Source organism: Phoca vitulina, unplaced genomic scaffold, assembly GCF_004348235.1.
Source record: "Phoca vitulina isolate PV1807 unplaced genomic scaffold, GSC_HSeal_1.0 scaffold12, whole genome shotgun sequence".
Lineage (NCBI taxonomy): Eukaryota > Metazoa > Chordata > Mammalia > Carnivora > Phocidae > Phoca > Phoca vitulina.
In genome coordinates, this window is record NW_022589715.1 from 32766655 (window position 1) to 32910833 (window position 144179).

Below are 144179 nucleotides of genomic sequence, written 5' to 3' on the forward strand. Positions count from 1 at the left end.
CATATTAAATAATGTCTTGTACAGGCTGGGGAGAAAGTCAGGGACTTGCTTAAGTTCACATGGAGCTGCAACTCAGGTCTTAGAATGCCAATTTCAGGGCCTTCCCTGTGCCAACATGTTCTTCATTTATCTTTGTTCACTTTTTAAAAGATTTTATCATTTATTTATTTATTTATTTATTTGAGGCTGGAAAGGGGCCGTGGGGGAGGTAGAGGGACAAGCAGACTCCTCGCTGAGCACAGAGGCCGATGCAGGGCTCGATCTCACGACCCTGAGATCATGATCTGAGCTGAAATCAAAAGTTGGATGCCTAACCGACTGAGCCACCCAGTTGCCCCATCTTTGCTCACTTTTTGATGCAGGGGGCAGAAGGGGGACCGCAGCACGGTGCGGGTGATTATGAAGATGTGCATGCACGTAGGGCTGGGGCCAGGACTGAGGGCAGGGAGCTGGACATGTGGGAGGACTGGGGCTGAATGGCAGAGGGGATGGTTCATAAGGAAACCACAGGCTGAAAACACAGAAATAGCCTTCGGGAGCCAGTTTCAGACTTCCAGTTTCCAGCTCCTGGGTTCTTTGCTCTTACAGCAACTGTCAGCCCACTGACCTGGCTACCCAGGCCAAATGCCCAGGACCTGGACCCCAGGTCTTCACAGTGAGAGGACAGTGGAGGTGAAAACCAACGGTGCTGAGTGTGGTGACAAGCACTGGACTAGGAGTGGTCTTGGGGTCTCTTCCTAGCTCACCCAGAGCATCTATTCCAATCCCTTCACCTGTCAGACTCCAGTCCACTCACTGGATGCCAAAGGAGGGCGGGCTCAGAGATTTTCCATCTGAATCACCCAGAGAAATTGTGAAAATAGATCTCAGGCCCATCCCAGAGATGGGGTACAGGGGGCCTGGAAGTAGACTCAGGGACATGCCTTGTAACAAGCACCTCCAAGGAACTCTGGGCCATTCTCAGCCCTGGGCCCCACTTCAACTACGAGTGCACTTGGTCACCTCTGGGTTCTGTGACAGCATTTCCCTGAGCAAGCCAGTTTCCTTGGGCCAACTAGAGAGGAGGCCACATTTTCCAGGTGCTCCCTACCTGTTAGTGTAGGATAGGCCAGCAGAAGAGGCTGGGCTTCTCCCACTGACCAGGCAGGGTGGCCAAGCAGGCCACCTGCCTCCAGGGAACCAGCACCTGCGGTCAAGCTTGGGGGAGCTGAAGTGGCAGAACCTCCAGATGAGGGCACACTCTGCTGTTTCTTCAGGTGTCAGAGGTCATGCTCACCTCCATCTCCCCCCTTCTCTGGCCACGTCAAATCCCAGCCAGACCAAAGCTCATTTGAACATATTTGTATACCAGAGAGCAGAGTTCAGGGCCTGAATCCTGAATGCACTTTGTGTTTTCCCAGACTCCAGGAAATCAACAAATTGAGGAGACCTATAGGTCTACAGGAGTCCGAGGGGCTAGCCAGAGACCCCAGGACCCAGTTCCTTTGTGGGAAATCACATACTCACCAATGGATAGCTTTGAATCTCAGTCTGCCCTCAAAGCTCCATCTTTCAAGGGCTTCTTCCTCGATAAAGCTGTCTGCACACCCCCAGCCATAATTACCTGCTTCCTCTTCTACAACTTGGCTAGTCATTTTAGTGCCCATCTCCAACACCAGCTGGAAGTCGGGACTGTCCCATTTTTTCCCCCAGAGAGCTTTAGCAGGTGTTTAGCAAATTGAAAATAGAATTGAATGAGGCAGGGATGCCTGGGTGGCTCAGTCGATTAAGTGTCTGACTCTTGGTTTCAGCTCAGGTCATGATCTCATGGGTGGTGAGATAGGGCCCTGCACTCAGCAGGGAGATTTTCTCCCTCTGTCCCTTCCCCCACTTGTTTGAGCTCTCTATCTCTAAGCTAAATCTTTTAAAAAAATAATAAAATAGAGAAAGACACACAAAGTCACACAATTGCACACACAGCTTATAATTATGTTAGAAGAATGACCTAAGAATAAGGGAGTGTCCTTTGACTCTAAGGACTCATTTCTCCCACAAAAGACAGAGACAATTAAGAACCTTGATGTAGCAGTGCTGGTGGAAGGCAAAACCTAGTCACATCTGGGTGTGACGTGGCCCCCAGCAGCGAGGGAGGCTTCAGGACACAGAGTTCTGCAAGCTAGTGGTAGTGCCTAGAGTCAGTGAGACTGGAGAGGGGCAGCTGCAGCCCATATGGAAAAGGCTGATCAAAAAAAATAATAAATAAAAATAAAAAAATCTAGTACTCAAAAATGTTTATGGCAAGACGACATTTTTAAAATAATGTTACAGTGACATTGGAGCTGACTGTGAACATTCTCTTTTCCCCTCTGGTTAGGAGTTTATGCAGACCACATGAAAATTCAATTAAGCAGTACAGTTTGTTTTGTAGGTTTGTTAGGGTGTAAAGCAGTTCTGGCATTGTTTGTGGAAATGAAGTGTTAGCCCTGGTTGACTGCTTACAGAAGTCCCTCATTGTGACAGGGCTGGAAAATGAACTCAATGAGAATGTTTTTATTCCACATAGTGACTTGGTCAAGAGAACTAGTCAGGAAGCAGAAACATGGGCACCTCCTGAATGCCACGTGTCTATGACCCAAGGGCAATCGGCAGGAGAAGGCTTCTAAATTCTGAGTAACTTACCTTCAACCAATGGGAACAACAAGGAAGTTCCCAAAGCCCCTGAAGCCCAAAGTGATACAGATTTCAGTGATATACAATAAGGGGCTGCTGCGGGGTCATGCCGAGGCCCTGCCTCTCCACAGCTGTAGATGTCCTAAAGAGCCAGTGTGCCCTAGCTCCCATCCCCCAACACACAGATAGGTCATTATTCACAAAAACCACCCACTGACTCCCAACCATACCTGGGGCATCCTCCCTACTGTCACATCTGATTGAGACCTCTCTCATGAGGGAAACAAAGCTTCAACTAGCTCACAATTTTCAATCAGAAATTCTACAGGGCTTCAAAGTTACATCCCTAGATATTCATCTGAGAGAAGTGAAGTTGTATAAAGTTGTACCTGAATGTTCATAGCAGCTTTATTCATAACAGGTTGTGCATTTTCCTTAAAAACTAAGGTTGTTTACTTCAAAACCAGAACTTAGTTTCTCCTCAAACTCTCTGCAGGATTCCATGTTGGCAGTGTCTGAAGATGCCTCTTGAAAGGGACTCTTTGGGTCAGCGATCATGCTCACAAATATTCCAGGAGCCCTAACAGCACCATCCTGGACCCAAGTTTGCTGCAGACATGAGCATGTTGACCAGCAGTTGGAAAAACCTCTCCAAAAGGCCCAACTTATCCTGGGTTCTCTACTCTAAACATCTTCTGGCCTTAGTCTCACTATCCAAGTGTTCATCATCTGTGCCAGGCTGCTGAGGGCCACATGGCTGGCTTAGCAGCAGCACACACATTACCTCTTGATCTTTATGACGTGTCAAGACAGGAGGTTAGGTTATACCCATTTTGCAGATGAGGAAACCAATCCCCACAGAGGTGAAGTCACTTGCCCAAGGCCACACAGCTGGTCCATCTTGGGCTGGGACTGAACCCAGGTGCTCTGGTTCCTGTAATAACTGAGGTTGCCCCCTCATGAGCAGGGTGAACTACTGGAGATGGAGGATCTCTGAGCTGCACCAAAGCATGATGGTCTTATCCCATGCGGGCCTACCCTGCTGCATATTGCTCCACCAGCTTGGCCAGGCTATATTTCCTATCCTACAATGTGTGCTCACCAGGCCTCCATACACATAATTAACTTCACCTATCAGCCGGCCTGGATGCCCTCCTGGGATGCCCAGACCAAGAGATGGGGCTTTAAAAGCCTTGGGTTCTAACCTTAGCATCTTACAAGTACTAACTGATTCCTCACAATAGCCCTATGCAGTAAGTTCTGTTAGCATCCCCATTTAACAGAGGAGAACAGAGACAGAAAGGTGTGAGGAAACTTCCCCAGCCTCTCACACTAGCAAGCGCCGAAGTCAGATCTAACATCCAGGTCTTTTTCTGACACAAGATCTGGGCTCTAATCTGTCTTCGAAGAGGTTAGAGAAATAAGCCAGAGGGAAAATGCTGGTGCAAGAAATGAAGGTCTTAGCTCCTTAGCAGTGGCAAAGCCCTGATCAGCCGGAGGCTGCTGGGGAGCAAGCCCTCAGGTAAGGCCACAAATAAGTGGGAGAGAAGCCAATAAGATTAAGGCCTTAATCACAAGCTTGGCTCAGAGCCTAGCAGCAAAAGCTTACAGCAGCCTCCTACTGCGCCCCGGGGCTAAGAAGTTCCCACGGGGCTAGCTCAGCCCTGGGTATCCCGGCAGCCCATCCACACCCCCACCTATCTCATTAAAACCACAATGAGCTACCACTTCGCAGCCCAGAGGACAGCTACAGCAGAAGAGACAGGCAATAAGAGATGGCAGCTCTGCCACCTGGAACCCTCGGGACTTCGGAACCACACTTGCCCGGAATCTGACGTGCTCGGTGAGAAATCTAACAGCCCGGAGCTAGCTATCAGGACGTCCTTCTCGGAGCTTTCGGGGCACACTGACGCCTCGGACCCTCCTGCCTTTGTTCCCCGCGGCACCACCACACCCAGGCGCACACCCTCCCTTCCCCCAGCCTCCAGGCAGGGGCGCCCTTCCTCCGGGCCCAGGTGGGGAGGAAGCCCCTTCCTTCGCAGCCCTCCCGCCGGCCACTCACTGGCTGCCACGCCCCAAAACGGTTCTCTGCCTTCTCTAGGCTTAGAAGCCAGGCGGGCCAGCGACACAGAGGGCCGTGCGGTTCAGACGGGGACGCAGCGACGCGAACAGAACCGAAGGTGGTTGGAAGAAACGCCGAGGGGCGCGGAGTCCCATCTCTCGGCGTCGGCAGCCTGGCGACCGTTTGCGCGGGGGATGCTGCCCCCTGCTGGCCGCACGCGAGGACGCAGCGCGGCTGCCGCCCTGACTGTGCCGGCGACCTGGGAGGGGGCTGAGCTGTCCGGCTGGCCACAGCCCCACCCCCACCCCCGGAGGGCTAGGGGACGGGGCGGTGGGGTGGGGGGAGACCTGGGCATCAGAAGCCCCGAGTTCGAATTCTGTCCCCCACACCCTCTAGTAGCAGTGCTGGCTGCCTCAGCCCTTCTCAGCTCTAAAATGCTGTCAACTCTTCAAAAGTTCTAGAAGGAGATGAGTAAGAAGAAAAAAGCAAGAGGTCTGTCATAGCAGTAGCTCTGATATCCCTCCAGGGCCTACCTGCGCTTCCAAAGGCTTCCCTGGTCAGGTTTTCCTCGGGAGCCGCCAACTCCAGGGCATGCGCCTGTGAAGCAGTGGTGGTTACTGACTGGGGCGCTGAATACCGGCCCCTAAAGATATCCAGGCCCTAATCCTTGGAACCTGTGAATGTTACTTTAAATGGCAAAAGGGATTTTGCAAGTGTGATTAAATTAAGGGGGTTGAGATGGGGAGATAATCCTGGATTATTCAGGTGAGTCTTAAATGTAATCACAAGCGTCCTTACAAGAGGGAGAGAGAGATTTTTACTACAGAAGAGAAAGAAAACGGTATTACAAAGGAACAGGGGGGAGGGAGGGGATTTAAAAGGCTACTGCTTACTTTGAAGATGGGTAAGGGGCCAGAGGCCAAAGAATGCAGCTCTAAAAATTGGAAAAGGCAAGTAAATGGATGCTCCCCTGGAGGCTCTATTGATACCTTGATTTTGACCCGGTGAAATTGATTTCAGACTTCTGATTTCCAGAACTGTAAGAGAATAAATGTGTGTTGTTTTAAACCATGAGGTTTGTAATAATTGGTTACAGCGGCTGTCAGAAACTAGCACATGGCCTTCTACTCTCAACTCTTGTGTTAGGCAGTTGAGATCAGGCAGTTAAAAAAACAAAGACCCCTACTCTACCCCTGGGGAAATTTATAATCTCCCTTTCTTGGGATTTTAAGAAGCAACGGCCAAAGAGACATTTCACCACAGAAAAGAAATGAATGACTAAAAAGCACATGAAAAGATGCTCTATCCGTAGCATTAGGAAGGGCAGGAATCGTTAAAACCACAAGGAGATACCACTTCACACCCACTAGGGTGGCGATAATAGAAGACACTAACAAGCTTTGGCAAGGATGTGGGAAAACTGGAATCCTCATACAGTGATGGTGGGATGGCAAAATGGTGTGACCACTTCGGAAAATAATTGGGCAGATTTTTTAAAAGTTAAACAAAAATTACCATATGACCCAGTAATTTCACTCCCAGGAATCTATCCAAGATAAGTGAACATTTATGGGGTGCCTAGGTGGCTCAGTCGCTTCCACTCAACATCCAACTCTTGGTTTCTGCTCAGGTCATGATCTCCTGGTCATGAGATCGAGCCCCGTATTGGGCTCATGTTGGGCATGGAACCTGCCTAAGATTCTCTCTCTCTCCCTCTCTCTGCAACCCCACCCTGCTCCTGTGTGCTCTCCCTCTCTTAGAGGAAAAAAAAAAAAAAAAAAAGGTGGGGCACCTGGGTGGCTCAGCTAGGTAAGGGGCTGCCTTCGGCTCGGGTCATGATCCCAGGGTCCTGGGATCGAGCCCCGCATTGGGCTCCCTGCTCAGCAGGGAGCCTGCTTCTCCCTCTGCCTCTGCCTGATCCGCCTACTTGTGCTCTCTGTCAAATAAATAAATAAATAAAATCTTTAAAAAAAAGGTAAGTGAACATTCATGTCCAAAGACATGTATGCAAATGTTCACAGCTGCATTATACATAATAGCCAAAACCTGTAAATGACTCACATGTTCACCAGCAGTGAATGAAAATGTGGTAAATACAATGAAATATTATTCAGCAATAAAAAGGTAGATTACTGACCTGCTACAATATGGATGAACCTCAAAAACATACTAAGTGAAAGCAGACACAAAAGACCACAAATTATACAATTCCATTTATATGAAATCTCAAGAGGTAAACCCACAGAACTGGAAAGGTTAGTGGTTGCTTGGGACTGAAGGTGGAAAGGGAGAATGACTACAATATATGCAGAAGGGATCTTTTTGGGGCGACGAGAGTGTTGTAAAATTGGATTGTGATGATGGTTGCATAGCTCAGTTATAACAGGTGAATTTTAGAGTTTGTAAATTATACCTCAGTAAAACTTACTAAAAAAGAAGGTGCAGCCCCAAGTACATAGGTTGATGTGGGTTCACACCTCTTAGGAGTATTTGCATTTTAAAAGGGGCTCATAAAAAAAAAGATTTCAAACCGTAGAGTGTGACAGAAGGCCAAGCAACAGCGGCCAGCACTCCTTCGGGTCATCCTAGTCGGCAGGGTCCTGCTCCACCAGCCCGCGCCCCGGCTGTACTGGTGCCCTCCTTTACACTCTGGGGCAGAATGAGAACAAAGCCGCATACTTTCATCTCCCACCTTGGTTGGGGCCCCGCGTGGAAGCCGGTATCTGCCTTACGTAGCCCCATTCATGCAACAGTACCCCGGCTCTCATGCCTCAACTTTCTACAAGGCAGGCCTAGGACCTGCTGCAGCCCACCCCCATAGCCAGGTAAGTCCAGCTGGAGCAGTGGAGACCTTCCTCCTCTCAGAAGGGCCCCGCACCTCATCCTGCCCAGCTCCTCCTGAGCTCCATGCAGCTGACAAGCCAAAGCAAGTGTAGTGAGGGCAGGAACCATATTTAAGACTTCTTGCATCCTCTCCAATGTCTCCCCCACAAAATGCCAAGTATAGACAAAAGAGCTGAGGAATGTACAATATAATGACTTATAAGTAATATATTTTTGTCATTCAGATGACCAAAATACATCTCTCAGGTGTATTTGGTCTTCATCCACAGTTCCTGAAAATGCTTCAGGGACATAAAGGTAAAATGGGAGTCTTGTTATTAATGAGGTAACTTTCAGACCCCACCCCAGGGCAGGGGTCAGTTGGTTGCCAGGAGGATGAACGATGTGATTAGGGAGTTAGAACTATCCATCCTACCTCCCATCCCCACTCTCCCCACCACCCCCCGGGAGGGAAAAGGGGCTAGAGGTCGAATCAGCCAAAGCCCAATGACCTCGTCAATTATGATGGTGTGATGGAGCCTCTATAAAAATCTAAGGGGACAGCTTTTGGTCCTTTTTGGAGAGCTTCCACACTTGGGAAACCAGAATGCTCCCACATGCCACCAAGCCAGACCCCAAGCCCCATGAGGACAGAAGCTCCTTTGTTCAGGGCCTGGCCCTATGTAACTCTTCATCTGGCTGTTGATTTGTATTCTTTATCACATCTTTAATAAACTGGCAAATGTAAATAAGACATTTCCCTGAGTTCTGTGAGCAGGTCTAGCAAATCAATCAAACCAAGAAGGAGGTCACTGGAACCTCCAATCTGTAGCCAGTTGGTCAGAAGAACAGGTCACATCCTGGGGTGTGGGGGACAGTCTGTAGGACTGAACCTATGGAATCTGATGGCATCTCCAGATAGGTAGTGTCAGAATTCACCCAATTCTCTGATACCCTAGGGTGCCTAAGAATTGCTTTGTGTTGTGTATGGGGAACTCCAGCATCGGAATTAGGTCTGGAAACCTTTTTTTTTTTTTTTTAGATTTTATTTATTTATTTGACAGAAAGAGAGAGAGAGAGCACAGGCAGGGGGAGGAGAAAAGGGAGAGGGACAAGCAGACTCCTCGCTGAGCAGGGAGCCCGATGCAGGGCCCGATCCCAGGACCCCGGGATCATGACCTGAGCCGAAGGCAGATGCTTAACCGACTGAGCCACCTAGGTGCTCCGTGGTCTGGGAGCCTTTAAAACAAATGGTGACCACCTCATTTTTTAAAAGATTAAGAGCCAAACACTAGTGGTAGATTTAAAAAAGATAATCCACAAAGTTGTATTTCTTTTAATATACAAAAGAGTTTCTTTTTATTTGAGGTCAAGCTATAGGGCTCCAATAACCACCTGGCACATGTGGTGGTCGAAACAGAACAGAAGGCAGAATGTCTCCATAACAATAAATTCCTAATCCAATAAAATACAACCAAGTATGAAGGAAAAAGAATCAAGAATTCTTACCCTCTACTTTTAGGGGAGTTTCTCCCTAAAAAGGGAGAAAAGTGCTGAGGTTGAGTTTTCTAGACCATGTTAACAGTTCCCTAGTCTGTCCATTGATAAACTCATTCAACTTTGTAAGTTGGTACCATGAGCTTCCTGCTCCGCTGGACGCCTCCTGTGGACCACACTCATCAGCTGAAGCGTCTGCGTCATCAGAAGTCTACCTCAGCCCTTGGCTGGGATTATAGGCTGAGTCCTGAGGCAAGACCCTCCCCCACCACCACCACACACATGCCTTCTCCCCAGGGAGAGTCAGGAACCCCAACACAGCGGGATCATAGAGAACAGAAGTGACAGGCAGGATCAGATTCAAGGCAATTCTTCCTAAATTCACAAGTGTGTGATTTGATGGCACAGTGAGGTTTTAACTCCAAAGGACAATTCTCCTCCCACCCTCCTTTCTAGAGGTAGCAGCTACCCCAGAGCTTCTCTGATTGCTCCACCCACACCTGCACTTCCCTGTTTTGAGGAACATTCTTGCCTTGAGCACCATCTGGAACCTTGGCATGGGACTTAGGCTGGGAGGGGTTGAAGGGAAGGTGTCTGCAGAGGTCCATCAGGTCAAAAGCAGGTGCTATAGGCAGGCACTCCTGTGGTGCCACATTATGACCCAGAGAATTTTCCTTCTTAATGTAGGTTCTAGTCAAGAGCCACATGAGGCCAATAGCCAACATGAGCAAGACTGCAGTGAACACAGCAACTCCAGCCAGCAGGTCCAGGTAATTTAAGGATAACTCAACTTCTGAAATACAAAGAAACATTTTTTTAAAAAAAGAGAACCAAATGACAGGCTTATATTCCATTACCAAAGGGACTCTCAAAAGCACCTTCAGAGATTTATATACTCTTATCCCCTATCCCTAGCATATTGCCTGGCACATTAGTAGGTACTTATTTTTTGAGAGAATAAACAAATGAACCGACTGCTAATATTTTATCAAAGCCAAAGCCAGACTTGGAACAAAATGAACAACCCTGATAATGTAAAGACTTGTTACCAACTCTGGCTGTATAGCTCCCTCAAGAACCCCCATTCGTACACACGGAGTTAACTTCGAAAAATGTCCCACATCCTTTTGCAATGTGGATTCTAAATTGCCTATGAGCTAATGACTAAAAGTCTTCCATCTTGGGTATATCAGAAATTAATTTTGTCTATTTTTAAAAAGACAGAAACCGTTAGGGGCGCCTGGGTGGCTCAGTCGTTAAGCGTCTGCCTTCAGCTCAGGTCATGATCCCAGGGTCCTGGGATCGAGCCCCGCATCAGGCTCCCTGCTCGGCGGGAAGCCTGCTTCTCCCTCTCCCACTCCCCCTGCTTGTGTTCCCTCTCTCGCTGTGTCTCTCTCTGTCAAATAAATAAATAAAATCTTAAAAAAATTTAAAAAAAGAAACCGTTAAATTTGAGACCATTCACCAAGCACAAGAGCCAGTTGTATTCCAAAATGTATTCTATCATCATGTAACTTACTATAGATCCAAAGAACTATAACTAGTTTGCATACCATCTAGAAACGATCTTTAGAGCAAAATCCACAGACGCAAGATTTCTGAAACTTCAAGATGGCTGCCTCACAGAACTTATTTCAACTTAACTCTTGTCACTGCAGGTAACGGACTGAATGTTTATGTCCTCTCCAAATTCATATATTGACATCCTAACCCTCTAGGTGATGGTATTAGGAGGTGGAAATTTTGGGAGGTGATTAGGTCATGAGGGTTGAGCTCTCATGAATGGGATTAGTATCCTCATAAAAGAGGCCCAAGGGACACCCTTGCCCCCTTCTACTGTGTGAAAACAGAGCAAGAAGGCCATTTAAGAACCAGGAAGCAGATTCTCACCAGACACCGAATTTGTTGGAGCCTTGATCTTGGACTTCCAGCCTCCAGAACAATTTCTGTTGTCTATAAGCCACCCAGTCTATAGTATTCTGTAAGAGCAGACCAAATGGACTAAGACATTGTCTTATCTGGACACTTGGAGGGTGCAGGAAGTGAAAAAACATGGAAAAATTACATATTGTCGGTCACAAGTAGATTCCTAGTCATAAGATATTCAGTTAATACATACTGAGCCTGTATTTTGTGCCCAACTCAATCTTCCTTTGAAATATAAAAACTAAGAAACACACACCCATAAAAACCCAAAGAACTATGCAAACAGCATTGCAAGGTCTCCCACCTGCTCTCAGAGTCCAATAGCATCTTTGCTGGAATTTCAACATCTAATATTCAAAGAGCTAGACAAAACCTTTGGTGTCTAGTTGAACCCTTTGTTTCATAGGGGTGTTCAAGACATGAGCACCAAGGTCACACAGCAAGATGAGAAAGAGAAATCTTGTCTATTGATCTGACTGTGGTGGCACCAGGTAGTTTATATTATTTCACAGGTAACTGTACCAATGAATTACCATCACCAGCAATAATTCCTTTAAAAAGCTAAGGGCATCAGCTAGTTCATTATCAACTGCTCTATGCCGAACCTGCTCAGAAGAAGCTCACTCAAACCCATGCAAGTCCCTGCCCAGTTTCATCTTTGGTAATAAAACGTCTAAAAACAAGGGCATGACAGACAGAGCCTTGGGGAAACAACCAGATGTTCAAGGTAAATTCTACACACCTACTTTGATCAGAGTCAGGAATGGCATCCTTATGGAAGTGCTCCGAAGCTAAAGTTTGCAAAAGAAAAATCAGCGCAATGAAGATTCTTATAGGAAATGGTTTTATACCGTGTTCGAAGTTCTAGAACAGTTTCTGGACTTTGTCTCCTTCCGGGAATGTTTGCTTTGGTGTTGGTGACTGGAGGCATCAGATTGAGAGCTCGACCCTGACCTGAGGATGGTACAGATCTCAGGAGATCCCCGCAGCTCATAGGCACACAGACGAGAGGGCATCTGGGCATCCAATGCCTTTGTGAGGAGTGTGCACACACAGCATGTCAGGCTGCGTGGGGTATGGTCTTCATACTCCTTTTGGCAGCGACATTAGTAAGAGCCAAATCTGTTCACACATTCTGCTCCATTATCACAGAACTCCAGGCCAATTTCACACTCGTTCACATCTAAAAATAGAAGAATAGACTACTCTGGTTAGTCTCACTCTCTGGTCCCTTCTGCTGTACTATCCTCCAGACTATTCCAAAGACTCATCTTCTGCCTTTTCCCACTCTTGCCGGTCTCATGCTGTTCCTTGAACACATCAGGCACAGCCCTGCCTCGGGGCCTCAACACCATCTGGAGGCCTCCTCATCCTGCTGGCTAGCAGCATGGCTCTCTCTCAGGTGTCTTCTCAACAAGGCTTTCCTTTACCACCTTTTAACTACTATAATGACCGCATTTCCCAATAGAACATACCAACTTATCAACTAATCTACTCTATAGTTTTCTTGCTTGTCTCCTGGCTAGGGTGTAAAGCCCACTGGGAAGGAATTAGTCTTTTAGGTTCACTATTGAACCCCGAGTACCTAGGACAATGCCTGATCCATAGTGGGAGTGTAATAAAATAGGACATAAATAGATGAACTAATAGCCAACACTTCCTTGGACTGGGAGGCAAGCATAAATTTTCCATGATGAAGACTGAGAAGGGGCCTGATCTCCATGGGAAATGACATGGACTAGCACCAGGGGACTTTTCCTATTTACTCAATCCTGGCTGAATCATGCCTAATCTTCCAAGCATAGTAAATACCGACTGCCACCAGCAGCCAAGAGATCCACACATACCTTCAAGAAAGGGGCCTCTTTCCTCCACCTTATGGGTTCCTAGAGCATCCTTGATGAGGGTCCTTAGCTGGTAAGACAGAGAATCAGGCACACTCACTGCTTGAGATCTTAAGTGTAACCAGAAAATGTATATGATGTTCACAGCATCTTTTCTAGGAATGTTTTGGAAGGGAAGAAAAGAAAACACAATCCAGATATTGTGGTAGAGAAATATTAGTTTTTGAAGAGAGTACGATTAGACAATTTAGTTACAAAACTGTATCATAGATGGTCGAATTCATTAATTTAGTTTCTTATCCAAATTGTGGTCTTTTCTATGAAGTAACAAGTCTTAGTTCTTGTCTGTATAAAATTTTCTCTCTTGGGATGCCTGGGTGGCTCAGTCGGTTAAGCATCTGCCTTCAGCTTGGGTCATGATCTCAGGGTCCTGGGATAGAGCCCCACGTTGGGCTCTCTGCTCGGCAGGGAGTCTGCCTATCCCTCTGCATCTGCTTCTTCCTCTCCCTCTGCCTCTCCCCCAGCTCACGCTCTCTTGTGCTCTAACAAATAAATAAAATCTTAAAAAAAAAAAAAAGTTTCTCTCTCACATGAAAATTTAGCCTGAGGAGGTGGTTTTTAATCACATTCTCCTTAGGATGTTAGCTGCTCTAGTTTGTTGTAATTTGCCAAATTGTTCTCCATTTACAAGGCAAGGGAAAGTTGTGTCAACTTTATTTCAGGTATGTGGACTATATATAAATGAATTAGGCTTCCCCACCCAAAAAATGGAACAACCACATATTAACACATCTTGAATAAACAACTAAACCTCCAGAACATGTACTTTTCCATTCCAGTCAGCCCACCCTCATCATTTTGGGATTAATAGTAGTCCTTTTCTCCTAAGATCTGTAAGCAAAAGCAGAGATCGTACGAGACCACCTTTGCTCTTATTACAGCTGGTCAACATTCAACACATTCCTACCAACTGATTATGGAGGCTGCCTTCAGCCCCAAAACACAGGGAGTGTTACCCCCACCCCAAAAAAAGGAAAAAAGGTCTGGCGCACCACAGCCCTAGGTAGATAGCTGTTGCTTATCTTTTTTTTTTTTTTTTTTAAGATTTTATTTATTTGTTTGACAGAGACACAGCAAGAGAGGGAACACAAGCAGGGGGAGTGGGAGAGGGAGAAGCAGGCTTCCCGCTGAGCAGGGAGCCTGATGCGGGGCTCAATCCCAGGACCCTGGGATCATGACATGAGCCGAAGGCAGACAATTAATGACTAAGCCACCCAGGCGCCCCTGTTGCTTATCTCTAATGGAGTGTCTTTTTCTGAATAAATTTTAAGAACAGAAGTTAAATGAAGGATGAGCACTGGGTGTTATACGCAACTAATGAATCATTGAACGCTACATCAAAAACTAATGATGTGGGGCGCCTGGGTGGCTCAGTCGTTAAGCGTCTGCCTTCGGCTCAGGTCATGATCCCGGGGTCCTGGGATGGAGCCCCGCATCGGGCTCCCTGCTCAGCGGGAAGCCTGCTTCTCCCTCTCCCACTCCCCCTGCTTGCGTTCCCTCTCTCGCTGTGTCTCTCTGTGTCAAATAAATAAATAAAATCTTAAAAAAAAAAAAAGTAATGATGTACCATATGGTGGCTAACTGAACATTATAAATAAATAAATAAACAAACAGAAGTTAAAGGCCACTAATTCCAGAAAAGAACTGCTAACTGACAATTATCATTAAAGTCAAGTCTTCTTGAAAAAGGAGAGAAACTTATTATCTTATTTTCCTACTCTTTGTCTATCTGTAGCATTTGCCACAGATCTCCTTCTTTTCGAAAGAAAAAGGAAAACCCACAATGCTACGTAGCCCACACACATAGCCTATTTCCACATGGAGTTATGCTATATGCATACAGGTTCGTATATTTTCAGAAATTTGTATTGTCATAGTCTTTTAATGGCTAGAAAGGAGTCAAGTAGAGGGTACCATAATTTATTTGATCTTGTTCATTACTCATATTTCTAACTTTTATTATAATAATCCTGTGATAAATATAATGGTATATGAGTTGTCCAAGTTCTCTTTCTGGGATTTCTAGAAGTGGGATATGTGGGCCTGAGACCCATTTGTTTTGAGCTCTTGATATGTCTGTTACCCTGTTTTCCGGAAGGTGCATGATAATTTATAGCCCTCTAAGCAATGTCTCATAACCATTAATACTTGCTAGACTATACTACATGCCATGAACTGTTCTAAGCTCTTTGTATTAACTCATTTAATATTCATATCAATCTTACGAAGTTAAGTACTGTTATTCCTATTTTATAGAAGAGGAAACTGAGGCACAGAAATTATGCCAAATCTTTTTACAGGAAGAAAATTAGTTTGAGGAAGAATCCTATTGTCAACTTAGGGTGAACATTGAGGGGAAGCAGAGTTACCGCAATTACTGATGCTTGTTAACAGCCTAAGATTGTATCCATCTGAACTCTGAGGACACCAGGAGTGTGGGATGGGTGCTCCTTTGTACCATTTAAGTAGCTATGGTCCTTCCCTTGAACAGCGCAACAACCAGTTCAGAGATCCTGCAATAATGCAAATAGTAGTAGTATCCCAGTCAATTAGGTCTCAGCAAGTTAGAAACTTTTAGAATTAGCACCTTCGTGGACTTTATAAAGCTAAGAAAACAGATTTGGAATGGGGACTTTGTCCAAAACTTTCTTAGGGACTCAGCTGGGACTAGAGCCTAATCACCTACACCCCAGTCTGCCATCCCTCTTGCATGCCCATTGCCCTCAGCTGTGTTTCCTGATCCCCGCCAGAAGGCAGACCAGCAAGTCAGGGTATAGAGGACAGTTTCCACCTGGGTAAGGGCCAAAAGCCAGGAGAGGGAGACAAGGGAGGAGGGAGAGGGAGACAAGGGAGGAGGGAGAGGGAGGGAGGTAGAGAGGGGAAAGGAGGGTGGAGTAGGGAGAGGAAGAAAGAGAAAATGCAAATGTACAGGGGTGGGAACCCCCACCAGGGACTGCTGACCTCATCACTAGAACAAGAAGGGTCTGTGGGTACATAGGTACTTAGTCCAGTCCTCAACTTACCTCCTGCTTAGTTTCTCTCACCACAGATTTTAACACTTTGAAAGAGCCCCCACTCAAATTCTCTTTGAGGTGCTCTGACTTAACCGTCACTTTAACTAAGACATCTGCCAGAGAGAGGAGAGAAGAAACCCCTATCAACAAAGTACACCAATAAGGCTTTAGTCTCACAAGCCTCTTTGGGACTTCCCCCCCCCCCGCCCCCCCCCACCTGAACCACACTCTTGTCTCTTGCATTTATGTTTGTGTTTACGCTAGACTGGGGAATGGGTTCTCAGACAATGGCCCAGGGCCATGCTGCTATTCAGGTTAAGCCTGGAAATTCCAAAACTTCCACAACCCAACTTGAGGTTTCAGTACTTGAGTAACCCTTCCACGATCCTGCACAACAGGATGGCAGCCCCCTGTTGCCAATCCTTTCCACGTGCTGCTGTCCATAACCAGGGTTGAGATGAAAAGGCCATCAGTGGTAGAATTCTTCACCACTCAGCAGGGGAAGGAAACACTGGGGGTTTGTGCCTTGTGTCCTCGCCTTTCTTGGGATCAGGACTGCTGAGGGATTACCTGCGGCCCCACAGAGCAGGCCATGGGGTTGGGGGACAACCTGGTATTTGGTACTCTCCCCTTTCCAACCTGAAGGTGTGGCCTGGCGGTGGCCAGCTGGTGGAGGGTCCCGGACGGGTCAGAGGCTCAATCCTGACTTCCTCAGCACTTCCCCAATCCAGGGGATCCTCTTGGAGAGATCTGCTCTGCCAGGGGTCAGGTGAGGAGTCCAGGCTGTCTCCCATGGTCACCCTGTACAACATCTGAGCCATTTCTCTAGCTTTCTTTCCAAGGGCAGCTGCAGACCCCGACGCTGTCTTCTCCTTGCTTGGAAAGAACTGCGAGGACTTGGAGGGCCGTTCGGAAGGGGCTGGCAGTGGACAGTTCACCAAACCATCCAATACAGGTTTACTCTGCAATTTGGGCTTCCAGAAAGCAGTAGTGAGTAGGGCGTTTGTTAGACCCCTTCCTCCATTCCATGCCTTGCTTAGCTGTAGCCTTGGGGCTATGAAGGTTTCATCTATGAACAAAAACTCTTCTTCCCCATCAGGTATAAGGGAAAGGGGGGACAGATGCCCTTTAGGCCCTATGGCTTCCTCATCCCTCATCCCAGCAGTCCCCTGAACCTCTGCCCTTCTGCTTCCCAGACCCATGTGGGTGACACTCGGGTCTGAGATGGTTTCTAGCCGCCACTTTGGGGCCAGGCCAGAAGGAGGCTGCTCTCTACCAGGGGATTCTCTCCTTGCAGGGGATTCTCTCCTGGGCTCAGCAAAGACAGAGTACCGGCCTCAGATGCACTGCTGGGGGGCCTGGAGGCCAGTCTCCTGGAGAGTAGCATCACACGGACAGCCGGTCCCGTGTGCCAAACATCAGACTCCCCAAGTGTCTGCACACATGAGAGGCCTTCATTTCCTCAGTCGAGGAGACTCCCTGGACCATGACCTTGTCCTGGCTCTCGGCAGTCCTCACAGCCACAATCCAGGGATGTAAACGACAGTATATCTGTCGGGCCCGGGCCAGGTGGTCCAGCTGCACCGGATGTTTGGCAAGTGGCTGGACAGCTTCTGTGGCAACCAAACCTCCCCAAATGGGTCCCTCAGAACCACACAGCACCTTCGGCTCGGACTGAAACATACACTACTCTGATGTGTTGTGCCGCCTCTGGGGAGGAAGGAATGAGGGGAAAGGGAGTAGGAAGGAACCAGGTGGTAGAAGACCCAGCTAACAAGTCAGAGAGAAGAGCACTATAAATGCAACCCTATTCACTCCAAGACAGAAGACCCACCTTAGGCTGTGCTTAAGGGACAAAGCTACTGACTTCTCAGAAGGCTCACAGCTCCCGTGTCACCACCTCTGGAAACTTCCCACCTACTTCCCCATGACTCTTCCCATCTCTGGTTGACCACAGTGCCCTGTGAGTCCTTGCACCCCGACAGTAGTCAGACACGGCATTTGTCATGTTGCATCTGGCCGTCGGCGGTTTGTCTCTAACACCCTCCCGTGAGCACCTGGTTCTAGAAGCTGGCCGCCTCCCAGGGGCTACTGCCCCACAGCACACTCAGCTGCCTGCTGGATGCCCTGTGGTCCTGCAGTGCCCCCAGCCTCTGCTCCCGGGGAGGGAGGTGGAGATCGCAGGGAATGCACGCTCGCTTCCCACCCGGCCCCAGACGCAGGAAGGTGATCAGGGAAGCAGACTATCCAATCGGTGCTTTATCAGCGAGTAAGGCAATGCTGACACCTGGAATACCCGGCAAGGTCTCTAAGAGGCCCTTAAGGGGTCTTCTACCAGCCTGATGCAGCTTCTCACCTGCTGGGTTGCATGTGAGTCAACAAAGACTCCCCTTGGGTGCCTGGGTGGCTCAGTCGGTTAAGCGTCTGCCCTCAGCTCAGGTCATGATCCCAGGGTCCTGGGCTCAAGTCCCGAGTCTGGCTCCCTCCTCAGCAGAGAGCCTGCTTCTCCCCCACCCTCTGCCCCCCACTCCTGCTTGCTCTTACTCTCTAGTGCTCTCTCAAATAAATAAATAAATAAAATCTTCTAAAAAACAAAGACTCCCCTTATTCATCTACCATTGGCCTCTTCCTTTCCGCTGCCCCTGTCACGTTCCCCTGCCCTGGAGCCTCTCACCGTGGCCTCAGTTCTCGGAGACCAGTGCCACGAACCCTGGCACCGAGCAGCTGTGAGCAAATAGTCAAGGGCCCAACATCTAGGTTCTGTGATAGCCCCTCCCTACCCTGCAGCAAACCAGGTGTAAGCATTCCAGGATGAACCCCCAGACAGCCAGGCAGCGCTGAGGCGGAGCACCTGAAGAAAGCTGGCTACAGCCGGAGCTCCCTCAAGAGACTGGGAGTTTTATTCAATTCTGCAAAAGTTAGAACTGTCAAGTTTAAGCAGACATGGCAAGAAAATACTGTGACAGAGTACCTGCTTCTGGCACTCTGGGTGACTGGGACCTCTAAAGGACTCTCCCTCTACAGAACCGGATCATGAGTAGTGCCTACACCAAATTCCTCATTTGCGAGGAGGAGGGCCCTATGTACCCCTTCCCTGCCTGACTCTCCAAAGAAAACCAGGAGGGAATTCAAACAGAACTCTGCAGAGCTCTGCAGAAAGTTTGGATTGCAGCTCCAGGGCGTTCAGCAGAGAGGCCAGACATGCTGACCTGAGGATGGTTATGGACACGAAGGCCTGGGACAGCAGCAAGATGGAGACATGAGTCTGGGACTCCTGCCATGAAGAGAGCCCTGGGGGAGCTGGTGTGCTTCCAGCTTGGAGCCTATCAGCCTACAAACAAAAGCGCATCCTTGTTGAAAGCAAGCATTCCAGTTTAGGCCTAGAGCAGGGGTCCACAAACTATAGCCCGTAGGACAGGTCCAGCTGCTACCTGCTTTTGTAAATAAAGCTGTACTTGAATAGAGCCAGGCCCATTCATTTACATGAGTGTTGGAAGTATTCCATAACCTGTCTCACCTATGCAGTAGCTACTAGATACATGTGGCCATTGAGAACATGAAATATGGCTTATGTGATGGAGGAACTGAATTTTTTTAATTTAACTTTAATTTTAATATAAATAGCCACATGTGGCTAATAGCTATCATTAGTGAAGCATAGTTTAAGATCAAGCACTTCTAGCAAGAGACAAAAAAAAAAAACAATTTATACTCAAAGACTTCTTGGAATTATCAGATAAAGATAGGTATATGGGACAATGTTTAAAGAAATAAAGAACATAATCATGGGGTGCCCGAGTGGCTCAGTTGGTTAAACATCTGACTCTTGATTTTGGCTTGGGTCATGATCTCAGGCTTGTGAGATGGAGCCCTGTATCAGGCTCTGCGCTGGGCATGGAGCCTGCTTAACACTCTCTCCCTCTCCCCCTGCCCCTCACACCCCCAAAAGAAAGAAAGACAGAAAGAGAGAGAGAGAAAGAAAGAAAGAAAAAAGCAGAAAGATATATTGGGAGGGGCGCCTGGGTGGCTCAGTTGGGTAAGTGGCTGACTCTTAATTTTGGCTCAGGTCATGATCTCAGGGTTGTGAGATGGAGTCCTGGGTCAGGCTCTGTGCTCAGCAGGGAGTCTGCTTGAGGTTCTCTGTCTCTGCCCCTCCCCCTACTCTTGCTCTCTCTCTAAAATAAAAAAATAAATCTTAAAAAAAGACATATTGGTAATAAATGGGCAGATCAAAAATAAGTGAACTTATAGAAATGAATAATTGAAATAAAATTCCATGACTACTGATGTCTGCAATGTACTTGAAATTCATCCAAACAATAAGATGAATCGATGGATAGATGGATGGATGGACGGATATGATAAAGTATGGTAAAATGTCAATAGTAGAAGGCAGGTAGTGGGTATATAGCTATTTACAGCAAAGGTCTTTTAATTTGGTTGTATGTTTGAAAAATAATAAAATGTCAGAAAAAAAAACTACTCCTGAACCAAATAAAGCACCTGTGATACAGCACAGAGACAAAGACATGAAAATATGAGAGAAGTTAAGAGTCTTAGATATTTAGGGGCATCTGGCCAGCTCAGTCAGAAGAGCATGCAACTCTTGCTCTCAGGGTCATGAGTTTGAGCCCCACGTAGGTTGTAGAGATTAGTTTAAAAACAAGAGAGAGAGAGAGAGAGTCTTAGATATCTAATTGGAGCTCCAGAAGAAACAGGTAGACAATGGAGGAAAAGAAATATCTGAGCAAATGGTTACAAGTTTTCTTAAGCAGATGAAAAACATGCATCCACAGATCTAGGATACACAGTGTGGTAACTAAAGATGGCCATAAAAATTTTGCCACTCCACCATTGAAAGGTGGAGTCTAACCCTTCTCCCCTTGAACCTGGGCTGGCTGTGGTGACTTGCTTAATCACCTGCCTCAGGAGATGTGTGGATTGCCAGGGCTCAGCTTCCGGTAAAGTGAGCCCTTTGGAGGGCTGGATGGCCATTTCGGCATGTTCTTCAAGCATCTCCCCAGGGGAGGCCACTGTCCAGCTGGTCTGCTGCTCGGAGACTAACTAAGCAGCTATAGTAGCAAATGCCTTTGGCCCTGAGGGAGCTTCACTTCCAGGGGAAGAACCAGAGAGTATGAAAGCCAGCACCTGGAAATAACTCAGAAGCAAAAGCATGCAAGGTGCCATCCAATCTTCTTCCCTCAAGCAGGTTTGTTACCTCTGTGCTCTCTGTGCCATAGGAGAAGTTTGAAAATAAGTTCCCACTTCACCTTATGTATGAGGACCAGGCATTGCCACACTAGAAATGGTCCCTGGGCTCAGGTCAGGAAGTACTCACTAAACTTCTAGAAGCTAGCTCTGCTCCAATCAGATGTGGAAAGAGAGCCTGACAAGCCAGCGAGCTCTACAGAAAGTTTGGATTGCAGCCCAGGGCGTTCAGCAGAGAGGCCAGCAGCAACTCTGCTCTTTCCATGACTGGCTAAACTCTGGGGCATGGCTGGACTCAGGGAGCCAGGGGAGGGATCCACCTCCTAACTCATCTCCCTGCTGCCACTCTTATGGAATGGTCCATTCTGTGGAGTAATTTCTGTTCAGAGATACCACATCGTTTCCAACTTCAAAACTCTCCAGAAGCCTGTCCTCATTCAAAATCCTGACACCTGAACAGGATCTATAAGCCCTTTCATGATCTGGCAATTGTCTCTGGTCTCTTGGACCTGCGTCTCTCCAACTTGCTCATTCCTCTGCAGCTGCATGACTTCCTTTCTGTTTTTTTTTTTTTTTTTTTTTAAAGATATTTTTTATTTGACAGAGAGAGACACAGCGAGAGAGGGAACACAAGCAGGGGGAGTGGGAGAGGGAGAAGCAGGCTTCCCGTGGAGAAGGGAGCCTGATGCAGGGCTCGATCCCAGGACCCTGGGATCATGACCTGAGCCGAAGGCAGACGCTTAACGACTGAGCCACCCAGGTCCCCCTACCTGGTTAAGTTTCTAATGATAATATAAATATGTACAGAGAACATACGGGTGGTTGCCGGAGGGGAGGCTGTGTGTTGATTTGACAGAGAGAGACACAGCGAGAGAGGGAACACAAGCAGGGGGAGTGGGAGAGGGAGAAGCAGGCTTCCCGTGGAGAAGGGAGCCTGATGCAGGGCTCGATCCCAGGACCCTGGGATCATGACCTGAGCTGAAGGCAGACGCTTAACGACTGAGCCAGCCAGGCGCCCCCTTCCTTTCTGTTCTTAGAACATGTGAAGCTCATTCCCACCTCAGGGACGCAGCATTTCTGCTCCAACTTCCTGGGGCACTCTTCTTCAAGTTCTTCATGCGGCTTCTCCCTCATTTCAGCCAGGTGTCTGCTCAAATATCACCTGAGGAATCTTCTCTAACCACAGTCAAAAATAATCCCCTCCCCATCACTTTCTTCGGTTCTTCCTCACGGAACTTAGAGCTACCAGATATTCTTATGTTTAATGAAGGGATCATCACCCCCACTAGAACATAAGCTGCATGGAAGAACAGACTCTGATTTTGTTCATTGCTGCATCCCCGGGGCTTAGAATAAAATAGTGCCCAGCAAATGGTAGCTGCTCACTAAATGCAGGCTGAGTACGTGAATAAGGGTCTGTCGACAATCTGACACTGTGTCCCTTGGATAGGACATAAGGACAGTAATCATAAGCCCGGTGGAGGGACCTACAGGGAGAGGTTACAACATAGGTCATACAAATCTCAGACCAAACATGTCCCTTATTTCTGAGGATAATAACCAGAGTCCCCTGGGCAGACACGGATGCAAAATAGGACAGTGGCTTTCAAACTCAAGTGAGCATCAGAAGCACCACATGGAGGCCTTGGAAAAGATTACTGGGCCCTACCTCTAAGCGTTGATTTAGTAGGTCTGGGGTGGGGCCTGAGTGTTTGCATGTCTAACAAGTTTCCAGGTGATAATGATTCTGGTCTGGGTACCTCACTTTGAGAACCATCAGTGTAGGTCAAACTATATAATCACCTTGGTTCATTTCCACCCAGAGAAGCCCAGGGGGAGACTCACTTGAAGAAAGCCAACATTCCTGCAGCTCCTTATACCACGTGGATGGTGATAGCTGATCTTTGCTCATCACGTGCCATCCCTCCTCTCAACATCTTTGCTAACCTTTGCAGAAGGGACCCCTTACCCTCCTAGCTAAACTCTGCCAAACTCAAGCCTCACCTCCTCTGTGGAGCTCTCCATGACTACACTGGCTCATGATACCCGCCCCCCAACCTGTGCAGCTGCTCTTGGGGTTTAGACACTACATCATCTTTCTAATCACTAACTTTCCTAATCACGACATGCTAGCCTCACTTCATCTCAGACCAGAAGCAGAAGGGCAAGCCCAGGTTTCGAGTGTCCCCTAGGTGGGCTCAGAACCATGGCCACAGAGCCTGCTGCTGTGTGCCCCTACTACCTGGGGGTGATGCCCAGCCTCAGGAACTCACAGCTCACTGAGTAGCTCTCAGGGGTGTCTAGGGAATCCCAGCACAGGATTTCATTCTGGTTCAGCTGGAGACAGAAGAAGGAAAGCAGTGGAAAGTTCACTCTTCACCTCCAAAATGTCTAAATCCAGCCTTGCCAGAAATACAGCATGAGCAGCCTTCTCTTTAGTCCCTTCTCCTAGGGCCAACACAACAGATGTCAAAGGCAGAGTGTGTACCAGAAGCCGTGCAGTCGAAGGTCAGCCCCCCATAGAGCCACCAGGTGGCCAAGGAGGTGTTACTTGGTGGCTCTCAGCACCTTAGAATCTCCTGGGAAGCGTGTAAACATCCAAATGCCAAGCCCCCAAATTAAGTCAGGATCTCTGGGCAGGGCACCCAGGCCTCAGTATTTTTAAAACTCCTCAGGTAATTCCCATGTTTAGCCAAAGTTGAGAAAAGCTTCCATATTCTCTCCTAACTTCAGGCCCTTAGAAACGTCAGTGTAGACATGACAGAGTTCTCCATCTTACCTGGATCATTCATTTGGATGATGGTCCTAGTGCTTGGCTGTCCCAGGTTGCTCATCTCTGAGACACAACTCCCTTCAGGGATAAGAACACTTAAATAGAGATCCATTACCAGAACAATGGGCTTCCCCTGAGGACCCAACCTCAAGATTTTATCTCTGCAGTTGAATAGTGTTGTCAGGTTTGAGCTTCTAAGAAGGCCAAGAACCATGCCCCCAGCTCTGACCCTTATGACAGAGTTTGGTTGGAGGCAACACTGTGTAGGAAGCAGGTGGAAGCTCCTTAGGGGACGTAACAAGCTTAGCAGGGCTCTGATTTTAGTTCGTCGTGATTTCCTGCAGTTTGGGGGTAAAGATAGAAGTAGAAGACACCAGAATCAAAGAACGAATCCTGGTCTTAGCAGGGTCATGATTGGATGACCATCTCCTTGCTCATTTCCTCAAAGGCCAAAGTCCCAAAGTATGGATGACACCATAGACCTCATACCCATTCTGTGAACACAGCTGACTTGTCTGTATGCTTACAGTGTCATCCGCCTGTTCTTCCAGAGCTCTTCTGCCTGGGTCACTGTTTCTTTGCCTGACGTGTTGGCCTAGCCTCTCCCACAGATGACAGGTGTCCTGAGGTCAGTGACTAAGCCTTCCTGGGCCATAACCCAGCTTCTTGCAGCCATAACCCTGCAGGGTCTCCAGGAACATTGATGGGTTGGTAAAAAATACGGGCAGAAATGTTTGGAGAAGAGGAAGGCTGTTCTTCCCCCTCTCGGGTCTCTTTTGAGAAGTAACATGATTCAGGGCGATGTGCAGCAAGAGCTCCACTTGGGGTAGCTATTACAAGTGTCACTCTCCGCTAGCCAGGGGCCCGAAGTCTGCAGGACACATGCCTCATGGTAGGAACAGGAAGCACCTGTTTTCCAGAAGCCTTTTCTCACGGCCCCCTACTGCCTCACCTCCCCGCTTGTTTACCTAGCACACAGCCCTGGGAATCTTCCCCTCTGCTTCACCCCGTTGCCTGGGGGAACCCAAGGGGGCTCTGAACAAGTTGCTGATATGCTGTTTGGGGGTCTGAGGCCAGCCCTACCCCACCCCCCATGGGCACAGCTGTGAGCCACCCACTCCTGGATGGCCCCTTCCACCCAGGCTCCCTATGAGCAGCTGGGTGGCAGGCAGGCTCTCCCCGCACCGGGAACTGGATGTCCCTGCATATTCACCACCTTCTCGCAGGGCCTGAGAGCGAGGCCTGACGTGGGGCTGGACCTGAAACCTGACTGTGGATGTGGCCCCTGCGGAACTTCAATTCCAGCCGTCAGGCCAGAGAGGGAAACCGAGGGGAATAAGGCAGGGGCCCTCTTCTGACCAGGGCTGCCCTCCCTCTCCAAGCAGCAGGGGTCTGAGGGTAGACACAGCCTCCACAACCTCTTCCTTTCGGGCGTCCTTGGCCTGAGGGGGTACTAATGAGGCACCTGTTCTGCACTGTGCAGTAAAGGGCAGGGTGCTCCACGACAGCTGGATGTAATCAGTACTGGGAGGGGGGGGGGGATCATGCCAAAGCTAATGCAGTCACTTCATCCCCCACCCCAACCCCGCCAGCCCTCACCAGAGGCTGAAAGCAGAGAAGACAAGCCTACAGACTCGTCCTCACTAACTTCTCAGCAATCTCGTCACCCAGACTGGGCAGGGCTAAGGCTGGGGAATCCTCTGGAGTGAAAACAAGATGGATCTGCAAATTGACCAGAGAGGGCCTTGTGCCCCTTCCTCCCTGCCCAGTGCCCCTTGTCCATGAGCTCTCCTCGGAGACCCCTGGATACTCTCCTCTCCCACAGGAACATGCTAGCAGGAAACCAGGGGCATCAGCTGTTGGCACCTTTGTGTGATCTCAGCCCTTAGGTCACCTCTCCGACCATAACTGCCTGGGCCTCTGACTGGGACAGCACAACCTGAGCCAAAGGCAGATGCTTAACTGACTGAGCCACCCAGGTGCCCCTCATGGTCACACTTTTCCTGAGTTGAAGAGCTCCAGGCATGGGGAAACTCTGGAGGAGTTACAGGGATGGGAATAGGGTGAGGGATGCAAAGGCATCCTAGGACCCTGAAACTGTATCATCTAAGTGGATCTTGTCAGCTCAGGCTCTGCCCCCCTGAAAGGGTTGGCACTCCTCAGAGTTATGTCCTTTGTCATGGTCCCTCCTCCCTCCACACTTCGCTCAGGCTCATCTCTACAGCATACAGCACTTCTACCACCATCCACGCCCCATATTCTCAAATCCTTAGCTCCACCCTGAGGTCCCTGAATACCATGCCTGAGTAGTGTGCTGGTTTCCACCTAACACGTAGATCCCCTTCCCCACACCTCTGCTCCTCCTTCCAGAGCTTGATTAACAGTACCCCCATCTACCCTGGTCTCACCAAGCCTCATGCCATGAGCCATCCAGCCAGCCGGGATTCTCCCTTGCTTTCCACAGCTGTTCTACCTACCTGACACCTGCTGTCTATACCCACATCCCCTCCATCCATTCTGCCATTGCCTTGCTTGGAGCCCTGGAACCCTCACTTGCTTATGGTAATGTTGTATGTCCAAAGTGACTTTGGGGAGCCCTTGTGTGTAGTTTTCCTGCTTAGAAAAGATTATTCAAAAATAATTTTGGTTTTTTAGGGCACCTGGGTGGCTCAGTCAGTTAAGTGTCTGCCTTTGGCTCAGATCATGATCCTGGGGTCCTGGGATCAAGCCCTGCATCGGGCTCCTTGCTCAGCGGGGAGCCTGCTTCTCTCTCTCCCACTCCCCCGGCTCATGTGCTCTCTCTCTCTCTCTCTCTCTGTCAAATAAATAAATAAATAAATCTTTAAAATAAAAACTTTGGTTTTTAGAAATCAGTATAACTTTTATCATTATAAAAAACTTTCTCTTAGCTTTTTTAATATGAAGAATTTAATATAAAGAATCAGTAGCTAGGACTCAATTTGTTGACTATCACCAATAATTATCACTCTGAGAAATTCTATTGGGCAACATTTTCAGCAAGGAGAGCTTTTAAAGTCCCAGTGCTCTCAGGTGCCATTTTTATATATATTCTATCTTAACCGTGTTTAAGTGGCACATTGTTCATTCAGGGGCATTAAGTACACTCATGTTGTTGTGCAACCACCACCACACCCACCCACAGAATTCTTTTCATCTTGCAAAGTTGATGAAAAAGCTGTACCCTTGAAACCCTAACTCCCCATTTCCTCCTTGTCTCTGCCCCTGGCGCCCTCCCTTCTACTCTCCGTCTCTAGGAGGTGGACTGCTTTAGGCACTTCCCATAAGTGCAATCATCTGAAGCCTGCTTGAACATCTCGAGCCTTTGACCTTGACCTCTCCTTTGCCTGAAATGCCCTCTCCTAACTTTCAGACTCCCACTCATCCCTTAAGATCCAGCATGTCTCCTCCTCTGAAGCATTCCTTGACTATCAAAGTCAAGTTCATAACCTCCCTCCCACCCCTTGGCATTCCCCACTGACCTAGCAAATATTTCAGTTTGCACATACCTGCAATGATTTACTTACATAGACAGAGCAACGTGAGGCCAGGGACCCCACCCCCACCCCGTGCCTTTTGTTCATCACCAAGGCCTCAATACCCTGCAGAGCCGGGCTCATTAACTGAACAATGCCCCCATCTCTCCCTCAGTTCCATCAGTCAAAGACCAACAGATGTCCTGCGATCCCCCGGTACCACCTAGGACCTCTCTACTGCCCTGGGCTCAAAACCTTTGCTTTCCATTTCATTAGGTTGGGAAAGAACAGTCCAGCTGCTTCCCAGGAATCCCTGCAATGTGCCCTAGTGGCCTACAAGCCTTCTTCCCCAACAAGCGGGACTGGTGACCGAAGTGTGGCCACTGGCCAAGATCTGTGTTCTATAGGGGAAGTCAGACAGGGTGCCCACAATCAACAGATGCTGCCAAAGTTGTGTAGTAGTTGTCTCTCCCAGGCTGGCCGAGATGGAGAGCAGGCAAATGCCTGAGTGAGGCCTAGAGCGGCTCGGGTCGGCCCGCACCTGCTGGCTCCAGGGCGGCCTGTGGGCTCGGCTCGTGCCACTGCCGTTGCCACCACTACCCCGCTCGTGGCCCAGCCCTGTGGACCCTGGTGTCGGGCCGGTGGCTGAGCCACCCTGTGTCAGCAGCAAGCCTTGACCGCTTCTTCCAGCTGTCTGGATGGAAATGCAGCCGTGTCCGTAAGACTGAAACTGGACAGAGGCAGCAGGGTTCAGATGACCCGTTCTGGAACCTGACCTTCACCCTTGCCAGAACTTCAAGCCTCAGTGAAGATTTCTACTCAGGCCCAGCGTTGAAAGCGCAGACGACAGGCCTTCATTGACTGGCTAAGAGAAATGCTTGGAGGTTGATGGTATTTCAGGTCAAGCGCTCCTGCTTCTGGCTGGGGCAGAGGCTACTCTTTGCTGAAAGAGTAGCCAAAGAGAGTCTGCATCAGACTTGCTGGGCAGAGAGGGGCTTGTTTGCTAACACACGGATTCCTGGGCCCCCCCCAGATAATCCCATCATCTGGTTCTGAACCTCTGGGGACTGGGGGTCCATCAGTCTCCCTAATTAACAAGCTCCCACCGGACCCCCAGGTAATTTTTGTGCTCACTAAAGTTTGCAAAACATTGCCTGCCCAGTCCAATAGCAATAAATTCAACATGCTTCACTTTCCTAGAGCAGGAAGAGAAAACTCATTTCTGTCCCAGGGTCCAGATTTCAGCAAAGTAAAAGAGTCACAATCATTAAACCACCTCCCCACGAGTGCAATGGTCATGTATTTGTCTCCAGAAACCCTATGCAGAGGTGCATGGGTGGGTGTGGTGGAGGGTGGGCTTTGCCCTTGAAGGAGGTTATAGAGGAAGATGCAAAGGAGGAGACAAGAGGAAGGTAATGAGAAAAGAAGGGGGTTTGTCTTTCAGACAAACCAAGAGCCCAAGAACTGTTAGCCTGTGGGATCACAGGAAAGATGAAGACTGATGAGGGGCCTGACTGAAATATAAAATCTCATGCCACAGCAGAGCTGGATCTCAAAAACATAATATTGAGTGAAAGGAAGCATCGCAGAAGAATCATACAGTAAGTTCCATTTATGTGAATTTTTAAAAACTAACAGAAGCAAAGAGCATATTGCATAGGAATGCATACATAGGCTGTAACATTGTAAAAAGCAATAAAGAAATGATGGCCCTGGAATCCAGACAGGTCCCCTGCACCACCTCAGTGAGACCGGGGATGACAGGGGACCTCAAAGGTACTGATCCCTCTCTAATTCTTAAACAGGTGGTGGGCTGGTACTCAGATGTGGCGACATGTACCTGATGCATATCATTTTGCATGGATGACATACGAAGGTTTTTAAACATACATATGAAATAATGAGCAGCACGAATATAAACATGACTTGCTCATCAAATTCTGAGATACTAGGAAAAGGTGTTCCCTTCTAGGATTTGTGGCAGGTATGGCTTGAGCGAATAAAAGGAAGACCCATTCACCAAGGGACTTGTGCAGCACTTGTTACTGACTGATCTTGCCTCTGGGACAGGACTGGGTATGTAAATGAGGTCTTGGGCACTTGATCGAGAGAGGAAATACAGTGTCCAGAGCCACAGGGCATGGGCTGAGAGCCAGGCAGCAGAGCCAGGTCCTGGAGGGAGGGGGGACATGCCAGGGTCAGCAAATCCAAAAGGGCCAAAATGGGAAGGAGGAATTCAGACCGGAATCCAAGCAAGTGGGACCAGAGGAGGGGGAACGGGAGGGGGGTAATCCAAAGGGGCCAGCCTGTAGGAATTCTCTGAGCTGGATTTGGGCCCCCTCTGGGACTAAGGGCGACCTGGTCTGTGGCAAACTTCTGGAAGCAGACATGACAGGAAGGTGGATGTCAGCCCCAGAGGTGACACCAGTAGACAGAGCCACAGATGGCCAAGAGCAGCCCCCCTGAGGCAGAACCTGAGGTGGCCCCATTAACCACACATACCCCACCCCACCCACCCCCCAGGGACATAAGCAGCCTTAGAGGCAACCTGTCCACTTTCTGGCTCAGTACAGAAATCCCTCTCCATCCTGTCACAAATTCCCAAGCTCTGACTCTTCTAGAGGCTCAGGACCTCTGAAGGGTTCTGTCCCATTGTAAATAGTCATGCTCTCTTATCAAATTCTTTGTTCAGAGCTGAATTTCAGCCTCCTTGTCATATTTCCCCAGTTGTGTCATCTCTGCTTTCAGGAGCCTGCAAATTAGCCAAGTCCCTCTCGTACCCACCAGGTTAGCAGGACTATGGGTTCTGGCCAACAAGCAGAACAAGGTCCACCAGGGGCATGGTGTGGTTGACAGCGATGGGCCATCCTGACTGCCTCTCAGAAAAGGACTTGCTGCCGTCCAGCACACAGCCTTCAGCTGGCTGGGGCTGGCCGAGAGCTGCCTCACCAAAACTGCTGGTCACGGGCAGGGTGTCTAAAAGCAGGCCACTGGGACGCCTGCATGGCTAGTTGGTTAAGCATCTGCCTTCGGCTCAGGTCATGATTCCGGGGTCCTGGGATCAAGTCCTGCATGGGGCTCCTTGCTCGGCAGGGAGCCTGCTTCTCCCTCTGCTTGTGCTCTCTCTTTCTCTGACAAATAAATAAATAAAATCTTTAAAAGAAAAAAAAAGCTGGCCACGGCATTCCCCCACCAGCCACTCTAATGGGCCACATATGCCCGTGGGCTCAGCTTTGTCAGGACTTCCTCTCAGCATCACCACCCTCTGTGCCCAATCCTGCTGGGCCAGGATGGAAGGGGGCCAGGAGCCCAGAAATGCTGGCAACTCCTAGAAGCTGGAAGAGGTAAGAAAATGGGTTCTCTCCTTGAGCCTCCAAAAAAGGAATGGGGCCTTCCTGACACCTTGATTTTAGCCCAATGAGAGCCACTTTGGCTCTTCACCTTCACAGGTGTTTATCCCTAATGAATGTCCTGCTCGCCAAACCCCAGCTCAGCACCTCCTTCCAGAGAGCCCTATCTGCTACAGAAGGGAGTCTTTACAACGGACTAACTCAAAGAGGTGGTGGTTTTGGACCCTCTAGCAAAGAAAAAAAAATGGTGTTTTCATTTTCAGATACCTTATTCTCTGCAGCCTTTGCCAAGAGTCTGGGGTTTCCCTAAGAGCTCCTTCAAAGCAAACAGGCAAGGATTTTATTTAGGAGAGAATCCTCTGCAACTCTCCAACCTGAGCAGGTTGTTCCAGTGAAGAGTTCAGAATGGGCCAGACTGCAAACATGCTCAGCTCCCTGCCCCTGGGTGGGGCTGGAAAAGCCATCACCCTCTTCTACTTCCTGGTGCCAGTATGGGATTTACTAGCGCAAACCAGCAGAACAACCTGGCAGTTTCCACTTACTTGGAAAGGGTTTCCTTTCAAGTTCTTTTCCTTTCTCAGTCCCAGAATTCTCAAAAGCCATAGCTCCCTGGTTCTCCCTCCTCTGGACCCATAGTACTGATTGTTCTTGCCCCATTTTATGCAATTAATTATGCACCGTTGTAGGACAATTCTCAGGCTGCTGGCTGGTCAGCTCATTTACTTATCCCTTGGATTATTATTTTCTACTAATAACAAAACAGCAACCAGCTAGGAGCTCCTCCTCCAGATATTTTTGTAGGAAGAAGACTATGCCAGGCTTCCTCCTAGCATGGCTGTTGGGTTAAATTATAAGGAATGATTTCTAATCCTTCCTTTAATTTTAAGATTTTAGTTAGATGCCCAACTGACTAAGCCACCTATGTGCCCCTCTAATCCTTTCTTTTAAGTGACTTTTATTATCACCATCTCTTTTTTTATTATTATTTAAAAAGAAATTCATTATATTAGTTTCCTATTGCTGCTGTAGCAAACTACTACAACCTCAGTGGATTAAAACAATCCAAATTTATCATCTTCTAGTTTTGTAGGTCAGAAGTCCAAAGTGGCTCTCATTGGGCTAAAATCAAGGTGTCAGGAAGGCCCCATTCCTTTTTTGGAGGCTCAAGGAGAGAACCCATTTTCTTACCTTTTCCAGCTTCTAGGAGTTGCCAGCATTTCTGGGCTCCTGGCCCCCTTCCATCTGCAATGCCTGGTGGAGTCTTTCTCATAGGGCACCATTCTCCTGTGCCTGCCCTGCCCCCTCCACATTTAAAGACTGCTGTGATTACATTGGGTCCACCTGGATCATCTAGGATAATCTCCCTTTCTCTGGGTCAGTTGTTTAACATCAGCTTCAACTTAATTCCCTTTTGTCATGTAACCTTACATATTCACAGACTCTGGGGATTAGGAGGCATATATTTCCTTAATAATACACATATATTTCCATGCTATTTAATATTTTGCTATATTCCATTTTGTAATGGCTATCTAGGATTCTACAATGTGGATGTACTATAATTTATTTAACTTAGTTAATTCTCTGTTGTAAGACACATAATTTATCGCTAACTTTTTTTTACAGCTAATAGCCCTGTGGCAAATATTCCTAAAGCTACATCTTTATACACATTCTTAGGATTCATTTCCTAAAGGTACCCCAAAGGCTGGGTACCAGTCATATCATTTGTCCTGCAAAGTGGGATGTTTTTGAGAATGGAAAGGGGTCAATCTTAAAAATTAACAGTAACTGGTAACTAACAATAAGCCAGGCCTGACATGGGCATGATATATATTGCCCACCTGGCCTCCTGAGATGTTTCACGGAGTGACCATCCCCGCAGCAGCCCCCAAGTACCCTTGCTCTGAGACCTTGCCGACAGTGCCAGTCCTCGTCCGGCCCCCAGTCGCATCTTCCTAAAACTGAGAACCACACAGCGGCAAATGCCCTTGTGACTCTCTCCAGACGGGCGGCCGTGGCAGGCCTGTTTCTTGCGGCAGGGGGAGGACAGCTAAGTCATTCTTGGCCCTCATTGCCAATGATTTTACTTCAGGTGAGTCTATCGTGGCTTCTGATGGAGGCACACTGCGTCAGCTTCAAGGCAGTGGTGACCGACCTCCGCTCCCTGTACAAAGGTGCGGGGACAGGCTCAGCTAGAAGAGGCACCTTCCCACAGAGCTCTCCCCAAGCCCAGGCAGGTGTCCCCGGGGAGCCCTACAACAAGACGTAATACGTCTTGAATTTGCTGAGCAAATTCACCAGACAAACTTGCCTGAGCAAGAGACACTGACCCTGAAGAGCCAAGGGCAAGAGCTCGAAGCTGCAGTCAGTTTCCTACACCGAGAGTGTTTCAAGGACCAAGTCACACTTTCTGATCAGAGCACTTCCTTTTGCATAGAACCCTCTGAAACCATCAACTGTCAAGAACACACCCAAATAAGGCAGCTGCTGAAACCATAAAAACTAAAAGACTAAATTCATTGTGAAGATGTTTCCTAACACTCAAGTGGGCACTTTTTTTTTTCTTTTTTGTATTTGCTTGTTTTGTTTTTAATTTTAGTAGAGGTTATTTGAATCAGGCCACCAAGACAACCAAATGCTCTCTGGGCAAAGACCCAGGCCCATGCACCAGGCTGCCTCACTGGGCTTCAGGAGACGGAAAACGGGCATCCTGAATGCGAACATGGAGACAAGATAGCAGGTCCTCAGACTTCTTGCCTCAGACATTTCTGACCTTTTGAGTCCAATAACCCAGAGGCCACTCAGGAGACGTTTGGATTCTCAATCCACGTCCACGTCCAAATGAGACGTTTGACTCATTCTTGTTGACTCGGGCTGGAAAAGCAAACCTAAATGGGCCCCAGTAGCAATCTAGTTTTGGAGCAGTTTCACTTGTAAGCAACTGGCTGGCTGCCTAGAGAGAACGTAAGCCTTCGGAAACAAGAACAAAAAAATGTTCCAGGTGACATTTAGTAAGCATACCTGCACACGGTGCTCTGTTGTCAAGCTGGAAAATGAGCAGAACACCCCAGCAAACGGTGCTCTGTTCATGAAATGAGCAAGAGGCCGAGCCGGCTAGCCTGGAATGGGGACTGGCCGGTCACCGGATGTCTAAAGCTGGGGCATTCTCTCCGAAAGAACTGCTCTTCTTAAATGTCAACTCTGATGTCTTAGTGCAGATGTTCAGTTGGAGATCTAGACTGTTTGATACAAGCAAAAGCAGAGTTGCGGGATCACCCATCAGCCACAAAAGGGAGCCCCAATAATTTGGAGGAAGAAAACACTGGGCCAGAAGGTGAAGTGTGTTGGATTCCTCACGTCAAAAATCAGCTTCTGTATTCAGAAGAATGGGAGCCAGAAGGCCCTGAATCCAAACCTAGAGCATGGCCTCCCACATGCTCTGTGGGCCTTGGGCAGGTGGATTTCTTGTCTTCTCTTTTTTTTAAGATTGATTTATTATTTTAGAGAGACAGCACACACGCATGCGCATGAGCACAAGCTCCGGGAGGGAGGGGCAGAGGGAGAGGGAGAGAGAGAATCACAAGCTGACTCCGCACTGAGCGCGGAGCCCGACTCGGGGCTCCATTCTAAGACCCTGGGATCATGACCTGAGCCAAAATCAAGAGTTGGTCACCTAACAGCCTGAGCCACCCAGGTGCCCCCGCCAGTGGAGTTCTATAAAGAGATCTTTGGATGCTAAAGACAGGGCTACCTAGCAAAGGGATAAATGTTCCATCTATTCTTAGATCCCAGGCCCGGGACCCCTCAGTTACCATGTGTGTCATCTGCTGTAGCTGCTTACCCTGGGGAGAAGACCCACACAGCTGGCTTTGGGCCTTTGTATCCTTTGCATTTATAATTCCCTTTCCCCTCAGATATCTGCTGTCCTACTCCCTCACATCACTCAGGCCTCTGCACCCGTGTCACCTGCTTATACAAGCTTTGCCTGATCAATTACCTGATCAGAAATACCCTTACAATCCCCCTGCCTGATTTCCCTTTGTCACACTTAATTACTATTCCCCATTACATGATATATTTAAGTGCCTAATATCTTGTCTCCCCAGTTAAAATGTAAGGCACAGAATGGAGACATTTGTATTTATAGCCAGGTCCCCAAGTCTCAGGACAGTGCCTGGCACATAATAAGAGTGCAATAAATATTTGTTGAATGAGTGAATGAGTCTTAAAGTTAGGGTTGATGCAAACACCAAACAGCCTGTCTTTCACCAGGCAGATGGGGACTCACCTGCGAGGTATGCGGGAGAGGAGCAGGGTTTGGAGTGGCTTGGGGGATCCGTTGGGGTGGGGAGAGTGCCAAGATCCACGGCTTGTGGCCCCACAGTTGCAGAAAGCACAGGCGGGCACAGCTCAGGGGCTTGCTCGTTGCTCACGTCCCTCCTGGTTTGACAGCAGCCCTCGCCAAACCCTGGCAGAGAACAGCCTGATTAGAACTGGAAAAGTCTAGAGGAATTATTTGACTGATGAGCAAACTGAGGTCCAGAGAGGCTTATGTGGCAGAGCTGGGGTTCACGCTCAGGTCTATCTGACACCCAGTCAACTCTTCTTTCTAAAATGCAACACTGCCGTCCCAACAGTGGGAGGAAAGAGTCTCGGGAAATCTGCTCTCTAAACCTTTAACCAGTGGATACTCTGAAGGTAGAAAGCAGACTCTAAACAATATTTCCTCTGAATTTTTACAACTCTCTATCAAATGACAACTCTGGACTTTCTATAACAGCATTGTTCAACAGAACTTTCTACAACGATGGAAATACTCTATTTCTGTGCTGTCCGATACAGGAACCCCTCGTCACATGGGGCTAGTGAGCATTTGTGGCTAGCGTGAGTGAGAAAGTGAATTTCTATTTTAAATTTGATGTCACTTAATTTACATTTAGGTATAAATTGCTGTATGTGGCTAGTGGCTACTGCTTTCAGACAGTACCATTCTAGAAGCTTGCATATAGAAGTCTTACTCTGGACTATGAAGAGGAGGGGCAGCTGGGAAGGAGAGATGGGGTGGGGAGAGCTGGGGGGAGAAAGAGAGAGAGACACACACACACACAGAGGGAGAGGGAGAGAAGGAAAAGCAGAGGGGGACGAGCGGGGGTGGAGAGGGAGAGAGGGAGGGAGAGGGAGGGAGAGAGACAGTGTGTGCGCCTGTCCTGGTTGTAATTTCTGCTCACAGCCACAAGATGACACCATTGCTCAGACTCTCTGCTCTGAAAAGCAAATCCCGCTGGTTTGGGATTCCCAGCTCTCCTCCCTCTCTTCCCCCGTCTCGGTCCATCTGTCTGTCTTGGGTCTTTCTTCTTCCCTCCCACCTCTTCTTCCCTCCTCCTCTCCCCTCCCCCAACCTTCTTCTTCAATCCTCACTTCATGACTCTCTGGTGGCCTTGAGCAAGACGATAGCAGACGACTTGTGCGAAGCTGGGAGCAACAAGGATCCCCTGAGACTGATACTTGGCTACAGGAAGGGCAGTGCTTGGCTCATTGGCCATGATGGGAAAGGCACTCTGGATCCTGCTGTAACTGCCCTGGACCCTGCCTGCGCCTTAGGAGGCCTTCAGAGACAAATCTTGTTCACTCACTCTGACCCATACCACTTTCTCCCCACCAACTGCCCCCCCAACACACACACACACACACACACACACACACACACACACATCTTGGAAGCTCCTGCCCTCGGATCCAGTCCCAGAGGTCATCACCGGAATGTCTCCAGAGAAACTATAAATGCAGAGAGAATGTCCCCTAGTGAGGGTTCTGAGGTCTCCTTTGTTATTTTAGCCTAAGGACAAAGCAGCCAGTGCCTGGGGATGGTGGGTGGAGCTTGCAGTATTTTTCTAAGATTTTTGCAGTTGGGGAATCAGTCCCCAGGGACGGGGCAGGGCTGTGGGCTAATTCCAGTACAGTAGGATCAGGGCTCTGAAAACACAGAGGAAACTTCAAAGCTCTTCCGGGAATCTGAATGGGAAGGGGCCCTGCGGAAGGTGGATGTCAGCTTTGCACGAACCGCCCTCTTGCTCTGAGCTGGGCCTGCCGATCTTCAAACACCTCCAGACTGTCACCGCTCAGCCTCAGCAGACTCAGGATTCACCAGGGCCCTGAAGGCAAACACAAGGAGGGCAGGGCCCCCCAAGTTGGGGTCTGGCTCTAACTGTTCTCTGGCCTTAAGAGCTGAGGCCGATTTCATCTCTGCAAACTGAGACTGTCACCGCAGAAACACCCACACCAGTCCTGCCTCCTCCCCAAACCTGGTTGAACTCTGACACAGCTCCTTTGCAGGGAGTGATCAGAATTACGAATGCCAGAAGGTCATTTGAGGTAATAATTAGGACAATCATTAATTTCTGAGGTCTAAGTGACTCATTTATCCCTGATATGCACAGGGATCAAAGGAGGCTATTTATAGCTTAGAAACAAACCTCCCATTCTTTCCCTTGCTATAATAAATAATAAAAAGCTCCCAGGCCTCCTTCCTTACCCATCTCTTTCTTGCTGGTCCTTTCTTAACTGTCCCCATACAAAAACCAACCCGCCTCTCCCTTCTCTCTACTCTTGCTCTTTCCTCTTTAAGAGCCACCACAGGTCCAGCTACTCCACCCGGCTCTGAGAGTCTTGGCTGCAGCCCTGCTGCGGAGTCAGTGGGGCTGATCCCTCTGTCCCCAGGGAGGCATCGGGTGGGCTCTCCTTGGAAACTTACCTCATCTTTGCCTCCGTATGTAGATCAGTGCTAGATTCAGACTGCCTGGGCAGGCTACCAACCTGGCCCTGTCAACTTATTAGCTGTGTGACCTTGGGCAAGTTACTTAACCTTGTCAAGCCTCAGTTTCCCAATCTGTGAAATAGGGATGATAATCGCCTCTAAGGCTGGCTTAGGAGAATTACAGAAGATAAAATATATAAAATGCCTAGCACAGAGCCTGGTACAAAATAATGTCAACTACATTTGTCAATACCTCAAAATCCGTATTTTATTTTCAAGAACTTGTAGCAGCTATGCAAACTGTATCTTTCATGTTCTGTTGTGGCCTCTAAGAGATGAAGTGAGGATGCACGGAGCCCCAGGGGGGGCCCAGAGAGCCCCACCGTAACAGGAATCTGATCGTTGTATGTGTGTATGCAGGGGCGGGGTTCTTCAGCCTTAAGGATATTGTGAGATGGGCCCAGGTCAGTTTCTCAACCTCTGCACTATTGACATTTTGGTCGAGGTAATCTTCTGTTGTGAGGTGTCATCCTATGCATTTTAGAATGTTTAGCAGCATCTCAGGCCTCTTCTCTCTCGGTGCCAGTAGTAGCCTTCTAGTCGAGACAATCAGAAATGTCTTAGACATCACCACATGTCCCCTGGGAGGCAAAATTGCCCTTGGTTGAGAACCACTGGTCTAGGCAGATGGGCAAGTGTGGAGACCTCCCCGCAGGTACCCGGTGGAGCTAAGGTGAGGAGACAGGAAGGAGCACAAGCAGAGAAGAGACTCACCTGCCCAAGACAGTGCTCAGGCCGACCTTCAGGGTTGAGGACAGAGGTTAGCCTTGGAAGATGAACACCCCCATGGTTTTCCCTAGTAAGAATGGGCCTGGCTTATTCAGGACACAGTGCCCTGCTTGGATGTGTACCTCTGGATTGCCCACAGTCAGAACTCAGATACATAACCCTGTCCAGTCCCAGGAGCTCTGGCCAAGCAACAGTGCCCCAGAGGCCCAGAATGCTCACTGAATAGACATTGGGTCAATTCTCATCTTCGAGCTGAGCACCACCTGAGTGTGACTCCCTACTCTGCTACTCACTCACCGTGTGACCTTGGGCAAATTGCTCAACATCTCTGGGCCTTAGGATCTGTATCTGTAAAATGACAACAACAAGAGCATTTACCTCATAGGGTCATTAGGAGGATTAAATGACTTAATATTTGTGAAGTACTTAGAACAGAATCTGGCACATGGCAAGTACTCAGCATTTGTTAAATAAGTCCAAACCCAAAAGGAAGCCACTACAGACCAGGAGACAGGGGCCTCTCTAAGTCAGAAGTTGCCCCTGCTGTGACGTCAGGCCCAGCAGTTGCGTTTCTGTGGGCGCCTGGCCATCTGCACCAGGGCTGAAGGGGTTGTGAATCCCTGGGGCATCCCCCCCCCCACAGAGGTGGTTGCTCTTAAAGTTAAGTTCCTTTGACCAGACCAAAAACTCAGTGCGGAGGGCTTCAAAACTTCCCATTTGACAGCCCCTGGGGATTTCTTTGATTTGAGAGTGTTGGGAGGAAAACCTTTTCCTCTACCAGCTTAGGTTTGAGGGGTGGGAGTAGGGAGCAGATTAATAGGAGAACAGATGATGTGTGTGCACACACTGAGTGCAGGAGCACCGAGTAATGGGTAACTCACTGAAAAACCAGAGGTAAGGGTGTATATACCAATTTAACAAAAGGGGGGTGGGGGTTAGAGCTTCAAAGTATGGAAGGTTCTGATGAGGCTGGCTTACACGAATTTCTTTGGGGATGTCCCTGTGCCCCACATCAGTGCCTCCCTGACTGAGGCCTCCCTGGAGGGGTGGGGACGGTAGCTGGTTCTCCGAAAGCTCTATGCTAGTCAGATAAGGGAAAGTCCAGATGAGGTTTCTGTGCATCAGCTGTTGAGTTATTGGTCCCTTCAAGGGAAGTACCTGGGGAGGGAGAAGGAGTGAGGGAAGGAATCAGGGTGAGTGGATGTGGCCTTTTGGGAGCCCTAAAGCTTCTGCCTATCAGAGGAGGCAAAACCCTAGTCAGGAAGCCTCCCCAAACACAAGCAGGAAAAGCCACTCAAAATTGCCAACTGCACTGTGTTATCTATCACTAGGCAACAAATTACCCTAAAACATCATGGCTTAAACAATAAACGTTTATCAACTCTAACAGTATCCAAGAGTCAGGAACTTGGAAGCAGCTTAGCTGGGTGCTTCTGGCACAAGGTCTCTCAGGAGGTTGTGATCAATATGTCAAGTGGGGCTGCTGTCATCCGAAGGCTTGGCTGGGGCTGTAGGATCTGCATCTAAGATGCCTCCTCTCATGGTGTTGGCAGGAGACCTCAGTTACTCACTGCATGAACCTGTGATAGGGCTGCTTGTGTGTCTTTATGACATGGCACTAGCTTCCTCCAGAGTGAGCAGCCCAAGACAGAAAGGAATGCAGAAGTATAATGTCTTTATTGAGCTGGGCTTAAAGGAATGTACTGTCACTTCCATTGTATTCTGTTGATCATACAGATCAACCCTGATGCAATGTGGGACACTACACCCACCCACAAGGCCATGACAACCAGGAGATGGGGATCATTGGGCGCCATCTTAGAGGCCATCTACCCCACCGCCCCAGAAGAAGATTCACCTGGGCACTGGCCCAGATGTCAGCCCAGCTTAGATACACCCTTCCAGAAGCCTCTCAGATGAAAATCCAGTACACCAGGGTGGGATTTGGTGCTGCTACCCCCTGCCTTACTCTGCCTCCTCACTGAAAAGCATCCCCACTCAGAATTGGGTCACGAGTCATCCCCATGGTGGAGCAAAGACTACATGTAAGACACTGGGTGGGAGATACACAGGGCTCATGGGCCCCTCTCTGAGTCAAGACTGGGAAATAAAGCCTTCACATGAAAATAATAATGATGATGATGATGATGATAATAATAAGGAAACATGCAATTTTTTAATTATAAGATGTTGGCCCAAGAATATAGAGGAGGAGACATGATGGGGCTGAGGCAGTTCTACAGACTTCAGGGAGGAGATAGGACATGAGTTAAGTCCTGTCACCCGAGACCCTTCCTGAGTCCCAAGCCAAGATATGGGTAACTACTGATAGTTTCCCACTGCTTCCTGCTGTTTCATGCCTCCCAGCTACTGCATATGCTCTTCCCTCCAGCAGGAATACCTTTCCCCCAATCTTCCCCTTCTTATTAACTCCATTTCTCCTTTCAGACTCAGCTTAAGGAGCACTGTCTGCAATAAGCCATTCCTGATACCCTCTCATCTGATGTAGCTGTCCTCCTCTGTGGTCTCAAAGCATCCTTACCTCCCACAGATCTCTATCATGCTTGACCCCACTCACCACTTGCTCCCCACTAGACTTGAATCATCTTGAGGGCAGGAAACAATGTCAGATTCATATCATATGGTGCCTAGCACAGTGCCTCACGCATATTCATACTGAATATAGGTTTGTAAAAGGAGGAGGGTGGGCAAGAGGAAGAGAGAGAAGGAGGATGGGCTCAGGAGATAGCAATAACGCATCATCTTTCCTCCTCCCCTTCACTCCCAAGAGTGGGGCTTCAAGCAATATCAGAGCTGTTGGCCAGCACCACTCTCCTCTGTCCCTCCACAGCCCAACCAAGGTAAGCTGGACAGTTCTAGTCTCTATCATACAACACGTTGTTTGAGAAATAGCTTTCAGTATTGAAGGCTTGCAAAAAGGGAGGAGCTGCAGGAGTATTTGTTCCCAGGATTATCTTGACCTTACTGGAGGAGTTTGAGACTATCCACAGGTGGAAAGCACCTCATGGTGACAATCCCTGGTGACCCACCAGGTTCCCTGAGAGCAGCCAGCAGTGCTTCCAGGAGGTGAATGTCTGTGATTAAGTGACTCGAGGCCATAACAGCGTGACCCCAGAATGAGATCAGCTGTTGGAGAGAATCACAGGGGACTGAAGGTTTGGGGACACCTGACGTCCCCTGGAGTAGTCCAAGGCCATTCTCTGGCCCCACTCTACCTAGACCCCTAAGTGATAGCTCTCTCTGCTTCCCCTGGGCACATTCCAGTTATTCATAGCCACTCCCTCACATGCTCTTTCCACATGCATCAGGTTAATATTTTAAATATTAACTGATGTTTTGTTTTGGTTTGGTTTGGTTTTCTGTTTGCTGAAACACCATGTGCTGAGAATGAATTAGCCATACTCCTTGGTTCAAGGCACACCATCTTTATTAGCATATGCAGGGCTCACTTTTATTTTACTTTTTTTTCCTCCCCTTTGTCCCATCCCCAGCCTCATTTTTCTCCTCTTACCATTGCTGTCATTCTGTGTCCTGCCAATCCATATTACTATTTGTATCCAGACCCAGTATTGGTATTATTTTGTGTGTATTTTTTAAAAATACACTGAAGCAGTCTTTATATATATATATCATTCTCTTCTCACTCTTGTTCAGTCAAGATGATGAGATTTTGAGATGGCTCCAAGTTGATATGAGTAAACATAGACCAGAGCATTTATCTGTTGAATAGTACTCATCATTTCATATAACATTTTATTTATCTGCTTTCCCATTAATAAATTTCTAGGTGTTTCCAAATCCTCACTATTACAAATGATTCTATAAGAACATATTCACATGTGTTTCTGTGGGGCCTTGGGCAAGAGTTTCTCTGGCTCAGCCTCCAGGAGAGCCGGGTTCTAGGATCTACCTGTATTGGTTCACTTAACAGTTCCAAACCACTTCCCAGAGAGTTTTACCAGTTAACATTCCCATGAGACTTTGTTTTCCTTTACCTTTGGCAGCACTTGATATTATCCAACCTTTTAATATTTGCCAGTGTGATGTATATAAGACCTATATCTACACTGTAACCAAATTTTCCCCATTTTTTCCTTTCCATCCCCATCTGTTGTTTCCCCATTCAGTGTCAGGTTCTCACTCCCTCAAGGAAGGGAGGTAATGACCAAAAGCAGAAGATGGGGAGGAGGGACGAGTGTTTCCTTCTGGCTTTTGAGTTTCAAAATCCTAGACTCAGTGGAGGACCAAGAAGGATTCATAGCACAGAAAAGGGATTTCGGGGAAAAACATCATGAAAAGGAGAGAAAAAACAGGCATCCCCTTTGGCCCAGCCCCACTTGAACAACAGGCAGTGTGCTGGGTGAGGAAGAGTGTTGGAAGGAAAGTTCCTACGGGTTGGGTTGCGGATCAGAACACTGATGGCTGAGTCAGGTATCATAAACACAGCAAGTGAGCCAGGTTTAAGATCAATGGGGAGTGGCGGGGACTGTGTTTCCCTGGATGCCACCTTCCTCTAACACTTCTCAACTCTGGCTGCAATATGGAGGTCTACCCTCGTGTTACCAGATCTTTCCATTTTTTCAAGAGAATCCAAAACCAGATTTTTTTATGGGGAAGCTCCCCTTAAAAAAATGTTACTATGGAAAACTTCAAACATATTTAAAAATAAACAAATTAGTTTAATGAACTTCCTTGTACTTATCATCAAGTTTCCATAATGGCTAATTTTGTTTCATCTATAACCCTACCCACTTCCCCCATCTTCAATTATTTTGCAGTAAATCCTAGACACACCATTTTCTTTGTATAGATAAGGACTCACGTTTCTAACTATAACACAATATCATAACTAAACAAAACCCCAATAATTTCACATCAAATAATAGCCTGTCAGTGTGAAAATTCACAATTTTCTCATGAAGGTCATAAATGTTTATTTTCTATTACTTTATTTTTTACAGTTTGTCTGAAACAGGATCCAAAGTACATGCATTGCAAGTGATTGGTGTTTTTAAGTTTCTTTTCATCTACAGGTTTGATCCTCATCTTTTTGTCCCTTGCAATGTATTTGTTAAAGAAGCCAAGTCTTTTGTCATACAATTTCCTACAGTCTGGGTTTTGCTGGGGTCATTTAACGTGCTTCTGTTTTCTGCATTTCCTGCTAACTGGTAGTTGGATCTAAAAGCTAAAGCTCTACTTCAAAAAAAAAAAAATGTTCATAATCTTTTCAAAAGAATCTTTAAATACTGTCTGAGCCAGAGAAAATACCTGCTGGACTGGATTTGACCTGTGTGCTACTAATTTGCCTCCTCTGGCTTAGATGTTAGTGATCACGGATAAAAGGATTCAGGGGTCTCTGTGCTGAGCCGAGCCCCAAGGAAAGAGCAACATCCCAAATGAACGTGTAGGATCTGCGAACACCAGGCCCTGTGGCTCACTTTCCAGAGAGAATCCCAGTCAGAGAGGTAGCAAAACTCCAGAGAAGGGAGGAGGGTGTGCAGCTTGTTGAGGCCTGGCGGAGGGATTTTGCCAGCACTCAGACGCAGCACAGAGGTAGAGAGATGCCCGGTCCTGAGGGACCCTGCATCTCCACAGCAACGAAGGAGCATCTGCCCTGCTCCACCCCCATGCCACGGGAAGTCCTCCAGAACTAGACAACCCAGGGAAAAGGGGGCGAATTCCAAATGGCTAGGTTGAAGATCGGGATGCCTTGATTGGAATGGGAGGCTGTATTAGAAGTCCAGTTGTATTAAGGAAAACAGAGAAGTTTAGGTTTCTTCGACCCTTGAGTTTGCAGACTGAGATTTGTACCCACCACACATGGGAGCCTCTGGGGACCCATTAAAAACCCCCTAGCAACACACCTCAGAGTCGAGCATTTGGGGGCAGTGGTCTCTTTTCTGTGAGAGAACTGGACAGAGGAGAACGCTCAGAGACCACTATTGATTCTGGAAATTCTCCTTTCCTTCTGTTTGATTTTGATGGAAATATTCATCTAACTTTCTGGATTTTGTCTTTTTAAGAAACATTTGAGTGCGCTTCATAATTAATTTACTAATGGATTGTATTTTTGAATCTGAACTGAGGCTTTTGTTTTTAGTAGAAGAATTATGACTACATTCATTTACCATTATGTTTAGTCATTTCCTGGGTTCATATTTTGTTTCAATTTTTATATTTCCTTGCCTCTTTTCCATTATGTCTCTTGTTTATTTGTACCTTGCAAGTAAGTATGTATGGTAAGTCATATTTTTTTTCAGCAGTAATGGGCAATTAACTTAATGAAAAAAAAATCAAACTTATAGAAAGTGAGATCAGACCTGTAGTTACCAGAGGTGGGATGTGGGGGTGGGGGAGTTGGAGGAAGGTGGTCAAAAGGTACAAACTTCCAGTCATAAGAGAAATAAGCACTAGGATGTAATGTACAACACGATGACTAGAGCTAACACTGCTGTAAGACATATAAGAAAGTTGTTAAGAGGGTAAATCCTAAGAGTTCTCATCACCAGGAGAAAATTGTTTTCTTTTTTTTTTCTTTTCTTTTTACTGTATTTACAGAGGAGGATGGATATTAGCTGAACCCATTGTGGCAATCATTTCACAATATATGTAAATCAAACCATCATGCTGTACACTTTAAGCTTATAGTGATGTGTGTCAATTATTTCTCAATAAAACTGGGAAAAAAAGAAATAAGGAGAAAATTCCATTCCTTTATGGCTGATTTTTAAAAAGATTTTATTTATTTATTTGACAGAGAGGGAGAGAGAGAATCTGAAGCAGACTCCATGCTGAGCACAGAGCCCGAGGTGGGGCTCAGTCCCACGATCATGAGATCATGACCTGAGCCCAAACCAAGAGTCAGACACTTAACCAACTGAGCCACCCAGGCGCCCCCTTTATGGCTAATTTCTTAAGCTAGTTGACTGATGCTTGTTTTGACCATTCTTTAAAGATTATTTATTTATTTATTTATTTGAGAGAGAGAATGAGGGACAGAGAGCATGAGAGGGAGGAGGGTCAGAGGGAGAAGCAGACTCCCTGCTGAGCAGGGAGCCCGATGCGGGACTCGATCCCGGGACTCCAGGATCATGACCTGAGCCGAAGGCAGTCGCTTAACCAACTGAGCCACCCAGGCGCCCCTTGACCATTCTTTAGAGTGCTTTATGGTGTACTTTAAGTGTATGTATAACATGTCCTTTCCTCATAGTAACTGATTTCTCTCAAAGGCCAGTTATTAAATGTCTTAATATTTGTGGGAGATTAAGTTTGGATCCAGGATCATAGGAAGTTCACGCATCACGGGTAGATAAAGACGTGAAGTTAAGTTTTGTTTCCCAGAAATCCACATTCTCCAGATCTATCTAGGAAATCAGCTGAATATGTATGAAACTACATGATCATATGATTTACATTCCTCCATCTAGTCCAGAGAATAGTGTCTGTCCGATCTCTTGCTAAAACACGATACATTGTAATTTGCTATTCTCTGTATCTACTAATTTAGTTATTCTGTTAAAATGGAAATCTGGCTAGTTGGCTATCCATTCATTTATTTCTTCATTCAATTATACTTTCTAAAGATAGATAATAAGAAAAACAAACAAAAAACACTTTCTTTTCTATATTTAGTCCTAACAACACTCAGAACTTTTAACTCTGAGAAATTTTTTTTTTTTTGCTTTTCACTGCCTACCAAATAAAAGCAAAAAGTATTCAAAAGAATGAGAAAGATCATCATAGAATGGAAAGGATATGTTTAATAATAAAGTGTTGGGGCCCCTGGGTGGCTCAGTTGTTAAGCGTCTGCCTTCAGCTCAGGTCATTATCCCAGGGTCCTGGGATCAAGCCCCGCATCGGGCTCCCTGCTCGCTCAGCGGGAAGTCTGCTTCTCCCTCTCCCACTCCCCCTGCTTATGTTCCCTCTCTTGCTGCCTCTCTCTCGCTGTCAATAAATAAAATCTTTTTAAAAAATAAAATAATAATAATAAAGTATTAGGGGCTTTGAGCACATATGACCCCAATATATCGTTGCAAAATAAGTAAAGCAAAAATGGGCATAAAAACAAGGAAATTTCATTCCGGAAAACACAATTGTAGTAAGAGATCTTGCTGTTCTACCCTCAGCTAGGCTTGAATTCAGTTGCTCAACAGAAATGTAAAAATGGCAGCTGAATCGAATGGAATATTTTCCCCAAATAACAAGAAGTCTGGCACGAGGCCTCCAGGGCCAATGCAGAGGCGGTGGAAGTGATCAAATATCCAGGCTCCTCCTAACTTCATGCTTTGCTACAGCATGCTGTTCTTGACCTTGAAGTGTAGCAGAATACGCCACTCTGGCGCAAAGATTATTTTCAGCTAAAGGCAATTGAGAAGTAAATATAAGAAAAGTCCTCTGCCCTCCCCCTACTTGCCTAAAACCAGGACATAAATTTGCAAAGGTGTCCCCTCTACCACAAGGACAGAAGTTAATCACTGGAGACAACTTAAACCCTAACCCGCCTAGAGACAGCACCAGAGGAATCTATGTAACAACCTTAGTGACTAGCCCTTATCTTCCATTACTTTCCCTCATATGTTTACCTTCACACAGTTTGCCGCCCTAGAAACTCAGTCCTCTTCCTTCCTCTTGTCACTTCTCTAAAAATTTATTGTTCTTTTCTTGAGATGTTATAAAGACCAAGTTGTAACTACCTCTTTGAATTACTCATCTCTGAGTACTCCCATGTGTATGCACGATGCACGTGCTAATAAACTTCTGATAGTTTTCTCTTGTGCCTCTGTCTTTTGTCAAATTTACTGTGCCCCAGCTGCAGAACCTAGGAAGTAGAAGGAAGAAGAAAGTTTTTTTCTCCTCTACAACCTCAGTATGTAAGATGGCCCCTGTGCCTCCAGCCATTGATTCTGCCTTCCAGGCAGGAAGAAGGGGAAGGACTGAGGGTCGAAGTCATGTGCCAGCCGAACTAGTCTCTCTTAATTAGGAAAGCAACAGCTTTTCTGGAAATTCCACCCAATAGCTTCTCTTTTACAGCTCACTGGGCCTCAGCTAGGTCACATGGCCAGTACCGGCTGCGGGTGAGGTAGTATTTTTACCTGCGTGCATTGCCATCCTGAACAAAATTAGTTATCTTAGTAAGGAAAATATAGAAAATGTATATCAGATTACATACCAAGTAGCATCTGTCCCACACATATCAATGAACAGTTTGAATGTTTGTGTCCCCCCCACCCCAAAATTCATATGCTGAAGCTCTAGCCCCCAGTCGGATGGTATTTGGAGGTGGGACCTTTGGGAGGTTATTGGATTTAGGTGAGATCATGAGAGTGGAATCCTCAGGTTGGGATTAGTGCCCTTATAAAAAGAGGAAGAGAGTGAGCTCTCTTTCCATGAGCACTTGCCAAGGAAAGGCCATGTGAACACACAGTGAGCTGTGTCTGCAAGGCAGAAAGCGGTCCTCACCAGACACTGAATCTGCTGCCATCTTGATCTTGGACTTCCCAGCCTCCAGATCTGTGAGAATTAAATGTCTGTTGTTCAAACCACCCAGTCTATGGTATTTTATTATAGCAACCTGAGCTAAGACAACCAGCAAAAAGCAAATAAGGAAAGACAGTACAGTGGAGACATTCCGAATATAAAAGCAGAAACACCTAGTCTAGCCCTAGCTCTACCACTTGCTCACTGTAGGACTCTGGGAAAGTTTACTCAACATTCCAAGCCTTGCATTTCCAGAGTACACAAGGGCAACATTAATGATGCCTACTTCACAGGACTGTTGCAAAGGTTCTATTGGTTGCCCCAGTCCACTGTCTGGTACAGAGTTTGAGCTCAGTTAATAGTAGTCGGTATGCATGTCTACTCAGGCTTGTACAGCTCTCAGGAGCTGTGCCCGCTCTATTTAAAATGAATTCAGACTTAACTTTCTAAAGCACTCCAGTTAAGTCAATACATATTTACAAAAGGCCCGCCGTGTGCCTGGAATCGGGGAAGTCCAGGTAGACCAGGCATGGTTTCCATCTTGGGGAATGTGGCAGACACTGCTAGCTGCCCACCCGCTATCTAGTCTCCCCTTCTCCCTTAGGAACAGATGACTTTGATTTTGTTCAGGGTACTAATGCACCCAGCTAAAGGATGACATTTCCCAGCTTTCCTTGCAGTTAGGACTGGTCATGTGACCTACAGCCAAAGAATGGAAATGGAAATGTGAAGCTTGCAGAAAGACTTCCGCAGGGAGTTGATTCAGCTGGAAGGTGAGCTTTTTGTCCTTTTCCTCTTTGTATTCCTGTTCCAGGAATGCAGATATGGTGGCTGAGCTCCAACAGTCAATTCTGAGACTGGTAGAGAAGAAAGAGAGAAGGAATGTGGGTGCCCAATGACTCTGTGAAGCCACTATTCCGGCCCTGGGCTGCCAGATATCTTAGAAAGAGAATCCTTAGCTCTGTAAGTTACTGTTATTAGAATTTTCTGCTGTACGCAGCCAACCCAAATCCTACATAGTATCAGGATTTTCAGTGAGATCCATACCTCTCTCTCTATTCCCTCTTTGACTTCTCTGCTTGCTTACAGTTGGATGCCTGCCTCGTTGTGCAGGTGACACACTGTTTCTCTGGATCTCTGGCCTTTCATACCAGCTATTATCTTAACTATTTCAGAAACTTATAAGTTGTTTGAGTGGTGCCCTTCTTAGCTCTGCCTGGAACCGGTGTCCCCCTAGTAACTGCACTCATGGATGTTCCTCAACCCTTAGTTTGGACCTTAAGGCTGTCCCAGCTGAGAAAAAGTATTTTGAGGTAGAGTTAATGGATAACTTGTACTATATATGATTTCCAACTGTCCACAGCAATTGTCCATATGGTCTCCTGTATCACATCTACCAGGCCACAAACATCATCTCAACTAGTTCAAAAAGATCAGAAATGATACATGCTAAGTTCTCTGGCCACAATAAAATGAAATATAAAGCAACAACCAAATAAAAAGAAACCAACTACTTGGATATTTAAAAATTCTTACTGAGTCAACAATTGAATCGGAAAGGAACTCAAGAACACCAAAGGAGTTCATTCAGAAGACAATAATGATTAAAATATACCACAGTAACCTCTGTGGAATGTGTTCAAAGCAGTACTTTCAGGAAATTTTATGATTTAAAGTGCTCTCTTTTTTGGTGGTTGATAAAAAGAGAACATTTTATAAATAATTCAACTGAAGATATTAGAAAGGAATAGGAAGACAGGCCAAACTAAAGAGGGGAAAAAAATAGGGGCATCTCAGTGGTTCAGTCAGTTAAGTGTCCGACTCTTAGTTTCAGCTCAGGTCATGATCTCAGGGTTGTGGGATCAAACCCTGCACTGGGCCTCCACTCGGGCCCCGACATAGCACCCCACCTCAGGCTCCAGCTCTGTGCTTAGTGCAGAATCTACTTGGGATTTTGTCCCTTTCCGTCTCCTTCCCTCTCTGCCCCTGTCCCTGCTCCCACGTGTGTGTGCATGCTGTCTAAAATAAATAAAAATCTTAAAAAAAAAAAAGGGGGAAAAAGTATGATAAAAACAGCAGGAAATAATTTTGAAAATGAAAAATAATTTCAATGGGCTCAATAAATAAAACCAAAAGCCAAGTATTTAAGAGTAAAGCTATAATTCAATAACATTTGAAATGCCCTTTGCCTCTCCCTCTGCTGCTTCCCCTACTTGTGCTCTCTCATTCTCACTTTCTTAATAAAATCTTTAAAAAAATTTTTAAAATATAAATTAGAACATAAAAATATATGCTAATAACATTTGAACATACAAATGAAAAGAAGAACTTTTTTATAATATAAAACTCCAAACTTAATCTAATATATATTAAAATAATAACTTGAGAAGGGGGAAGACATATGGAAAGTTATTCAACTAGAAGTGTCCAGGTACATATATACATGTGTTAGTTTTTTATTGCTGTGTAATTACCACAAACTCACTGGCCTAAATCAACACAGATTTATTATCTTACAGTTTCCCTGGCTCGGGAGTCTGGGTGCATTAGCTGCGCCCATGGCTGAGAGTTTCCTGGGTGACACTCAAGGTGTTGGCTGTACCATGTTCTCATATGGAGGCTTGACTGAGGAAAAATCGACTTCCAAGCTCATTGGTTGTTGGCAGAATTCATTTCCTAGTGGCTGTATGACTGAGGGCCCTGCTTCTCACTGACTGTTGGCTATCCTCAGGTCCTACGGCCACCTGCAGTTCCCTCCCATGTGGCCCTCTCCATAGGTAGTTCACAACATGGCAATTTGCTTCTTCAAGGCAAGAAAATCTTCCCAGTCTGCTTAGACAGTCTCTATGATGAATGTGATCAAATACTGGTATCTCATCACCTTAGCCATGGCATATTGGTTAGAAGCAAATCAGAGGTTCCACTGGCATTTAATGGGAGAGGATTGATTGATTATCCAGGAGGATTACTCATTGGAAATCACCTTCGGTGCATCCACCACAATATGGGTGAATGCTAAACCCTCTAAAACTTTCAGAGGATCATTACTTACCTTGAAAAGTGGCAAGCAGAAGTTCTGTCTCTTTAAGACAAGGCTGAAGATCCAAAAGAGGCATGTGTGGGGGCAAAATAAACCTTCAAGAACAAAGCCTCAGACTCTCATCCTTATGCACACATTGCTATATCCCAATCTACAGCTCAGCTTGTCACTCCAACCTCTGCTCTACACTTCTTTTCCTTCAATTTAAACCCAGCTACTGTACTGTCAGTCCTTGGCTTTACTTTCTTGGTTTGACAAGGAGCTGCCTCAATGGAGTCTTGCTCTCTCCCTGGCGGTCATGCTCTCCTGCTAAGGCTGTATGTGCAATACATTCCGCTTTAGGGATCTAGTGACTTTTTAGGCCCTTGCCCTTTGGTCTCCTCTCCTGTCTTATAAGCTGCCCTGGTAAAACTGTTACAGATATTCTGAGTCACATGCTGAAGGGCCTGTCTATGATTGATGTTGTGAAGAAAGGGATCATGGGCTACACTTGATGATGTCTTGCTTGGCGAAAGCTCTCTTAGGGATGGACTGAGCTGGAACTGGAAAGATCTGAGGCTGATTTTGGTTAGTGCTGACAAAGATAAATGTAATTCTTGGTCTGTTTTAATAGGATGGTCAGAGAGGAGCTGATGAACACACTTGGTCTTTACTAAAATGTATTGATTGGCCTTAAAGCATCTCTGCTATGCCTTGTTTCTGAACCTTGAAAAATATGGCCTTTTGCATAGTTCATTCCAAGATGTAAACCTCCATATGGCTTGGTCCTGAAATCTAATAAGTATAACGCACAAATAAAGAATAGACTTGTGTGGCCATGTGTTTTCAGTGCAGTGATAGCGCCATGCATCCCAATGGAGCCATTTGGCTCTTAAGGGAGCTAAAAAAAAACCTCCTCTTTTTTATGTAGAAAGTGCAGATATACATAGAGTATATATAGTAGATATACTGATATATAGCATATCTGTGGCACTGAAATTACATGGAGGCACAGTTAAGAAAAAAAATGCTTGAAAGTTCTCCTTCGATGGGAAATAATAATAAAAAGTGTAAGCAGCACTGCTCTAGGAAATATTCACCTATAGATATAAGCCATCCACAAATCTTACATTAAAATATACAAGACATTTTATCAAGAGCATTATGCTAAGTGAAATAAATCAGAGAAAGACAAATACCATCTGCTCTCTCTTACATGTGAATCAGTCAATCAATAATCAAGCTCACAGATACAGAGAAGGGATTGGTGGTTGCCAGAGGCAGGGAGTGGAGGCTGGGAAAAGGGGTAAACTGTTTTTGTTTAAATAAATTCAATTTTTAGAAAGAAAAAATTATATACATAAAATGGTTTTCATTAATATGTTATGGGAAACATTATACCATGACCAAAGACCCTTTATCCTAAGAATGATTGAAATGTTTGACACAAAGGCAAGTATTAATAATACCACCTACATCACCGATTAAATAATGAAAAATACAATGATTTCAACAGATGCTGAAACAGCCTTTGATAAAATTCACTAGGTACTTCTCATTTTAAAAAGGGGGGTGGGGGGAATAGAAATATATTACAATAACAAAATACAGAGCTATTTAAAACAGAGCTGGCTTTACCTTTCATACAATGCAGAAGCATTGTTATTAAAAAGAGGAACAAAACAAAAACCTTGACGCCAGCCACCTAAAAGATCATCTGGCACTGCAGCCATGAGGAGGCTTCATCCCACCTACAGATCAGTCTGCAGCTAGTCGGCTACTGTCCTTTGTTCAGACTGGCTGAAGGTCAACATTAACTTCCATACTAGGGATATTTTCTGATGGCAGCTTCCTGAATGTCTGGCACCTGGGCATATCTATCTTTCTGGATCCTTGAATCCTTGGGAAGTCTGACTTCTCTTGCTATAGTCCTACTAATCTCATTGGCTTAGACCCTGTTTCCATCCTTATGTACCATCGAGCATCATCTAGTTTCCTTGGAATTATAGATCTCCCCACCAGGCCTCAGACAGATGGCAACCCTGATCAGGACATGGGTTCCCCCCCCACTACCACCCCTTTGTTCCCATCTGTTGTAGATTTTTCACTCCCTCTTGGACATCAGTAAGATAGTACTACTCTTGAAGATTGTTCATTCTGACTCCTTTCCTTACACCCCCTCTGTTTATTTGTACATACTTCCATAGCTGGTCATTTGCCAACACCTTGTACTTGAGAGCTTATACTAGTCATGGATCTTAGTTGCAAACAACAAAAACTAACTTAAGCAGAAACAAAATTTACATAGGGTATTGTATTAGTTTGCTAGGGCTGTCATAACAAAGTACCACAAACTAGCTTAAGCAACCTCAATTCTGGAGGCTAGTAGTCTGAAATGAGGGTGTTGGCAGGGTTGGTTCCTATGGAAGGCCATGAAAGAATTAGTTCCATGCCTCTCCCCTAGCTTCCAGTGGTCTGCTAGCAATCTTTGGATTCCTTGGCTTGTAGATCTTTGCCTTCATCTTCACATGTGTATGTATCTGTGTCCAAATTTCCTCTTCTTACAAGGACAATGGTCATTTTGGATTAGAGGCCTATTCTACTCCAGTATGACCTCATCTTAACTAATTACTTCCACAACAACCCCATCTCCAAGTAAGATCACATTCTTAGGTACTGGGGCTAGGACTTCAACATATGAATTTCTGGGGGACACAACTCAACTCTTAACAGATACACTATCAGTAGCTCATAGGATCAGCACCAGGGCTAGAGCACCAGGTTTGAACAGGAGCCTAAGGAAGATGACTATCAAGATGATACATCAGGAGCAGACAGCCTAGAACTCTGGGGCTCACCAACAGGGCACATCTGCCATGACCACTGCTGACTCTATTGCAGCTGGTCATTACAGCTGCTCTGCCAGGTCTGGTCCTTAGGACTCCTCCTGCTGGGGCCTCAGGCTCTGGATTCCTACACAGCCCCTCACAATGCAAGTCTAAGTGGGGCATCTGACTGGCCAAGTCTGGGCCACAAGCTCACACTCTAGCTGCTAGGTGGCAAGAAAAAGCAGACTGCACTCTTTCTGTGGTGGGAAGCAGTCTTGGCTCCATAGTATATAGAGATTCTCTCACAGTAACAGGGGTGTTAGGATGCTGGACAGATGTATTAGTCTTCGTTCTCCAGAGAAATAGAACCAAGAGATGATGGATGATGATAGACTGATTAGATATAGATAAAGAGAAGAGGAGATTTATTGTAGGAACTGGCTCACACAATTATGGAGACCAAGAAGTCCCACAATCTGCCATCTGCAAGCTAGAAAACCAGAAAAGCCCATGATGTAATTCAGTCTAAGTCCAAAGGCCCAAAAACCAGGAGGGCCAATGTCTGAGGGCAAGAGAAGATGGATGTCCCAGCTGAAGCAAAAAGAACAAATTCGAGGGGCAGAGCAAGATGGCGGAGGAGTAGGAGACCTGGATTTCATCTGGTCTCAGGAATTCAGCTGGATAGGGATCAAACCATTCTGAACACCTACGAACTCAACAGGAGATCGAAGAAAAGAATAGCAACAACTCTCTGAACAGAAAAGCAACCACTTTCTGGAAGGTAGGACGTGCAGAGAAGTGAATCCGAGGCTATATTCGGGAGGATAGATGGCGGGGGAGGGGGCCTCCGTCAGCCGCTTCTGGCAAGTGATAGAGCAGCGGAGCACAAAATCGGAACTTTTAGAAGTCTGCTCCGCTGAGGGACGTTGCTCCAGTGGCTAAGCGGGGGGCGGAACCCTTGCGGGACAGTGTGGTCTCAGGACCCTCGGGGTCACAGAAAGACCAGGGTGCCTGAGTGTGGCAGAGCTCCCAGGTATCGGAGCAGGGAAGCCGGCTGCAGAGACGGAGCCGAGGCACGGGCTCTCAGCTCGGGGTTGCCATAAACCGTGATCCGCGGCACAGTTGGGCCACTGCTCCTCCAGCAGGGACCCAACCGGCGGGAGATCCGGGGAGACTCCCCTTCCTCCCCTGGGAGGTGCGGCGCGCCGGAGCGCACCGCAGGGATCTGCTGGGTTTGGAGACTCCACACGGGGTCATGCACCAGAGGTAGAAATGCTCGGTCACAGGCCAGGTGAGCACAGAGTGTGGCTGGAAACCGGGGAGACGGGAGTGACTGACTGCTTTTCTCTGGGGGCGCACTGAGGAGCGGGGCCCCGAGTTCTCGGCTCCTCCGGGGTGGAGACTGGGAGGCTGCCATTTTCACTCTCGGCCTCCAAAGCTGTACGGAAAGCTTGCAGGGAACAAAAGCTCCCGAGAACAAACCCGAGCAGATAACTAAGCCCGGACAGGCAAGGGCGGGGCAATTCCGCCTCCAGCAAAGACATTTGGGAACCACGGCAACAGGCCCTTCCCCCAGAAGATCAGCAAGAACCGCCAGCCAAGACCAAGTTTACCGATCAATGAGAACGGCAGAACTCCAGCGCTAGGGGACTACTGCACATAGAATCCATGGCTTTTTTCCCATGATTCTGTAGTCTTTCAAAGTTTTTTTTTTAACTGTCTTTTTTTTTTTTTTTTTGAATTTTTCCCTTTTTCAACCAACATCTTATCAATCCCTTTTTTAAAAAAACATTTTTATTTTTCATTTTTAGAGTCATATTCTATCCCTTCATAGTAGTTACCTGTATTTTTGGCATATATATATAAGTTGTTCTCTCTTTAAAATTTTGAGATAGTTTCTTCTAACAGATCAAAATATACCCTAAATCTCTAGTGTATGGTTTTTTTCTACTCTCCTGCCTGATCACATTCTCTCCCTTTTTTTTTCTTTTTTTTTAAATCCTCTTCTTTCTTTTTTCAAACAACTTATCAATTCCTTTTATAAAACTTTTTATAATTTTCATCTTTACAGTCATATTCCATCCCTTCATCATATCAACCCTTATTTTTGTACATATATAAGTTTTTCTTTCTTTAAAATTTTGGGAGGCACTTTCTTCTAACAGACCAAAATACACCCAAAATCTAGTGTGTGGCACTGATCTATGTACCAGCCTGATCATATTTGATCATATTGTTTTTTTTGTTTTGTTCTGTTTTTGTTTGTTTTTATCTTTATCTTTATCTTTTTCTTTTTTTTTTCTTTTTCTTTTTTCTCTCTTTCCCTTTCTTTCCCCCCTGCTTCAGGTCTTTTCTGCTTTGTTTAGAGTATATTTTCTGGGGACGTTGTTACCCTCTTAGCATTTTGTTCTCTCATTAATCTATTCTCCTCTGGACAAAATGACAAGACGGAAAAAAAAATCACCTCAACAAAAAGAACAAGAGGTAGTACAGACTGCCAGGGACCTACTCAATATGGACATTAGTACGATGTCGGATCTAGAGTTCAGAATCATCACTTTAAAGATACTAGCTGGGCTTGAAAAAAGCATGGAAGTTATTAGAGAAACCCTTTCTGGAGAAATAAAAAAAATAAAATCTAACCAAGTCGAAATCAAAAAGGCTATTAATGAGGTGCAATCAAATATGGGGGTGCTAACTACTAGGATAAATGAGGCAGAAGAGAGAATCAGTGATACAGAAGACCAAATGGTGGAAAATAAAGAAGCTGAGAAAAAGAGAGATAAACAACTGCTGGATCACGAGGGCAGAATTCAAGAGATAAGCGATACCATAAGATGAAACAACATTAGAATAATTGGGATCCCAGAAGAAGAAGAGAGAGAGGGGCAGAAGGTATATTGGAGCAAATTATAGCAGAGAACTTCCCTAATTTGGGGAAGGAAATAGGCATCAAAATCCAGGAAGCACAGAGAACCCCTCTCAAAATCAATAAAAATAAGTCAACACCCAACATCTAATAGTAAAACTTACGAGTCTCAGAGACAAAGAGAAAATCCTGAAAGCAGCTTGGGAGAAGAGATATGTAACCTACAATGGTAGAAACATTAGAGTGGCAGCAGAGCTATCCACAGAGACCTGGCAGGCCAGAAAGGACTGCCAGGATATATTCAGAGTGCTAAATGAGAAAAATATGCAGCCAAGAATACTATATCCAGCTAGGCTGTCATTGAAAATAGAAGGAGAGATAAAAAGCTTCCAGGACAAACAGAAACTAAAGGAATTTGCAAACACAAAACCAGCCCTACCAGAAATATTTAAAGGGGTCCTCTAAGCAAAGAGAGAGCCTAAAAGCAACATAGACCAGAAAGGAACACAGACAATATACAGTAACAGTCACCTTACAGGCAATACAATGGCACTAAACTCATATCTTTCAATAGTTACCCTGAATGTAAATGGGCTAAATGCCCCAATCAAAAGACACAGGCTATCAGATTGGATTAAAAAACAAGACCCATCCATATGGTCTTTTCCCAAAACCAGAAAAGACCCCATCAAAAAGGAGAATTACAGACCAATATCCTTGATGAACATGGATGCAAAAATTCTCTCCAAAATACTAGCCAATAGGATCCAACAGTACATTAAAAGGATTATTCACCACGACCAAGTGGGATTTATCCCTGGGCTGCAAGGTTGGTTCAACATCCACAAATCAATCAACGTGATACAATACATTAACAAAAGAAAGAACAAGAATCATATGATCCTCTCAATAGATGCAGAAAAAGCATTCGACAAAGTACAGCATCCTTTCTTGATCAAAACTCTTCAGAGTATAGGGATAGAGGGTACATACCTCAATATCATAAAAGCCATCTATGAAAAACCTACAGCGAATACCATTCTCAATGGGGAAAAACTGAGAGCTTTCCCCCTAAGGTCAGGAACATGGCAGGGATGTCCACTATCACCACTGCTATTCAACATAGTATTAGAAGTCCTAGCCACAGCAATCAGACAACAGAAAGAAAGAAAAGGCATCCAAATCGGCAAAGAAGAAGTCAAACTCTCACTCTTTGCAGATGATATGATACTTTATGTGGAAAACCCAAAAGACTCCACCCCAAAACTGCTAGAACTCATACAGGAATTCAGTAAAGTGGCAGGATAGAAAATCCATGCACAGAAATCAGTGGCATTCCTATACACCAACAACAAGACAGAGGAAAGAGAAATTAAGGAGTCGATCCCATTTACAATTACACCCAAAACCATAAGATACCTAGGAATAAATCTAACCAAAGAGGCAAAGGATCTGTACTCAGAAAACTATAAAATACGCATGAAAGAAATTGAGGGAGACACAAAGAAATGGAAAAACGTTCCATGCTCATGGATTGGAAGAACAAATATTGTGAAGATGTCAATGCTACCTAGAGCAATCTACACATTCAATGCAATCCCCATCAAAATACCATCCACTTTTTTCAAAGAAATGGAACAATTAATCCTAAAATTTGTATGGAACCAGAAAAGACCCCGAATAGCCAGAGGAATGTTGAAAAAGAAAAGCAAAGCTGGCGGCATCACAATTCCAGACTTCCAGCTCTATTACAAAGCTGTCATCATCAAGACAGTATGGTACTGGCACAAAAACAGACACATATATCAATGGAACAGAATAGAGAGCCCAGAAATGGACCCTCAACTCTATGGTCAACTAATCTTCGACAAAGCAGGAAAGAATGTCCAATGGAAATAAGATGGTCTCTTCAACAAATGGTGTTGGGAAAATTGGACAGCCACATGCAGAAGAATGAAACTGAACCATTTCCTTACACCACACATAAAAACAGACTCAAAATGGTTGAAAGACCTAAATGTGAGACAGGAGTCCATCAAAATCCTAAAGGAGAACACAGGCAGCAACCTCTTCGACCTCAGCCGCAGCAACTTCTTCCTAGAAACATCGCCAAAGGCAAGGGAAGCAAGGGCAAAAATGAACTATTGGGACTTCATCAAGATAAAAAGCTTTTGCACAGCAAAGGAAACAGTCAACAAAACCAAAAGACAACTGACAGAATGGGAGAAGATATTTGCAAATGACATATCAGATAAAGGGCTAGTATCCAAAATCTATAAAGAACTTATCAAACTCAACACCCAAAGAACAAAGAATCCAATCAAGAAATGGGCAGAAGACATGAACAGACATTTTTCCAAAGAAGACATCCAAATGGCCAACAGACACATGAAAAAGTGCTCAACATCGCTCGGCATCAGGGAAATCCAAATCAAAACCTCAATGAGATACCACCTCACACCAGTCAGAATGGCTAAAATTAACAAGTCAGAAAATGACAGATGTTGGCGGGGATGCAGAGAAAGGGGAACCCTCCTACACTGTTGGTGGGAATGCAAGCTGGTGTAGCCACTCTGGAAAACAGTATGGAGGTTCCTCAAAAAGTTGAAAATAGAGCTACCATACGACCCAGCAATTGCACTCCTGGGTATTTACCCCAAAGATACAAATGTAGGGATCTGAAGGGGTACGTGCACCCCAATGTTTATAGCAGCAATGTCCACAGTAGCCAAACTGTGGAAAGAGCCAAGATGTCCATCGACAGATGAATGGATAAAGAAGATGTGGTATATATATACAATGGAATATTATGCAGCCATCAAAAGGAATGAGATCTTGCCATTTGCAACGATGTGGATGGAACTGGAGGGTATTATGCTGAGCGAAATAAGTCAAACAGAGAAAGACATGTATCATATGACCTTACTGATATGAGGAATTCTTAATCTCAGGAAACAAACTGAGGGTTGCTGGAGTGGGGGGTGGGGTGGGAGGGATGGGGTGACTGGGTGATGGACACTGGGGAGGGTATGTGCTCTGGTAAGCGCTGTGAATTGTGCAAGACTGTTGAATCTCAGATCTGTACCTCTGAAACAAATAATGCAATATATGTTAAGAAAAAAAAAAAAGATAGCAGGAGGGGAAGAAAGAAGGGGGGGGGATGTCGGAGGGGGAGACGAACCATGAGGGACGATGGACTTTGAAAAACAGAGGGTTCTAGAGGGGAGGGGGGTGGGAGGATGGGTTACCCTGGTGATGGGTATTAAAGAGGGCACGTTCTGCATGGAGCACTGGGTATTGTGCACAAACAATGAATCATGGAACACTACATCTAAAACTAATGATGTAATGTATGGTGATTAACATAATAAAAAATTAAAAAAAAAAAAAGAACAAATTCACCCTTCCTCTATCTTTTGGTCCTATTTTGTCCCTCAATGGATTGGATGATGCCCACCTCATTGGTCTTTACTCAGTCTACTGATTCAAATGTTAATCTCTTCCAGAAACACCCTCACAGGCACACCCAGAAATAATGTGCTAACAACTATCTGGGCATCCCTTGCCCAATCTAGCTAATACATAAAACTATCATGGCAAACAAAGACAAATGTCACTACAAAGCTGTTTGCCAAATCTTGTACACAGTGGTCTTCAAAGTGTGGAACACCAGCCATGAGTATTTCCTGGGAGCAACTTAGAAATGTAAAATCTTGGTCCTACCCCAGATATACTGAATCAGAAATGCTAGGGTAGGGCCTAGCAAACTTTTCAACAAGCCTTCCAGGAGTTTCCTTCCTTTCTTCCTTTTTATTTTTTTATAGCTCAATTGAGGTGTAATTGACATACAATAAATTACACATAAAGTTCACATTTAGATGAGTTTAACATATGTATATAGCCATAAAACCATCACCACAATCAAGATAATGCATGTATTCATCGCCCCTGATGTTTCTTCAACCCCCATTGTCATCTCCCCCTCCTTCCCCTTTCCACACACATACCCAACATCCTGAGGCAACCACTGATCTTGTGTTGCTCTAGATTAGTTAGCAATGTTTAGAATTTTACATGTATAGAATCACACTATTATTCTTGTCTTTTAAGATTTTATTTTTTTAGGGGTGCCTGGGTGGCTCGGTCGGTTAAGCGTCTGCCTTCGGCTCAGGTCATGATCCCAGGACCCTGGGATCCAGCCCCATATCAGCCTCTCTGCTCAGCAGGGAGCCTGCTTCTCCCTTTCCCCCTGCCTGCCACTCCCCCTGCTTGTGCTCTCTCTGTCAAATAAAATCTTAAAAAAGATTTTATTTTTTTAATTAATAACTACATACAACATGGGACTCAAACTCACAACCCCAAGATCAAGAGTCATACACTCTACTGACTGAGCCAGCCAGGTGCCCCTTTGTCTTTTTATTCAGAATAAATTTTAATTCATCCATGTTGTATTATGTGTCAAGATTCCATTCTTTTTTGTAGCTGAGTAGTGTTCCATTATGTGGACACACTTAATTTGTTTATCCATTAATCTGTTTATAAACACTTGGATTGTTTTCAGTTTGGGGCCATTATAGATAAAGCCACTATGAGCATTCATGTGCAAGTCTTTGTATGGACATATGCTTTCATTTCTTTTGGGTAAATACCTAGAAGTGGAATCACTGGATTATATGGTAGGTGTATGTTTATCTTTTAAAGAAACTGTCAAACTTTTTTCCGAAGTGGTTGTTCTATTTTGCATTCCCACCAGCAGTGTATGAGCTTCTAGTTCCTCCATACTTGGTAAGGTTATCAGTCTTTTTATATCTTAGCCATTCTGAAAAGTGTGTAGTGGTATCTCATTGTGGTTTTTATTTGCATTTCCCTAATGCCTAATGATGTTAAGCATCTTCACGTGCTTATTTGCCATCTGTTTATCTTTGGTGAAGTATCTGTTCAAATCTTTCAGTTCAAAGGAATTATGTTGTGTTTTGTATAGTGTATCTTATATTCATCTACTTTATTCAACTGTTTTATCAATTCATATGAATTATAACCCATGACTTTCCTAAGTTCCCATTTATGTTTGCATATTCTATCAATTTTTTTTTGCATATTCTGTTCTAATACTTATTTTTTCCAATACTATGTTTCAGTAACACTGCTGATGTAGGAATATTTTGTAGTTTTCAGATTCTATAGTGTACAATATAGTGTTCAATCTTTTTTTTTTTTTTAAAGATTTATTTATTTGACAGAGAGAGACACAGCGAGAGAGGGAACACAAGCAGGGGGAGCGGGAGAGGGAGAAGCAGGCTCCTGGCTGAGCAGGGAGCCCAATGCGGGGCTCGATCCCAGGTGGGATCATGACCTGAGCCGGAGGCAGACGCTTAATGACTGAGCCACCCAGGCGCCGCTCACCCATTTTTTAATTGGGTTGTTTATCTCATTGAGTTACAAGAGTTGTTCATATACTCTAGATTAATGTTTTTTGTCCAATAATATTTTACAAATGTTTTCTCCCAGTCTGTGGCTTGCCTTTTGTTTTTTCCCTTGGTGTTTTTTGAAGAGCAAAAGTCTTAAATTTTGATGATATCTAATGTATCAATATTTTTCTTTTATAGTTTGTACCTTCTGTGTCATATTTAAGAAATCTTGCTAAACCCAAGCCTACTAAGATTTTCCACTAAATTTCCTCTAGAGATTTTAGCTCTTAAAGTTAGGTCTATGATCCATTTAAAGCTAATTTTTAAGAAACTTTATTTTGATATGTCAGAAAAGCTGCAAAAATAGTACAGAGAGTTCATATATACGTTTTACCCAGCTTCTCCCAATGTTAACAACTTACATAAGCCATAGTACAATTACCAAATGAGAGAAATTAACATTAACTAAGCTATTGACTTTATTTAAATTTCACCCATTTTTCTCCTGCTGTTCCTTTTTTGTTCTAGCTTCCAATCCAGAATTCCATATTGTATTTAGTTGTTGCAACTCCTTCGTCTCTTCCAATCTATGATGATTCCTCAATCTTTCCTTGTCCTTCAATTTTTACATAAGATATGAGGTAAAAGTCAAGATTCATCTTTTTGCATATGGCTTTTCAATTATTCCACACCATCCCTTGAAAAAGATTATCCTTTCCCTCATTGAATTGCCTTGAAAGTTTTGTTAAAGATCAAGTGACCACATATGTGTGAGTCTATTTCTGGACTCTCTGTTCTGTAACACTGAGATTTCTATTTGTCTATCTTTACACCAATACAATATTGTCTTGAATTTTGTAGCTCTAGAATAAGTCTGAAATCAAGTGGAGTTAGTCCTCCAACTTTGTTCTTCTTTTTCAAAGTTGTTTTGGCTATTCTAGGTCCTTTAAATTTCCTGATGAATTTTAGAACCAGTTTTTAAACTTCCACAAAGAGCCTTCTGGGATTTTGATCTGGATTACATTGAATCTACAGATCAATTTGGGGAGAAGTGACACATAACAATATTGAGTCTTCTAATCCATGAATTTAGAATTTCTCTCCACTTATTTAGGTCTTCTTTAATTTCTGTCAGGAATATTTTGTAGTTTTCAGATTCTATAGTATACAGATCTTGCACATCTTTTGTCAAATTTATCCCTAATAAGCATTCCAGGTGAGTCTGATGCACAATAAAGTCTTAGAAACACTTCTCTACATCAGCACTGTTACTGAAACATAATATTGGAAAAAATAAGTATTAGAACAGAATATGCAAAAAAAAAATTGATAGAATATGCAAACATAAATGGGAACTTAGGAAAGTCATGGGTTATAATTCATATGAATTGATAAAACAGTTGAATAAAGTAGATGAATATAAGATACACTATATATTCAAAACACAACATAATTCCTTTGAACTGATTAGAAATTTTGATTAAAAATGAGATCCCGGGGCGCCTGGGTGGCTCAGTCGTTAAGTGTCTGCCTTCGGCTCAGGTCATGGTTCCAGGGTCCTGGGATCGAGCCCCACATCAGGCTCCCTGCTAGGCGGGAAGCCTGCTTCTCCCTCTCCCACTCCCCCTGCTTGTGTTCCCTCTCTCGCTGTGTCTCTTTGTCAAATAAATAAATAAAATCTTTAAAAAAAAAAATGAGATCCCATTCACAACAGTAACAAAAAATAAAATACCGAATGAGAATTTTAATTGTATTCAGTATAATTTATATTTTCAAAAATCATGTAGTTCACATTTATGTACGTGTATATAAATGAATTTTAAAAGTCCTGGAAACCTGAGACAAGTACTTTTCCAAAGAGAGAGGAAGAAGATAGAGAGAAAGTAAGAAAGGGCTTGTCGGCTTCCTTTGAATTTCTTCCAACGATAAGGTATCAACACAGTACTTATATAATTTTTAAAAACTTCCCTAAGCAGTATATATGATCCCATTTTGTCAATTACAGATACATTTGTGTACACATTTGTGTCTCAAAAGATGATTAAACAAACCTAATAGCAGTTACATATAGATAGAATTTCAGATGATTTTCACTGTGATTTTTCTTTTTAGTGTTGTTTAATGTTTTACAATAAGCATGTGCTATTTTTATAATAAAAAGTAATAAAGGTATCTTCATTTTGAAAAGAAAAAAACAGAACCTAAAGAGTGCTGCTCATGACATACACAAGGACACTTAAAACCAAGAGTATAAACAAATGGAAAAATAGGTCATGTTTCTTTTTTTCTTAAGTAGGCTCCACGCCAGCATGGAGCCCAACATGAGGCCTGAATCCACGACCCTGAGACCAAGATCTGAGCTGAGATCAAAACTCAAACACTCAACCAACTGAGCCACCTAGGCACCCCAAATCATGTTCCTATTTCTAATTTATAGTATATTCACATATAAATATAATAAAGACAAATCTTCCCAAGCTATAAACGGATTATAATACCAATTAGCATTTTAAAACAAGAAATTTCCTGATAAAATATTTATTCCACTCTCCTTTTATGAAACCCACTGAACACAGCAAAAGAAACGGAAGCAGAAATCATGAAGCAAACCAGCTGGTTACTGTGAGATCGGAACTAGAACAGAAAAGCAAGATGCCAGGTGCCTCCCTGGACCCACAGTAGACTGAACCAGATCTCACTAAAAGGTCCATGGTGGAAGTTTAGGTGATGACACCATTACTCCATGTACAAGGTGTGGTAGCATGGGCTACCTCTAAAAACTGAGGAATGTCCCATAGAGAGCAGGACTCACAGTGCAGAGTGGCCTGGGTGGTGGGGCTGCAGGAAGCCCCTTACCGAACTCGCCTCCGGAGAGGGAGATATGTGGGGATGATGCAAGGGGAAGGAGGAAGTGGAGGCAGGAACCATAGAGAGCCTTTGAGTCTGATCCACATGGATTTCCAGAACACCAAAAGTTGAGGGGAGATGGTCCCCAAGAGAATGAAACAATGGAAAGGGTGTTTGAGACAACAAAACTTATTAAAATTTAAGGCTCCTAGATGCTCTCCAATCTCACCAACTTCTTCACTTGTCATACCATTATTCAGCCAGTAGTGGCCCCCATTCAAACCATGATGGAATTCACACATAGAAATTATAGGGGAAGGGAATATTACACAAAAGGCTGATGAAGAAGAAGAAGAAGAAAAAACAAGAGGAATTACCCGAGGCATGGTATTACCCAAAGATGTTCAAATAAAGTCTCCATATTCTGAGAGAAATTTCAGACAACACTATCTAGAAAAAGACTCCAAAGAAAAGACATAAGAATTCAAATAAGAGATTTAAAAAATGAAAAAAGCCAACTAAAAAGCCAACTAGTAGGTTCTGGATAAAAATGGAAGCACAAACCATGATAGAGATGGAATCTACATCAGAAGCAACAAAAAATGGGATACAAATAACTATGTAGTTCAGAACACAGTGGAAAGATTCTGGGAAATCACATGAAATGAACAACAACAAAACACAAGATTTTTACATAATTCTAGAGCAAATTGCTATTTTAATAGAAGACCAATAATAGGGATCCTTGGCATTTCTGAAGAATAGTAATTTCTGAAGAAAGAGAATAAAAGGAATTAAATATACATTATTTTCAAAAATAGAAGAGGACTTTATTGAAATAAGGATGACTTGAATCTACAGATCAAAAGGACATATACATCCCAAGAAAAATTGATATAGACTGTTCAACATCAACATATAGCTTAATGAACTTATGCAACACCAAAGATAAAGAAAATCTCACATGGATGGCCATGTAGTTAATAAACCACGTGCAGAGAGAAAGATCAAGTTTCTTTGAGCTTCATCTCAATGCCAAAAGACAGCAGACCAACATCTAAAAAGGTGTGAAGTAAAGAAAACATGATTCAAGGATTGTGTACATGCCAGGTTACCTTCAAGCACAAAGGCAACAGACAAGCATTCTCAGACATGTGAAACCATAGGGACCAAAGCACCCAGGAAATCATCTTGGAAAAACAACTTATGAATGAAACCTATCCAACCAAGGGATGAGTCAAAATAAATTCTAGAATAGAAAACCTAAGTGTATCGGTTTCCTAGGGCCAGCACAACAAAGTACCACAAGCTGGATGGCTTAGAACAATAGAAATTCATTGTGTCACAGTTCTAGAGTCTAGAAGTCTGAAATCAAGGTGTCAGTAGGGCCATGTTCCCTCCAAAAGAGCTAGAGACAGATCCTTCCAAGCCTTTTCTAGCATTTAAAGCCCCACATGTTCATTGGCCAGTGGCAGCATAATTCTAATTTTCATAGTGTTTTCCCTATGTCTCTTCATACAATCTTTTCTCTGTGCATGTCCAATTTCCCCTTTGTAAGGACACCAGTAGTCTTGGATTAAGGCCCACTCTAATGACCTCATTTTAACTTGATTACCTTTATAAACACTCTATTCCCAAATAAGGTCACATTCTGAGGAACTAAGAATTATGACTCCAACATACATTTTTGGGGGGAGGATACAATTGAACCTGTAACACTGGGGTAACACAAAGGGGAGAGCACTGAGTCCATTAAATATAGAGCTAAAACTAAATAGCAGTAAGAAGTATGGTTAGAGAACAAAGTGAAGGGAGGTAAACATGGATGATAGAACATAATAAAAATCAAGAGACAGAGTGGGGGAGTGGGATAAAGTATAAGTGTGAGTAATTCCTTATCGTTAGCAGGAAGTCAAGAGATGCCACTTAAAACTGAAACTTGTCTTGTTTCTTAAGCTTAAATTTTATTTAAAAATTTTTTTGTGTGTATCGTTGACACACAAACTTGGTTTTTTAAAAAAGAGCATAGCAAATTCAATCTCTTAATGTTTTTCTTTTTCTCTTAATTCTAAAAGAACTCATCTTCTGAAAATTTATGAAGCAACAACCAATTTAGTCATTTCTAAGTTTGTCTTGTTTTTCTGACTAAATTCAACTAAATATTAATTTTTTTCATTTAGAATAGTCTGCAGAGTGAGGTCCTATCTCACAAAATTTTATCCTTGTTCTATCTCTCCACATATCTATAGAATCTTTAAGGATGTTTTATAGATGTTGGGAATGGTTGTCTCTGAGCAGAATTTATAGTGATTTTTTTTTTAAGATTTTATTTATTTGACAGAGTGAGAAAGCACAAGCAGGGGGAGCGGCAGGCAGAGGGAGCAGCAGACTCCCCACTGAGCAGGGAGCCCGATGCGGGGCTCAATCCCAGGACCCTGGGATCACGACCAGAGTCGAAGGCAGTTGCCTAACCAACTGAGCCACCCAGGCGCCCCTATAGTGAGTTTTTTTAAACTTTCTTTGTTGTACTTTTCTGTATTACTTGAATTTTTATAATAAATAGATGTTATTTTGAACAAAAACAGTAAAATTGTTTCACATTTCTCTCTTAAAAGCTGTCTTTGCAGGCATTGGGGGTGGGACTCAGCTTCAGCTTCTAGGAGGCAGTGGGTCTGGGAGGCAAAAGGTGGGGTCCGAGGTTGCTGTCACAGCCAACACAAGGTGCCTGGGCTGTTAAGGGGCCCTCCCACAGCTGGGGGTCCTGTTTTGCAGTTGCTATGGCAGAAAACTCGCCAACTCCAATGCCACCACATATTTCTATTACAAAGCCCCAGCTGCCTGCGTGCTGTAGCCACAGAAACCTCCAGCGTTTCCATTAAAATACAGGAAGAGAAGTAATGAAAGATAAATTTCCTGCCAAGCATTTGGGGGCAACCAGATATAAGAAGAGGAACAATAAAATATGAATATGATGACGACCGTTATGTGCCCAGATGCCTTTCCTGTTGAAAAAGTCCAGCTTGCAGGATGGAGTGGGGAACTTGAGCACACAGCTGTGAGCTCAAGACAGTACACAGGCAGCTCTGATGCTTGGGGGTCGACAAGCACGGAGCCAACCTCCAGGGTGGTTTCTGGGAGCATTGGCTTCTTCGATGTCACGGTAAAGCAAATGTTGGACTTTCTCAAAACTTAGAAGGCAGCTGGGGCTTTGTAATGCTGAGCACATCACAAAAGAGTCATGGGCTTTTGGCTTGACTTCCTGAAAATTGGTGTTGGCCCTCACATTTGAGCTTTCTAGCCTCTAAAATGTGACAGGTGTCCCACCGGGAGATACCAGCTCAGCAGCAGGGGGTGCAGGGACAAGCAGGAGGGCAGTGGTAGGACGTCTACAGCATGAAGGGGGTCCCAGCCCGGGCAAGCACTCCTTGTGGGGCCTGAGACCCCGAGATGGTCATCTAAACCCAAATGCTGGCCTAAGGCAGTGTGGCAGGTAGGACTTGCATCCCGGACTCTGCCAAAAGGCTAAAAATCACATGCAGCCCGTGTCTCCAAGGGCCAGAATCCCCAGACAGGCTGTCCCAGTAACACAGCTGGAGAGGCAGGTAGAGGTCTTCAGTGAATGTTGAGCACTGAGAAACACACGGGCAGGTGTGTTTCTTGGAAAATGTTGTCTATACTCGCTTTTTTTTTAAATTAGAAAGATTATTGACAGAAAACTACTTGTTAAAGCATCCAGGAAATCAATATATTGCAAATAACAATACTACAAGTCTTAGGTTCTTTGTTGTTCTGCATCTAGGTCCTAGAATTGTCGGTTGCGATCTGTCCACCTCCTCTTTGCTCCCTACGTACATCTAAGGCTGGTGTTAATTATTCAGAGAGGCTGAGTGTCTCCAAGCTTATATCCATTTAGACAAGGCAGCAGAGACCAGCTTATCTTCTGCCACCACGACCTGCGTCTCCTCCCACACCCTTCACCCTGTAGTTCCTGGAGTCAGGATCAGCTTCTCCTGTGCGTCCCAGTGCCGGGCAGGGCTCTTTCTTCTCTGATCGTTGTCATTTGGGCAGATGGCTTCTGCTCTACTTACTTCTGCTCACTGAGGTGCATTTTCTCCACATCAAAGTTTACATCTCTAGAGAGTTACCTCGGTTTATTAAAAATATAATTTTAGTCATTCACTGAAAGTCGATTATGAACAAGCAGCAAAATGAATCTGCTTTCACCACAGCCTTCCCGTGGCCTTTTAGAACCACTGCCCACAGTGGGGGCTGACGTCTCTGCCTTATCTGATGGCAGATCTTGGGTGACTATGTTTAGCCATCTTCTTGTGAACCACTCTTTCAGTTCATTCCCTCCTCAGCCTGCTTGGTCAGGCTTCTGCCCCCTCCCCTCCACAGACAAGGCTCTTTCCTAGACCACCAGGGAGTCCCTACTCACGCCAAATAGGGAGTGACGTGCTTCACCTCCCATTTGCCGAATCCCTCTGCTCATATGTGAAACTACTCCACATTTTCTCCATCTTTAAACCCCCATTCCCGATTCCTCGCACATCTTCCTCTCCCAGTTCTTTCTGCCAGCCACCCAATAGCTCCTCTCACTTGTTAATGGGCATCTCTTCCTCCTCCCCCCGTAAAGGGGTCAGGGTTCTGTATTCAGTGAGCAAGCTCTTCTATCCTCAGGTTTTAACTACCAGAGGTCTCCAAACCCAGCTCTCTCCAGGTTTCCATTCCCATGTATCCAACTCTTATAGGAGGTCTTAATTTGCCCTAAATTAATGCACAATCATGCCCCAAACTCTCTCTTCCTAGGTTACACTCCCTGCATTACATTTCTGCAGCCCAGAGGAACATGCTCATAAATGGAAGTGAGAACGCTTCTTGGGTCCCCAAAGCAGAAGTCACTCTGAGAGCTTCAATTACTGCCCTTGGTTTGATCAGAAAGCATGACTTCAAGGGCTTCAGCAGATACTGACCTCAGAGAGGAAGTTTGATTGTTCTTCCTCTTGTGTCTGTGTCCCCTTTGAGTTCTTTATCTCCCCAGGTAGAAAATGTGGAGGAATAACTATGCATCTCCCTCACACTGGTAATGTCAACCTGGAGATGGGTGTATGTGAACACAAGGATGGAGGAGCTCAAGTGGATGAAGAATGAATGTAGTAGGATTTCCCCCAAATGCTCCAATGTGTGCTGAGAATACAACTCAAGCCAACTCAACTAGCTCTGAACGCTGGAGCTTTAATCTTTCAAAAACACACTTCCTTCCTGTATTTCTAGTAATTACTGTTTCTGGCTTTTCTGGAAATCCCTCCAGTCATCATGACTCTCTCCTCCAAAAGAATTGAGTCATAAAAATAGAATCATGAGAAAAGTTAATTTGACCCCTTTGCTCCCTGAAGTGTGCTGGGTGAAAAGAGCCTGGGGGAATGGGCTGAGAGTTGGGGGAAGTTCTTCAACTGGTTCTTCCATCTCAAAGAAAAATAAACTAAAGGAAAGAATAAATATTTTAAGTTAGTCATCCACAGGAAAGAGATTTTGTGGGGGAAAAATTCACATTTGGACTAGTCTAGTATTTATAGACAGCGTCTTGAACCTGAGATCCATAAACGGGTTTTATCAAAATATATGATCCTCCAGAAACTGTTTTTGTGTCTGTAAGTTTTTCTAAGGAGAGGATCCATAGCTTTTATCAGAGTCTCAAAAGGGTCCATGATACTCCAAAAGATAAAAACTACTCACTTAGAGGTTAACTTAGTTTATCTACTGCTATACAAACAAATTACCCAAAAACTTAACAGTGTGATACAGCTACCATTAGCTCACAGGTTGTATGGGGCAGGAATTGAGGAGTGGCTTAGCTGAGTGACTCTCAGCATCTCTTGTGATGTTGTAGTCAAGAAGTCAGCTGCGGTTGCTATCATGTGACAGCTTGACAGGAACCAGAGAATCTGCTTCCAAGATGGTTTGCTTACATGGCTGTTGGCAAAAGGCCTCAGTTCCTTACTGGCTATTAGCAGGAGGGCTTACTCCTGGCCACATGGACCTCTCTATTGGGCTGTTTGAATGTCCTCACAACATAGCAGCTGTTCCCCTAGAGGGTGTGACTGAGAGAACAAGGAGAAAGCCGTAACTCCTTTTATGATTTAGTCTCAGGAGTCATACGTTGTCATTCCTGTCACATGTTTTTTTTTTTGTTTTTTTTTTTTTTAAACAGAGAGAACAGGAGAGTACAAGCAGTGGGAACAGTAGAGGGCGAGGGAGAAGCTGACTCCCCACCGAGCAGGGAGCCCGATGCGGGGCTTGATCCCAGGACCCTGGGATCATGACCTGAGCCGAAGGCAGATGCTTACCCGACTGAGCCACCCAGGTGCCCCTGTCACATGCTATTTTATAAGCAAGACAGCTCACTCTCAAGGTCAGGTAATTAGGCTCCATTTTTTGAAGGAGGGAGTATTAAAGAATTTGTAAATATATGTTTAAACTACCCAACTAGTAAAGAGGCCTTTACTCTCCCCCTGTGTAACCCTCCCCATTCTTCCATCAAATCATTTTTGTAGAATTTGGGACTCCTCCAGGGTAGGGCTCCCCTATGACCTTGGACAAATTACTAAGCTTCTTTGTGTCTCCATCTTTTCATTGGTAACTGAGGATGACAACAGCACCTACTTCAGAGGATTATTGTAGGAGGATTAAATGAAATTCAGGATTAATAAATGCTAAAAACATGTTAGCTATAATAATGGTGACCCTACTCCCAACCTAGAGTTCCATTTGCTTTAAATAGAATTGTACATTTTTGGATTACAAATCTACTAGGTAAGGATGGTGCCAGAAATTTGATTCTCAAAACATTTTAGAAATGAATAGCACGTTGCATAAGAAAACATACATTAAGAGGTCATGTATATAAAACAGTATGCAAAGCAATACTACATATTGTTGACAGGTATAAAAAATGTATGAGAATAATAAATGCCAAATTTAGGATATTTATTACCTCTGGCAGGAAGAGAGGGAAATTAAATCCAGGATGGGTCTGCAAGAGGCTTCAGTTGTACTAGAACTACTTCATTTCTTGAGTTAGGTGGATAACACCTGGTTGTGTGGTGTGTTAGTCCTTGTATCTTTTTGTATATATTAAATATTATAAAACAAATATTAAAATAAATGATATTTATTAGTTTCTATTTTGCAGTTTTCCTTTGTTATTTCAGATTTAAAATTTTTCCAGGCCCAGGGCACCTGGCTGGCTCAGTAGGTAGAGCACATGACTTGATCTTGGGGTTGTGAGTTTGAGCCCCACATTGGGGGTAGAGTTTATCTAAAAACAAAAATGAAAACACAAAAAACTTTCCAGGCTGGATTAGTTTCCTGTTGCTATTTCGGCAAATTGCCAAAAATGTAGTGGCACATAAATTTATTATTTTGTACTATTGGTCCCATCCCCTATCTTCAAATCCAGCAGCATGGCATCTTCAAATCTCTCTTTCTTGCTCTCTCTCTCTCTCTGGCCTCTGTTTGTGTCACCAAATCTCCTCTGAATCTGACCTCCTGGCTCCCTTTTATAAGGGCCCTGTGATGACACTGACCCATTCAGACAATCCAGGAGAATTTTCCCATTTCAAGTTCCTTAGCTTAATCACATCTACAAAACCCTGTTGCCAATATTCACAGGTTTTGAGGATTAGGACATGGACATCTTTGGAGGGCCATTTCTGCCTGCCACACTGGCCTTAAACACTTTGTAGGCCCTTGCGTGCTACCCTTTGTACCCAGTAGAACCACCCCCACCCCCACTGCAGCCTGCTTAAGCTCTTACTGCACATCTGAATTGCTTTCCCTGCCCTGGTAGATACCTAGACGGCCACAAAGTTGTCAAAGGTAAGCCCCGGGGGAGGGGGGGGAATCACAGAGGCTGGAAATTCCCAAGCTGGAGAATGGTCCAGAACTACTAAGAGAGCTGCCCCAAACTGGAACAGCTAGACCTTAAAATGTCCTCAAAGCAGCTAGACTTATCACTGTAGAACAGAAATCTGATCATGTTCCTCTCCTGTGTAAAACCCCGTCGTAGCTTCCCCTTGGTTTAGAATAAGGAAAAAAGTCTTTGAAATGGTCCTAGTGGACCTAGATGAGGGTTTCTCAACCTCAGCACTATTAACATTTTGGCAGGATAATTCTTTGTTTCTGGGGGCTGTCTTGTGCCTTGCAGGGTGTTTGGCAGCCTCTAGGACTCTTTCCCACTAGATTCCAGTAACACCCCTACCCTCCACCCCCCTATCCTCCAACACACACTCCATGACAACCAAGTCGTGACACCTTGCCAGATGTCCCTGAGGGAGGAAATCATCCTTTCTTGAGGACTCCTTGTCCAAGGCAGTCCTGCAGGATCTGGGCCCTGACCATCTTCCCACCCCGTTCTCTCTTCTTTAACCACCTCAAGGACACCACTCAGCTGGAGTCAGCAGGGTTCCTCTGGCCTCTGGATTTCTGCATACACCTTTCCATCTTCCAGCATCACTCTTCCCCACATCTCCTCACCCGGCAAAGTCTTTGTGTCTCAATCTAAATATCTATGGCTCAGACACCTCTCCTTGCCCCCCTTTCAGAAATCACGCTGTGTGCTGTGATCACCACCCCCTCCTGCACTACAAACCCTCTTCACACCTGCTGTCATTCTTTGGCCTGCTTCGTCAGACTGCTGCCTCCAGGAAGGCAGGGCCTGTGACTGTCTTATCCTACTGATTACAGTGCCTACTGATTGGCGGCTACATGGTCTGTATTATCTCATGATTGATGGACACCATCGGCCCAATAATCAGATACCCAGAACAGTAATCAGACCATAAAGCCAGGTAAATTCCCAAGGAAGGTCTGGGATTAATTGGCTGCTCCTTGTTGTGTCTGGACAACGTTGGCTCCACTAAAGATTAAACAGTAACTTGGGGCGTGACCTGACAAAGAGCCTTTTCCTGAGGGCAGTAAATTCCCAGGGCTACACATCAGGAATGTTTGCCTGCAGGACTCCTATTCAATCGTGTCCTCCTCCCTGGGGAAGGGCCAGCACCATGAACTGGCACGAGCTGCCAGGACTCTTTGGGAAGCGAGCCAGACGGTGGGCACTCTGCAGGCAGGGAACAGTCCAGCTGGGAGAAGGCCATCGTCTGTCAGCTCTGGTACAACAGACCATTCACAGGACAGCACTCACAAATCAGAGACACCTAGACTCTAGCCAGGATCCCTTCGTCCACCCCAACCTGGGACATGTAAATGCAGGCTAGGCAAAGATCTAACACACCACAGAAACTTGGTTCCATACCACCAAAAAGGGTCAATGCTTTACCGGATTCAAAAGTTGTAACTGAGACTCTGAAATGGAGCCTTCTGAACAATACTGAAAGGACAAAGAGCCACCACCCTGAGAGCCAGGCACCTAATTTTCCATGACAGGAAAGCTGTCCTTGCTCTTAGCCTGGGTTCAGCCAGCTCCTCATTCCTCAGTCTCCCAGAATGAGCCCTGCATCAGGCTAAGTCAACCATGTAACTAAATCCACATATTCCTTGTATTATTATGTACATAATCATATATATATATATCTTGATCCATAACAAAAATAGTTATTTTCTGATTATGTAAATAATACATGCTGATTATAAAAAATGCAAACACACACAAAAATAAGGAAAACAAAAATCACTGTAAGATAACCACCATCAACATTTTGGTGACTCTTTCTTATATCTCTTTATCCAAATGCACACATCCATATGACTTTACATACATAAGGTGAACTTCTTTGCTCAAATGCATGTATTAAAACAGAACTTTCTGGGGCATCTGGGTGGCTCAGTCAGTTAAGCGTCTGCCTTTAGCTCAGGTCATGATCCCAGGGTCCTGGGATTGAGCCCCACATGAGGCTCCCTGCTCAGCAGGAAGCCTGCTTCTCCTTCTCCCTCTGCAGCTCCCCTTGCTTGTGTACTCTCTCTCTCTTTAATCACTCTGTGTCAAATAAATAAACAAATAAATAAAATCTTAAAAAATAAATAAAATGGAACTTTCTGGGGCACCTGGGTGGCTCAGTTGGTTAAGCATCTGATTCTTGATCTCAGCTCAGATCTTGATCTCAGGGTCATGAGTTCAAGCCCCACACTGGGCTCCACGCTGGGCTTGGAGCCTATTTAAAAAATAATAATTAATTAATAGGAACTTGCTATTAGCATCACTAATAGCAAACTGCCATCACTTGACAGAATAGAAGGCAACCCTCCAAAAATGAATACAAAGAAAACAAAACAATGTGATTAAATATTTAGTCAGATACCATAGCCCCCAAGGCTCCAAAGCCTGAAGCCCAATCCCTAGGGGTTAAAAAGGCAGTTAGCAAATGTTAGAGAAGCTTGACCAGTTATACCAAAGGGAGGCTTTCTCTGAGATACAATTAGAAAGATGGAAAGAGAATTAAAAGAAAATCTTTCTCTACTTCTACTGTTCCCTGTCCCATACCTATGCAGTAGCTTAAACTTTCTGGGGTGCCCTCAAGAACTTCCCACATTCTCTGGAGAAGGCAGGGGGCAGAATCCACAAGTGCCAGACCCTTCAGGGTCCACTCAAGACAGTGTGGAGGGGATAGGCCCTGTTGCACCAGCCCCTTGCCCCAAGAAGGGTCAGAAAACTATAAAAGCCTCTAACAGCACATCAGGGGCAATAGACCTATTCTCCCCTCCCCCTCCAGATCCAGGCAGCCCTCCTTCCTCAGCCTGGAGCAGATAGATGATTCAAGCCTCCTTTTTCTTCTTCTTCATAAAGACTCTTCTGCCTCAAAGGAGGACACTATATAAACATAAAGGGAAAAATCCAACAAGAAGATATAATAATTATAAATATGAACCCAACATAGGAGCACCCAAATACATAAAGCAGCTAATAACAAACATAAAGAATCAATAGTAATACAATAATAGTAGGGGACTTTACCATCCCATTTACATCAATGGATAGATCATTCAAACAGAAAATCAACAAGGAAACAGTGGCTTTGAATTACACATTGGACCAGATATATTCAGAACATTCCATCCTAAAACAGAATACACATTCTTCTCAAGTGCATATGGAACATTCTCCAGAATAGATCACATATTAGGCCACAAAACAAGTCTCAACAAATTCAAGAAACCTGAAGTCATACCATGCATCTTTTCTGACCACAACTCTATGAAACTAGAAATCAACAAGAAAATCAACAAGAAATCATCTGATTTCTCAAGAATCAACAAGAAAAAAAATCTGGAAAGAGCACAAATACATGGAGGTTAAATAATATGCTACTAAACAATAAATGGGTCAACTGAGAAATCAACAAGGAAATAAAAAAATACACAGAGACAAATGAAAATGAACACATAATTTTCCAAAATTTTGGGGAAGAAGCAAAAGTGGTTTTAAGAGGGAAGTTTATAGCAATACTGGCCTACCAAAGGAAGCAAAAAAAAAAATCTCAAAAAAACCTAACTTTACAGCTAAAGGAGCTAGGAAAAGAAGAACCAATAAAACCCCAAACCAGCAGAAGGAAGGAAATAATAAAGATTAGAGCAGAAATAAACAAAATGGAAAGCAAAAAAAAAAAAAAAATGATAGAACTGATCACTGAAACTAGGAGCTGGCTCTTTGAAAAGATCAACAAAATTGATAAATTTTTAGCCAGACTCATCAAAGAGAGAGAGAGAGAGAGAGAGAGAAACTCAAAATCAGAAATGAAAGAGGAAATAACCACCAACACCACAGAAATACAGAAGATTATAAGAGGTTATTATGAAAAATTATACGCCCACAAATTGGACAACCTAGAAGAAATGGATAAATTCTTAGAAACATATAATCTCCCAAAACTGAAACAGGAAGAAATAGAATATTTGAACAGACTGAATACCAGCAATGAAATTGAATCAGTAATCAAAAAACTCCCAACAAACAAAAGTCCAGGACCATACAGCTTCACAGGCAAATTCTACAAACATTTAAAGAAGAGTTAATACCTATTCTTCTCAAAGTACTCCATAAAACAGAAGAGGAAGTAAAGCTTCAAAATTCATTCTATGAGGCCAGTATTACCCTGATACCAAAACCATATAAAGACACTACAAAAAAAGAGAGAGAGAGAGAGAACTATAGCCAATATCTCTGATGAACATAGATGCAAAAATCCTTAACAAAATTGTAGCAAACTGAATCCAACAATACATTAAAAAAAAAAAAATCATTCACCACAATCACATGGGATTTATTCCTGGGATGCAAGTGTGGCTCAGTATTTGCAAATCAATGTGATACATCACATCAATATAAGAGAAAGGATAGAAACCATATGATCATTTCAAAGGATACAGAAAAAGCATTTGACAAAGTAAAACATCCATTCACGAAAAAGACCTTCAACAAAGCAGGGTTAGAGTGAACATACCTCAACATAATTAAGGCCATCTATGAAAAACCCACAGCAAACATCATACTCAATGGTGAAAAACCGAGTTTTTCCCCTAAGATCAGGAACAAGACAAAGATGGCCACTCTCACCACTTTTATTCAACATACTAGTCCTAGCCATAGCAATCAGACAAGAAATAAAAGGCATCCAAATTGGTAAGGAAGAAGTAAAAGTTTCACTATTTGTGGATGATATGGATATTATATATAGAAAATCCTAAAGACTCCACCAAAAAACTACTAGAACTGATAAATGAATTCAGTAAGTTCACAGGATACAAAATCAATATACAGAAATCTGTTGCATTTGTATACACTAATAATGAAGTAGCAGAATGAGAAATTAAGACAACAATCCCATTTACAATTGCGCCAAAAATACTAAAATACCTAGGAATAAACTTAACAAAGTAGATGAAAGACCTATACTCTGAAAACTATAAAATATTGATGAAAGAAATTGAAGACAACAAAAACAAACGGAAAGATATTCTATGCTCATGGATTGGAAGAACAAATATTGTTAAAAATGTCTATACTACCCAAAGCAATCTACAGATTCAATTCAATCCCTATCAAAATACCAATAGCATTTTTCATAGAACTAGAATAATCCTAAAATTTGTATGGAACCACAAAAGACCCTGAATAGCCGAATAAATCTTGAAAGAACAAAACTGGAGGTAACTGAACTGAAATAAACCCACATTTATATGGTCAATTATTCTATAACAAAGGAGGCAAGAATATGCAATGGGGAAAAGACCGTCTCTTCAACAAATGTTGGTGGGAAAACTGGAAAGCTACATGCAAAAGAATGAAACTGGACCACTTTCTTACACCATACACAAAGGTAAACTCCAAGTGGATTAAGGACCTAAATGGGAGACCTGAAGCCATAAAAATCCTGGAAGAGAATACAGGCAGTAATTTCTCTGATATCAGCCATAGAAACATTTTTCTAGATAGGCCTCCTGAGGCAAGGGAAACAAAGCAAAATTAATTATTGGAACTACATCAAAATAAAGTTTCTGCACAGCAAAGGAAATAATCAACAAAATTTAAAAAACAACCTACAGAATGGGAAAGGATGTTTGCAAATGATACATTCAATAAAGGATTAGTATCCAAGATATATAAAGAATTCATGCAACTCAATATACACACAAAAAATAATCCATTTAAAAAATGGGCAGAAGACCTGAACAGACATTTCTCTAAAGAAGACATACAGATGGCCAACAGACACATGAAAAGATGCTCAACATCACTCATCATCAGGGAAATGCAAATCAAAACCACAATATCACCTCACACCTGTCAGAATGGCTAAAATCAAAAACACAACAAACAACAAGTGTTGGTGGGGATGTGGAAAAAAGGGAACACTTGTGCACTGTTGATGGGACTGTAAATCAGTCCAGCCACTGTGGAGAACAGTATGGAGGTTCTTCAAAAAAATTAAACTACCATGTGATGCACTACTGGTATTTACCCACAAAATATGAAAACACTCATTTGAAAAGATATATGTACCCTTACGTTTATTGCAGCATTATTTACAATAGCCAAATTATGGAAGCAGCCCAAGTGTCCATCAATAGATGAATGAATAAAGATGTGGTAGGTGTATAATATATATATATAATGATATATTACTCAGCCATAAAAAAGAATGAAATCCTGCCATTTGCAACAATATGGATGGATCTAGAGAGTATAATGCTAAGTGAAATAAGTCAGAGAAAGACCAATACCATATGATCTCACTCATATGTGGAATTTAAGAAACAAAACAAACGAACAAGGAAAAAAACACAAACCAAAAACTAGACTCTGAACTGTAGAGAGCAAACTGATGGTTACCAGAGGGGAGGTGGGTGGGGGAGGGGTGAAATAGGTGAGGGGGATTAAGAGCACACTTACAGTGATGAGCCCTGGGTGATGTATAGAATTGTTGAATCACTATATTGTACACCTGAAACTAATATAACACTGTATGTTAAATATATTGAAATTAAAATGTAAAAAAAAAAAAAAAAGACTCTTCTGTCTTGGGAACCTATATTCCTAGACAGGAGACCCAAAGTCTCATGTGTGTCAGAATCAGGACAAGCCTTTTTGCCATGGGCTGTTCCCTGGAAGGGGAGAATGACAGCAAGGCAGGGACAGACTGAGGCTAGCAAGGTGCCCAGGGTGCAAAAATGAAGGTGCTCACTCTCAGCTTCAGATCCTTGTAACCCTGGAAGTTGGAACTTGGCTAGTCTCACCCTTTTCCTGGCTGAAGTCAACTGTTCAGTATGTGGTGCTGGGACAACTGGGTATCCACATGGAAAAAGATAAAATTAGATCCAATCTGATCTTTCCTTATCCTACACTATATACAAACCTAAGTTCAATGTGCAACGGCCTAAAAATGAAAAAGAAAACATTAAATTTTTTAGAAAATACAGGAGAAATTTAAAAAAACAGCTTTATGATTTCAGAGGATTTCTTTAAAAGATATCAAAGAACAAACTATAAGTAAAAATGTCGATAAATTCAACTATTAAAATGATCTGATTGCTTTTCTAAAGTCACTACAAACTGGGAAAATACATTCATATTGCACGTAACTGACAAAAGATTAGTATCCAGAATCAATGGGGGAGGGATGTTTTAAAAGAACATAAAGAAAAGCAGACAAATGACTGAACAGGAAACTCACAGAAGAGGAAGCATAAATATCCAATAAATATGGGGTGCCTGGCTGGCTCAGTTGGTAGAGCATGCAATTCCTGATCTCGGGGTCAGGAGTTCAAGCCCCACATTGGGTGTAGAAATTACTTTTTAAAAATATGGGCGCCTGGGTGGCTCAGTTGGTTGGGTGACTGCCTTCGGCTCGGGTCATGATCCTGGAGTCCCTGGATCGGGTCCCGCATCGGGCTCCCTGCTCAGCGGGGAGTCTGCTTCGCCCCTGACCCTCCCCCCTCTCATGTGCTCTCTCTCATTCTCTCTCAAATAAATAAATAAAATCTTTAAAATAAATAAATAAATAAAAATCCTATAAATCCGCAGGGGAGCCTGGATGGCTCAGTCGTTTAAGTGTCTGCCTTCAGCTCAGGTCATGATCCCAGGACCCTGGGCTCCCGCCCTGAGTTGGGCTCCCCCCTCAGCGGGAAGCCTGCTTCTCCCTCTCCCATTTCCCTTGCTTGTGCTCTCTTGCTCTCGCTCTCTCCCTCTCAAATAAATAAAATCTTAAAAAAAAAAAATCACAATGAAATGCCAATTCACACCCATTTAGTTGGCAAAAATGTAAAGGTCTGATAATGCCAAATAATAATGAGTTTATAAGGAAATAAGGACTCTCTTAGCCTGCTGGGGGGGGCGGTGTAAATTTGGACAGCCCTCAGGAAGGCAATTTGATCCTCTCTGGTAAGGGCAAACACCTGTGCGTAGCCCCTTAACTGACTTCTTTTATCCTCAATTCTTCTGAAACTTGGCATCCTACTTCATCTTTTCAGGTTCAGCTCTGAAGATATCCCTTTCCCTCTTTATATACCTTCAATGGTCCCCACCTCCTTGCCTACAAAAGAAGCATCAAGTTCTTTAATGACATTTTAGTCTTTCGTGATGTAACCCATCCACCTTACGGTTTATATCTCACTTTGCCCCATGTTCTTCATGCTCTTCCCAGAAAATTAACTGCACAGACTGAAATACCACTTTTAAACCCTTAACCAGATGGAATGTTAAATAAGGGAGAGGCAGAGCTGGGAAATAATCTAATTGAGTATCTTCATGTTACAGATGAGAATACTGAGGCCCAGGGAGGCTGAAGGTCTCTACCCAAGGTCACTCAGTGAGATAGAATCAGAAGAGACCTCAGTTTTTCTGAGTCCCTGATGAGGGCCCTGACTGCTGTACATCCCCTCCTGGGCTGATGTAGCTCAGGACTGGCTATGTGGGTACAGGGAGCCCCATCCACTTGGCCCTCTTCACATCACCCTACTCAACACAGCCCAGGAGTGACAGCCACCATTTGTCACGAAGTAAGAATATGCCAAGGAGCTGGACAGGAAAGAACTTTCTGTGCCGGCAGCTCGCTGGTCCAGAAGCACTAAGTCCCTGAATTGGGATGCCCTTGGGTTGACCTTGTCCATAGGGAGCAGCCAAATCTCTCTTTTACTGTAATTGGGTTAGTCTTGTGGGTTTGCCCTTCTCCTGGCTGTCAAAAGAGATTATCCAGAAATGGACTGCTGCATCAACCACAGTTCGGGTGCAGGCTCAGGCCGAAGCAGGAGGAAATTTCCAAATGCATTCATTAATCACCCCAAGTACCAGGCTGCTGCTGGCTGCTCTGCTTTCGCCCAGCTGCAATCACTTTTACTCCAACCAGAGCTCAGAGGTCTCCATGTAAACCGCAAGGCCCGCAGCAGGGGCCTGGGTGCAAACCCGGGGCGGGGGCGGGGTTCCGGGCCGGCACTCACGCTGCAAGTGGCCCGGTGCCTGAAGGGCCAGGACATTAAATAGCAAATTTTAAAACCCATGAAAAGTCAAGAGGGAGACAGCACAAGCAAGAAAAAAAGCTTTTCTCCTGCTTTTTGAACAAGGGGTGCTGCAGTTTCATTTTGCACTGGGCCCCACAAATCATACAGCCGGCCCCGCGCCCAGGCCGGGGGTATCTTAGTCCTTTCAGGCTGCTATAGCCAAGTAGCACACACTGGGCGGCTTAAGAACAACAGAAATTTCTATCTCACGATTCTGGGAGTTAGAAGTCCGGGATGAGGGCGCCAGCATGGCCAGGGTGAGGGCCCTCTCCTGCCGAGTTGCCAGCTTCTCATCATCACCTCTCTTGGCAAAGAGGGTAAGGAGCTCTCTGGGGCCCCTTTTATAAGGGTACTAATGCCATTCATGAGGGCTCCTCCCTCAAGACTTAAGCACCTGCCAAAAGCCCCACCTCCTAATATCATCACCTTCAGGGGTTGGAATTTCAAGTTACAAACAGGGGAAGCACGAACATTCAGACCACAACAAGCAGTTTCTAAGCTCTACTGAGTAAAAGCAGAACACCTGTTTCCTTAGAACCCCCATAGGTGTCTGTGAGAGTGGAGCCTCTGGGGGAGACCAGTACCGGTCAGGCTTGGCGCCAGGAAGCCCAGCCCATTGGGCTTCCTGCAGCAGTGCCCACGGGGGTCTGCAGAGCTGGGTCCGTGAAGACCTCTGATAGTCCACCCCAGGGATCCTCCAACTTCAGTAAGCAAAAAATTACCTAGAGAGCGTGTTAGAAATGCAAATACAAAGCCCTAGGGATTCTGAGTCAGTCGGTCCAGGTGGAACCTGAGATGTTGCACTTCTAACAGGCTCCAGGTGATGCCGAGGCTACAGGCCTGTGGTCCACACTTCAAGGCAAACTGGTAACCCCTTTACTTCACAGATGGGGCAACAAAGCCCAGGTGCCTTGCCCCAGGGCACAACAGGAGGAACATTTCCATTATGACATGAGACAGAATAACAGTAGAAAATCAAATTTAATAGCATATGTACGGGAATCCACACAGACACGGAAATTCAAAAGACAGTGAGGCAACATGATGCTTATATGAACTAAGGAGAGGGGTAGGGTCTGAGGATACAAAGGGGAGAAAGACCATTAGCAGATGTTTGGACAACAGAATTTGCTCTATTATGCAGTTAAGTTTCTTAGGTAAAGGGGAATCTATTAATAGCTCTCTTCCTGGTATAAGCAGGCAGTTGAGGGGGAGATAAAAAGCTTTTCCTGAATCTGCTGGGTTTAGATTGCTTTTAACTCAAGATAATGTTCATGCCAAAGTGGCCCATCTTGGAGAGGCCGGCCCCCGGCACCCACACTATAAATGCTTCTTATATAAATGAGTGTCCTAGGAACTGAATAAAACCCTCCTGCTTCTCCCTCTGACCTCTGAGGCAAGGCAAGTAGCACTGAGGAGCAGAAAGATAATCTTTCATCTGCTTTGAGCCTCAGTTTCCTTAATGATAGCCAATATTCATGAAGCATTTACCAGGCGTTTTACATGTATTGATCTTCTCCACAAACTTATGGGATAGATACTGTTATTATCCCCATTTTACAGATGAGGAAACATTCAGAGAGTTTAGGTAATTTGACTAAAGTCACACAGCCAGGGTGCAGAGGCAGGATTTGAACAGATGCGCTCTGACTCGATAGCCCAAACTCCTCATCACTCTGCCCTAAAGAAACTACATCACTGGGAGCCAACAACTCAGTTCTGGCTGCTCTGTTGGAGGCCTTCCCATTTCTCCTGATCCCTAAGCCCTCCCACTTTTATGGTCCAGCTCCACCAACAGCTCCCTTTGAAGATTCTCCTCAGATGTGTGGCAGTCTGCTCATTTATGCTCCTCAGGCAGCTCTCCAAGTCTGATCCAGTCTACCTCGGCCTCAGCCAGTGCTTCTCATGAATGCAGTGCTGGCCTTAGAGTGGGCAAGAAGGGCCCCTGGCTTTGGCCTGTGGCTTTGGTAAGCCCTGCTTTGTCCCTTCTCTAGCCATGCCCTTTCCACTGGGGTAGAGAGTCTGGGGGGAGGAGGGGCAGGGCAAGGACCTGAAGTCCCTCTCCTAGGATGTTCTGAGTACTCAGGACCCTGGAATTCCCTGCACAAATGACCTTGAGTCATTCCCAGGGCTTGATTGGAATTGTCCCCTGGCCTGTACTCCCAAGGGCAGCATTACTCCCATGGGTAGCACCAGCTGAGTATGTGCATACATCTGGACTTGAAGGTTATCTAGGAGTAGAGAGTGGGGATGACAGAACTGACATGAAAGCCGGGGTAAAGGGGCGCCTGGGTGGCTCAGTCGTTAAGCGTCTGCCTTTGGCTCAGGTCATGGTCCCAGGGTCCTGGGATCGAGCCCCACGTCGGGCTCCCTGCTCAGCAGGAAGCCTGCTTCTCCCTCTCCCACTCCCCCTGCTTGTGTTCCTGCTCTTGCTATCTCTCTCTCTCTCTGTCCAAATAAATAAATAAAATCTTAAAAGAAAAAAGAAAGCCAGGGCATCTGCAAAAATGAAGATGAGGCCCCTCAAGATTCAAGATGAAGAGGGGGTGGGAAGAGAAAATGAGTATGTGACTGAGAGCCACGGCTGAAGGCCAACTCTTCCAACAGAGCCATTATATTAGTTTTCTATTGTGTAACAAATTACCACAAACTTAGTGACTTAAAACAGCACATTTATTGTCTCATAATTTCTGTAGGTTAGGAATCTGGGCAGGGCTTAGATGGGTCCTCAGTTTCAAGATCTATCACAAGGTGTTGTTCAGGACTGGAGTCTCATCTGTAGGCCTGACTGGGGAAGGATCTGCTTCTAAGTTCATTTTTTTTATTCTTAAATTTTTTTTTTTCTTAAAGATTTTATTTATTTGAGAGAGTGAGAGAGAGAGCATGAGCAGGGTGAGGGGCAGAGGAAGAAGCAGGCTCTCTGCTGAGCAGGGAGCCCATGTGGGGCTTGATCCCAGGACTCCGGGATCATGACCTGAGCCGAAGGCAGACGCTTAACCGACTGAGCCACCCAGGTGTCCCATGCTTCTAAGTTCGGACAGCTGTTGGCAGAATTTCAGTTCCTCAAGGGTCACTGGACTGTAGGCCTTGGTTCCTTTTGGCTGTTAACTGGAGGCCACCTACATTTACTTGTCGTGCAGGCCTACTCCTGCATGGCAACTTGCTTCATCAAAGCCAGGAAGGGCCAGTCTGCTAGCAAGACAGAAACCACTATTTTATCTAACCTAAACATGGAAGTGAAGTCCCAACCTATTTGCCACATTCTGTTGGTTAGAAGCATTGATGGGTCCTGCCCATACTCAAGAGGAGGGGATTACACAGGGGTGTAAATATCAAGAGGTTGGGTGGGGGGGAATGAGAAGATGCCCACCACAGCTATGTCCAAACACAGAACCCCATGGAATAAGAGGAAATTCTACGTTCAAACCTGGTCTTCTCAGGTCATTTGAAGTTATGTTTATCAAAGGAATAGAATAGATAATATTTCAGTCAACAGTGTGTTAATTTGAGTTACAGCTTTTCAATATTTAGATATATGGAATGTGGGCTTCCACGGATACTCTCATCCTGGCCCCATAAATGTTAGGACAAGCCTGTTTATGTGCATGTGTCCAGGCCACCACCTCTGACAGGAAAGGCCTTGTTGGTAAAGTCCTGTCTGCTGACCTTTTGCCCCCCACACAGCTGAGCACAGTGTTCACTGTGTGGGAAGCAATCAGGAAAGTTTACCTGGGCATGCACTGCAGCTGCCCAGCTCCCCAGGTGCTGCCATGAGGCAGTCGGGCTGATTTTGAAACCTCAGCAGTTGGGCTTCCTCTTGAGTGAGAAAGGATCCCACATGGCACAGGAAGGAAGGAAGAAGAACAAAAACCCCTACATCAGCAAGATAAAGCTGACTCCTTCGGGTGGAGCAAAAGACCTGCCTTTAGATAAAAACATGATTATTAAGTTTCTATTTTTTATTTGTATCATAAAAATCATGAAGATGGCTTATATATTTTTAAAAGATATAAGAAATAAAAGCCATAGTTCTACCACTGAAAGACCCGTTGTTTTATGTGGTCGTATGTATATACGTATGTATATTTGCATAGATGTATATATTTTAATTTTGTAATGTGATATATTAATGTAATTTTATAGTAATATATTTTAAATTTCCTTCCTCAGAAAATGTTTTCTATGCATAGTTCTTTGTTGTGCTGTAGTTAAATTTGTATGTGTTGGGAGCTTTTAAAAAATGAAAGATCATATGGTCTATTTAATTATATATCTACTTTTTCAGGACAGTAAATGCTTTTTCCAGATTAAAGAGGTAGAACTTTAAAATAACAGTTAAAAATAGATAACAGATTCACAAGGTCAAAAAGTAGGCAGTGAGAAGTCTCCTTCCCCATCCCCAGCTGACATCCCTGGCAGTAACCAATGTTAACAATTCCTTCCAAAAATAGTTTATGCATATATATAAATATTTTCTTCTTCTTCTTTTCCGTCTTCCACATAGTGGTGGCATATCATATACGCTGTTCTGCACTCAGTACGTCTTGGAGAAAGTTCCATATCTTTACGTACCAGTGGTTCCCAATCTCGGCTAAACATTAGGATTATCTGAGTCGCTTTTAAAACTCCCAGATGTGTAAGCTACATCCCAGACCGATTAAATGAGAATCTCTGGGGGTGAGGACCAGGCATCAGGATTTTTAAAAGCTTCTTCAAGAGTAGTCAAGGTTGCCTACCACTGGTATAGAAAGAGCTTCCTCAGAAAGGAAGAGGAAATATAATAATTCCATCATTGCTTGTAATAGAAAATTAGGGTGACCATCTGTCCTGGTTTTCCCAGGACATGGGACTTTCAGTGCTGAAGCAAGGATGAGCTGCTCATCCTATAAGAAATTGGTACATATGTCTAAGGAAATAGAGGATTAAGAGGGTATCACATAATTTTAAGACTATAGAAAGAAATGTTGTACTTCAGTGAAGAACTGTGCATCATCCCCAGCACACCCTCCTGGCTGGTCCGCTGGAGGCTGGCTCATTGTCTTTGAGCTATTTTGCACTTCTTGTAAACTGCAGGTAAATGATAGCTATGCAAATCTGTATTATTTGACTTCCTTCCCCCTCTGGAAAAACCAGGGGTTTTTATGTTTGTTTTGTTTTTTATTTAGAAACTTGAGGTTAATTTAGATCCTCAGAAGACTTAACTGTATTTTAAAAATTGTGATCTATGTGTGGGTTGCACTAGGATTTTTTTTCTAAATCACTGCTTTATGTGTGTATGTACTTATGTATTTTTAAGTAGGCTTCACACCCAACACAGGGTTTGAACTCATGGCCCTGAGATTAAGAGTCCCATGCCCTACTGACTGAGCCAGCCAGGCGCCCCTGGAAAAACCAGTTTTGCCTCCATTTGTAATTCAATCCCTTTATTTCATTTAAATTTGTGTTCCTTTGACTTTTCCTCTGAACCTGTTATAACACCTGTCTGGTTCTCCAGCTAATTAAGGAGTAAAATAAAATCTTTAACACATGTTCATTCTTGTATCTGAGCAACAGTCAAGCTTTTCTCTTTTTCTGAAAATTAATTTTTAACAAGGCTATAAAGGTAACTACTAGAACAGATACACAAATCTTCCAAATTATCACTAAAAACACAAACACAAGAATAAAACAAATACAACAGACCCAAACATGACTATCATATCAATAAGTATAAATCAGGTGTTAAGAAAGACTCAGATCACAAACTAAAGAAACACACTTAACAGGTGTTAAGAAAGACTCAGATCACAAACTAAAACCTAATGATAAAACAAAATGATTAAGAAGGATTGAAAAGGATGAGAAAAGGTGTTTTTACTAAGTAAGTGTAAAAGTTTAGCAGACATCATGATCTTTTTTTGTGGGTTTTTTGTTGGTTTTTTTTTAAGATTTTATTTATTTATTTGATAAAGAGAGAGAGAGCATGCGGGGGGAGGGGCAGAGAAAGAGGGAGGAGCAGGCTCCCAGCTGAGCAGGGAGCCCAATGCAGAGCTTGATCCCAGGATCCAGAGATCATGACCTGAGCCAAAGGCAGATGCTTAATGGACTGAGCCACCCAGGCGCCCCAGACATCATGATCTTAATACTAGACTAGCATGAATTCTGGACAAAAATCATTAAATGAGATGAGAGTTATTCAATAGTAAGATTATTAGAGTCCCATAAAAACATAACTCTTATGAATATCTATGTAACAATTAACATACATTAACAAAGCAAAAGCTAGAGGAAATACAAGGAGAAACAGAGACACATAAGTAAGGGAGATTAATTTACCTCTCTTTTAGGTTATAGTCATAAGGTAAGACCTTAAATAACATAGTTTTAAAAGTAGAGCTGCTTGATATATCAAACTTACAATCTGAAAACTAAAAATTTATTTTATTCTCATGTATCTATAGAACATTTTCAAAATTAATTGACTGTCATAATTAGGTCACAAAAAAACTTTAATAAATTCCCCAAGTAATATAATTGAAGGGGAGAAAAACATCTCTTCCCTTCCCCACTACCAGTTGCAATGCATGGAAGTTTCACAAAGATATGCGACCCACGGAGGCGGCCATATGATTGAGATTTATATACCATCTTAGGCCAAAAAAGGTGTCACCAACCAGACCCCAAGACCTGACCTTTACTGCCCACCTGCTTGTACTTACTAACCTTTGTTACACTTTTCCTTAAGCTCTTCTTTCTGGCTTACCTCTAAGCTCAGGCGAATGAAACCCAAAATCCCCACCCCCAACCACCTCCACACCACCCAGACCATTTGAGCTAAAACCCTGAACTGTGCTGGTGCAGATGGGCTATGGAATGACTGGCAATTACCTTTACCTTATTATAATACTAAAATCTCCCACCTGAGGAGGAGCACAGGTTTCATTTACATAACATGTAGAGGCATGTGTCCTTAAGGCACCTGCATGAACTTATGCCTGTCTCTACATAAGATGACAAAACTTCCCTATCTCAGTATTCATCCTAAACCTAAACCAAAGGTACCCATTCACCCTGTTTTGGGGAGTCATGGCTTTGGAAGCTATTTCTGGCCATCTTCTTATTTGCCGCAAATAAAGTTTACTTTGTGTGACAACTCCACCTGGTGTGTCTGTGATTCACCAAGGAGGGAACTCAGGTCGGTTCGGTTACAAGGGGAAAAGAGGTTTAGAGTTTGGGGGTCGGGGAAGTGTTTAGGGAAGGTGAGAGATATGGTAGGTAAGATTGTTGTGTTATGTGGTTAAGGGTCTCCCAGGTCATAAAAGGTGTCTCCAGAAGTAGCTCTCTTCCTGGTATGGAGACATCTTGCAAATGGAAATTTCCTTTATAAATGTAAATTCCTTCACAAGAGGAGAAATTTAGTTTATTTTTAGGCAACTGGGGGAGGTAAAGAGCTTTTCCTGAGTCTCCTGGTTCTCAATTATCTTTAGCTCAAAATGATCTTTATGTGCTAGAGTGGCATATTTTGGGGTGGCACATTCTGGTACTGTTTATAAGTCTTCAGTAAGAATTCATTGAGGGCGCCTGGGTGGCTCAGTCAGTTAAGCAGCTGCCTTGGGCTCAGGTCATGATCCCAGGGTCCTGAGAGAGGAGCCTGCTTCTTCCTCTGCTGCTCCCCCTGCTTGTACTCTCTCTCTTTCTAATAAATAAAGAAAATCTTTTTTTAAAAAAAAAAAGAATTCATTGAAAATTTCAATAAATCCCAAAAAGAATAATAGATGATGTAGTTTTTGAATGTTGGTTAGGTCTGGAGCCAACGGCCAAGAAAGAATTCTTGAGATGGGTTTGGTGCAAAAAAGTGATTTCATTAAAGCACCGGGACAGGACCCATGGGCAGAAAGAGCTGCTGAACCTGGGTTGTGAGGGATGGCTGATTATATACTTGGGAGCTGGGGCAGGTAAGGACAAAGGGAGGTGTCCAAAAGGACTTTCATCTACCAAAGAAAACACAGGATCCTGGAGGCCTTGCTATTGTCAAGCTAAGGTTGAGTAAGGCATTAACATTAAGACAGTTGGGAGCTTCCTGGGGGAGTATTATCCTCTGTCTATCTCAGGTCCCTGTCAATGGGCTGCAGGTTATAAAGAAATTTAATTTTGTTTACTTTCCCTTCAGCCTTGGTTTCCCACATCACTCATGGAAGGGAGGGTGATATTAGGGCTCCAGGAAATTGAGTTATGGGTCCCTGGAAGTTAGGCTATTGACAAGAATGCTTTTTCCTTGTAAATCACTAAGACATTGATTGGTACACTGATGGAGACTCATGTCTTGCAGATCTGTGATCTCTATCAGTTAACCATTTGTTTTTCCCTTCCCTTAGTTCTAGGGTAGTTGGGAGTGCCTGAGGAATGTCACACATATCCCGTGGGGTGGGGGGTGGGGGGTGCAGGGTGTTAGCTTGTGCTTTGTCCTCAGCTTGCCTTCTGCTCCCTCATCAATAGACACCATTCTCTAATCATAATGTAATAAAACTAGAAATTAATAATAGAGCCAGGAAATAAAAAGATCTTACTGCTTGAATACTTACAACTCTCCCTTGGTTCAAAAAGGGAAAAGAAGGAAGAAGAGGGAAAAAAGAAGAAACTATAGAATATTTAGACAATAATGTTAATGAAAACTATATATATCAAAAGCCATAGGATATAGCTAAACCAGTTCTCAGAGGGAAAAAAATATATTCAAAAATACTTCTTAGTAAAGGAAAAAATAAGTAAATTAAACATAAAACCCAAGGAAGTTTAGGAGTGGGGAATTATTCCTAAGAAAGCAAAAGGAATAAATTAATAAAGGAGAAATAAATGAATTAGAACACATAAAAATTGTAGCACTAATAAATAAATTGATTAGCTGATTCTTTGGGGTGCCTGGGTGGCTCAGTCGGTTAAGCATCTGCCTGAGTTCAACTCTGGTCATGATCCCAGGGTCCTGGGATTGAGCCCCACATCACATCATGTTCCCTACTCAGCAAGGAGTCTGGTTCTCCCTCTCCTTCTCCCTCTGCCCCTCCCCCCGGCTCTCTCTCTTGCTTTCTCGCTCTCAAATAAATAAACAAAATCTTTAAAAAAAACAATTAGCCAATTCTTTGAAAAGACCAGGAAAGAAAGGAAGAAAGGAAACAAGTAAAAGAAAAAACATCATCCCCAAAGAAAAACAAAGGACATAAACAATTCACAGAAAAGAACATAGAAGGGCACCTGGGTGGCTCAGTCAGTTAAGCATCCTGACTCTTGATTTTGGTTCAGGTATTGATCTCAGGGTCCTGAGATTGAGTCCCCCCGACTTCAGCTCCACGTTCAATGGGGAGTCTGCTTGAGATTCTCTCCTTCTTGCCCCCCCACTCATGTGCTCTCTCTCTCAAATCTTTAAAAAGAACATATACAAAGTTCTTAAATATACAGAAGGGTATCTAACCTACTCATAAGAAGAACTATGTAATTTGAAACTATACTGAAATAAGTAAGCACAGGAAAAGATGTTCAACATCATTAGCCATCAGGGAAATGCCAATCAGAACCACCAGACCCCGCTTCATGCCCACTGGGATAGCTGTAATTTAAAAAAAAACAAGTGTTGGCCACGATGTCAAAAAATTGGAACCTTCCTAGACTGCTGGTTGAAATATAAACAGGCCCAATCACTGTGGAAAACAGCCTGGCATCTCCTCAAAAGGTTAAACCTAGAGTTACCATTAGACTCAGCAATTCCACTCCTAGGTCTACAGCCAAAAGAATGGAAAACATATGTTTACGCAAAAACTTGTACCTGAATGTTCATAGCAGCATTATTCATAATAGCCAAAAAGTGGAACAACCTAAATGTCCACCAACTGATGAATGGATAAATAAAATGTGTTATACAATGAAATATTATTAGGCGATAAAAAGGAATAAAGTACTTAACACTCAACACGGATAAACCTGGAAATTATGCTAAATGAAAGAAGCAGAAAGGCAGAAAGTAAAGTAGAGGTCGCCTAGGACCAGACAATGAAAAATGGAGGCGAGACTGCTGATGGGTATGAAGGTTTTTTAGAGGTCATAAAAATGTTCTAAAATTGATCAGGATGACGGTTGCACCACTCTGTGAAATATCGAAAACCAGTGAATCGTATACTTTAAAAGAGTTAATTGTAGGGTAGGTAAATTATATCTCAAGCTATTATTGAAAGAAATAGAACTCTGTGAGATAGCAATTTCAATGGTTCAGAAATCCCCCACCCTTCTGTGTTCAGAGAAAAGGCTAACACGTGCTCACTTCAGCAGCACATATGCTAGAACTGGAACAATACAGAGAAAAGGCTAACCACAAAGGAGCACCTCACAATCACATATCCAAGATAAGACCTGCCTCTACTCTTCCGTAATGACTCTCTTGTTTCAGAAAACTTCAAGTTCTCTTCCTCTTCCTTGAGACCTGCCTCATTAATGAATGATCTCCCTTTTGCACCAGCCTGAATAAAACGATCTCCTTAATTATTGGGTGCACTTTGTCCTAGGTGGTATTTAGACATAGGGTGCTCTTTGCTCTAATCTCTTTGGTTAGATTTTGTAAACTAGATAATTAACGGAAGTGTCAGTGGTCTTACCTTGGACTTACAAATCTGAACAAAGTGGTGTACTGATCTGAGTATTGATAGTGTATGAAGCACATCATAGCTTAGTCTGGCATAGTTTACCTGTTTTGTGAGTCAAGATATACTTGACAAATTGTGGTTTCTGTTCCAGTTCTCAATCCTCAGCACTTACCTGGTCCCTGGTAGGTACTCAATAAATATTCATTGAATGACCAAAACAACAACAACAACAATAACATATTGTAGGCAGGGGGGCAAAAATAGTACAACTTCTTTGATGGCTTTAGTCTGGCAAAATCTATAAAACATACAAATATACACTCCCTTGACCTAGCAATTCCACTTTTAGGAATTAATCCTGCAGATAACTTGCACATGTGCAAAGGGCCACCTGAAGAAATTATTAATTACAATCACAAGAGACCGCAAGTCTCCTAAATTTCCAACAGTAAGCCGAATTAAACTGGTATATACCATCAATGGAATGAGATGCAGATGTTGGAAAAAATTAGAAAGTTCTCATGATACAGAATATCTCTGAGATAGGTTTACTCAGTTCCAGCTGCAATGGCTGCCTTGTTGTTCCTCATGACGAGTACTGTCTGGTCTCAGGGCCTTAGGGAGGATGTCTCCTCCACTTGGAATGCTCAGCTCCAGATTATACACAGGGTTCACTCCCTCGTTTTCCTCAGGCCTCGCCTCAAATATCACTTAATCAGCAAGGCTTTCCCTGACCACTCTATGTAAAATAGCAACAGTTCCCTGACTCCCCCAACACACACACACACACACACACACACACACACACACACACACACATACTCCTTATTCCTTTACCCTGCTTTTCTCCATAGCACTTACCCCTTATCACTATATATTTACTTGCTTATTTATTTCCCATGAAAATGTAAGCTCCAAGAGGGCAAAGAATGCATCTCTTTTGTTCACTACCCAATTCCAAATGCCTAAAAGAGTGGTTGGCATATGGTAGGTACTCACTAAATATTAACTGAATAAATGAATATATTAAGTGAAGAAAGCAAGATGCTGGGAAGTGATTTTTAACATGCTTCTATTTTTTAAAAGACTATCCATGTAACTGGTCCCGTGTATATGACATAGCTTTATTTTTTTTTAAAGATTTTATTTATTCATTTGGGTGGGGGGTGAGCGTACAAGCAGGGGGAGAGGCAGAGGGAGAGGGAGAAGCAGACTCCCCGCTGAGCAGGGAGCCGGACGTGGGGCTCGATTCCAGGATGTGGAGACTATGACCTGAGCCGAAGGCAGACACTCAACCATGTGGGCCACCCAGGCGCCCCAACATAGCTTTAAAAGGTTACAGAAGAAATAGGTCAGGCTAGTTGCCTGCGGGGCTGGCAGAGAGTGGGAGGGAGGCTTTGCACTAGACTTGTAGATTATTAACTACCTGAAACTTTAATTTAGAAGTCAAAAGGAAAGCTCTCGTGTCATTTCTTTTTTATAGCCCCATGGTGTGCTGCTGCATGGATGTTCACCAAGTCATTTCATCAGGCCTCTTCTGGCAGATGATTATTTCCAAACTTTTGCTTTTAAATGTGAGGGACTCTGTTTACTTTTCACATGTCCTAACAAATAGGATGTTGAGGTCTTTTTAAGACCCCCCAACTTTGGTTCTAAATCTTCGCAGTTGAAAATGTAACCCACACCCAGACTAAACAAAAGTTTCCTACAGGATTTGATGGCTGGAAGTGGGGCCACCTCAGGAAGCAGAGGGTCCTGGGAAAGGGAGAATGTAATTATCTTCATTAAACAATTCTATATTCTCATTGATAAACTCACCCAATCCCTGAGCCTGAAGACATTCCATGAACTTACCAAGATAGGGCTATCTTACAAAAGAGAGGGCAACAAAACAAAATAAGAAGCCCCTACCAAGATGGGAAGACAGCTCAGTATTTCTAATTCATACAGAGGGAAAAAGTCCCAACTGGAAATTGAGAGTTCTGGTTCTATTACAGAGGAGCTGTCTGACCCAGAGAAGTCACCTCCCCCTCTCTGGGCCTCCATCACCTCATCGCCCGATGGCTCTGCTCTCCAGACAGGACCTCATTTACTCCCTCCCATTGCACTGATTCTCCAACACACTGAGTGACCTAGGGCAGCTCCCAGATGTAGCAGATCTGATGGGGCTGTCACTTTGCACTGGGTGGCTGTGAATTCACGCACTGCGCTGGGAAGGGAAAGCAAACAGAAAAGCAGCTGCCTCTGTTCCCAGAAGTGGTCCTGCACCTATTTAGATGGAAAGGTGAGCAGAGGCCAAAGTCCAGGGGTAGAGGGTAGAGGGTGGGAACATCAGAAATGGAGCTTCAGGGCCCAGCCCCTTTGGGGTGGCTCTGGCAGGAGCCAGGGAGGCTGTCATGAATGAGTGTTCTTCGTGGCTCTTTCTCCAGTTGGGGTCTCAGAGGGAGCTGGGAGGCCCTCGCTCCTGAAGAATCTGACAAGGCACCGGCTTCCCGGAACGTCTCCTCCCGGTTCTGCCCAACCCGAAAGCAGACTCTGGGAGAGAAGTTGATGGGCACATTTTCACCACCCCAACCCTGGGAAGTGCAAGAGGAAGACAGGCACGTTCTTATTCCGTGGATCTGTACTGAAATCTTCATTTAGCAAAAACTGTGAAGTTGCAGGCATTTCATTCAACCTGTTCAAGTCATGAATTTGAGGAGAATAATGTTCCTGCTCATTTTCAGTTTTTATCAGTAATTAAAAGTTCATTAACTAAAGAATCTGTGAAGTTCTCTGCTCACAAATTTTATGAGAAACTTGCTCAATGGAAGATTGCTCACTTTCAGTGTTTCTGGTTTTTAAAAACTTAAGCAGATCATCTTTTTGAATATTTTTCTTTTTTTGCCTTTTTTTCTTTTCTGAGCATCAATGTCATATTTTCTAAATCAATCCCAGTTTGATTTGTACTCATTCCCAACAGGCTGAGTTTAAAATAAAGTTTGTCTTTCTTTTAAAACATTCAAAATTAGGGGCACCTGGGTGGCTCAGTCGTTAAGCGCCTGCCTTCGGCTCAGGTCATGAACTCGGGGTTCTGGGATTGAGCCCCGCATCAGGCTCCCTGCTCAGCGGGAAGCCTGCTTCTCCCTCTCCCACTCCCCCTGCTTGTGTTCCCTCTCTCGCTGTGTCTCTCTCTGTCAAATAAATACATAAAATCTTTTAAAAAATGAAAATAAAAATAAAAAAATAAAACACTCAAAATTAATATTACAAAGCAAAATACAAAAAATCTAATATAAAAATTTTAAATAAAATGTATTTAAATAAAGCTGAATTTTATATTAATTTTTTATTTTTAAATTAAATCTTATTAAATATTGCTATAAAAATAAAACTTCAAAATTCTAGGGTTTTAATGTCCACTTAATAAGCAAGGCAAAGAATCTGTACCACACTTCAAATATTTTACAACTATAACTACACGTTCACAAATGTAAGAAAAATATGAATTCTTTAGTATGGCAAAAAGTTTCTGAGACACAGTGGTATATGGTTATATAATGGTCCCCAGTGTATCATAGCTCCCTGTGCCCAGCTCCTTTGCAATACAATTTTGGCCATGCCTCCCATCAAGAGATAGAGTCTCTTCCCCCCCAACCCACACACTGGATCCGGGTGTCCCACAAGGCTTCATTTGGTCAACAGAATGAGACAGAAGTAACACTGAGCAGCTCCCAAGGCCAGGCCTTAAGAAGCCTTGTAGCTTTTGCTTCTGTCCTCTAGGAACACTTACGCCATTATGTACAGAAGCCCATTCTAGCCTAGAGGGTATAGGGCTATTTGGAGGAGAACTGAGGCATCCCAGCCAACAGCCAGCACAACTGCCAAACATTTGAATAAAGCCATCTGGGAGCATCCAGTCCCAGCAGAGTTGCTATGGACTGCAGCCACATACGTGACCCCGATGGAGAGCAGCAGAAAAATGGCCCAGCTGGCCCAGCCCAGAATTGCAAGCAAACTGCTGTTTTAAGCCACCAACTAAGTTTCAATATGCTTTGTTCCACAGCAGCAGATAACGGACATCGATAGGGTATACGACTATTGTGAATACGAGCTGATCCCTGAATGCCTCTAGAATCACAAATGAGAACAAAAAAAGAAAAGAAAATGGACGCTTGGCACTGTTGAGAAATGGTATTTAGTTAGACAAGGACCCACTGAATTCACGCTCTCTGAGAGGAGGAGTGTAGGGCACTGGAGGGTTTTAAGCTGAGGAATAAACTGATTTGTCTTTTCTCTTATCTACACATTATCAGCCAATTAAATTCTTTCTCCCCCCAAAGCAGTGACTGTCTCTAAGGTCAGCAGGAGCACAACCTTCACAGCATCTGGACTCAGCACTGTTTTGTTTTGAGAATTGTAGGAGGGAATGTGGAGACTTCGGGTGTTAGTTTCAAGCATTCACGGTCCGGGTTGTAGGTCACACGGTGCCAGCCCCGAGCTGAATGCAGAATCCCATGGGAGAAAAGCTCCCATGTGATCTTTAGTACATTTAATTTCTTGTGTTTGTGACATGCAGGGCCCTCTAAAGTGTGGAGGCTCAGGATGGAGGCCACCTTGACTGATCTAAGGGCAATATTACCCCAGCCCCAGTTTAGGAAAATGGTTGAGACCTTGTTTGGGGATTTGCCTGTGAACAGTGACTAAGGAAAATTGGTAATGGCTATTAAAATTTTAAGTATGTCAATCTCTTCATACATCAACCCAGCTTTAGGGAAAACATCCTATAGGAATAAAAGGACCAATATATTAGAGTAGTTATGCAAAAATGTTTAGCACAAACATTGTTTAAAGTAGGAAAAAGTGGAAACAATTTAAACTTCATTAATAGGGGGGCGGTTAAGTGAACTGTCGTCCATCCACATTAGCAGATGTTATGCAAATGTTGAAAAGGTTGTTGTATCCTGACCTATCTGACTTGGACTTAGATCTGACTTAGTGAGATTTATGCCTTCTTTCTTTCTTTCTTTTTTTTTTTAAAGATTTTATTTATTTATTAGAGAGAGAGAAAGCACAAGCAGCAGGAGTGGCAGGCAGAGGGAGAAGCAGACTCCTCGCTGAGCAGGGAGCCCGATGCGGGACTCAATCCCAGGACCCTGGGATCATGACCTGAGCCGAAAGCAGACGCTTAACCGACTGAGCCACCCAGGCATCCCTTATGCCTTCTTTCATTCATTGAACATTTACTGAGCATCAGCTATGAACCTGGCACTGCTCTTAAGTACTAGGGATACAGTAGGGAACAAGACAAGGTTTGTTGTTTACGGAATTCACATCTTAATGGAGAAAGACAGACCACAGACAAACAAATAAGTATGTAGTACATTAGATGGTAGTAAGTAGGTGCTGTGAATAATAATGAAGGTGGGTTGGGAGATAGAGTCTGGAAGGAAGTGAGGGAAAGAACTTTGTGGCATTCACGAGGAGGGACAGTCTAGACAGGAACAGCAAGCGCAAAGGCCATGACTTGGGAGTATGGTTGATGAGATCTAGGAATATCAGGGATGCCAGGGTGGCAGGGGACAAGGGCTGTGAGGTCAGGAGGAGAGCTGTAGAGTTGGGGTGTGTGTGTGTGTGTGTGTGTGTGTGTGTGTGTGTGTGTATGTGTGTTTATAGGGCCTCCTAGGTCCTGGCCAGGACTCTGGGTTTTACTCTGTGTAAGATGGGAAGCCACCAGAAGGTTTTGTGCTGAGAAGCACCATCACCCGACTTAAATTTTTGGAGAATCCCTCTGGCTGCCATGACAACTGACTCAGGGGGTAGAGGGAGGCAGAGGAGAGTGAAGAGGCTGTTGCCATGCAGAAAGGAGAGCTTACCCCATGGTGAAGCAGCAAGTGGTCAGATTCTGGATAGGTTTTGAAGGGGGGCCTGCAGGATGTCCTAATGGAATTGGATGTGGGGTGTGAGCAAGAAGCCAGGTGACCATTAAGTACTGTTAATGAGAAAAGCAAGTTTCAGAGCAATGTGAGCATGGCATGATCCTATTTTTGTTCAAATAAACAACAAATAAAGCACTCTCTCCTCCCTGTGCATGGATCTTTGTGTGGCGGTTATACAAGTGTATTAGTAGGCTAGGGCTGCTGCAACAAAATACCCAGACCAGGTGGTTTCAATAACGGAAATGTATTTTCTCACAATTCTGGAGACTGGAAGTCCAAGGTGAAGATGCCAGAAGTGTCGTTTCTGGCGAGACCTCTCTGCCTGGCTTGCAGACCTCTGTCTTCTTGCTGTGTTCTCCCAAGGCTCTTCTCTGTAAGGTCCCACCCTTATGACCTCACTTAAACCTTACGGGCCCTATCTCCAAATATAGGTGGTGGGGTCAGAGCTCTAACATTTGAATTCAGTAGGGGCAGGGGACACAATTCAGTCCATAATGATGAGTATAGAAAAAGTTGTGAAAGGTGACCCACAAGCAGTTAGCTCTGATCTCCTGAGGGGCTCTGGGCCAGATGAGGGTGTTCACTTTTTTCCTCGGAATGGCTGCATTGGTTACAGGGAGTACATGTCGACTGAAAAATTGTTGACAAGGCATTTAACATAGAAACATTCTAAGAGAGAGAGAAAAAAAGCCACCTTGGCTTAGAATTCATTCCTGCACATAGTTGTAAGGCTACCACTTAGCTTGGAGACCCCATTCCTAGCCGCTGGTTCACTCCTGGCCTTGGCGAGGATGCAGGGATGCTCAGGGAAGCTCAGCGTTTGGCAAGGGGGCTAAGGGGCCAAGGAGAAAGGAGATGGGCATGACTCCCCTCCGTGAGTCAGCGTATCCATGACAGGACCCCCTCTCCAGCCCTGGCAAGCAACATGGGGGAGAGGGTCTGAGACGGAAGTGACTGCAAGGAAGCCTTAGTGACTTGAGGCCAGCGAGGCCAGTGGAAGCCTCAGGGGGTCCCGCCACCGCCTCTCCATCGGAGATTCGGAGCTGGGCTAGAGGGGTCCTCCACTGGCACCTCCCGGTCCCCCCAAGCTCTGCTCTCATAGTCTCCCTTGTCTGCCCCTTAGAAAGGAGAGAGCATGTGTCCTTCCACGTCTAGCCCCCTCGCAGCACACGAGGGGGCTTGTGTCCGCTCAGCACCCACACACTGCCACAGCAGGCCTGTCCCGAGGGCAATCCGACACTTGAGCAGCCGCCTGACCTCACTCACTGCCGGCTGATTTTTAGTGGAGATGGGACTATCTCCCTCACAGAGGCGTGGTGAACATTCAGTGCAAGAACGTAGACAATTTGCCTGTTTCTTCCTCTATTACGGGACCTGCCCTGTCCACACACTCCATCAGCGGGACCACCACCGTCACCTGGGGACAGAGCCTGCCGTGTGCGAACCACCGGGCACGGTACTCCACACCCATAGGCTCTCTGGAGCCTCACGGGACCAGGATCCACTGCACAGCCGAGGAAAACTAGGGAACGGAGAAGAGAGGTAAATTGTCCAAGAGCACAGTGCTCCCCAGGATCCGGGCCAGGCTCTCCCACCCCACCTCAGGGCCCTCGCAGGGCTGCTGAGAACCCCGCACAATTTAATTTGTGTGATATCGTCTCGAGAAGCCCGGGCCCCTCGGTAAACATGAGGTATCGGTGTCTCTAACTGTTCATTCCCGGAAACCATGTGAAAAGGAGCTTGGAAACAAGCACAACTCCGAGTAGTTATTTAGTACACAAACCAGAGACGCTGTTAAACCGCTCTCTTGGCCTTTGTTTAGGGAATAATTCCTGTCACTCCGCTAATGACATCAGTGGAACTCATGTTACTTGTGCTTCCTTTACACACTTGAGCCTGAGGAGCGCCTGTCCCCTGGGCGTGCAGACCCACTGACAGGCATTGCTTTGTCCCTTTTGGGCAGCACCTAGGACAGTCCTGTAGCCTCTAAAAAGCCTGGCGGGACAGCCTCCCTGCTTCAGTCAGGGCCCCTTTAGCCAGAAGGGCCAAAGGTATACTGAAGGTAACTCCTTCCCCCATCAAAAGGTAAGTAAGTAAAAGGGAGTGTATTGAAATTATTTCAATGCACAGGAACCCAAGGGAACCTGAGTAGCCAGGCCAGTCCTAGAGTTCTCAGAGAATGCCCTCAGTTCTTCAGATGCTCATATCTAAATTTCCAAATCCTCTTATCCTCCCAGGTTAGGCCTCAAGTCCCAGGTGCTGACTGGCTGGGTCAAGTGTCCAGGCCCTGGTGCTGTCAGCCTACCCCTGGCATGTGGTATAAAACAAGGCCCCTTGGCCAGAGAAGATACTCCCAGGAGAGGAATGAGTTAGATGGTGTGACCAAACTTTGTCTAGGGACATCTAGAGATGTCCCTAGAAGTGTGACTTTCAGGGCTAAAACCAGGAAAGTTGTAGGCAAACCCAGGGGAGTTAATCACCAGTGTCACCAACAGCCACATCTGTTTTGTGTCCTTCTCGCATTAATTCTGAGGAACACATTTCTTCACGTGAAATCAGGATGTGTCTTAAAATCAGCAGTGTCCTGCAATGGCGGTTAGCCAGGGTGGTAGCTGAGTTCTCTGGGACAGAATATGTGTCTGCCAGTCACTTCTGGGACACCAGCAACCTGAGATTACCTCACATTCACTTTCTGTTTGACGTTTTTAGACCATACTGACAGTGCAAATTCAGACCTCTCTGAATTTGTGGTCTGACTTGTCAGGAGAGAATTTGTTTTCTCACTCCACATGGTGCCAAGACTAACACATGGACATTACCAGCCAGTCTCTTCTTTGGGAAGATTTCCTTGATCTCTGGTGTCCCAGCTTTTATGTGGAGCCTCCCTCTGCAGCACTTCTCTTGCTCAGTGGTACATAGAATAATGGTGCAGCTTACAGGTGATGGTATTTCAGATTGGATGAAACACAGGGAATCAGGCCCCACGGGTAATCTGCCCCACGTAGGGGCAGAGGGGCATTGTTGGTGCTTGAAGGAGGCACAATGTTCCATGCACCAGGCACTCAGGACTGGATCCAGAGAAAAGAGAAACAATTCTCCCCATCCAGGCCTCTTAGCCATCATGAGCTTCTCTCTGAGCTCGGGGGTCACCTCATAGACCTGTGCAGCCTGATAGCCCATTTAGAAACCTTTTCTTTACCAGTTTCTCCAGACAGGTCAGTGTTTAGAAACATTGATAGTGGGGCTCCTGGGTGGCTCGGTCGGTTAAGCTCCTGCCTTTGGCTCAGGTCATGATCCCAGGGTCCTGGGACGGAGCCCTGCTCAGCGAGGAGCCTGCTTCTCCCTCTGTCCCTGCCCACCACTCCCCGCCTGCCCCGGCCTTGTGCTCTCTCTCTCTCAAATAAATAAATAAAATTTAAAAAAAAGAAACATTGATAGCTTTCCTTATAAACACAGAGCCTGTATGTTTGAAAGTTGATAAGCCCCTTCTAACAACTGCCCTATGTAGAAAATCCAAGGAAGCAGAACTGTCAAAGAGAGAAAGAGGGAGAAGCAGTGTCTGAACTTGGAAACTAGCACCGAAGTATTTCTAACCCCAGATTTTCTTTTTTTTTTTTAAGATTTTATTTATTCATTTGATAGAGAGAGCACAAGTAGGGGGAGGGGCAGAGGGAAAGGGAGAAGCAAGCTCCCGGCTGAGCAGGGAGCCCAACCTGGGGCTTGATGCCAGGACTCTGGGATCATGACCTGAGCCGAAGGCAGATGCTTAATCAACTGAGCCGCCCAGGTGCCCCAAACCCCAGATTTTCCTTAAGTTGTCTGCTCAGCATTTTCTGGATGTATGATGCCTGGTTCCTTTATCAGTCGATATCTCTGAAGGAAACCCTCAGTCCAGAGCTCCTTGTCCTCAGGGCCAGATCATCCCTCCTCACAGCTTTCTAGGCCCATAGTTTGTCTTTCCTGGTTATCACCTCCCAGCTTCCCAGGCTAAGCTCCTTCCTGCCCAGGGCAGGGACTGAACCCTCCTGCTGCACTCAGAGGCACCCTTTGGTCTGAAGGCCAGCCACAGTGAAGGCAAGGCGGGTGCTAGGGCCTTTGCCCTAGGGGCAGGTACACCTGGGCTGGGGGGAGGGAGGAGGGCAGGGATGCCAACTTTAGGCTGACAAATAGAAGTAAGATTTTAAGAGCACTAAGGATCTAGCATATGCAAAAAAGGGTTTACATTGTTTAGTTTAACCTAAACGATACCATGAGTGAAAGTTCTTAAAAAAGAGATAGGTCCAAAGTGGAGTCACCTGTGCTAAGCCCACATCACCAAACCAAGACTTGATACCTAATCTAATTGCAGTTTCAACATTCCCCAGGACTGCAATCTTGACTGGTCAGTCTGGGATTTCCTGGTCAGCATTAGTGAGGTAATCTGGGTAATAAACCCTTTTTGTCCCCCAAATGAAGGTCACCTAGCCCCAAATAATTCTTTTTTTCATTTATGACTTCCTTGTCCCACTTCTTCTCTGCCTTTAAAAACCTTTCCTTTTCTGTAGCTCTTTGGAGCTCCTTTCTATTTGCTAGATGGGATGCTGCCTAATTCATGAATCATTGAATAAAGCCAATTATATCTTCAAATTTACTCAGTTGGATATTTCTTATTTAATAAGGGTGTATAAAATGAAACTGGGAGTCTGGTCTTGTGAAAAGAACACTGGGTTTTTTTTTTTTTTAAGATTTTATTTATTTATTTGACAGAGAGAGACACAGCGAGAGAGGGAACACAAGCAGGGGGAGTGGGAGAGGGAGAAGCAGGCTTCCCGCGGAGCAGGGAGCTCGACACGGGGCTCCATCCCAGGACCCTGGAATCATGACCTGAGCCGAAGGCAGATGCTTAACGATTGAGCCACCCAGGCACCCTGAACACTGGGTTTAGATTCAAAGATCTGCCTCCAAACTCTGCCTTCTGGCTGCCTGACTTTGGACGAACTGCTTCATCAGACCTCAGTTTCCCCATCTATCAAAAGGGAGTTATTGCCATCCTAGCATTGCATGAATAACTGGAATAAGGTGTGCTTTAAAGCCCACTTTGTAGGCATTAAAGCAGTACACAAACACTTATCCTAGGCCTGGGGGGGAAGAGAAGGAAGTATTATGTTTAGAGCAATGTTTTTCAAAGAGCAGGTTGTAGAGCCATCAGCAGACTGTGAAAAAAATTAGTGAGTTCTGATCAACATTTAAAAAAACAAATAGAATAGAAAATATCAATGTGTATCCAAGTAATAAGGGTAGGTATTGCTTCTTTTATTAGGTTGTATGTGTGTGTATGTGTGTGTGTTTGTACGTGTGTTGTGATCTAAAACAGATTTTAGATCACAACACATGTACTAACACTTTATTTCTGTGGTAAATAATGAAACTAGAAATAAAGGGAGCTGTTTTTGCCTTGCTATATTTTTTAACTGCAGCATTTTCACATTCCAAGAGTGGGAGAAGAATTCATCTAGGCAAAGAATTTATCTTTTGTTTGGGAAAACACTTTAATGGACTCTTTGGTTATGCAAAGGTAGGAGGCCAGGTTGGAGTAGCTAAACTCCACTTGATAAAGTCAATATTCAAGGGTTTCTGTTTCCTTTGGTGGTCCTTTGGTCTGTTTCCTTTGGTGGTCCTGGAAGAAGCAACCTGGGGTGTAGGGTTTCAGAGGAAAAGGGGTTTGGGCCCAAGGAGGGAGAACCTGAGTAAAGGCCTCCTTAACACAGTGTGACCAGAGCACTGGGGGCTGCCTGAGACTAAGGTCTCAGTAAGCTTCTCCTTGCCTGCATGTTAAGCCCTTACAAGGGTCTTCAAATCTTGAATGGAATTGATTAGGTATCCTAACCTAGTTCTCCCCAGACAGCCCTGCTTCAGGAATGATGAGCAAGTCCCTGTCTGGGAGTAAAGTGTGGGCATTGTGGAGAACCCATGACGGGGGCACCGGAAAGACCCAGGAGAAGTCAGCAGCAGTATGGAGCGAGAGGAGACAAACCATGAGGGTGAACACACATCCAGGAATTCTTGGCAATATTTGAGAGGGAATCCCCCTGGCCTCAGTGCATGAGTAATTTTCTCTAAATATTTAAATAAAGGGTAATGCTGGAAGCTTGGAAAATATGGGGACACCAACCAAGTTAAGGGCTGATGAGGCTCAACCACAACTGAAAATTAGAAAGGCTCTAACCTGTAGCTTCAAGCAAGGCTCAGCTGGACTATGACTGGTGCCATTATTACCACCATCTCCTACCACAGGACATTGGTTCATGACCCTGGAAGGAAGGATAATGACTCTCCAAAGATGTCCACATCCTAATATCCAGAACCTGTGATATGTTAGGGTATATGGCAAGAGGGAATTAGGGTTGCAGGTGTAATTAAAGTTGCTAAACAGCTGAACTTAAAATAGGGAGATTTTGTGTGCCCAAATGCAATCACAAGAGCCCTTAAATATGGGAGCAGGAGGCAGAAGAATGAGTCTCAAAGTGATGGGATGAGAAAAAACTGACTAGCCACTGCCAGCTTTGAGGATGGAAGGTGGCCACAAGCCAAGCAATGAGGGCAGCCTCTAGAAGCTGCAACAGACAAGAAAACCTATTCTCCCCTGGAGCCTCCAGTCCAGTGAGGTCTGACCTCCAGAACAAGAAGACAATAATTTTTTTTAAGACTTTAGTTTTAAGAGAAGTTTTAGGTTCTCAGCAAAATTGATGGGAAAGCATAGAGATTTCCCACATACCTCTGCCCTCACACAGGAATAGCCTTGCCCATTATCAGCATTCCCCACCAGAGTGATACATTTGTTACAATTGATGAACCTGCATTGACACATCATAGTCACCCAAAGTCCATAATTCACATTAGGATTCACTCTTGGTGTTGTACATTCTACAGATTTTGACAAATGTGTAATGGCATATATCCATCATTATAGTATCATAGAGACTATTTTCACTGCCCTAAAAATCCTCTGTGCTCCTCCTGTTCACCACCTTCCTAACCCTTGGCAACCACTGATCTTTTTTCCTGCCTCCACAGTTTTACTTTTCTACAGGGTCATATAGTTGGAATCAGACAGTATGTAGCCTTTCCTGATTGGCTTCATTCATTTCATAACATGCATTTAAGGTTCTTCCATGTCTTTTCATGGCTTGCTAGCTCATTTCTTTTTAGTGCTAATACTCCATTGACTGGGTGTGCCACAGTTTGTTTATTCATTCACCTACTGAAAGGCATTGTGGTTGCTTCCAACTTTTGGCAATTATGAATAGAGCTCCTATAAACATCCATGTGCTGGTTTTTGTACAGAAATAAATTTTCAACTCATTTGGGTAAACACCAAGGAGGACCATTGCTGGATCATATGGTTAAGAGTAACTTTCGTTTCATAAGAAATGCCAAACTGTCTTCCAAAGTGGCTATACCATTCTGCATTCCCACCCGCAATGAACAAGAGTTCCTGTTGCTCCACATCCTCACCAGCATTTGGTGTTGGCAGTGTTCTGGATTTTGGCCATTCTAATAGGTATATAGTAGCATCACATTGTTTATCTTATTGTTACACATGTTTATCTTACTGTTGTTTTAATTAATTTGTGTTGTTTTAAGTCACTAAACTTGTGGTTATTTGTTATGGCAGCAAGTGAAAACAAATACAATGACATCGTGCAAGGAGACAACAAGGAACCAGGAGACAGGACACCTGACCAGGAGCTACGACCAGCTCACTGTGCTTCCTGGGGTAGATTACCTGATTCTTTTAGGTTTCAGACACCTTGAGACCTAACTAGGCATGATAATTCCTCCCCTAGCTATAGCAGGAAGCAGTGAGTCAATTTGGGATATAATGGCTATAGTAACAGCACGGGAAGGTCCCAGCGACGAAAGCTAGAACGGCCAAGGGGATAGTTTTGTGGTTCTGTCAGTATTGGTGCTTTTTGTGAGTTCAGTCTCCTAGAGATGCCATTAGCCCAAGTCATGACTCAGCCAATGATGACTCAGCAAGACCCCAGGCCTACCTAGAGGAGCAAGTAGGGGCAAGAGCTGGCCTTGCTGGGGAGCTCAGGAAGGGAATGAGACAGGCATGGTGTGTACATGCATGAGGCTGGGCAAAGTTCCCACCCAGACTTCCTTTCTAGAGGAACTAGCCAAGGGCGAGGATTTGGCACAACTGCCCTTGAGCCCTATAGACCGTGCCCATTAACTGAAGATATTTAATGCTCAGCAGGACTTAAGCCAGACACAGACTCATAGGAAGCATCGTTTAATCATAATGGCCTCCAGTTGTTCTCCACTCATGGTTGCTAATCCTCCCAAGAACCCTGCATTGGTATTCACCTTTGACACAGGTTCTAGAACTGGCATAAGGGCATGCAATTAGTAAGAGGTAGAGCCAGGATATAAACTCAGATCTGTATGACCACAAAGTAGCCTGCACCTTGTACACCTAGCTGAAGGGAGCTTGAGCCCTGTCCCTCACTTTGCAAATGAAGAAGACAAGTGATTTGTCCAGGTTTACTCAGCTAGTTAGAGCCAGGCAGAAGTAGGACTCAGTTTCTTGGCTCCTGGCCCATTATTCTTTCTAATAACCCCTGGGGTTCATAAACTTCTTTGGGAAGCTGATATAAATGGTGGATCCTCTCTCTCCCAAAATGAACATCTATACACATTTATTTTCCCTATAATTTGGGGGTAAGCTTGTGAACCATCCTCCTCTATCTATAGACCCCAAGTTTAGAGCCCTTGCATTATACCCTCTGCCTCTCTCATGTGCAGGGATATGAATAGAGTGGGAACTCCAGGGTGATTGTATATTAACCAGGCTTGTAAAAGAGAGGGTTTATTCTCCCTATAAGTCATACACTCTGCCTCATCTTTCACCCACTTTTAATTTTTTATAACAGCTTGAAGGGGAGCAGATTTTACCACCTCAAAATATGTCTCTCTGGCATAAGGATTATTTTGAGCTAAAGGCAAACAAAACCCAGCAGATTCAGGGAAAGTTCTTTACCTCCCCCTCACTGCCTAAATTTACTTTGGAAAGTGGGCCTGTACCAGAAGGAGAGCTATTACTAGAGATACTTTTTTACCTAAGAAACTTATCTGCATAACAAGGCAACCTTTGTTTTACCAACATCTCCTCTTACCTTCCTGTGAGTGGCCTTCCTTCCCTTTGTATTCCCAGACCTCTACCCTTTTCCTTAACTCAGGATGCTATATAAACCTCAATTACCTGGTTGTCCTTCGGTGTCATATTTTTATGGGGCTCCTGTATGTATGAAATTTGTTTGTTCTTCTCCTGTCAATCTATGTTATATCATTTTAAAAATTATTAGACCAGCCAAAGAAACTAGAAGGGAAGAAGTGAAAAATTTTCCACCCCTACAATCTTCATTGAGACATAAATTCATATACTATGTAATAGGCTCTTCTGACATTTCTGCCTTTTCCATACTTCTGGAAAATGAGAATAATTCCACAACTCCTTCCATCATGGGATTGCTAAGAAAAACCAGAAGGCCATTTATATGTGGTAATTATCAATGCTATTGCTAAATAGTCATTTCCATTTTATCCCCTTCTAGACATGCTAGATTATACTTCTTGGTGTTGGGAAGGAAAAATTTTTCACTACTATTCAAGATTCTTCTGACTGCTGTAAGAATCAAACTGACATGAGCCAAATTAAGAGGAGAAAATCAAATTATTTATGTACATACAAGGAACCCATATAAACATGAGAGATTCCAAAAACAGGGAGAATTATGTACATAAGCCATTCTGAGCAAAGGAGAAGGGTGTAGGGGTCTGGGACTTCAAAGAGAAGGAAGAAAATTCACAGGAAGATGAAAAAGAGTAAATGTTTGGCAAACAAATGTTTGCTGGGCCATACAGAAATAGTGGGACAGAGAGAAGAATTTTAACAGATTATGCTAATTGTCTCCCTGTCTACCACCCCTACTTCATATTATGCTGTGGTTATTACAGCAATAGTTTTCCTTCCTGGAACAGGTCCTCTATCTAAATTCCTTTAGGCAGTCAAGGGGAAGGTCAGTTTCTTCCCAAGTCTTTTAGGCCTTGATTATTTTCAGGTCGAAATAATTCACATGCCAAAGTGGCACATCTTAGGGTTATCTGTTCTGACATCCTACACTGATGTCCTTGTGGTTGGGTAGAGCCATGTGATCAGTTATAGCCAATTATTTTCTTTGGCTAATAAATTTTGAGCAGAAGTGATTCATGGCCTTTTGGGCCAAATGTTTAATTTCTGAGTGAGAGTTACTGTGGCATCGCCATGACCACTAACAATGCTCTGAATAGTGGCTGCTCCATTGCCCCGGGTCTTAGAGTTAGGAGGCAAAAGGCATGGGAGCAGAGTACCTCATGCATCTGTAATGAACTTATACTGTGAGTGAGAAATAAAACTTTGTTGTTTTAAGGTACCAGGATTTTTTTTTCTTTTTTTGCAGCAAAACCCAGCCTATCTTGACTGATAAAATATGTGGATATGCTTTAACAGCTATAGGACACTTACAAATATAAGGGATTGTCATTACCCCAATTGTACTCTTACTGCAGCTTTTCCTGACTTTGACAAAGTCTTCACATTGGGACAATGTATATTCTGTCTAAATGGATGATTGCTCATCAGTGTCCCCAATGATCAATGTAGGAATCTGATCATTTGCACAGTCCCCAGAGTGCAACTAAAGAGAGACATTTTGGATTCCTTTGGGGGTGGCAGCAAAACTGACCAGCCACTATTGAAATATCTTGATTTGAAGAACATCTGAGTGGTTTCATCCTACAAATAAAGCCCCCAAAGAGTTTTGAGTAGTTGTGCTACTCATTTTACCTGATACCTTGCTGTTAACTCAGCAAAGCCACTCTTGACGTTGTCAGCAGCCTGGCAGAAGTTAAGAGACCATCCTAGAGACAGTATATAATATGCTATACTATAAAACCAAAGTAGCCAAACACAAGAAATAGAATGCTAAAGAAACCATGAGAGACTAGGGACTCTGAGAAACAAACTGAGGGTTCTAGAATGGAGGGGCGTGGGGGGATGGGTTAGCCTGGTGATGGGTATTAAGGAGGGCACGTTCTGCATGGAGCATTGGGTGTTATATGCAAACAGTGAATCATGGAACACTACATCAAAAACTAATGATGTAATGTATGGTGATTAACATAACATAATAAAAAAAAAAAAAAAGAAAGAAAAAGAGCTTGGGAGTCAGATAGACCTCTTAGGTTCAAATCTCAATTTTGCCACTTATTGGCAATATAATCTTGGGCACATTATATAACCTGTCAGACCCTCGATTTCCTCACCTCCAGTAGCTAGTCTGCAAAGATGCCCTCCACTCAACAGTGAACCCTGTCTCACATTCTTCTGTAGTCCCACATTGAACTTGGCTGCATGTTATGACCAATGGGATGCAGCAGACATAATGCTAGGTCATAAGAAGCCTTGGTCTCTTGGAATACTAGCTCTGGGGAAGCCAGTGGTCATGTAAGAAGTCCAACTGGTCTGATACTATGATGCTGTGAGGAAGCCCAACAGGGAGAGACTGTGTGGAGATGCAGATACTTAGCCAGCCTCCAGCTGTCCGGTCATCTGAACACACGAGTAAAGAAGCCACCTTAGATGTCTAGTCTCAAGGACTCGAGCCTTAGCCACCATCTGATTGCAATCACATGGGAAAGTCCAAGAGCGAACCACCCAGCTGACCCAACCAACAGAAGTCTAAGCATATAATTATAAAGTTATTTTAATCCACCAAAGTTTGGGGGGTGATTGTTACACAGCAATGGATAACCAAAACGTCTTCTGTGAAATGGGAATAATAATACCAAGTTTACATGGTGGCATGTGAACAGAGATAATGTGTATTAAATGCCTAACACAATGCTTTTGCACTTTATAGTAGATATTTGTAATAAAAATGATATGTCTGTGTAATCGCACCCAAATGGAGAAATTTTTACAATTGAAAAATAACTGACACCTACAATGAGGTCATTTTTGCAATCTGTACAAATGTGGCAAGGAAAAAGGCAGAAAGAGGCCAGCTGGTTGAACACTGGAGCTATTGAAAGTCACACAGAGCAGAGGAACCATGGAACAAGATACATTTGAGGCCAGAGATTTGAGAACCTGAGAGAACTCTCAGGCCTCGGGTCTGTGTTCCTTGCATATCAATAATAACAAGAGGAGATTAACACAAGCAAGAAAACCAATGCAATACTTATTTCCCTGGATTCTCTGTAAACTATGACCACTTAAGCTTAAAGTTGGTTCTCTGAATTAATGAGAAAAAGCCCTTATATTCAAACTGAATCTTCTGCTGCTGTGTAATTGAAAAACAGAAATGAGAAATAACTACAGTGGGGTTGAAATGGCTCAGGTTCAATAAGGCAATAAGGTCTATCAGCCCGCAAAGGGCTGCTCCAGATAAGGTTCACACTTCCAAATGTCAAGGAGACTGCTCACCCAGGAGCTCCCCAATGTAATTGTTCAGGGCTAAAAGTCGCATTTAATTATGCTCTGAGCTTGAGAAATCCCATGAGTAGCAGTTGTTTCTCTCAGGAATTAGGCTGAAAGAAAAAGAAATGATGGGGTGCTTGGGTGGCTCAGTCAGTTAAGTGTCTGCCTTTGGCTCAGGTCATGATCCCAGGGTCCTGGGATTGAGCCCCACAAGGGGCTCCCTGTTCAGCTGGGAGTCTGCTTCTCCCTCTCCCTCTGCCTGCTCCCACACGTGTGCTCGTTCACGTGCTTGTGCTCCCTGTCTCACTCTCTCTTTCAAATAAATAAATAAATAAATATTTTTAAAAAGAAAAAGAAATGCTCTGTCCCATCACCCATGTTACTAACAATTTCAATGCTGTCATGGAGAAATGATGGCAAAGGACAGGAAGAGAGGAGAGGAAGGGAAAGGCTAGGACTTGGCACCCCAACGTGTGAGGCAGATCCATAGGCTTGACATGGATCGAAACTACCCCCTTGAATTCCTTCCAGGTCCTTTGCCCACCTCTCTTACCCCGTCATGCACCCTTTCCTGGAATTCGTGCTCTGCTTTATAAATTCCTTACTAAAGCTCTTCTCAGTATAAAATTTAAAAAGCAAACTGCTGAGGGACAGTGATGGCCATCATTTAAAATAAAGACATTTTCAGGTCCTAGGAGATCTCTGAGCAGAGAACAAAGCCTCAAAGAACTCGTTTCTCATCTTGATTGAAAGGGCAGCGAGCAGACAGGAGAAGAATGCTTGCAGAGATCAGCATTCAGTGTCCCCGAAATGATGGGGTCCTATTCTACCCACGAAGAGCTGCTCTTTTCCTTGCTCCCTCTCTGGAATCATAGGGTGCCTTGTTACCTTTCTACACTGCGATTTGTTAATGAAATAGTCCATTCCTCTAGGATTTTACTTTTTTTTTTTCCCTGCTAGATCTGTCTGATTATAAAGCAGTGTTTTTAAATCTCCATCATAATTGTCAATACAAACTTAGGGGATAAATTGCTAGTCGCTCTGTCATTATTCATTTAGATTTAGGTATATAAATGCATATTATATATTAGCCTTATTTCTTACCATTACTGTTTCCTTGGTCTTCATCTTCCCCTATCCTGAGATTTTTGCTTTGATTCATTTGTTGCTTGGAAAGAGGCTCTTCTTTTGAATAAATTCCTTAAATGGAGTGTGTGGGTGATATACTCTCTTCATGACATCATATCCACAAATAACTTTCACCCGGACGGGTGAGACTTGTCAGATGGGATTGTAGAATTCCTAGGCGAAGGTCATTTACTTACAGTTGTCATTAGATGTTATTCACAGTCTTCTAGCTTCCAGTGTTGTAAATGAAAAGCCCAATGAACAGTCTGAGGCTCCTTTATAAGTTATTTGTTCCTTTTGTCTGGAAGCTTATACAAATTCTCCTAATCCTGGGAATTGAGGAATTTTACAGGATGTTACTTGGTGTGTGTCTTTTTTCTCAATCTCATCCTGGAACTCAGCGAGCTCTTTGAAATTGCAAGTCTTTCTTAAAGTTAGAGGCATTTTGTTTTATCATTTATTAAATTCCTATACCAACTCCAGCAATTCCTTTTTGCCTTCGTGAGTTCCTATTTCTCACATTAGGTGTCCTAGATCTATCCTCCAACTCTTATCATGGCAAAATAGGATGGCCATTAAGAAGCAAAAAATGTGGGGCACCTCGGTGGCTCAGTCGATTGAGTGTCTGACTCTTGATCTCAGATCAGGTCTTGATCTCAGGGTCATGAGTTCAAGTCCTGAGTTAGGCTCCATGCTGGGCACGGAGCCTACTTAAAAAAAAAAAAAAAAAAAAAGGCAGAAAATGTGGTTAACCACAGTACTTAACAGCACAGTCACAGAAACCAGACAACCTGGGACTGAACACAACTCTGCCATAGCTGTGTGATCTTGGGATGGTACCTTAACTTTCCTGGGCCTCAGTTTCTTCAGCTATAATATGGTTTGAAGAACAATAGTACTTAATGCCTAGGTTTTAGTAAAAAGTGTGTTAATATATGTAAGTTTTGATAATAATACAGTTATTGTTTTCCCTCATCTCTTTTTGTCCTATGCTATGGTTTGAGATTTTCTTCCACTTGATGTTCCAGGCCATTAGTTCATTTTTCCAGTTTGCCCTTATGCTCTTCAATTAATCCACTGCTTTTAATTAGAACATCATGTTTTTAGTTCCAGGAAATTTTAATGCTACATCTCTATCTTCTTAAATGCTCCTGGGGTAGATGGTATCACTGGTCCCAATTATTCACTGCTCCTCTCTGCAAGGTGCTGATACTTTTCTACTCCATTGACATCACACTTGAGAGGTGACTTGCTTTAGCCAGTGAAATGTGAGCAGGACCCACATAGTCCACTTCTGAAAACAAGTTTCAAGAGTCTTCATATGGTTCTGTAATCCCTTTTTCCCCCTTGCATGAGCTGGAACCTTCTACATAGGGGATTGTTCCTTTAGAGTGAGTCCAAAATGGCAAAGGCTGGGGCAGCTTTCTACATCCTAAGTGGAAACATAACTCTCTCTTTTTTTTTTTAAGATTTATTTATTTATTTGAGAGAGAGAAAGAGAGAGAGAGAGAGAGAGAGAAAGAGAGCAGTCATGGGGGGAGGGGCAGAGGGAGAGCTTCTCAAGCAGACTCCCTGGCTGAGCGTGGGTCTAATGAGGGGCTGGATCCCACAACCATGACCTGAGCTGAAATCACAAGTCAGACACCCAACCGACCAAGTCACCCAGGCGCCCTGAGACATAACTCTTTCTGTTAGAATTTATTTGGGGCCTTGAGGGGAGGTAAGAATGCTGTGTCTGGGTACAGATTCCCTGCCAGGGGTTAAGTCGGTAGTGGACAAGTGATTAGTTCTGGATGGCGGGACTCTTTCTTCCTCCTTCTTATTTGACTGTATTTTCCCAAATTATTTTTATAATGAGCAATCACTACTTGATAGAAACAACTAGAACACTAAACTTCGAAGCATTTCCTTCAAATAATTGTTTTAAATGACAGTGTGGCAATTCCTGAGAGACCCTTTTCTAGACTCACCAGAGGAAACAGCATGGTCAGGGGCACCGGGGGGATACTGTCTGGAAGGTCCATGCAACAAATGAAAAGAGCTCTGCTGTTCGAAGGACACCGTTTCTTCAGCCCTGGCCTTTGGCTCAGGTGGCAGGAAGGCCATTCTCTGGATATTTCCTTTCAGAGCCACCACTTCCTCCCAGCTGCAGAGGGCCAGGATGTCGCCCCTGTTCCTCTGTTTCCATTCTGCCTTGGTGGGAAAGGGCCAGGTGCCAGCTGAGGGGGTAGGTGGCCGTTCCCTGCTGAGATGACATGCTTTCCTTGCTTTCCTAGCTTTCCTTCTGGGAACCGCAAAGATCTCAATGAAAAATAAACAACATGGTGTAAGAACACTGGACAGGGAGTCAGAAGTCTTACCTTCAGCTCTGCCCCTAAGTCCGTGACCTTAGACAAGTCACTGTGCCTCTCTGAGCCTCAGTAAAATAAAGGAAACTATCACAACCACCTCACAGGGTGGTTGTTTTTTTCTTTTCTTTTCTAAGGAGGACCCGATGCGATGATGTTCAGTTTGCATTTTGCAAACTGTAAAGAACCTTCGTCATCCATCTTGTTAAGCATATTAGGTCTGGGAGTGGCACGGGGAGGGAAAAAATAGGGCCCCAGAGTCACTTGCAAATCTCATATTTTGGGGAAAAATCTGGAGATAATAACAATACTTCTCTGTTCTCTGTCTCTTAACCACCATATCCCCTGCCCCTTCCGCAGAATCTCAGTGTGTGGGTGTGGCTGCAGGTGCAGGCCCTGTAATCCCAGCACTCAGGGGGCCTGATTCCTGGTCCCTTCTGCCCCAGCTCAGTGGGCATGTGTGCTGTGGGAAAGCCTTACTATGTAAGATCAAGTACAAATGATTAAGTAACTGGCAAGTGTTTCCCTTCGGGCCCATCACGAATCCTGTCAGTGAAAAGGAGGAGCCCCTGAATGGCGACAGCTGTGACATCTTCTCTGCCGTTGTGTTCAGTATAGCTACTACCCAGGTGACCTCTCTGGAAGCGGAAGAAACTCCTCCATCAAGCAGGTGTGCTTCAGTCCTCAGGCCACAGAAACATACCCTTCCTCTGCAGCTCCTCAGCCAAATGGGGACTCCCAGATGGCAGGGCCCAAGGCCCAGAGGAAGCAGAACTGGCTTATCTGAGTCAGAGACGCAGTTGGCACCACTGGCTGGTGGGTGATAGAACACATTTAAAAAGGTATTTCTCTTGCATTAACTTTTCTTTGCATCATAGAACCTGACCACGGGCCATTGTTATTTTCTTGGTTTGTTGTTGTTGGGTGTTTTTTTTTTAGCATGGCTTTCTTTTATCATTATTTCATAATTATGTGTATATAAACATCTGTGAACACATCTCTCAACCTAAGATCTAAAATATTAATAACTTGGGGTGCCTGGGTGGCTCAGTCGTTAAGCGTCTGCCTTCAGCTCAGGTCATGATCCCAGGGTCCTGGGATCGAGCCCCGCATCAGCTCCCTGCTCATCGGGAAGCCTGCTTCCCCCTCTCCCATTCCCCCTGCTTGTGTTCCCTCTCTCGCTGTGTCTCTGTCAAATAAATAAATAAAATTTTTAAAAAATAAAATAAAATATTAATAACTTACCTTTACCTGAGTGTTTCTCCCCATCCCTTTACTTTCATTTTGTATTTATAATTTCCTTCTTGTTAAAAAGTAGTTTAATGCTATGTTTAAGTAATGTTCCATTACATCTAATGAATGTAATGCTTAATTAATATTTAGTTTTAGCTGTTTTTAAACTTTATAGAAAAGGCATTAATTATATCACCTTTTATATCACTCAGCATATTTAACCAAATTATATTGTCAGAACTCGGTTGTATGCACTGGTAGTTCATTGTTTTCACTGTATAATATCCCACTGTGAGAATATAGGAGTTTATCTGTTTACCTCTCAGTGGACAATTTGAATATTTCTGGGTTCATTTATGCTTGTTTATTTTTGTTATTATGTACGGCACTGCTAAGAATAATCTTATATGTGTATCCTGATGTACATGTTGAATCTTGGAGAATGTGACTATTTAATTTTATAATATAGTTGATACGGTCAAATTTATCAATCTTTTCTCTTTTTGGCTGGTGCTTTTCTTATACTTTATTAAAGAAATTTTTTTTTCTTTAAAGATTTTATTTTTTTATTTTTTATTTTTTTAAATAAAGGTTTTATTTATTTATTTGTGAGAGCGAGAGCACAAGCAGGAGCAGCTGCAGGCAGAGGGAGAGGCAGCCTCCCCACTGAGCAGGGAGCCCGATGCGGGGCTCGATCCCAGGACCCTGGGACCATGACCTGAGGCAAAGGCAGATGCTTAACTGAATGAGCCACCCAGGCAACCCTAAAGATTTTATTTTTAAGTAATCTCTACACCCAAGGTGAGGCTCAAACTCACAGCCCTGAGGTCAAGAGTCCCATGGTCCACTGACTGAGCCAGCCAGGCACTCCAAGAAATTTTCCTTTCTTCAGTGCAAGAAAGATAGCCATCTATCTTCTCTACCAAGATAAACATACAAAGACATGCTTTGACACCAGAGTTGACCTCGTGTGTGGCGTTAAATGGGGATCCTGTTTTATTTTTATCCATATGTATGTTTTTCTAGTTCCAGTTATTGAATTGTTCCTCTTTTCCCCACTAATATGACATAGCTATTAATATTGTACCTCACACTAGGGGAACCCTCCTACACTGTTGGTGGGAAGGCAAGCTGGTGCAGCCACTCTGGAAAACAGTATGGAGGTTCCTCAAAAAGTTGAAAAAAAAGCAATTGCACTACTGGGTATTTACCCCAAAGATACAAATGTAGGGATCCGAAGGGGTACATGCACCCCGATGTTTATAGCAGCAATGTCCACAATAGCCAAACTGTGGAAAGAGCCAAGATGTCCATCGACAGATGAATGGATAAAGAAGATGTGGTGTATATATACAATGGAATATTATGCAGCCATCAAAAGGAATGAGATCTTGCCATTTGCAACGACGTGGATGGAACTGGAGGGTATTATGCTGAGCGAAATAAGTCAACAGAGAAAGACATGTATCATATGACCTCACTGATATGAGGAATTCTTAATCTCAGGAAACAAACTGAGGGTTGCTGGAGTGGGGGGTGGGGTGGGAGGGATGGGGTGGCTGGGTGATAGACACTGGGGAGGGTATGTGCTATGGTGAGTGCTGTGAATTGTGTAAGACTGTTGAATCACAGATCTGTACCTCTGAAACAGATAATACATTATATGTTAAAAAAAAAAAAAGAAGAAGAAGATAGCAGGAGGGGAAGAATGAAGGGGGGGAAATCGGAGGGGGAGACGAACCATGAGAGACGATGGACTCTGAAAAACAAACTGAGGGTTCTAGAGTGGAGGGGGGGGAGGATGGGTTAGCCTGGTGATGGGTATTAAAGAGGGCACGTTCTGCATGGAGCACTGGGTGATATATGCAAACAATGAATCGTGGAACACTACATCAAAAACTAATGATGTGATGTATGGTGATTAACGTAACATAATAATAAAAAAAATAATAATTAAAATATTGTACTTCATACTGGTTCTTCATAGGAGAACAACATTTTTCAGTCCTAGTCTTAATATAACATTATGTTAGCATATTACCTGTAAAACATGTCAATATATTACCTTTTCAAAAAACTGTTGAAAAGTTATCACTTCCAGAAAATGGATTCCTCACTGGCTACGCTTCTGTCCTTTTCCTCCTCAGCTTTCCTCACAGCATCAGGCAAGCACCTGATTGGTCCACCAGAGGCTGGAGCCAGGGAGAGGAACTGCTATTGGTCAGCTGAGGACTCACAGGTTCATCTGGACTAAAGTCAGACACAACTTCAAACATCTGGGGAAACCAGTTCTGGGGATGCTAGTCTCAGAAGAGGCTAGCTTAGAATCAGTCTGAACAATAGGGCACTGTCATGGGTTGAGTTGAATTGTGTTCCTTAAGATAGGTCTTAGCCTCTGAATCTGGGAATATGACCTTATTTAATAATAGGGTCTTTGCAGATGTAATCAAGTTAAGATGAGGTCATATTGGATTAAAGCGGGCCTTAATCCAACAATTGGTATTCTGATAAAAGAGGGAAATTTGAACACTGGCACATAGGGGAGAAGCCCGTGTGAAGATGGAGTTAGCGATTGGAGTGATGCATGTACAAGCCAAAGAGTGCCAACAACCATGAGAAACTGGGAAGAGGCAAGGAAGGATCCTCTCCAGAGCCTTCAGCCAGACCATGGCCCTGCTACCAACTGATTTCTGACTTCTAGGCTTTACCAAACAATAGCAATGGTTGGTGCGAGTGGATAACAAGATGGACAAGTTTTCAGACTTGATGGTCCTGGCTCCACTCTCCTTGGTCTCTCCTAGACCCCTCCTCTGAGGGCAAGAGCCTGGCTCTGTCAGCCATTCTTGAGATAAAAATCATGGGAAGGGAGGAGGGAATGGAAACAGCCAGGGGTGGGAGGGTCTGAGAGCCGGTGGAGAGCAGAAGCACCCGAGGCAGGTGAGAGCAATGGTGGGAGAAGGCAGAAGGGCAAGTGTGAGAAGCACTGAGGATCTTGAGCTGCCACTGGGAGAAATCAAAAGTATTGCTGAGGACTATGTGTTCACTTAGTGATGAGAAATGCAAGTGAAAGACGAGTTATTTTTAAATTACTTTTGGTTTCATAGTCTCTTGGCAGCCTGGGAGCTCCAGCACGAAACCGAGCCATGTGGACTGAGGCCCCATGAGCTTTACTGCTTCCTCATCAAATGCTTTCTGCCCACCAACCCTGCTAAGTGCTTGGCACAAATACCTCCTCTCCTCCTCACAGTAACCCTATGAAGAGAGGCCGATGAGAGGTTGGTGAGCCTTAGTTAAATGGCCACGTTCAAAAAGAGAGTGCCTTCTGCCTAGCTCAGAACTAGAAGCCGGCAGGAGTCTCAGGGTCGGCACCCCGAGCACAGCCGTGCCTGGTAGGATTCTGGCAGCTTTGTTTCCCTCAAGGAGAGTGTATGAGCATGTGTTTCGGACATGAGGCCTAGCTAGGCAAGGGGGCAGAGGTGGTGGCTACAGAATGGGCTCTGGGGCTTAACTGCCAGAGTTCCCCCCAGCTGTGCCTCTTTCCAGCTGTAAGAGTTGTTAACTAATCCCTGGCCCTTTGTTTCCTTAGCTGTAAAATGGGCATAATAGCTCCCACCTCAGAGAGTCGTGGTGAGGATTAAGTGAGTTAATGCAGTAGCACGCTGGGAATAGCCCTAGCACAGAGCAAACACTCAATAAAAGCTAGCTCTCGTGATTATTAAAAATAGGATGCTCTCTCCAGATCTGACAAGACCTTAGCTACAAAAAATAAAAATCATCGAGAAGAAGACTCTAACAGTCGATTTCAGTCAGTGTAAGAATCAGTCTTGAGGCAGGGTCAAGAGGGTGGAGCAGGAGATCCTGGGCTCACCTCCTCCCGCAGACGTACCAGAAGTACAACTACACATAGAACAGCCGTCTCTGAGAACGAACTGAAGACTAGCAGAACAGATTTGCCAGAACAGAGGAGATAAAGAAAAAGCCACATGGCATGGGATAGGAGCGGCAGAGACGTGGTCCAGTCAGGATCCACACCCCTGGTGCTGAGACCCACAAGCAGGAGGGATCACAACAGCAGTGTGCCTCCCTGAGTAATGATGTGTCGGAGCCCAGGGGACCTGCTCCAGGAAGATGAGCCCCCGCATAGTCTGGCTTTGAAAAACCACAGGGCTTATGTCTTAAAGAGCCAGAGTGCAGTGGGCAATTAAGACCGTTCTCAAGGGGCGCACACAACCTCACTCTCTGGGAGTGCCAGCATAAAGGTGGCAGATTGAAAAGCACCTGGGTTGTACATGAAGGAGATTTATTTACTGATTTTAGGGCATGTGCTGGAAAAGCAGGGATCTGTTGGCACATTCTCTGGGGACAGAAGTACTGGTAGGCACTATTTTCTTTTTCACTCCCTTTCTACCTAGCCAGGCCAGCACAGGTGGGAGCCAATTGCAACACCATCCATCTACCTTGCTAGCAGCACTCACCCCGCTCCAGTGCAGGGGAAGCTAGCCCTGCACCCTGGAGCACCTGCAACAGTTGAGCCACCAGGCCCATCAGCCAGTTGCCTGGAAGGACTGCCCCATCCACCAGCACACTGGTGGCAGTCGCAGCCAATCCTTGCAGACAGCCGAGCTGAGGGACAGCCCCTTGCACCGGCCAGTTGGCACCATTCTTGGCCCAGCTACAACAGGAGGATGCATGTAGCCCACACAGGGGATACCCCTAGGGCACCCTGCTCCAGTGACATAAGGGGGTTTTCACTACTGGCTGCCACAGGACACCTTCTACATACAGTCCTTCAAGACCAGGGGACGTAACTGATCTACCTAATACATAGAAACAAACAGAATTAGGCAAAATATGGAGAGAGAGGAATATAGTCCAAACAAAAGAACAAGACAAAACCTCAGAAAAAGAACTAAATGAAATGGAGATAAGCAATCTACTAGATAAAGACTTCAAAGTAATGGACATAAAGATACTACCGAACTTGGGAGAAGGACAGATGAATACAGTGAGAACTTGAACAGAGATAGAAAATATAAAAAAGAACCAATCGGAGCTAAAACAAACAAACAAACAAATGAAAAATATAGTAGAGGGAATCAACAGCACAATAGATGTTTCAGAGAAATGACAAAGATCAAAGATAATATTTCTTAGTATAAATCACAATATCAGAGGACCACAAGGGCCTCACCCATAAAATGGGGAAAATAGAGCCTACCCTACCAAGCTCTTGTGAGGATCACAGAAGGTAGTCCTTGGGAAAACATCTAGCCCCTGACATGCAGCACACTTCCATAAAAGCCAGTTGAATCTGAGATTCCTAACCCAGGTTGTTGCTCCTTGGTTTCCCTATCTGTAAAATGAAGATAATAGAATAGGACCACCTCCCAGTTTCAATGTGAGGAATCAGAGTTTTGATAGCTCTCTCATCACTAGATAAAAGGTCTCTCTCAAACTAATCTCAGAGACGATTCCTAAGTGGGAATTGCTCCCTGCTCTTTCTAAGTACCTGGCTAGGAAAGATCAGAAACTCTCCTATAGCCTCCCTACAGGTCAGTCTTAGAGGCCCTGCCTGGTTCCCTGTCAGTGCTCCAGACTTCTTGCCTCCTTCTCAGCAGGCAGCTGGTCTACCTACCCCTCAAGAAAACCTGCATATATAGAGGACTCTGGTTCAAAACCTTTTTTATGGCTGCCCCATAGATAAACACACAGGCCTTTTTTTGTTTTATAGGTTTCACCGCTAATGATTATAGGAAACACAGAATGGTAAAAACAGCAACCCGGGGGAAGTTACAAAGCCCTGTCAGGCTGCTCCCTGACTTTCTGGGAATAGTTACTCCGGAAGACTGTAGTGACACCCAGGGCTTTTGCATTGAATATGGGACTCAGACACAAAGAAGTGAGTCACCAATGAAGAGATTTCAGCCAGTGCCAGTGGCCTGTAAGGAAAGTCAGAGGGGAGACAGGTGGTTTCCTCTTTACACAGAGGACACCCAGTGAGTGAATTTTACCGCTGCAGAGATGTCCAAATCCCCTCAGGTCTCCACTGAAGACAGTCCAGGCAACTGGTGATTTCGGGCGGCCTGGCCTGTTTTCTGGGGAGGGTAGACTGGACGTGGAAGGAAGATTGGTCAGCCTGGCGCAGAAGAAACAGGGGAGGAGAAAACCGAGCCAAGAAGTATCTTCACCACAAGTGTTTTAACCTGAAACACCCCCAAAAGTGAGTCATGAAAAGAAAGCAGAAAAACCAGTGAGATGTGTAACCAGGTTCTCTTTTTGGTTCCACAAAGTGGGGAGAAGTTGTGGCAAGCAGGGCCAATGGAGGGAGCACGGTGCGCTTGAGCAATCTGCACTCCCCCGCCTCGCTTGCCGCTGCTGGCAGGGGCGGAGAGGGGAAACTGAGACTGTGCACCAGTAGGAAAGCCCCTGCAGGAAGCCAGCCGTTGCTCCAGGTTACCGGGGCAACCAGCAGAGGCTCTTCTCCCTTGAGAGAGGATGGAAGTCAAGATGTACCCTGCCCTGTGGGCCCAAATAAGAGAACTTTAGCTAGGACAGCATCCAATAACAGCCCTCCCTGCGCATTTCCATCTCACTTAATCCACCTCTCAAGGGGGTCAGGGCCAGGGTGATTATACCCATTTGACAGGTGAAGAAACTGAGGCCTTGCACCATTAAGCAACTTGCCTAAATTTACATGGCTAAGAAGTAGCTCAGATCCGACCCGAGTCTTCAAACTGTAAGTCCAGTGTATATTCCCCTACATGGCCTGTCTGTCAAGTCCTTGGCATGGGGTCTCACTTCTGCGAGCGCAGGCACGACTCCTTCCCCTCCCCACCAACAACACATGGCACAGGAAAACTGGCAGTGCGGGGGCGTGTGGTGAGCCCAGCCACGCGGTGTGGTTAGCCAGCACTCTGATGGAGACTCGGACCCAGCACTTTCCCCATGACACCAGCTGGCTGCTTTCCCCTCACTGCATCTGGAAAAAATGACTCAGGTGACAGTGGGCTACTCTGTCATTCTCACATACGGAAGAGGCCACGTCGTTTACGTCGTTTACACAGCACTTCAACGCGGGACATCTGCCCTGGCTTTCCCCCAAGGCTTTATTAAGTAAAGGTCATGATGTTTGTTAAAACTTGAGTGCAAGGGTGCCTGGCTCACAGGAAAGGTAAGGCTGATTTCTGGAGGCCTCTCCACAGATAGGCATGAATCCCACCCACACCCACCCCTGGTTGGATAACCAGACTCGGGAGCTCCAGCTCGCCCCTTCCCGTCTGGCTTTTGTGAGCTCCGTGTCTGACTGGGCTGCCCCTTTTCTCACCTGCCTGAGGTCGGTGCTGCAGAACATGCCAACCACTGAAGAAAGGCAGGAAGAGCGAGGTTCAGGCCCGAAGACCATTTCCAGTTTCCTCTGGAATGGCAATGTTTCTCTGGCTATAAAGAGAAGTTTCTGGTCCTAACTCCAAAAAGGACCCATAACTGTTCCTCATTCTCTCTGGCTCTTGAGTCCAGATTCAAGGCCCTGAGGGGGCCTGAAGCCCCTTGCCTGGTCAGTGTACTAAGATCTGGCTCAGCTATTTGGCTTCCTTCTCTGCCCAGAAGAAAGAAGTCAGCAACAGCCACAGTAGCCTCTCCAAGGCAGTGGTAGGAAACTAAGCCAACCCCTTCCTGGCCACCTCTGTCCCAACAGGTGATATTTGTAGAGGTGGTAATGGGTCAGGTGGTAGGGAGCTAGGCTGAAACTTTAATTGGCCTTGAATCACCCATTGTTCCTGTCTTTCTTGAGTGGTTAAAATGTTCTGAGAGACCCCAGGTAGGTGAGAAAAGAGGCAGTCTTTGCCCTTCTCTGCTAGGAGACTGCCCCTAACAGAAAGGGGTATTCTCACTGTCATCCTCTGGCAGCAAAGAATGGAGGGAGGGAAGGATTTCCTCCTCTCTCTAGGGAGTAAGCAGGCTTGGGGATTGCCCTTGGTGGGGGCTGACGTGGCCCCTCCAGATGGAGGCCTGTGGGTACCAGTCACTTCTCCTCTGAGGCAGACAGAAATGACTCTCCTCAGCCTGCTTTCTCTCCTCCCCAGTCAGTGGAGGCTGTCCTCAGATGAGCTGAGGGGGGAAGGAGGGTCATGTCCTCTTCCTGAGGGCTGGCAGTCACCAAGTCATTAGTCTCGTGAGCTACAGAGGCAGAATGATGGCAGTAAGATGAGAAGGCTGGAGTAGAAGAGACTTCTGGAATTTGTACCAGGCTGTGCTCCAGAAACTCTCAGAAATCCTGGGGAAGGAAACTCTATGTTTGGCTGTGGGAAGGAAGTTTAATTTCTTTTTAGAGAGATCGAGTTTCAACATAGGTTACCGGCATATTACAACAGACTCATTTCACAGATGAAGAAAATGAGAGTTGGAGGACCTGAGAGAAAAAGAAAGCGAGATGGACAGACAGAATGTGAGCTCTGCTGCCTGAGGGGCACGCACCACCTTCTGACAGTAGCAATAACCCGGGAGACCCTGGGATCTTGTGAGTTCTTGAGAGCTGCCCCTGCTTAGACTTTGGGGAAAAGTGGGACAAGTGAGGCCGAGCACAACCTCCTTCTAGCCCACGCTCCTTAAAGTAATCAAGGATTTTTAAAAAAAAAGGCCAAAAGTTAGCCAGAGGCAAGCAAATATGGAAAATAGTACAACCACATAAGACTTAAAAAGTGTCATGAGGAAAGAAACAGAGGATCCCAGAATGGAATGTTAGTTGTCTCTCCCCACCCCTACACATCTGGAGCTGAATGAGAGGAGAAGGTTAAAAAATAAGATCCCAAGAAGAGTCACCAATACCTCAGTTTGGCACAAGGAGGGCCGAGAAGCTACACAGGCAATTTGGGAAAAGTCATGGAGAAATCCTAGAGAGAAGGAGTCCCTGGGCCTGTTGGGGGCCCTGTGATAGACCGTCCTTTTACCTCCTGGTACAGAGAGGGCACCTTTCACATGGGAGATTTATTTCCTGCTTTCTGGAGACAAAGGTGAGGGAAGACTGAGTGTTCTTCTTGCACTGGCTGTTTCTTAAGTAACTTTAATTCAAAATAATCAATATGCCAAAAGTGGCACATTTGGGGATGGCCGACCCTAGAGCCCCATCAAGGAAACCAGCAGGGTCTGGAAGAGCAGCTGGACTTGCCTGTGGGCCAAATGGCCAAAGAACCAAAGAACCAAAGGTTGTGTGGCCGAACACAAGCCATCTGCCCAGCACTGTGTGGAAACAGAGTCAATAGTTTTGGTCCACTAGCCTAAGCCTTGGTCTGAAGGCAGTGCCGCACCCCATAGGACAACACCAAAAGGTCCCTTAAGGAAGTCCTTCCTCCATAACCCAGAGCACAAGAAGGAGAAGTCCCAAGAAAGATGATGCCATGGTAGATAAGCCATGAACAAGAATTACGAAATCTATAAGAAAGACTAAGAACACTAAAGGTAGTTTTTAGACCCCCAAAGCAAGAAAAATTTACATTTTAGGAACTACAGACAATAGACAATCTTGAAGAGATTTTAAATAAAAATGTATATAAAACTTCAGAGAACTAAATGAGAGAATAGCCACCATAAATAAGAACAGGTAATTATGGGGCCCCTGGGTGGCTCTGTCGGTTAAGCGTCTGCCTTCGGCTCAGGTCTTGATCCCAGAGTCCTGGGATCAAATCCCGCATCAGGCTCCCTGCTCAGCAGAGAGCCTGCTTCTCCTTCTCCCTCTGCCTGCCTCTCTGCCTACTTGTGCTCTCTCTCTATCTCTCTGTCAAATAAATAAATAAAATCTTTAAAAAAAAAAGAACAGACAATTATGAAATAAAAACAGGCAAATATTCTACAAAGTAGAAATAACAGAAACAAGTGATGTAGTTATTAACTGGACAAAGCCTTATTTGTGTTTTCCAGGCGTATGAGTGTTTTTTTATACTCAAGCATTCACATGGACATACACAGAAAAAGATGTGGAAGAATATGCATCAAGTTGTGAATAGCAGTTAACTCTGAGAATGGGCTGGGGGTATTTTCTTCTTTTTGCCTATCTGTGTCTCCTTTTTTTTTTTTTTTTTTTACAGTGAATATGTAATGTTTCTATCAAAAGAAAAATCAACAAATGACATATTTTAATTTAATTTTTTAACTTTTTAAAAAGATTTATTTATTTATTTGAGAGAGAGAGTGCGTGAGCAGGGAGAGGGGCAGAAGGAGAGGGAGAATCCCAAGCAGACACCCCCGCTGAGCTCAGAGCCTGATGTGGGGCTCAATCCCTCCACTCTGAGATCATGACCTGAGCCGAAATCAAGAGTCAGCCACTCAACTGACTGAGGCACCCAGGTGCCCTGACACATTTTAATTTTAAAATGATGGGGTGTTGGTAGGGCTTCTGGTTCAGCCTATGTCACTGAGTACAAAATAATCATGAATTAAACCATGAGAAATTAATAAAATTTTATCACATGAAAATAGTTAAATAAATTTGGGGCAAATGTTTAGAATATATTTGGGATAGTCTGCCTTTATATAGACTAAATGTCATACCCAAGATAATTCACTTCAAAGATAGTATAATATTGTGATTTATAATAAGAAATATGTACGGTTGAGCAACGCGGGGGTTAGGGGCACCAACATCCACACAGTTGAAAATCCATGGATACCTTTTGACTCCCCCAGTGTGGGTCCTTGGTGATCTGGGAGATAGGATTTGGATCTTTCACCAAAAACTTTACTAATAGCCTACCGTTGACACGAAGCCTTACCAATAACATAAACAGTTGATTAACATGTATTTTGTATGTTATATGTATTATATAAATGTATTATGTACATGTATGTTCTTATAATAAAGTAAGCTAGAGAAAAGAAATGCCATTAAGAAGTCATAAGGAAGAGAAAATACATTTACAGCAACTGTACTGTATTTATCGAAAAAATCTATAAGTGCAGTTCAAACCTGTGTTGTTTAAGGGTCAACTGTAGTAGTTCTGATTGAGTCCACATCAAAAGTCACAGAGGCAGGTGCCCAAAACCAGCCACTGACTGGTGCTCAACCTGCCTCTCCCATGGGTATCTTGTGGGTGAGGAGAAACAAAGGTTATTTATTTAATGATGACTAAAGAGCAACATCAGATAAGGCTGCTAGTAATAAATCAAAATGATTTAAAGAACATAACCTAAACAGATTTTTCCAATCCCACTGTAATGTGTTTTCCCAGGACACAGCGTCCTAAGGGAATGAGTCACAACTACGTGTGACAGAAGAATCTTCTACTCCAAGCCCCTGCCCACAGTTGCTTCCTTCCCCTGGCAGGACTCTGGTATTTCATCACTAGCACCTCAGCAGATAAAGCCTTTCTGTACTTCTCTCTGGTGCCATCTCCTCTCCTCTTTGCTGCGGCGGGACCAGCAGAGGGCTTTGCTATGAGCGCCAACCCGGCCGTCATCCAGAGCAATGTTGTCAAATCCATACGTCCCTGGGGCACTGGCCATGAGCCGCACAACTCCCAGGTTTTTGTAGCTGCCATCACTGCCCAGCGAGGACATCACCACATATCTGACCATGGTCTCCATTACCCCATATTGTGCCCTTGTGCCAATTAGACCAAAGGGTGGCCTTCCTCAAGACACTGGACTTCCTCTATCAGAAACCGTCATGATACTCTGATTTTGTTAGGATGCAACACTAGGCTGCCATTTCCTGTAAAGATTTGTCTGTAGTGTCTGTTACGGGAATGAGCTTCTTTGGACATAGCAGAGCACAGCCTACACAGCTCTCTGACCGCCCTTGGGGGAGCTGTCTCTCTTAAGCAGTATTCACAGCTTGTTTATATGGCTCCAAAAAGAACAGCCCTGTTCCTTCCATTTTCTTAAGGCTTCCTTGCTTCTTCCACCCAGGGCTAGGTCACAACTTATCAGCCATCAACCGCCATCAACCATCCAGGGGAACATTCAAAAGATTCCTTTCCACAATTTCAAACCACAGCCTTCTAATTTGAAGGGAACTTTTTGCCCACCAGGCATACTGTTAAGGAGTCAAAGTCACCTTTGTCTCCCCCCCACCCCAGAGATGTAAACCTGCTCCCCTAGGGGCCAGCAGTTAATCCTTAAAATTCTTTTCATTTCTTCTGGCAGTCCTAGCACATTCTTGTGCAAAGTGGATACCTGAAATCCCATTTGGGTATGCCAACACACATCCCTTCCCTTGCTTACGGCTGTGGTCCCAGAAGCCTCTGCCACATGATTGGGACTTTTCAGACATACCCTACCGTCAGGAGCCCAATCCTAACCTGCTCTGAAATGGTCCACTTCCAACCACGGGCCGTGTTGTCTCCTATTCACAATGGATGCTATTTAACAACCAAAGCCCTACAATGAGGTGTTTACACCAAACCAAGAAGCCCTTTCCCTCTGCATTTGCACTAGTTTAGATTTGTTGGGAAAAGAGCATCTTAAGGAAGACATCAGTGTTCACTGAGCATCTTTATGAACAGCGCTCTAGGATAGACACAGAAGGGGACCTAAGGTGGATAGTCAAGGCCTATTCATGGGCCTTGCAGTGTGCCTCCATGAGGCAGAGGGCAGAAGAAGCTTTCCAGTTTAATCTGGAAGATGAGAAGAGTCACCATCCTGGGGTGCCTGGCTGGCTCAGCCGGTTGAGCATCCGACTCTTGATTTTGGCTCAGGTCACGATCTCAGGGTCGTGACATTGAGCCCTGCCTTGGGCTCTGCACTCAGCCTGGAGTCCACTGGAGATTCTCCCTGTCCGTCTGCCGCTCAACCGCCCTGCTCTCACTCTCTCGCAAATAAATAAATAAATAAATCTTTAAGAAAAAAAAAGAAGAAGAGTCACCATACTTCGCTGTTTGCTTGCCACCATCCCAGTTTACACACTGTGTCCCAGTGTAATTAGTATTTATATCGCTTTTCACTCAAAAATGTCACGGTTTGGGGGCTAAGAGTTATACAGTCACCCTAGACATAAGACGTTTTCACATGAAAAAAAAGCTTTGAAATCCAGGGTGGAACACGCTATCAAGTGCTGGGTAAAGGGCTGTCACAGTGCTTCTTAGAGAGGAAACAGAGGGTCCAAGGGTTGAAGTAGCTTCCCGGACCATGAGGCCCGCTGGGGATCTCTGGGGCCAGTATCCATGGCTGTTTCCTTACCAGCCCCTCCACACACCCTTCCCAGCAGAGAAAATGGGGCTCTGGAGAATGGCGGGGGTCGGGGGAGACACATGGGGGTAAACACAGTGCACCCCAAGAAAGTCTGCTTCTGTCGCTTATAAAGACAAATAAAAGGTTTTTAAATATTTTTAAGGGGGCACTAGAGAGAGTGATGGATTTTAAAGCTATGAAGACTACTTGGCATTCACACATACCACAGATTTGGATGCTGAGTGAAAAGGTGCTTAGGGTCTTTGTGTCTGTGAGAGAGAGACTGAGAGGGAGAAAGAGAGAGAGAGGATGTACATGTCGATCTGACTGCATTTTAGAGGCCCAGGTAAATTATTTAGTTTTGTCCGGGGACACCTACCCCCCTGTGCCCGCCTCGTCATTGCTATGCACTCGCTCACCCCCCAGGTTTGCCCCACTCCTCCCAGGGGCCACGTTCCCGGTTCTTACAGTGCAAAGGCAACAGGTAAAGGCTCTGTTATCCCCAGCGTCTGCCTTTGTCTGAAATAAGAGCTAATGGGACATCTGGCTTGGGTGCCTATATTCGGTTCAGTTATTTATCCTTCGGGTGGTTAACCCCACTCACATCTTGACATGTCCCCCAAGCACCCTGCTGATAAGGGGCTTTCCTCTGTGCTCTCGTGTCTAATTCTAGTGGCTCCTGGAAGCCTTGAACGGGAGAGCAGGCAGTGGGTGCGGCAGGGCAGAGCCAAATTCTGAGACCCCCCCAAGACTTTCCCTGGGACCGGGACAGAGAGAATCCCCACAGAGGGCGCCTGGGTGGCTCAATCGGTTAAGCATCTGCTTTCAGCTCAGGTCATGATCCCAGGGTCCTGGGATCGAGCCCCGAGTCAGGCTCTCTGCTCAGCAAGGAGCCTGCTTCCCCCTCTGCCTGTCACTCCCCCTGCTTGTGTTCTCTCTCCCCTCTCTTTCTCTGTCATGACTCAAGGGCTTGCAGGAATCCCTTTGTCCCATTTCCAAATCCTGGACAGTTTCTCCTAACTGTCCAGATGAGGGGAAGCAGGGGAATGTGAGGCCCAGAGCTGTGCCAGGGAGGGAACAGTGCGTGGTGCTATCAAAGAAGCGATGGGCCTAGGGATGCTCTGTGGTCCTGAGGAAGCCAGCTGGTTCTTGTCCTAGTAAGGGATCAGCAGTTTCCAGGAACATAGGCATTTAGAGAATCCACTGTAGAAACAAAAACCGAGAAGAAGTGTCTGGCTCCACAAACCACCCAGATCATTCTCAGGCCCACCAGGCTCATCCTTGCCCCAGGGTTCTAGACTCATGGCAGAGGGGCACCAGCGTGGGGCCTGGCATCTGTCCTTCCAGGTGTCACAGACACCATTCCGACCTCCGTGACTTCAGGTGGATCCCTCTGCCTTTCTCTTCCAGGCACTGGAAATGGAACGCCTATGGGGCTTTATTAACCCTATCCACTCGGAGGGGAGCCCCAGAGAAAGCCTGGAGCAGATGTGGAAGTGGATTTGGCCTCCTCTGGAGATCTCCGGCAGAACGGGAGGGGGGTCTTGGCAGCCAGCCTTAGGCTGACATCTAAGTGCAGGTTGATCCCTGTGACTGGCCCCACAAAATCCAAGGCTCTGGAAACCATGGCCCCTGGGCAGCTGCAGGGTCTTCCTCTGGGGAAGGGAAGGAGCAAAGCTGCTCTGCAGGAAGGGGAACGCAGAACATGTGTGTGTGTTGGGGGCGCCGCTCAGAGCAGGCAGAGAGGGGCTGCTGGAGCACCTGAACAAAGGCCCTGATAACTTCAGCGTGTAGGGACAGGGACAGCCTAGGCCAGGGTCCCTCCAAGGGCAGCCAGATGCCCTGTTTACACCCTGGTCGCACTGGGGCAGCCGGAACTGGAAGCTGAATTCTTCACCTCCCAGGCAACGGTGAAGAGAACACGAGAGAGGGGATCACTTGCCCCTTGGCATGCATGCCAGCCAGCCTCCTTCCCAGGCCTTAATAATTCAGATCTGTCAGCCTAGTGGGCCCCAGGCCTGCAGCGGAGCTGTGAGCTGAGGCCTGTGGTTTCTGTTTCCCTCGCTGCCTCCCGCATGAGCTCCCCGGGTCTGCCTCCCCACACTGAACTTATGGGAGTTGTGGGGGGAGGTCTCAGGTTAAGGTTGTCACTGACAAGACCCTCCTCGGGCACACCGCCAGCCTAGGTAGCCCTGACTGACCTTCAGCCGCGGTCTCAGCCTGCTTTCCCGGCCCGCCCCTGGGGTGTTGTCCCACAGCTCTGGTTACTGTTCTCTCTGCCACTCGCCCCCAGCCCCCAGGGATGCTGGAGTCACACCTCACTGGATGCAGTTCAAGGAAGGGAAGTTCTCATGACTCACCCCTCTCCCTCTCTCCTCCTCAGGCTCCCCTCCACCTCACCCCCCTGCCCCAGCCTCCTCCATTCCCAGGCCTGAGCTCACTGCTACATAGGGGGACCCACGAGGCAGAGAGCAGGCCTCCGGTCCCTCCTCTCACTTGAGACCCCAGACTCTGTTCTGCAACTGTCAGGAAAGCCCCAGACTCCTGATGTGGTGGTGGGGATGGGGGGGCAATGGTCCTGTGGCCTGAGAGTGTGGGCTGAGCTGAGAAGGATCCCGTGGGACCTCATTCCCACTAGGGAGGGCAAAAGAAGGGGCAGGTTCCTGGCATTCCTGTTAAGGGCTGAGCCAGGAGGAGTAGCCATTGAAAGTGTCTCCACCCCAGACACAGGCTGGGGCAGAGGGTCAGTTGCCGCCCTGGGTTCTGGGCCCCCCACCATGCACCATACTGGGGACAAGCAGGGGGCTGAACAGAGCAGAAGGAGAGGACTCCAGGTGGTGGCACTTTTCACGGGGAGCCAGAACAAAGCTGTTGCTGTAGCAACAACAAAAACAAACAGCTCACGTGGAACAGGTAAGAAGCCTTCTGCCTCGGCATGCACGGTTGCCAGCAGAGGCCTGGCAGGCTGCAACGCAGGCCTGCAGAGGACTCAGGAGAGGCCTGGGCGACAGTCAGGAGAAATCTGGAAATGCAGAGGAGACAGGGGTCCCTGGAGGGTCTCCTCTCTCTTGGGCAGCAGGAACCATCTCAAGGGGACTGAAAATTTCTATGCCTCTTCTATGAGAAAGAGCCTAGAGCCAAGCTTTGCTGACTTTGGCACCCAGACAGAACCTCCTGGGTGGGAGGCAGGGAAAATACCTCTTACATAACTTAGTTTATGGTTTAGCTTTTTGAAAGCCACAGCATGCCACTGATTCATAAGATTACTTTATCTGAGGCTGCTCCACAGTCAGTCCTCTTATCACTAGGCCTCCTTCTCACTAGAGAGATCCCCCTCTGCTCAGCAGCTGGGGGCCAGGCCTGGGCTGGACCTTCACATCCTCACCCCAGCCTTGGGAGGGGGGAATCGGCAGCCTGAGGCGATGGAGGCTCCAAGGCTAAGCAATGACTTTTAAATTACCTCTCTCCACCTTGGGTTTCTGCTAACCATGTTTTGGACCCAAATGTAGGTTGTCATATTTCCCTGGTAGAGGTAATTTTGAAGCCTATCACAAAAGACCACATATAATGTGATTCCATTGCTATGGAATGTCGAGAATAGGCAGATCTATAGAGACAGAAAGTAGATGGTGGTTGCCTAGGGCTGGAGGAGGGTTGGGGGAGTTGAGGGCCTAAAGGGTACAGGGTTTCCTTTTTGGATGAAAAATATTCAAAAATTGATTGGGAAGATGGTTGTACAACTCTGAACATACTAAAAACCATTGAATTGTATACTTTATTTTTTTAAGTTTTTATTTACTTATTTAAGTAATCTCTACAACCAACATGGGGCTCGAATTCATGACCCCAAGATCAAGAGTCACATGCTCTTCCAACTGAGCCAGTCAGGCACCCCTCTATTGTATACTTTAGATGGGCGAATTTAGATATATGTGAATTATATTTCAATAAAGCTGTTAGAAGATAAATAATTTTGACAGATTGTGACTCACAAGATGGCTCTGCATCCACTGTCAGGCCAGCTGTCACTCTGACCAGCATGTCCTCCTCCTTGGATGCATTTTATTCTATTTTTTTAAATATTTATTTATTTATTTGAGAGAGAGAGAGAGAGCATGCGCGCAAGCGCATGCAAGGGGGGGAGGGGCAGAGGGAGCGAATCTCCAGACCCCCCACATGAGATCATGACCTGAGCCAAAATCACCAGTTGGATGCTTAACCGACTCAGCCGCCCAGGTGCCCCTCCTTGGATGCATTTTAAAAGCTGCTGGTGTGAAGGTTTGCTGTCATGCACCCTCACCCTCATTCCTTGCCCTTACTCCTGGCAGGCACACCGGCCTCAGGGGCAGCAGGGCCCCACAGAGCTCCCCCTGATGCTCCTGTGTCCACTCACGTGGAAAAGAGCACAAGGGCCCAAGCGGCACCTCCCCTGCCTGCTCTGTCTGTGAGGGTAGAGAGGAATGAGCTAGCCCGGATTGTTAAGAATGTGACCGGAAAGCAGCAGAGGTTCCAGGGGGAGGGAGGCTGAAACTGTGGAAGACTGCCTTGCACCCTACCCCAGACTTGGCCACCCAGAGCTATGGACTTGCACGGGGCTAGTGGTAAAATGAGGCCTTCATTCCCAAAGAGAAGTCAACAGAAGATCTCTCAAAACTGCATATCCTCCGACCTCAGCGTGGGTGCCAAGGCCTTTGGATGGTTTCCCTAAGACGTTGATTCCCTTTGCTCTGTGGGGCCTGGAATGACCACAGCTCTTGGGCTGGTAACCTCAGACTGTTTGCAACCTGGTCCGAGTTTCCAAATTTCCTCCAGTTTACCCAAGTAACCCATGTTGTGCTAAGAGGTAAAAATAGTTGGGCGAGGGATGCCTGGGTGGCATCTGACTCTTGGTTTTGGCTCAGGTCATGATCTCATGAGTCAAGAGATCAAGCCCCGAGGTGGGCTCCCTGCTCAGCGGGGAGTCTGCTTAAAGATTCTCTCTCCCTCTGCCCCTCCTCCCTTCCCCCTCTAAGAAATAAATAAATCTTAAAAAAAAAAATAATTGGGTGAAATGATTGCCTAGACCAGTGGTTCTCAAAGGGTGGTCCCAGGACCAGCGGTATCAGAATCACATGGGAACTTGTTAGAAATGCAAATTCTTGGGTTACCCCAGATCTACTGAATTGGAAACTCCAGGGATGGGGCCCAGCAATCTGTGTTTTAAGCCATCTAGGGGAGTCTGAAGCACATTAAAGTTTGAGAACCATGACATAGATCCTAAGGTCCCTGTGGTATAGGGACATTGCCTTGTTCCAATGTGTATGCTCAGCTTTTAGCTGTGTCTGCTTGGTATATGGTAAGAAATCATGAAAATTTTATTGAATGAATGAATGAATGAATGAACAAATGAATGGTCTAGCTCCATTTGCCATTGATTGCTTCTCTCCAGCCAGTGGCCAACCAGGACATTTGCAAACTGATAAAAAGGCAAGAGTGTGGGTATAGCCGATCGATCACTTCAGCTTCCAGTTGGCTCAGTTTGGTGTCTGAATTATTAAGCAGGACTTACAGCACATTTACATTTTCTTTTTAGAGATGAGGACTTGGCTCTGACAATTCTTTCCTAATCTCCAGAAACAGAAGCACTTTCTATTTGATTTCTGAACCAAGCTCTCCCCCTACACTCTTCTGGCCCTGGAAGGAAAAGGAGGATGCAGCTGGAAGGATGTTTTTGCATTTTCAGGGTAAAATGTACCCAAATGACTATACGTCTGGCTCCCAGGAGAACCAAGAAATACAGGCCAAGCATTTCTTAGAAATCCTGGGGGTGAGCAGGTTACACACAAGGAATACACCTGCTTCCCTTTCCCACCCAGTTGGTGCCTTCCCTCAGCCGATTCTGAATTACGGGCCACCTTCCTGATTCGCTGCTACCGCCACCTCCCTCGAATGCCCCCAAGCTGGGATTCCTTTGGGCTCAACCTCCCCAAACCGTCTACAATGTCACCCAGCCCTGTTGCCTTTCTCCTGTACCCACACACGTGTGAGGCAGCAGGATGCTGGCCTCGCGCCGGGCACAGCGCCAGGACACTGAGGTGGCGTCGGCTTCCGGGGCTCAGGCTGCCCACCAGCGGCCACCCTCACAAAGGCACCCCCTCCACTGACATGCACTGAACGCGCTCTGGGGCCCTCCAGCCCTCCGGACATCCAGCACCTTCTCTCTCTCTCTCCTTTTTGTTTTAGAACAAGGCCTCTGCCGCAGGATGATAGAAAAACCAGGCTGAGAAACTCACCCATCCCTTGTTTTCTGGGCTATAGGCTCGTCATAAGAAATAAAGTATCCCCCCTCCTCCTAATGGATCACCAGGGCTTACTCCTGTGGGTTTAGGTCACCCTGACTCAGAGAGGCGAGGCTTTATTATTTTTATCAAGGAGATAAAGGGTTGGGGGGTGGGCTCAGAAGCAGCCAGGGAGGGGAGCTGCCCCAGGTGCAGGAAAAGAAGAGGGCTTCACAGGTCCCATGACACAAAGGGATCTGCATCCCAGGAGTAGAGGTGCCTTGAGGGTGAGAGACAGAGGCACCAGGCTGGTGGTCTGAGTAGCCCCACAAAGCTGTGTCCTAGCTCAGTTTGAAAGAGGAGGAGCACACAGCCTGGGAGAGATCACCAGGCTGGGGACAAAGGGCACTGGGAGACCAGCCTGTGCTGCACTAGAAATGGCTCTTCCCAAGCCTGTGCAGCCTGGGGTCCTGTGCACCCACAGGCTGGGGGGGCTGGGGGGGGTGAGGAGGGTTGCGGGTGATGTAGGAGAGGAAGGACAGAACCCTAACAAACCACAGAGACCTTTCCAGTCCCAATGGGCGGGACCAGATGAGATTTGCTTTGCCATTCCTCACACTTTGGGAGATCTTGAGGAAAATTTCACTTCTCCAATGGACTGTAAGCTCCTATAGACGGGGGACTCCTACTTTCAAAGTCCTGCCCCAGCGCTTAACAGGGACAGACACAAGGTAGATGATGGCTTGACTGGGAATATCATCATTTCTGTGTGTTAATTTTCTTCCTCCCGTTCCTCCTCCTCCTCACCCTGCCCCTCCTCCTCTTTCTCCTCCTCTTCCCTCCTTCTCCTTTTCCTTCTCCTTCCTAGTCCTCTTCCATTTCTTCTAAAAAGTAACCTTTTCACATGTAATTTACACACAATGAAATGCACCTTTTTCAGTGTACAGCTCTGTTAGTTCTTATTGAGTCATGTGTCCCCCATCACAATCAAGTTACAGAATAGTCACGTCATCCCCAAAAGTTCCCTTGTCCCCCTTTGCAGTCAATGCCTTTACCCGGCCCTCAGCCCCAGGCAATTTCATATCAGTGGAATTACACAGCATGCTCTCTTTTTGTATCTGGCTTCACTGGCTTAGCCTGATGTTCTGGAGAAGTATCCATGTTCCTCATGTATGGTTCATTCTTATTGCTGAGTAGTAACCCCTTTTATGACTACATCACAATTTGTTTCTTCATTCACCTGTTGTTAGAAATCTGGGTTGTTTTCAGCTTGGGGCCATAATATATAAAGTTTAAACATTCATGTATAAGTCTTTTTGTGGGCATGGTTTCATTTTGCTTGGGTAAATATCTAGAAGTAGAATTAAAGAATTAAAAGGTCCTATGATAGGGCGCCTGGGTGGCTCAGTTGGTTGAGCAACTGCCTTCGGCTCAGGTCATGATCCTGGAGTCCCGGGATCGAGTCCCACATCGGGCTCCCTGCTCAGTGGGGAGTCTGCTTCTCCCTCTGACCCTCCCCCTCTCATGCTCTCTCTCTCTCTCATTCTCTCTCTCAAATAAATAAAAATAAAATCTTAAAAAAAAAAGGTCCTATGATAAATATGTATTTAACTTTTTAAGAAACTGCCAAACTATCTTCCAAAGTGGTTTTATCATTTTATATTTCTACCTCCAATGTGTGAGAGGTGTAATTGCTCCAGTCCTTGCCAACACTTGGTCTTGTCAATCTTTTTGTTTGTTTAAATAGTTTTATTTAGGGGCGCCTGGGTGGCTCAGTCGTTAAGCGTCTGCCTTCGGCTCAGGTCATGATCCCAGGGTCCTGGGATTGAGCCCAACATCGGGCTCCCTGCTCCACGGGAAGCCTGCTTCTCCCTCTCCCACTCCCCCTGCTTGTGTTCCCTCTCTCCCTGTCTCTCTCTCTGTGTCAATTAAATAAATAAATAAATAAATAAAATCTGAGGGAACCAGCGAGAGAGGGAACACAAGCAGGGGGAGTGGGAGAGGGAGAAGCAGGCTTCCCGCCAAGCACGGAGCCCGATGTGGGGCTCAATCCCAGGACCCTGGGATCATGACCTGAGCTGAAGGCAGACACTTAACGACTGAGCCACCCAGGAGCCCCTTGTCAATCTTTTTAATATTAGTCACTCTAGAGGGTGTTGTAGTGTGATTTTAATGTACATCTTTCTGATGACTAATGATGTTGAGCATCTTTTCATATACTTATTGGGCATTCATATATCTTCTTTTGTAAAGTGTCTGGCCAAATCTTTTGTTCATATTTTTAAAATAAACTTTATTTTGGAATAACTTCAGATATACAGAAAAGTTGTAAAGCTAATATTAAAAAGCTCCAATATATTTTTTACTCTTTTGGTCACTTTATAAATTGGGTTGTTTTCCTTATTATATTATTGAATTGTAAGAATCTGTTACATATTCTGAATACAAGTCAGATATATGCATTGCAAATATTTTTTTCCAGTCTCCAGTGTATTTTTCAATTTTCTAAATGTGTTGTCCAAAGAGCAGATGATTTTTTTGGACATTTTCTATTTTAGTGAATTTCAATTTGTCAATTTTCTTTTATGGCAGTACTTTTTTGCGTGTCCTGACAACTGAAGTTTTGCCTATCACAAGTTTGTGAATTTATCCTGTTTGCTTCTACACATTTTTGTTACTTACTTTTAACTTGAACATACCTCAAGGGTGATTCGTTAATATTTGAAACACCCTAATTATGAATAACAGTCCAGAGGCGATTATTTAGCTGTTTAAAAATGCTATAAAAATCTATACCAGAGTGTTTGTCAATTGGACTGAGGCATTCGAAATGCATTTTCAGGAGACGCCCCATATCATAGTCACATCAAGTCACACCAGAGTCAGTCAAGATACTGCAGTTGGCTAATAAATAGCACAGGCTGCAAGAGGAGTTACAGGGTCTACCAGGCTGGCCTCTATTGTCTCCCTTCACTGAGCATTTGAGGCATGGGCCCTGGTGGTCCTGAGTCCCCCCACTTCACCGAGGGGCCTGTTATCCACCTCAACCACAAGGCTAGCTGACCCTGGAGCCTAGAGACTGTGACATTATCTCAGAGAGGACCTTGGAATAAAGGGGGCTGGTGGGTTCTCAGGGCAGAAAACAGAACTTCCCAACAGGTTGTATCAACTATTTGGCTGGCTATTTGCTGGAAAGCATGTATGTATTTGGTAGACTTTGGTGACAGGCTTGCTTTCAGTGGAGCAAACATCCCAGTAGGAGGTTGGTGTGACCTTTGAAGGCTTCCACACTAACCAAAAGAACCTGAGGACTGCTAAGTGACCAAATCAGCCTAGGTCAGTTCACATCATAAGGAAGAGGAGGGGAACTGTTCTAGGCAAAATAAATAGTTATTGCAAGAGTGCCTTCAAAATGAGAATTCTAACAGAAGGAAGGATGCCTTCTCTGTTTTGGAGAGTACGGCTCACATCTGGCCCACATCTGGCCCACGTTAGGTGGGAGTTCGCACAGCTGCCTCAGAGGAACCTCTCTTCCGTGGCTACACCCAGCCCCGCTGCCGAGACATGCCCAGCCCTGACCCTGCTCCACCTGCCCCCAGGACCCTCGGTCAGACCCTGAATTTTCTCTCTATAATCAGGACCCACCTCTGATTATGGTCTTTTCCTCCTGATAACATGCCCCTTAGCCAGGGCCAGAGGGGCCTCTGCTCCTCCAGGAGAATCACCCCGTCTAAGTGAGATGAATCCTGTCAGGGTGCCTGGGCCCAAACTAGTGGCTCTGCCTTCAAGGGGCTCAGAAAAGGCCACTGTGCAGCCACACCAGACTTTCTCCTGATTCTTTCACTCATTATTACACAATCAAGTCATCACTGCCTATAAATCAGAAATGTGGAAAAACAGAAAGAAAAAAAAACCCAAATCGCACCAACTGGCAAAAGATTTGAATAGACATTTCTCTGAAGAAGATACATAAATGACCAAAAAGCACATGCAAAGACGCTCAACATCACGGTTCATTAGGGAAATGCAATTCGAAGCCACAGTGAGATACAACTTCACATCCATTAGAATGGTTATTAAAAAAAAAAAAAAAAGCCAGAAAACAAAATAAAACAAAAAACGAGTGTTGGCGAGGATGTGGAGAAATTGGAAACCTCATATATTCCTGATGGGAATGTGAAGTGGTGTGACTGCCGTGGAAAACAATTTGGTCATTACTTAAAGAGTTAAAAACAGAATTACCATATGATGCAGCAGTTGCACTCCTAAGCATATCCCCCAAAAGAACTGAAAACTTATGTTCACACAAAAATTGTATTCGAATGTTCATAGCAACATTCTTCATAATAGCCAAAAAGGGGAATCAACCCCATGTCCAGGAACTGATAAACAGATAAATAAGGTGTGGCCTATGTCATATTACCATGTAATATTCAGGAGTGAAAAGCAGTAAGGCACTGACAGGTGCTACAACAAGGGTGACTCTTGAAGACATTACGCTAAGTGAGGCCAGACACTAAAGGCCACATACTGTAGGGTTCCATTTATATGAAATGTCCAGAATACACAAATTGATAGAGACAGAAAAGATTAGCGGTTGCCAAGGACTGGGGAGAAGAGCGCGCACTAATGGATGTGGGTGATGAAATGTTCAGGTGAGGAAAATGTTGTGGAATTAAGATGGTGAAGATTGTGCACGACTCTGAATATACTAAAAAGTCCTGAACTGTACACTTTAAAATGGTGAAGTTTATGGTATGTGAATTATATTTCAGTCACATCCTATCAACCAACCAATCATAAGCACTGAATATTTAGACAGATATCTTTCCAGGTCTGTGTTACATAAATACTATGCACTTTAAAAAGGGTGACTATACCAAACTATGGAAAGAGCCCAGATGTCCATCGACAGATGAATGCATAAAGAAGATGTGGTATTTATATACAATGGAATACTACTCAGCCATCAAAAAGAACGGAATCTCACCATTTGCAACGAGGTGGATGGAACTAGAGGGTATTAGGTTAAACAAAATAAGTCAATCAGAGAAAGACAATTACCATATAATTTCACTCATATGTAGAATTTAAGAAACAAAACAGGATCATAGGGGAAGGGAGGGAAAAATAAAATAAGACAAAATCAGAGAGGGGGACAAACCATAAGAGACACTGAACTCTAGGAAACAAACTGAGGCGGGAGGATAGGGTAACTGGGTGATGGACATTAAGGAGGGCATGTGATGTAATGAGCACTGGGTGTTATATGCAACTGATGAATCACCGAACTCTACATCTGAAACTAATAATATACTATATGTTAATTAACTGAATTTAAATAAAATAAAATTAAATTTTTACAAGGGGGGAGACTATACTACTTATATTATTTGTTAACATGCATTTGTCACATAACAGTTTTTTAATATCTGTCCATGTCAATATACATAGACTTACAATGTCTACTCTTATGGCTACGTACATGCTATGATAGGGTTGCAATAATTATTTAGCCATCTCTTATTACTCAATATTTAGGCTGTTGCCAGTTTTTACTCTTTACCAACAGCATGTTGAATTTACCTCTTGATTTAAGTATCTCATTATTGCCCTAAGATACATTTCAAGAGGACGGCTGCTGCATTTTTAAGATATGGACAAACTGTTAAACTGCCTCCCACAAGTTTGTGTAACTTCCCTGCCACCCGGAAAGGTGAGGGAATCTAAGCTCCCAAATGGGTTCTTTTACTCATTTTCCTCTTTGCTTATTTGCAGGTAGAAAAGTGGGAGCATATCCCTGCTTGATGTCTAACGCCTGCCCTTTCACTCGGTGCCCAGAGAACTTGCGGCAAAATTGTCACGTGCCATTTTCTGAAGCCCCCCAACCCTCCTAAGCCAGCTTCTCCTTTGGGCTATTTATCAAATATCTGTTAATTTATGGATATTTACTCACTGAACATGTATTTGCTATATTTTATCTTTCGAATATTTTGACATTCTTTTTCATATTGACTACATGTCTGTTTTGTCGTACTCCAGTTCACTCTTCACAACACCCTGGGAGGTGGGTATCGTACCCCTTTCACGGGTAAGATAACTGAGTCGCAGAGATCATTGACCCTCTAAGTGGCAGAGCCTGGATTCAAGCCCATGCTGTCTCATGCTAAAGTCTCCCCCTCTTTCCACTCAGGCCATGGGATCATGCCCATCATTCCCCTGAACTTTCTTGAAATCTCCCTTCCTGAAGTCCAGGGCACACTGGCTACACGCACGCCACACGCTCTTCCCCAGATATCATACACGGGCTCACTGCTCCTTGTTGGCCAGAATTCACTTCCAACAACAGTTCCCTTGACATCCCTTACATCTGGGAGAACACTGAGACCCGCCCTCAGATGTCTAGGCCCCGAGGCAAGTCCATCTGGGCTCGTGGGGCCTTACACCCCGGGTCCCTTTGGATGATCATCATTGAAAACCAGCTTCAGCAAAGTGTGCAACTCAGAGCTAAAAGCCCCCACAGAAACGGAGCCCCACAACATACCTAGAAAAACCATGAGGTTTCTTAAACAGTGAGGTTTCATCTAAATTGTGCCCCCAAATGTTGATTTTTCTGGGGCAGCTGGTAATTTTCCAGAGCAACTCAATTCAAGACCAATGTGTGTTTAACAAGATTTGGTTCCTAAGACCACAGAGCTCCTGTAAGGAAAGCAGGAACCGCTGTAGTTGGTTTGCAAAGCTGTTACAGAGCAGAGGACTGAGCAGGTGTATGAGGGATGGATTCCAGTGTGGGGAGCAAACATTGTGCCCTCGTTCCACAGGCTCCTTGGGTCCTCCAACAACATGCTAAGCCAACCTGTGTGCGTAGGTCATTTTAATCCTACTTTATAGGTTAAGAAATTGGGGCTCAGAGATAAAAGTGACTTGAGACATCACCCCTGGTAAATAGAGTCTGGGCAGGGCGCCTGGGTGGCTCAGTCGTTAAGCGTCTGCCTTCAGCTCAGGTCATGATCCCGGGGTCCTGGGATCGAGGCCCACATCGGGCTCCCTGCTCCGCGGGAAGCCTGCTTCTCCCTCTCCCACTCCCCCGGCTTGTGTTCCCTCTCTTGCTCTCTCTCTCTCTGTCAAATAAATAAATTTAAAAAAAAAAAAAAAAAAAAAATAGAGTCTGGGCAGCGGAAATCTTCACCCTCCAGGCCTGAGGCCTTTCTGGGACACCTGGAACTGGAGAAAAAATTGTTTATCTAGATTACTGATCCTTGCCCTTTTCATGGGTCTTGACTACAATGACCTGGAGCTGTTCTCTTCATTTACTTCCTTCTTGGCCCTGGGGCCTTTGGATTTGGAACCCTCCTCTACAGAGTCTTTCTTAGTACATTTCACTTTGTTCTGATAATCTACTGCTGCATAATAACTTGGCAACAGAAAACAACCTTTTTATTAATGTTCTGGATTCTGTGGGTTGGGATTTGGACAAAGCACTGTTGAGGTGTCTTTGTTCTGTACCTAAAGACCTGAGGCCTCAACTAGAAAGACTCAAACAAGTAGGGGTGACTCCAAGGGCTGGGTACCAAAATTATTTACAACTACAGTGTCCAAACTGTAGCCACATGTGGCTATTTAAATGTACATTTAAAGTAATTAAAAGTAGGGGCGCCTGGGTGGCTCAGCCATTAAGCATCTGCCTTCGGCTCAGGTCAGGATCCCAGGGTCCTGAGATCGAGCCCCGCATCGGGCTCCCTGCTCAGTGGGAAGCCTGCTTCTCCCTCTCCCACTCGCTCTGCTTGTGTTCCCTCTCTCGCTATGTCTCTCTCTGTCAAATAAATAAATAAAATCTTTATAAAAATTAATTAAAATTAAATAAAATTTAAAATTTCGGGGTACCTGGGTGGCTCAGTCGGTTAAGCGTCTGCCTTCAGCTCAGGTCATAATCCCGGGGTCCTGGGATCGAGTCCCATCTCAGGCTCCTTGTTCAGCGGGGAGTCTGCTTCTCCCTCTGCCGCTGCTCCCCCTGCTTGTGCACGCTCTCTCTCTGACAAATAAATAAATAAAATCTTTTTTTAAAAATTTAAATTTAGGGCGCCTGGGTGGCTCAGTTGGTTAAGCGACTGCCTTCGGCTCAGGTCATGATCCCGGAGTCCTGGGATCGAGTCCCACATCGGGCTCCCGGCTCAGCGGGGAGCCTGCTTCTCCCTCTGACCCTATCCCCTCTCATGCTGTTTCTCTCTCTCTGTCAAATAAATAAATAAACAAAATCTTTAAAAAAAAAAAAAAAAAATTTAAATTTAGTTACTCAGTGGCACTGCCCACATTTTAAGCCCATATGTGGCTAGTAGCTACCGTATTGGACAATACTGATATAGAACATTTCCACCATCATAGAAAGTTCTGTTGGTAAGCCTGCTCTGGAGGCTTAAGACACCCATATGCCTGGCACCTAGACTGGGATCTTTGAGTGGAGAATTTACATGAGGTTCAGGCTTCTCACAGCATGGTTTCCAGGAGGGTGTGTCCTGAGAGGCAGCATCAACTGAGCAAGTGATCTAAGAGACAAAGACAGATGCTTCAAGGCTTCCTCTAACCTAGCCTTAGAAGTCACGTGCAACCCTTCCGTCACATTCTATTGGTTACATGCAAAGAGGGGTACTAGAAAAAATACAAACATTGCATGGGACATACTTACATTAAAAAAAAAATCATTCAGGGGCACCTGGGTGGCTCAGTCGGTTAAGCGACTGCCTTCGGCTCAGGTCATGATCCTGGAGTCCCAGGATCGATTCCCATATCAGGCTCCCTGCTCTGCGGGGAGTCTGCTTCTCCCTCTGACCCTCCCCCCTCTCATGCTCTCTCTCTCTTTCTCTCTCATTCTCTCTAATAAATAAAATAAAATATTAAAAAAAATCATTCATTGTTTATATGAAATCAAAATTTAACTGGGCATCTTGTACTTTTATTTGCTAAACCTGGCAACCTTACATGGGAGTCAGATTCAAGGAGAGGTGACCCATTAGACCCATCTCTTGATGAGGGAGTAGCAAGGTCACACTGCAGAAGAGTATGTGGAAGATATTGTTGGGGCCATCTTTGGAAAATACAATCTGCCACCTGTGACCATGTGGTTCCTCACAAAGTTCAGTAGAGACTTTCATGGCTCTCTACCACCTCAAAAATAGCATTCAAGTTTTATGGCCTGGGTGGATAGAATTGAGAAAAATTATCTCTTTTGCCATCTTTATATTTTTTCTCGTTCACGTTGGGCTTTGAGGCCAACTGTCCTCAAATAGTAGCTCTAAGCCCTATTAA

At 44.9% G+C, this 144179-nt stretch overlaps 1 protein-coding gene across 3 annotated transcripts; it reads right to left on the bottom strand.

The window, feature by feature from the left end:
• Nucleotides 1-8837: 8837 nt before the first annotated feature.
• LOC116636255 lies at nt 8838-112311 on the bottom strand. 3 transcript variants are annotated; one of them, XR_004300301.1, is made up of 5 exons: nt 111857-112311; nt 34992-35171; nt 12805-12871; nt 11809-12140; nt 8838-9824 (listed from the first exon to the last, which is right to left on the bottom strand). XR_004300301.1 is itself a non-coding variant. In XM_032410887.1 (3 exons), exons 1-3 carry the CDS (start codon nt 111912-111914, stop codon nt 9484-9486), a joined length of 579 nt encoding a protein of 192 aa, XP_032266778.1. In that variant the 5' UTR covers nt 111915-112311; the 3' UTR covers nt 8838-9483. The 3 variants fall into 3 exon arrangements, 1 of the variants encoding a protein (XP_032266778.1); XR_004300300.1 differs by lacking the exon at nt 8838-9824 and having other exon boundaries at nt 10519-12140; XM_032410887.1 differs by lacking the exons at nt 11809-12140; nt 12805-12871.
• Nucleotides 112312-144179: the final 31868 nt, after the last annotated feature.

Excerpts from the sequence above, each read along its gene's own strand:
- LOC116636255 (XM_032410887.1), bottom strand. The coding sequence starts at position 111,914 with ATGAATCAAAGCAAAAATCTCAGGATAGGGGAAGATGAAGACCAAGGA. Across the intron at positions 35,172-111,856 it reads AGACCAAGGAAACAGTAATG|GGTTTGGCGAGGGCTGCTGT; the intron begins GTAAGAAATAAG and ends GTTCTCTGCCAG. Across the intron at positions 9,825-34,991 it reads CTCTCCCGCATACCTCGCAG|AAGTTGAGTTATCCTTAAAT; the intron begins GTGAGTCCCCAT and ends TTTGTATTTCAG.